Source organism: Manduca sexta, chromosome 26 (assembly GCF_014839805.1).
Source record: "Manduca sexta isolate Smith_Timp_Sample1 chromosome 26, JHU_Msex_v1.0, whole genome shotgun sequence".
In the NCBI taxonomy this organism is placed as follows: Eukaryota; Metazoa; Arthropoda; class Insecta; order Lepidoptera; family Sphingidae; genus Manduca; species Manduca sexta.
In genome coordinates this window covers 13,129,522-13,273,700 of record NC_051140.1, presented here as the reverse complement: position 1 = coordinate 13,273,700, position 144,179 = coordinate 13,129,522, and the positions used below count along the sequence as shown (strand labels likewise).

At 36.6% G+C, this 144,179-nt stretch overlaps 9 protein-coding genes across 34 annotated transcripts in view; 4 read left to right on the top strand and 5 right to left on the bottom strand.

Annotated features, from left to right (window-relative positions):
* The window catches only part of LOC115441113 (tissue inhibitor of metalloproteinase), a 44,623-nt gene extending 37,779 nt beyond the window's left edge, over positions 1-6,844 (bottom strand). Inside the window, exon 1 of the mRNA XM_037443010.1 lies at positions 6,595-6,844. The gene's annotated coding sequence lies outside the window, so the exon portion shown is untranslated. The remainder of the gene's footprint in view (positions 1-6,594) is intronic.
* Positions 1-16,683, top strand: part of LOC115441114 (synapsin) — a 61,614-nt gene extending 44,931 nt beyond the window's left edge. The window contains exons 8-14 of the mRNA XM_037443011.1: positions 11,576-11,668; positions 11,815-11,927; positions 12,098-12,194; positions 12,322-12,489; positions 12,794-13,040; positions 13,757-13,804; positions 13,849-16,683. Of these exons, the coding sequence (XP_037298908.1) occupies positions 11,576-11,668; positions 11,815-11,927; positions 12,098-12,194; positions 12,322-12,489; positions 12,794-13,040; positions 13,757-13,804; positions 13,849-14,000 (918 nt within the window). The 3' untranslated portion in view covers positions 14,001-16,683. The remainder of the gene's footprint in view (positions 1-11,575; positions 11,669-11,814; positions 11,928-12,097; positions 12,195-12,321; positions 12,490-12,793; positions 13,041-13,756; positions 13,805-13,848) is intronic.
* Positions 16,684-16,811: 128 nt separating this feature from the next.
* LOC115441106 (UPF0691 protein C9orf116) lies at positions 16,812-21,327 on the bottom strand. The gene is made up of 3 exons (XM_030165717.2): positions 21,030-21,327; positions 20,037-20,123; positions 16,812-17,056 (listed from the first exon to the last, which is right to left on the bottom strand). Exons 1-3 carry the CDS (start codon positions 21,199-21,201, stop codon positions 16,932-16,934), a joined length of 384 nt encoding a protein of 127 aa, XP_030021577.1. The 5' UTR covers positions 21,202-21,327; the 3' UTR covers positions 16,812-16,931.
* Positions 21,328-21,978: 651 nt separating this feature from the next.
* LOC115441105 (TBC1 domain family member 30) lies at positions 21,979-34,178 on the top strand. 4 transcript variants are annotated; one of them, XM_030165716.2, is made up of 15 exons: positions 21,979-22,555; positions 22,652-22,749; positions 22,841-22,929; positions 23,004-23,156; positions 27,029-27,171; positions 27,684-27,809; positions 28,241-28,332; positions 28,942-29,035; positions 29,105-29,261; positions 29,814-29,985; positions 30,379-30,595; positions 30,724-30,816; positions 30,916-31,063; positions 31,157-31,648; positions 33,230-34,178. In XM_030165716.2, exons 1-15 carry the CDS (start codon positions 22,364-22,366, stop codon positions 33,898-33,900), a joined length of 2,937 nt encoding a protein of 978 aa, XP_030021576.1. In that variant the 5' UTR covers positions 21,979-22,363; the 3' UTR covers positions 33,901-34,178. The 4 variants fall into 4 exon arrangements, with proteins under 4 accessions (XP_030021576.1, XP_030021573.1, XP_030021575.1 ...); XM_030165713.2 differs by having other exon boundaries at positions 31,157-34,178; XM_030165715.2 differs by having other exon boundaries at positions 21,980-22,555; positions 22,652-22,745; positions 31,157-34,178.
* Positions 34,179-34,804: 626 nt separating this feature from the next.
* LOC115441102 (glycine dehydrogenase (decarboxylating), mitochondrial) lies at positions 34,805-49,243 on the bottom strand. The gene is made up of 18 exons (XM_030165710.2): positions 48,957-49,243; positions 48,302-48,380; positions 47,471-47,606; positions 46,886-47,050; positions 46,518-46,746; positions 46,068-46,291; positions 45,514-45,689; positions 45,068-45,297; positions 44,719-44,895; positions 43,951-44,135; positions 43,498-43,699; positions 42,486-42,635; positions 36,876-36,988; positions 36,532-36,679; positions 36,017-36,224; positions 35,534-35,706; positions 35,168-35,248; positions 34,805-35,086 (listed from the first exon to the last, which is right to left on the bottom strand). Exons 1-18 carry the CDS (start codon positions 49,173-49,175, stop codon positions 34,976-34,978), a joined length of 3,006 nt encoding a protein of 1,001 aa, XP_030021570.1. The 5' UTR covers positions 49,176-49,243; the 3' UTR covers positions 34,805-34,975.
* A 9,695-nt stretch (positions 49,244-58,938) lies between these two features.
* LOC115441066 lies at positions 58,939-60,823 on the top strand. The gene is made up of 2 exons (XM_030165656.2): positions 58,939-59,537; positions 59,999-60,823. The coding sequence occupies exons 1-2, from the start codon at positions 59,225-59,227 to the stop codon at positions 60,349-60,351; spliced, it is 666 nt and encodes a 221-aa protein (XP_030021516.1). The 5' UTR covers positions 58,939-59,224; the 3' UTR covers positions 60,352-60,823.
* Positions 60,824-61,414: 591 nt separating this feature from the next.
* On the bottom strand, positions 61,415-74,205 carry LOC115441065 (phosphoribosylformylglycinamidine synthase). 3 transcript variants are annotated; one of them, XM_030165654.2, is made up of 25 exons: positions 73,986-74,173; positions 73,009-73,396; positions 72,233-72,513; positions 70,628-70,941; positions 70,412-70,548; positions 70,159-70,271; positions 69,780-70,033; positions 69,495-69,626; positions 69,053-69,181; positions 68,661-68,786; positions 68,373-68,447; positions 68,014-68,205; positions 67,305-67,478; positions 67,031-67,179; positions 66,473-66,676; positions 66,043-66,238; positions 65,395-65,524; positions 65,112-65,227; positions 64,670-64,938; positions 64,416-64,548; positions 64,181-64,282; positions 63,953-64,099; positions 63,479-63,695; positions 62,816-63,054; positions 61,415-62,494 (listed from the first exon to the last, which is right to left on the bottom strand). In XM_030165654.2, the coding sequence occupies exons 3-25, from the start codon at positions 72,508-72,510 to the stop codon at positions 62,280-62,282; spliced, it is 4,041 nt and encodes a 1,346-aa protein (XP_030021514.1). In that variant the 5' UTR covers positions 72,511-72,513; positions 73,009-73,396; positions 73,986-74,173; the 3' UTR covers positions 61,415-62,279. The 3 variants fall into 3 exon arrangements, with proteins under 3 accessions (XP_030021514.1, XP_030021513.1, XP_030021515.1); XM_030165653.2 differs by lacking the exon at positions 73,009-73,396 and having other exon boundaries at positions 73,986-74,205; XM_030165655.2 differs by lacking the exons at positions 73,009-73,396; positions 73,986-74,173 and adding an exon at positions 72,695-72,996.
* A 2,620-nt stretch (positions 74,206-76,825) lies between these two features.
* LOC115441073 (peptidyl-prolyl cis-trans isomerase G) lies at positions 76,826-84,430 on the top strand. Of its 2 annotated transcripts, XM_030165668.2 has the most exons (15): positions 76,841-77,132; positions 77,542-77,631; positions 78,505-78,627; positions 78,860-78,951; positions 79,673-79,843; positions 79,925-80,055; positions 80,176-80,282; positions 80,394-80,556; positions 80,733-80,821; positions 81,069-81,171; positions 81,257-81,388; positions 81,993-82,067; positions 82,393-82,521; positions 82,697-82,791; positions 82,872-84,430. In XM_030165668.2, exons 5-15 carry the CDS (start codon positions 79,691-79,693, stop codon positions 84,248-84,250), a joined length of 2,556 nt encoding a protein of 851 aa, XP_030021528.1. In that variant the 5' UTR covers positions 76,841-77,132; positions 77,542-77,631; positions 78,505-78,627; positions 78,860-78,951; positions 79,673-79,690; the 3' UTR covers positions 84,251-84,430. The 2 variants fall into 2 exon arrangements, with proteins under 2 accessions (XP_030021527.1, XP_030021528.1); XM_030165667.2 differs by lacking the exon at positions 78,860-78,951 and having other exon boundaries at positions 76,826-77,132.
* A 13,975-nt stretch (positions 84,431-98,405) lies between these two features.
* Positions 98,406-125,739, bottom strand: LOC115444677 (collagen alpha-1(III) chain). Of its 20 annotated transcripts, none has more exons than XM_037443280.1 (14): positions 125,524-125,739; positions 114,787-114,970; positions 114,130-114,346; positions 113,764-113,972; positions 113,378-113,614; positions 112,895-113,059; positions 112,115-112,225; positions 111,629-111,847; positions 111,292-111,402; positions 110,839-111,135; positions 110,353-110,427; positions 100,315-104,400; positions 99,946-100,071; positions 98,406-99,294 (listed from the first exon to the last, which is right to left on the bottom strand). In XM_037443280.1, exons 1-14 carry the CDS (start codon positions 125,551-125,553, stop codon positions 98,756-98,758), a joined length of 6,606 nt encoding a protein of 2,201 aa, XP_037299177.1. In that variant the 5' UTR covers positions 125,554-125,739; the 3' UTR covers positions 98,406-98,755. The 20 variants fall into 20 exon arrangements, with proteins under 20 accessions (XP_037299177.1, XP_037299175.1, XP_037299180.1 ...); XM_037443278.1 differs by having other exon boundaries at positions 99,946-100,242; positions 100,423-104,400; XM_037443283.1 differs by having other exon boundaries at positions 99,946-101,502; positions 101,800-104,400.
* Between the last annotated feature and the right edge of the window lie 18,440 nt (positions 125,740-144,179).

Sequence of the window (144,179 nt, the reverse complement as noted above, 5' to 3'; positions counted from 1 at the left end):
GAAATCCATTGATCAAACTGCAAAAAATAAATGTCATAAACCAATGTTCGTTACTAAGATACTTACCTAAAATGGTTTAGTATAAACTATACTAACATCCTACAAAATACATATTTATATATTAATAACGTATAACAGCTGTATTTACAGTTAAATACAATTTTTTCTGTAACCTTGGTCGAAATGAAAACAAATATTATGTTGAATTATTAGGTCACAATACAATGTAACCAATTGAACGATACGCTTTGCGCTCCGAACAGAGCTGGGCATTTTTACATTTGTACCCTGAGACATTCGATGTCAAGTCTCATAATGCCTTTAAACCTCAACATGCTTGACGGTAGGAATAGACATTGCGATGGTACCTACCCAGCTGGGCTCTCGCATACGAGAGACCTAGGTACCATCATTATCACTATTTAAGAACTGTTAGTTACCAAAGGAAAAAAATTGATTATTTAAAAATATATTTTTACCAATAGATCATCTTTCAATTACGGATAAAACTTACAACAAATATGTTAATAATGGTTTGCGAAGATCCTTATACTGGCGTCTAAAGCATTAACAGTAGATTCTTAATCTTCGTACGTTACATTAGACAATTTAAAATTATATTTTAATGATACAGCAAATGCCCTTATGAGTATAAATGTATGATATATCATTATATCTTACCTACTAACATTGTATACGTTTCTAAGCAGTAAACACAGGAAGGGCTAAACCAATTTGGATCAAATTTGCCACGCAGATAGACCATAATATAGAGTATCTTGCATTAAGGTTATTTTTATGACGGGAATTTACAAGATGCGATTTTTATTCCAGGCAAAGCTATCGCCCATGTAAAGCCGAGAGTAGTACCTAGTGTAGTAATAAATAAGAATAAGGACAAATTACAGGCGTTAAGGTATAGAAAAGTGTCAGCAGGCCGCGGGCGGCGCATGTGTAAGATTACATATAAATCGCCGACTTACGTAGGCGTCCACAATTGTTGGTTTCTAAAGATAAACGGTTTGACCCGGACCCTTAAGGGAGACGTTATCGTGAGAAAGTTGTAGCGTACAGTGCCTTATGACCCGCGGTTGGTAGTCGGTACTTACTTTTTAAACTGCGTCGACATTTTATTCGATATTAAACTCTATCATTTCCAATAATTATAATGCCTAACCATTGATTGGTACTAGTCATATATTTATGTATTTATACATTTAATAATGCTTGAATACATAATAAATAAATAATTTCATGAAGTTTATTGTAGTTTAAAACTAAAATTCTGAAGTTAGTTACATTTTAGAGACGCAAAACATTAGACAAAAAATTTAAATACGCGTAAATTGCAGGTTTGTAAATTATTGTGTCATTATTAAGGAATTCAATGCATTAGCAGCGATCATCGTGTGATACAAGTATATTCTAGTTCTTAGATTAATGATTAGAGGGCGGAGCAAAAGTTGTAAGTTGTTAGGGCCAGGGCTAGAAGGTTGTCGAGTGCCGTCCACGCACAGTAATACAACCTCCCACTAGATGGAAAGGTGCCCCAATTACAGTTAGAGAGCCCTATAGAGTGACGTTAGGGCATGACTCTTGAAAATCTTACTCACATACACACACTCGCCTTTTACCCCTGAAAAGGTAGGCACTAGGCAAAGGCACAACTAATGCACCCACTTTTTGCCATTATATTAGTATTCCGTCCCATGATGTCATAACCTATTGCTTTGTCGTGTACAAATTTTAAAGTCCGATCTGACACTATTATGAGCCCGAGAATTGACCACGGCAGTAAACACATTGTAACTAAATTATAAGTACGAGATAAAGATCAATGACGTAAGCCTTTTTTATTTATACACGAAGGTACAAGGTGAAATTACTTTCACCGTTTTATGACGCACCTTTGTCACACCAACCGGAATATTTTCTCAATATTGGGTAAAAAGAAAAGTCACTTGTTAGATTACTATTGAATAGCCCAATGTTGTGACTACGTTTCCGTTCGTAAAATCAAAACATTTATTTCTATATTATCTTTAGAGGTAGAAGCATATTATTTAGTTTAATCGTAGTTGAGCTTTCTATTTAGTTGTCTCATATAATAAATATACTTAATCATATATGAGTATGGCGCTATATAAATTGTTATTAGTTAAAAAAAAATATCTCTACGTGTTCTTTGGACTTTGACCATAATAAACAACAATTAATTGTTGTTCGTAAAAAATACTGTATTTTAAAAACCAAACGCTTACGTGTCGTGAAATAGGAACTATTGTGATCGCAATTATAACATGCTGAAACAGAGCGCGGTCAGTTCCATTACGTCTAAATTTTTTATCGCAGCAGTATTTTTAATATGATGGCAGTGGAACCATTGTAAAAGTGATGACAAATCAGATTGCTCAAACGCAGGAACTTCATAAATGGTTGTGGAATTTTCATAATTAAGATTAATTTCAGTGCTAAAATTACATGAAGTATTTTAGCTCTTTACATAATTCCCGGATTTATAACCTTATTACACTAAACACTCTCATATTCCCGATAAAGCAACGTTTTTTGATATACATTTACTTTCAAAACATCGCGCTATTGTTTGTGCGCCATTCGACCGAGAGACCGAGTTTGGTGTCGTTTGCAGTTCCGGACAACCGCGCGCCAGCACGCATCAAAGCGTGCACTGCATCAATTTGTAAATTATCTAAATTCCCTCTATATTAACTCGGTAATATTTATGTCTACACAAATATTCTTTTCAAATTCTTGCGGCTTAATTTATTTCAATTCTTCGTGTTACTTTATGTTCGTGAACTCAATCGATAAAGACCACGCTCGAGGTTTAAATTAAGATAACAGTTTTATTGGCTTCTAATTCAATTCGTTGAAAATATTTTCTTATCTTTTCCATTTAAAACTTTTCCTGTCCGAATGAGACTTTCTCGTTTGTTGCAACATGGCTCGTTGGGTTCGTATGGATGGTTTCTATCTCGAGAATCTGGTGAACTTGACTCGGGACTCGTGTGTGACACTGGGTCAACGAGATATAACCAAGATACACCGCCGTTCTCTACCTAGGCCGATCTTGGGACAAATCGTGTGCAATAACAAGTATCGTACTGCAAAGTACACGTCCATACATTAGGTTGTCTCTTCCGCTAAATCTGTCGACCGCCATCATTATGTTTCGCTGAATTAATATTTATGAGAGTGGTGGCCACATAAATAAAAATGTGACTGCATAAATATCGTAGTAATTTGTACAATGAAGCCAGTAGTATTTTGATGGCTGATTATTGCCTCACTACTGTTTAAATATGTAATTGATTACGTATGTTTAAAATGGTGGTACGGTCTCGTAATGTTATATTTATAAAATATTTCTAGTCCACTGTGACTTCCTTATTAATTTCTTCCGTGTGTAAGGTCAATGCACAGAGATTGACCTCAGTAGAAACTAGAATCTAGAAGCAATCTTCCAATATAAGTAGGTATCCTTACTTTGTTACATTGTCCGCCTGTTTTCAATGTAACTAAATGTGTGTATTAAAGATAATTATAAATACAGGCACATTCGTATGTAATAAAATTTAGCTGTAGTCTACATCGAAGAAAACCAATAAAATACATGTAAACATTTAAACGGACTCTGCAAATGCGTATATTATGCCGCCCCAGTAACAAGACATAAGTAATTCGCACTCAGCTGCAGGCTTTTTATAATGACAAAATATATTTTTCTAATCACTATTGATTTTTACAGTCTTTTACAACGAAGATTTAGATGTTACGCTGGAATATTATTAATATGGCAGTAATTAATTAAGTGTTTCGATGATCTCGGGGGTTTTATTATGAAAATATTGGTTTATCTATTCCATACCTGTCGCTATTTTGATCAAATGAATTATAGATAGAACGATACACGTATGTCTATTTGTATAATTTCATTGATCTCCACAGACTTATATACTTTGGCAAACTTAGGCCGGTTAATGCTTCAACAACAGACCCGCCAATAAAGCAAAGCGATGATCTATGTGCCTAGTGAGCCAATTCACACAAAGTGGCTATTATGCAATAAAGTCATTTGAATTAATCAATAGAGTGGGCCCTGTCACCACGCCGCTAACGACACATTTCCTCCTGTGACATAGCATCCTGGATTTTGCACCCCGACCGTTCTTATTGCGGCAATTGGAAGGATTGTGCTTCGGACTTCGGTTATTAATAGAATGGCGCCTAATTCACATGATTATTATAAAATCCCATAAATAGATCGCGTAGCTTTCGTTATGATAATTTTTATATTTCATTCTCGCAAGTAATTATGTATAATATGCAATATTTATTGGATTTCAATTTATAATCATGTGATATCAGTTGTGCTTATTTGGACCGTATAGGTTTGACTGACATATTTAAGATGTTTATCACGGCAAAATAGATTTTTAAAGAAATTATCTTAATGTTGCCCATTATTCGCGTGGCGTCAATGTATGGAATAAATTGCTCAAGGCCGTTTGCTTGGAGAGGGCCTTAACTGAAACTTGAGAAATCAGGAACATCACTCAAACTCACATTTAAGTGTCGTTGCATCGGTATTAAATGGATTCGAACAGTCGAGAAGATTCTATAAGAGAACACCGACGATGTTTACAAAATGTATCACGCCGGTTTGAACAAGCTGCGGAACAATATTCGAACAACTACGATAAATACATTCTAGGAAAAGTACTATTCCACGTAGACATAGATAACGAAACTCTCAATACTAAGTCATGGTTCGGTGCGTAATGTATATCTTTTTACATATGTATAATGTAACAGGTCGATGTCTGTACATTATGGATATTGTTAAATAAGGAATATGGGGGTCTTTATTAGAGCCATACACACCAAAACAATAGTTTTTTATATTTTTTGTCATTGTCTGTCTGTATATTTGTACACGCATCACGCAAAAACTCATGTAATTTAATTAAGTTTTTACCGATATATTTTCCTAGGGGTCTAAATTTAAACTTAGGCTCCATTTTATCCCGGAAAAAATAAAGGGGACTTTTATACCGGCAAATTTTACACGAGAGCGAAGCAGCAAAAATTTAGATATTATAATAATTGTAATTTGAAGAAATGTAATATTGCGTTACAATATTAATTATATTATATATTATGATTCATGTTACGCCTTAAATATTTTAGTATAATTAAACCGCATGCAGCCATGAAAAACTGACGACGTGCTGATCGCTGTGACGGCATTTTCATATTTACTTTATGATTTGGATGACCCAATTATTTGTAATACTTGTAGCATTACATGATGTATGACGATTTGCATGAGAAACGGTGCCAAACTGCTGTGTTTAATTGTGATTACGTAGAAACACTCGCTGCATAGGTATGACACGTGTTTCTAAAAGTCAATATTAACTCGTAATTGTGCAAGAGTTTTGGGTGAGGTCCCTATTTCTCCTACGATGTAAGTGAGCAATGAATGATGTAATGTGATTCAAAACAAAATTAATATTTTCGTGCAAAATGTTGATCATGTTGATTATTGTTCATAAATAAAACTATTACGCTATCTTTGAATATACCGAGATAGTGTGGCTATCTAGTTTTAATAATAGATTAAGTTGTGAAAACATGTTGTTCTCATACTTTGCTGCGATATTTTCTACTGTATATTTTTTTCTGATATATTACCTTTCTACCAGGAAATATATTTATTGAAAATTCTTTCCAATAACAGCTTTATCAACTAAATTATCAAATATTTAAGGTGAACAAATTCACTATATTTATCACAAAAAATGTAGTAGTAAAAAGTAAATATTTATGTGTCCAATTATTTAATTACCACTTTATTTTGGTAATGGGACAATAAAATCAACCAAGATCGAGTAGAGCTCGTGTCCTTAAAATATTCCGTATGAACACATTTTGTACTGCTTTGTTACCTCTACAATGTCTATTTATTTATTAAAAAAGTTTGTATTGACTATTGTCGTTACTGCGTTTGCTTAGTATATAAAAAGGTCATTCCTTAGGAGATTTCAGTCAAAAATAGTCGAATTTATTATCTCAGTCGTGTCGTAAGAATTGCCTAGGCAACGAATTGCTAGATTCTATGTTATTGGGAAGAATAGGATTTGATGATCAAATTCAATAATTATGCTCCAGCTTTTCTTAACTTGCACTCATTATCACGGTGGAAAAAAAAACATTTCAATTTAGTTATTTATAGGAAAAGAAGTTAAGAAATTTTCAGTCATTTAAATACAAAAAGAAATCCCATACTTGTCTCGTTAACCCTTTCAAATGCACAGAACCCTAAATATCGTGCATAAACAGAGATAATATATCGTGGTAAACAGATCTGCATTGCATCACCGTTACCTCAACAAATACACGTTTTGAACCTTGCATTGACATTGCACATTCACTGTCTAAAAATAATTTAGCTCCTTATCGAGCGCAATAAATATTTGATCTTTAAAATCCAACCGGTAACAAGTGGTCAAATAATAAACGCTATGAGTGCACGCACTTAATCTTATTCATAAATAAAATAATAATTGCACCTGCACTCGAAGACTTTTCAGCTTTTCAGGACAATTGATCCAATGTAGCACACACACTGTAGAGAAGCACTAGTCCCTTTCGAATAATTAATGTCAAAACAAGCGGGTGAAATGGAAAAGTGTTGTAAATATTTGTCGTATATGCTCTCGCGCAGCCGGCTCGGCGTTATCGGAGACACGCGCTCCCCGTAGCGGACAATCGGTAACTGAACGTGTGGTAGAGTCGGTGGAGTTATTATGCGCACTGCACTGATGCCTTCAATATCCACACAAGCACGTGGGCCAGTAAGTCCACAGTCCCGCCGCGCCGCCATATCACACATGCAGGATACCACGCTTATCGGTGCATCGTTTGTAAAAGCTCATGATTCATCAAAATTAGGTTTCGCTTATGACATCACCTAGGTATGCGGCCAATGTAAACATACACGACGTTTGCGAAGGCTGCATTCAGCGGTCTTGTATAACCGCACATACTTAAGCCCACAATGTGGACATAAGGTTTTCGCCATGCAAGGCGATAAACAATATAAATATTTGGCTTTATTAAGTGTTGTGTGAATATGATTAACTGCAAAACTAACAACTCATTTACATTTCAAGCGCAATATGAAAAACATTTACGCAATTTTTATTACTACGTAATTGATTTTAATTAATATTATATAAACATATATTTAATTACACTATAATAAAAATATTATTACATAAATGATTGGAAAGAAAGATTAGATATATAAAATAGAAAATACGATATGTGTATAAATTCTAAATAAAATTTTCAGCTATCAAATATGACGAATAATTTATTTATAACTGAAAATAAACCTTATATCCGCTTATTTTTGCCCAGTAGATAATAAGTAATTACAGTGGATATAAACTACATAGATTGTGAATTATAAATTTTATTCAAATACATCGAAATAGCTCGTATATTTAAATAATACTGAATATTTTATCAATCGTATTTATATTTTAACTGGACTTATTAATTGTAATTCATATTATACCTGGTTAATGACTTACATTCACTCTTGATAAAAAATAAATTGTACTTTGCACTGCCGCCGCTCGTGTTATTTTTTTTTATTTACTCGGAATAATGGTATTTACGTAAGTCCAAGAGGAATAAGTTGAATATCTCAATATATTTAGTGTTTTAGAGTTTCCTAAACTTTACACATCCGCTCGAAATAGAATAAGTATTGACGTATCGAGTTTATTGTGTGCACATAAAATTATTGTTCAGAAGTTAATATAGACTAGGATATAATTTTTATATACCAAGATAACAGATGTCTATAGGAGCGTATAACAAAGTTTTTAAATTAGCGAAGCAAATATGAAAACCATGTAAATGTTTAAAATTATGTAGAGCTATCTACCCTGTTTTGTGCGCAGCATTAGCATGCTCTCCATGAATATCAGCGGTGGTCCCATACGTTATTACTTATTTGCCACCTCTTTAATTAAACCATCTCTGTCTTAAAACATATTATAAAAATTTCGCGATCGGTGGCATTGATTAGTTATGAAGTTTCTGAGAAAAATCCAGACGGATAGCGATCGGCGAACTCTCGTTACAAAATAAATTTATACCTGTAAAGTAGATAAGTTTTAAGACCGAAAATAAGTGACAAAATTAAAATACAAGTGATTATTGTAAACATGCCAAATGCTCAATCTGTTAATGGAACTGTAAGTACGTTGAATGTTGATGCTACAATACTCTGGGCATATTTGAATGCGCTATTTATCAATTTTCTCAATGTTCGCAGTGTGTTTGTTTGTAGACGCGAGTACCCGTTATCAATGTGGGTCGAGACGAGTTGTTGCAATATTTCCTCCTGCGTGCGTGCCTTCCACAATCCTTAGCCCACTACTGATTTAGAGCACTGGCCTAATGCAAGGACCTATAGCTACGATCTATGTTATAATACTAAACACATTGTATAGCAAACGGAAATTTCCAAATCCATACTTTACTATGTAAAAATTTAACGAGATAATTAAAAGCAATGCATGGTCAACATTTAATCGAATATCAAGGTTTTTAATAACTTAAAACGTATAAGTTTAAAATGAATGGTGGACCTCGTCAATGCACTACTGTATAACATTTACAGCTGAATAAATTTGAAACTACACAGGTATATCATGTCTCTTGCCCTTTAATGCCAACACAATAACTTATTTGAACAAAACAAATCAGTATAGTCATAACACGAAACGCAAAACACGGAGTTGGTTCTTAAATATTTTTATACATTGTAAATAAATGATTGATTATTACCAGTTAGTATATCGACAGTCCGAAAACAATGGCCACTGTGGCGAACGCATTATAAATCATAAGTAATTTTAAAAACATTTAATCGACTTATCGAATCGTGATATAGCGGGTTGAATAATACCTCAATAAATTGCCACGTATCCGCCATATACAGATCCAATTAGAACGTTACATGCACAAAGTATAATTTAATTTAGTTCGCCGGTTAACTACACCTCGGAACCGGGACATTTGAAAACATGACCTCAGATCACGGATAAAAACAAGATAAGAGCAAAAAATACTAGAACTCAGACTGGCGCCAAATCAATATTTGTCTTATTAACATCTATTAAACGTGCCTATGTAGAATGTAAATGCATTGACGTGCTAATTGCCGCAGACGTAATCTCGTCGATGAATACATTTCTCACCTTGACTCCGGTCAATAACAACTGCAATTGGCGCCAAATCGTGTAACCATCGAGATTCGGCATGACATCCACATTTACTGTGAGTTTCCTCGACGTACCTGCTTGATCCATTTTGTTAATGTAGCAACCATCACTTAGCGTTGATTTATCTTCGCATTCATGTAACTATAGGCGGCAAGATAATATCAAACTTCAAAGGCGGCAATTACCGTGATAAATGACAATTGTCTTGTCCTTTGAGAACAATAAATACTCCATCGCGGACTGGCGCGATATTATTTTCCACTTGTTTATGATCATTAAGAAGTATTGTCAGCAACTACATACATAATAAAGTATATCTCTAGGTATTCCATGAAGAATATAAATTTATCGTACACTCCGATCCCTAGATAAACACTTGACATATTAATATGTGGAAGTGATGTGCGTTAATAGATTCATGGACATCTTACAGTATATATGTATGTACAATTTCAATGTCTTATAAAACAGAAAATTCTAGAACAAATATTTGTCATCGCTAGTATGAAGCTATTTGCTTTTCTCTATTTTTTATTTAACTTAACCGTATTAGGAGCTGTATTTGAATAGCAATAAATGAAGTAAAGCATGAACAATTTTAAATCCCTAATAAGTACGTCAAATGAGACACCCCTCCATAAATAGTAAGATCCACAGGAGAAGAACATTTATATTATAGTGGCGCAGGTATTATGCGTCATCGATACAGAGAAGGAAGTGTGGCTCATTGAAGCAAACAGTCAAACACTTGATGCCCAGCCGCTGGCAGCCGCCCACGGCGACGCCTCCGCTCCGGCCGGCGTCGTACCCAGCGCCGTGACGTCACTGTTGATTGACATCGCATTAATAATGATACGGCATCAGAAGTAGCCATTCATAAAAAACTATACAAAAGCACTCACTACCTCTCAGTGTCAGCAGACAGACATCATGTTAAAAGGCTGTTAAGATATACGCATCCATTTTATTCTGTTGCATAATCATATATGTAATTTAAAGTATGCAGTTAATGAAAATTAAAACCACATTTGACACTGCAGGAATAGTAAAGATCAAGTGATCGATACTGCAACTTATGACAATCATCAGGTTAGACAACTCCTTGTTGATCTCCCTTCTGTCATATATTTTGAAGGAATCAGTGCAAGTACCAGTTTCTTATGGAAATCTCTATCTCTACAACTTGATATTTAATCTAAATAACTTCATCAAGAAAGAAATTAGTACGATGTCAATGTACGCATAATGCATTCGATTATATTAACTAAGTAATGGTTAGACGGTAAGTTGTTGTCCTTTGTGTTCCGCAAGTTTCGCGTCATGTGAACCGGAATGTGCGTGTTTTTTCATTTGACTTATAATTTCGCGAAAAGAAAAGACAAAACATATTCTTGAAAATATAAATTTTAAAAGACATAAACAAATTGCAATACGCGCGTGGATGTGTTGTTAAGAAAATAATATAAAAAGTTCCTATTTATTGAATACGCGCCAATCTCAATATTGTAATAACTCTAACCTGTCATGGTTTAACAAATATTTATGCTTCAATTCATAAAATTGTTAAATAATGTTTTCATTGTTCAAAAACGTCGAGGTCGCTGGACTGCGAAAATACGTACATAAAAGTTATAGATATAAAATATAATGATTCTAGCAGTTGAAATATCTCAATATAAATATTTGGATGTAACTTTTCTTTGAAATATAGATTTCGTTAAATGTTTGGAGAAAACTACGTATATCATTTCACTTTAGTTAAAACGTTAAAGTTTGTTTATGCATTCCAATTTTTTTTTAAAATCTTTAACATTTCATTTCATACATCGATTATAATAAAATTTCTCCAGCATGCCGCGCCGGTATCGTGTTTTGGTGCCATAAAGATATAGATCATCGTCGTAAAATTAAATAAAGGGTACGAAAGGCTAACTCCACGTTTATTGCAAATTGTTTCCTAATATTAATATAAGGAACTTACACACAAGCCTTTCGATCGAACGTTACTTATGCTACGTTTTTTTTTTATATATGGCTAGAAGCACTGTGTTGCTGTGCTACGTCAATTATGCTATGTTTAACTTACAACTAATCTTGTTAATCCGTTATTCCTATCATTTACAACAGTTTTAAACGTAACAGGCCGGAGTTATCGGTATAAACACTTAATAGCGAAGCAAGGACCAAAAGAGTTATAATTTGTTTTCAAATCGATGACGAGCTACGATTAAAGGTTATTGTTACAGGTCACAGCGCCTAAGTTCCCCGTCGTGATCAAGATAGGGCACGCGCACAGCGGCGTGGCCAAGGTGAAAGTGGACTCTTTGGCCGATTTCCAGGTAACTACTTGTTTACCTTTCTAACGATTTATTAATGTCGTGGATTTGGTATCTTTCTTTATCATACATAAACGATAATCACAGATTACGGTAAATAAGCGTTCTTTTCCTCTGTTTGTGTATATGAATCTTTGTTTATTTTATAGGATATAGCTGGCGTGGTGGCGATGTTGGGAACGTACTGCACCGTGGAGCCGTACATCGACGCCAAATATGACATCCACATACAGAAAATCGGATCCAATTACAAAGCGTTTATGTAAGTAACATAACGTTTAACGAGCTATCGTCTGACGCCTATATTAAAGATCAAAGTAGTCTGCATATGTGATTGTACACAAACTGATGCAGGCGTTCCAGAAAAACGCAAACAAATAAATACCTCTAACTGTGAATAGGATTGTTAAAGATAAAATTTTATATTTCCAGGCGCAAATCTATTTCGGGCAACTGGAAAACGAATCAGGGATCCGCAATGCTTGAAGCAATTGGCATGAACGATAGATACAAAATGTGGATAGATGAGGTAGAGTACTCCATTATACTTTTATTTTGTTAGTACAGATTATGTGGTGTTCGGATCTTTTCAATCTGATAAATTAGTTATTTATTATATAGTTTGGTAAAATAATGTGTTTCAAAACGTTTTGAAGGTGAGCGAAATCTTCGGTGGTTTAGAAGTGTGCGCCCTGGAGCTTGTGGTCGGCAAGGACGGGCGGGAACATATCATCGAGCTGAATGACTCTGCCACCTCATTCATGGGCGACTCGCAGGAGGAAGACCGTCGCCATCTCTCCGAACTTGTGTTGCAGCGCATGCAGGTGTGCAAACACTAATGGTCTTGTTTTTTTAAATTAACATGGAAAATAAAGTATTTTATCATCAATAACTAGTATTATCATAAATTTGAGATATAATCACAATAAACGATGTCACTGCTAACTGACTTTTGAGAATCCCGGAGATAAAATATCTACAAAAACATAATAAGTTACAACTTATAGTGTAAAAACTAATCATAGTACTTATGAATAATAAGTGGACTTTACCGGGTAATCCCTGCACAAACAAGGCAGATAATTAAACAATAGGCACATATTCCAATGAATGATTGTGGTTTTCCAGGCTGTGTGTCGGCCCGGTATAACGAAGACCACGTCGCGGAGCTCCGTGTCGGGCAGCTCGGCGGCGGCGTCGCCGGAGGAGCGGCCCGGAGCGAGCATGGTGCCGGGCGGGGGGCCGCCGGGCCCGCCCAGCGTGCCGCCGCCCGCGCCGCTCGCCACCGGCGCCAGCATCGACCGGCCGCTGCCGCCCATCCCGGCCGAGCCCACGCAGCCGCCGCCGCCGCCGCTCACGCGCCGCGACTCTCAAGGTGGGGAGTCCCTACAATTCATTTCCATTATTATACTATTTGAGACTAGTTTTGTATGTGGCTTCATCCATGCAGAAGATTTCCCTTTTGAGTTCGTATCCACCACTGAGCGATTTCAACATAAACTCAGTAGTCAGTATTGCGATGATAAGTTCGATTATGTGCTTCGTAGTGTGTAAGGAACACCTATCGTTAGTTACAATTATCGTTGACAATACACTCAGTGTCGTGCTTCGCAAACGATTTTGAAGAGATTCCTGTTCGTATACAATAAATCGTAAATCGATTGGATGGTAATCGATATAATCGTTCTCCCAAATTAAACGAATCACCCGCAGGGTACGGTTTAGTTTGATTTGTGAGTCTGAATCGGGAAGTTGATTGATTGGATTATTATCCAAACCTTTTATAAAGAATTGTTTTGGAGAACAACATGCAGCCAAGAAAGAAACCAGCCGCTTGTGGTTTGAGGAGCTTCTATCAACGTACATTTTAAGCTTTAAGTCATTGTTAAAGACGTGCTTTTCAGATTAGAAAAAAAAAATACCCCTATACGCTACCCAACCCTCATTATGATAACTTTACTAATTGTTAACTTCAATTTATGATTTATTTAAGTCACCCGCAAAGTTGGTGTTTGATACATTCAACATAAACGGCTACATCTTTTTCCGACAAATGTTTTCTCTGTAGATATGTTACCTAATTGTTTGCAGCGTCGCAATCATCGACAGTATCGTCAGTGTCGGCGGCTCCGAGCAGCGCGAGCGGGTCGGGCGCGGGAGCGGGCGCGGGCGCGGCGCCGGGCGCGGGGCCGGGGGCGGGGCGGGCGCGGGGGCGCCGGGCGGGCGCGGGGGCTTCACGCGGCAGGGCTCCCTCAGCGCCACCCTCACCGAGGACGCTGAGGACACCATGAAGAACCTGCGCAAAACATTCGCCGGAATCTTTGGCGATATGTAAAACTACAACACAACTCGGGCAATAGACATGGTCGTATCATCGATTTCAATTAGTTCTTAACGTTGCTGGACGTTTTGTTATATGTTTAAATTATGCGTTCCAGAAAGTATGATGCTAATACACACATACTTGTGTGTTATATAAGTGTGTAGAAAGGACCGTGAATAATTTTAGAACATTTCTTGTGATCGCAGAACTCAAGCAACATCATAAAAAAACACACATGACGTAACGCATGACGTCTTCTCGTAGCCTTTGAATAATTCTGTGAAAGAATTGCGCTTTTTGGTGTGTGTCACTGGCCATAAAAGGCAGTAATATTTGATGATAAATGTTTGCCTATTGTCCGGGCCCACAGTTTACTTACGTCAGAAGAACGTGCAAATCGCAAATAGGCAAGACGCGTTGTGCATAAAATGACAGGATATTGAAAGATATTCCGAACAACCGAACCAGAATTCGTTTCTTACCCACACATAGCGCCTATCGACGAAAGTGCTGTCTTCCTCGCCTGCAAAGGGATCGTCTCTCCGATCAAGTGATTGTAGAGAGAGCAGAGTAAAATAGTATTAATGTAAATTAACTATAGATTTTCTACAATAAGTTAAATATAAATACGAATCAACTGAGCTACATTGTGATCGAACCCGTTTGTATGTGTTGCGGTGCGAGCGCGTGTGCGCGTGCTCGTGCGCGGGCTCGTGCGCGTGTTCGCGCGCGTGCTCGTGCGCGTGCTGGTGCGCGTGCGCGTGTACGGTGCTCGAGTCGCACGCTTTATTGGTTTCTTCTGTCTCAGTCATCTTCACTTGCTGCACTTTCGTGGAACATTAAACAATTGCTTCGATCTCAACATTTTGCTTTTAACGTATTGTACTGTCACATCACAAATTATAACTTTCTATTTAATCATCACTTCCTCGGTGATAATTAATGTATAGCAATATTTTTTTGATATTGTTTGTTTTTTGCTATTTTGCATATGAATAATTGCAATAATAATATTGAATGTTTACAATCAATATTATAATATTAATTTTATTTAAATTTTTACTAGATTTAAAATTATAAGACAATGGGATCTGAGCAATGCTATCGAGGACAATATTGTTAAAAGCAAAAATCCAGTTTTTATATTATACATCATTATACCTATTACTAGTTATATTTCATAGTTTAAGATAATCTTCTTGGTATAAAACGCAAATTACGTTCCTTCTTACGCTCTATTGTGCTTATATGTACACTACTTATGTCTTTAACAAAGTATCTATACATAACTATCTTCATTTGTATATTACTGTAAAAGCAACATTATTAACAACAAGAAAAACGGAAATTGTAGTTTCTAGCCATTTCTATATTCCTTTCGTATACTATCGAGTTAATGAATAGCCAATGTTTCTAGAAGAAGGGTAACACAATCATAAACAAGTGACAAAACAATAGATTTTATACAACAAAATAACTATATTCTATTGATAGACTTGTCAATTATCGGTTATTAATCAGCAGTACCCCGGCTGTTGCAGTAATAAAATTGTTTTTTTTTATATATGTTTCGACGTTTTAAACTTGAAACATTTTCCCAATGCATTGCGCTTTTAATATATCTAACTGTAGAAAATTAAAAAGTTAAAGGTTACTTAACTATCTACCTACTCTTCTGTAGCAATGACAATCATTAAGTAGATATTATATATGTAGTCAAATTTAATTTATTTATGCGATTTGTAGAAGTTATAGTACATGCATAAGTACATTTTAAACGTATTAATATTTAAATAATTATATTTATTCAAAACCCACTTGTTATTGTAGATTTTACAACGAAAATAGCTATAATACAGATGTAAGTTTCATACATAACAGAATTAAAGTTACCTCCGACGAGAGCAGAAGTTTAGTTTATAATAATGACTATGATATATGTTTGCTTCATGTAAGTTCATCGATGTTGGTTTTGGAGTAGTGTTTGTTACGCCGAGTCGTCGTGTACCTCGGCCGAGTACTAAGTACCTGTGGAATTAAACAAGTGTAAAAGCACCAGTAGAACATGTCCCACACCAAACCCATAGAGATAGTCACATAGCCGCCATGTTAGCGTTTACTACGTGTCTATGAAATGCGCAATTAGATAAATTATGTATACTATAGCTTGGAACATGTGTTACGTTCTACGTAATAGTAAGAATTAATTTGTTTAATGTTTAAAGAATTTTCAACGTTTGTTAATTGTTAGGATATAATATAAACACTCAAATTAATATAAACGCTGTTGTTGTTGTTGCTAACAAGTTATATAATATACCTATATACTCCTATAATGAAATGACGGATAATAATCTTTTTAAAGAATATGTCGCGGTAAAAGAGGCAACAGATCGCCAGTGAGCAATAAACGGTTGTTTCTGTTGGATTTTTACTGCGACATAATTGCTTTAGGTAACTTATGAGGCATGGTATGTCACATATAAAGTGGAACTACGGAACCTATTAACATAATGTTAAAATTCAATGAGCATAAAAAACCGATCGTATTTCCGCGTTCGATATCGGCGGAGTCCACAAAAAGACAAGAAATGTGACATCAATGCCCACGTTCCGATGGAATATGTTAATGGAATTTGAATGCATGTTAATCTATATAATAATAAATACCTCTTTTGGTAAGTCACTACCGAAATAACTGCATTTTTATTTGCTCCAAACTTATCAAGATCGCAAGCACTAAGCTTCGAAAGGTAATTAAAAATAATATTATCAAAAAGGTATATTTCGAAATCGAAGAGGGAAAAATAAAACGCTTAAAAGTATTGGAATTAAAATAATGTATTTACTTTATGCCGGGAATACATTTCAATATCAAATTACAACACTAATTACGAATCGAAAATTTAAATAATGATGGATCAGGCGACACCAGTGGAATATTCATGGGTATGACGCAGGATCCATGCCTGTGTTGAGACTGTAGTTTCTATACATGCCCGCCGCTGACAGCCGATTCGTGAACGTCTGACCAGCTGGGAAGAACACAGATGGTACAGAGTGTATACCTGAAACATCGAGAAAGTTCTTTATTTATTCGCAATACTATGTAAATATAAATTGAATCTGGACTCTGTGTTGCATTGTTTACATTGATCAATGACATAAGGATCATTTCGCCAGGATCCATGAGGATAAGAACATAAAAATTATATTATATCCTGAATTCCTAACCAGCGAGGACTAACATAGCTATTTTTCTTAGACAACTACACTTGCTCTGTTCAATCTGTTTATGTTTCTTAAGATATTTCAAAATCACGAACTAAGTACAAGTAAAGTTATATTGCACTGAACTATATGTCCTTTCATCAACGTTGTTCAAATAATGATATCATCCTTTTCGCTGTAATGTGGATATAGATTAAAGACAATGGTGTTCATCATTAATGACTTTACGGTTTTTCCCTCGCAAATACAACAGAGCCTGTGGCCCTGCAATGCAAATATTATTATCTAGAACACTTCCTAAAGGCACATTATTACTCTTTATGGCCGATCTGTAGTTAGTCATGAGCGGCGTGGCGGATTTACAGAGTCAAGGGTGAGAGCAGTCAGAATGTGAGAAGAACAATAAGGTAACTAACTTCAGGACACCTTGGTAATAGCTAGGTATGTAGCAATAATTATGTATATGTATTTTCACGATTCCATTGTATAAAACGTAATATGAGGTAAAATTTGAAAAATTATTCGACATTCTAATTTTATTTACTTATTCTTTTTATACTATTTCTTTATACCGATAACAAAAAAGATCGATGGCGTTAATAAGTGTCGGTAATTTTACTATGTTTATATACGAATTAGGCATCTAAATCCAGAAGTTCTACAACAAAAATTCTAGCAACGAGATAATTTCGATTTACAAGAAACGGGCATCCAAAATATCTATCACGTTTGGTTTTATTCACAATATTAGGAAACAAATATCCATTTAATATAAAGTCATCGTTCACACAATTTAATTTGTAAGTATTTAAATTACGTTTGTTTGTTCGGCTAAGTTTTGTTGCCAGTGCAAACCACAAAGTCCGAGCCAGAAGTTATACCTTTCAACGAATAACTTTCTCAACACAACAGCACCAAAGACAATTGTTTTATCTGCAAAAACTACAACTAATAACATATTATGCAGTCAGTTGTCTAATTTTACGCTAAAGGATGTTAAATAAACTTCCTCGTGGTACAAAGCAGAAGTTGTGACAATGCCACTTTAATAAAAGAAAACCTTACTAGAGTAGCTTAGTGCCTAAAAATTTAAACTTTTATTATTTAAATTAAATCGAATAGCAATGATTATTTAAAGAATTCCAGTAGATATAAAATTCTAATTTCTATAAATATCAATAAGTACACTGGTTGGAGTGAAATAGGATGTGTTTATTACCCAGTAAACGAGGCTTTATGTATCGCTTGTGCGGCGTGACGTTTGAAGTTAAACTTTGCCTATGAAAATAACTATCCTTTCGCTGTCACTCATCCACCCTTAAGAATGATGTAATCAATAATCATTGTGTAAATGTGTTAAGCTATTAGTAACATATTATGTTATGTCCGAATCTTCAGCCTTAGAAATTAGCCAGCTAATACTTAATACGTAATGTAACAAAGTCAAGGGTTTTTTAAGCATATTGTAATATTCATTATTTATTATTCACAAACACCTTATTAAATTATAGAAAATAATTTATTAGTTTTCCTGCTCCATTATACGCAAGCGGTAAAGAATTCAATGGATTCTGATAATTATACGATCTTTGCATTTTAATTTCAAAATTATAACTACACGAGGCCAATATGAGGTAAAATAAATTAGTCCGTAGCAATAACTTAAAGGTAGTGATGCAATTTTAAATTAACGCAGATAAAAAATAAGACAATATAACTTTAGAAAGAAAATCCTTTTATTTCCTTAGGCAAGAAATTTTAAACAACCCATTTGAAATTATAACTTAATAGCTACTTTATCAAAAATAATCGATACAACTTAAAGGGACATTAGACTTAACACAAAAAAAATAAACCAATATTCTCTTAATAATATTCACGCCTCAATTGTGAGATGGGCCAAGGGAAGTGTTCAAAGAATAATTTCGATACATCCCGGATTCTGCCAAATAGTTTGAGAACCGTTGACTCTTCGGGAAATACACAGTGGGAACTGAATGCCAACCTAAAATGAAAATTGAAATGTCGTGTGCAATTACTTAGCATTTATTAATAAATAAGCCACATAATATTATTAGAGTACCATTACAATTACCATTACCATTTAACAGATAATTTGATTTATCTGGCAGATACATCAACACCTACTATGTTTTTATCTCTGCACCACCTTAGGTTGACTGAGGAGAATGCCTGTGGCATTAAGTCCGTTTTTATATGATAATATGTATGAAGTGCAATAAAATAAAATAAAATAAGAAATACATCCATACTAATATTATTTAGGGGCTGTTTCACAACTTCTAAGTAAATGCTACTCGTCACATAAATGTATAAGCCGGCGTCAAAGTCACTCTTTAATCTATACTCCCAAATAAATGATAATAATGTGAGTACTACCTACATTAGCTGTTAAATACAGTAACTGTCAAATAAAATTTACTTAAAACTTGTGAAACAGGTCCTTATATATATATTCCTTCTTATATATACATTATAAATACGAATGTTTGGATGATTATTAGATATAAACACAAAAACGGTTGAACGAATTCGGATGAACTTTGGCTTTTAATAGCCCCTTTTTATCCTAGTAATTTATACTATTCCATAGGAAATAATGGGCTTTTAGTCTGATTTTAAATAGATAGATAGCGTTGGCATCGTAAAATTCAGCGACTAGCGGGAAAGATTTTTCACGCGGACGAAACCGTGAGCAACACCTAGTCTGATATAAATTTCTAAGTTGAATTATATTTTTAACTGGGCTGCAAAGTGTATTCTTAAATATAAATAAATATTTCATCATTTAAGTACCTGGCGCATACCATCCATAGTCGCTGGAAGATGTCCTGTAGAACGGATGCTGCTTGCTCACCTGGCATCCGTACCCGTTAAACCAATCTACAAAACAATACATCATGTAATCTTATGCAATATTATTAATGCGACGGTTGGTGAATATAATTAGAAGCCGGAACTAAACGCAGAAATCGTTAAACGTCAATACGTTTTTGGGATATAATTTGCCACATAGAAGGACCTGTTCTTGGATTTATTAACTTTTAATCCTGGAAAAGTACACTATGGTACTTTTGTTCCGGGACAAGTCCTTCAAGCAGACGAAGTCGTGAGCAACACCTAGTGCACAAAATATTGCAACATATGAATTTATTACAACAGATAGCTTTACAACAACGGGTGTTCTTATAACACTAAATTTGGGCATTTTATTGTTACTAATATAACCATTCAGGGACATATAAGCTAACAAAAAGTAACGCTTTATTAAATCCTGCTGTCAGTTAATAGGTTAGATAAAATTAAATCCGGTAAATCCGCGGATGAGCTATCAACTATATACGCGATAGTTAAATTGCGAGCATATTTTGATATCACCCAACGAAGTTAAAATCTATAAAAAGTATTAAATGCAATTGAATACATGGTGGCTGATAAAAAAGGAGCTGTTCTTACATTTCCTCACTACATTATTGATTTCACAAGAAGTGCCCGCATGAATTTTTATGACCAGGGAAGAGCAATGACACTGATTCTGTATGTAAACTGCTGTGCATGAATTTGGAAATCAAATAAAGTAGGGCCCTAACAGTTTTTTTTTTATTTATGTTTACTACAGGAGCATACCATATTGGAATTGCGGCCATTTTTGACAAAAATTGAACTCACTTCGCATAATTATAAATTTACTTATCTTAAATGTACTTAGTTGTGTAGTTTTGTGAAAAAATACAACGCCTTGGACAATTCGTACTAAACATTAGCGACAAAATATAAGCTTTAGCTTACGTGGATGTTCAAATCTCTTTGGCAGATTACAAGTTACAAATAAGTCGGAAGTCTTGAGTTCTGGTTGTTTTATCTCAGCTTGTAAACTAGCACGATCAACGCAAGTTGCCGAACAAAACCCTGGTTGTTGGTGTCCTAAACCTTGGCCAGGCGCCTCTTTGGTATCGTTCATTTTTAAAATAAATTAAATAGGAATAATACTTGCAAATACACAAAAAGCTAAAGATGCGTTCTCGAAAATACTGATTGTTGATCTAGAAATAATAACAAAGAGCGATCGCCTAGAAACGGAAATAACGAAAACGTTGCCTAGGTGATTTTCTTTTTATTTACCTTTGTTTGAGCTTTGAACGCAAAACTATCTTTTATAATCTTTATTTTTCAAATAGTTTGTTTTATTACAAACAGTTGCCACATTAATTAATATCGTATGTAAAATTTTTTATTATAATCACAAAATGTTTAACTTTATCTCAGAACCGTTCATATTAGATTCATTAAGAGAATTTCCGATATATAAAAAAAGTTAAGCGAATTTAACTTGTGATGTTTTTTTATTCTTCCTGCTTGGATAACATAATGTAAGGAACAGTTTTTTTTCATTAGGTTTCAATTTAATATAAATACTATTATATAAATCCAGTATCTTTATATAGTACATCTGTGTACAGAGCTAAAGCGATAGTATTAACTGATAATAATTTGTAACTATTCTTTCGTTTCCAAAACTCTTTTCATTAATACGAACTAAAGCTAATCTCTAATGAGGCCAAACACCTAATTTCCCTGTTTTAAATTCTAGCTGCTTAGGAAACAAGTCACTTGTATACCTAGTACTGATTCATAATCATGCAGAGACCTATCCATTTCTTCCTACAGTTAAAGATTAATACTGAGAACGAATGGAATATATTAAAAATATAATTACTTTTTCATAGTAATTTAACGCTTAATGAAGCAATTGGTGTATATTGACCCTAACCTCATTGGGCATGCATTCAAATGAATAAATTAAACGTTATCACCACTATCAGGACGCCAACCGACAGTGAACGAGTGGGTGACTATCGCCGCCTCCTGCCATCATTGAGTACGACGCACAGTTCACGGTATTCAGACACAGTATTCAGCGTATGTGTTAGTAGCTCAGTGTTGATAAATTTTTTTAAAACGATTAAGGCAGTGACAAACAAAAATAGAAAAATAAAAATCTTTTTGTGTGGTGTCAAAGTGATACGTGTCAACTAATCAGCCAACACGTTGTTTATAATTATTGCAACTAATTGCGATAACGTATAAACTAAATTATTTGAAATTATATCAAATCCATAATTATGGAGACAATAAGTGTAAAGAATCCTATAAATTTAAAAGTGGTAAAGTTTGAATTAGACTTTAGCACATTACTTGTTGATGATATATCAACAAAATCACATAAAAGGGCCAAGAAAACTTCAATGCCGGCAATAACAAGTAGAAAACCATCTATAGTACCACCACCGCCAACAATCAAGAAATGTGTCCAGGTAAAATATCATAATGAATTTAAAAGGATTATATTGGGACATGACATGAAAATAAATTTAATATTTTTATTTTTACTAAAACGCATTTATTTATAGAAACGAGATATACGAAGCTTAGTAGAGGATCTTCTGGATGAAATCTATGCGGACCGGCGAGACTGTCTAAATCAAAGCACTGTTAACTATAGCCGTGGGTATGACTGCATTCATCAAATTCTCAATAGAATTAACAAGTATTAAATCGTTTTGTTCGTCGGTAATTTACACTACAACATTTGATTTCAGATCTACATCGGCGGCATCTTTGACGTCATCACAATCAAATTATGTGGAACAGACAGAAGCTATTGAACGAAATTATTTGGAAGCATTAGGTACTTAAACAAATCGTTAAAAACTACTCAAAATATAATAAATTGCATATAACTGCGTGTATTATATTTCACAGATATACAAGAGCTAAGGAAACAAACAGAACAATGGGAGGAGAGGTTGCTGTATACGGGTGAACGGTTAGCTAAATTTGTGAAGCTCCGAGACCGACTGCGGCGACAACAGAAGCGGCTGTGCGCTGCGTTCACGGTCCTTCTTCGGCACATAAGTTAGTTTTTTTACTATAATGTACATTATAAAGTTATAAAATCTAATAATAATCTCATTGGTGCCCTACTGTAATTTAGAAACACAAACTATTAATGAATTGTACTATTCGTTATCTTGTTAAAACCCGAAAACGGCTGGACCGATTTGCATAATTTTTGTTTGGTTTTGTTCAGGTTAGTTATATAGTTCAGGGGTAGTTTTAAAAAAGAAACTACAAAAAATACAATAAATCAGAATGGGTAATTTTATATGGAAATCGCCATTAAGGAATAATTTTTAATGAACTTTCTTCGTCAGTTATGGACCGATTTTGACAAATCCTTTAGCGTTAGATTTCGTTTAGCTTCTAATTGGTACCAATTTTATTTCATTGGTACGAGACTTTAGAGTTCGAAGATGCAGAAGAGAATTCCTCAAAATCAAATACGACTTTCATGATTCTTTTTGTGTTAGGTTCAATATAATAACGTGCTACCATAACCATTTTTAAATATATTTTTGAAGTCGGTGCCGAATTCATGTGTGACTTAAAAACGAAATGGATTTAAAGACAAAAACACACACACACACACAAAACAGGCAGAAATGCTACCAGGCTACCCAATTTTAGCCTGACACTTGGCTAAAATATGTTCCAAGACGTGATAGGGATTCTATCGCCATATCGGACATAAATCACAGCTCTAGTGTGATACTAATCAAAAAACCCCTAATCCCTTTGTCCGACCCGAGATTCGAACCTGACACCTGAGAACGGTATCGTGTCGCGCATATAATTAAACTACGCCACCAGGGTAGTCAAAATTTAAGAATATACTTGGATAGAGTGAGTTTACTTAAACTTCAACGTACCTACACTCTGCGATTTTTAACAAGCAAGTACCGTTTAATAACCTAACGAAATTCAAATCATACACGATTCAGTCAGTACTATTGATATCAATAAATCAGTATTGATACGTTGATAAGGACTGATAACCGTGAATTAAAAGTGATAATCAAATTAATTGCAGGTGATACGAAGTTCACCGGGTCATCTAGATTATTGCAATTAAATTAAATTTTAGAATTATAAGTGATTACTTATATTCTGTTAGAACAGCTGATTATAAATGTAACTCCGTGCATAATATGATTCATATTATATACTTAAATAATAAAACATGTCAACTTTAATCGGGAAAATAATAATTAATATAAAACAAAACCTCCTAGTTTATAATTGTCGAGAAATAAAGACCCCCAATGATTTCATTTAAGTCTATATATATAAAAGAAAGTCGTGTTAGTTACACTATTTATAACTCAAGAACGGCTGAACCGATTTGGCTGAAAATTGGTGGGGAGGTAGCTTAGAACCAGGAGACGGACATAGGATACTTTTTACTATTACATAAAGTTGAAGAGTTTGTTTGTTTGAACGTGCTTATCTCAGGAACTACTGGTTCGAATTGAAAATTTCTTTATTGTAGGATAGCCCACTTATCCAGGAAGGCTACAGGGTATATGTCATCACGTTATGACCATAAGGGAGCGAAGCAGTAATGAAAAACTGTTGGAAGAACGGGCAAAATTTATTCATCTTGAGGGCTTCCGTTGCATGCGCTGAGTAAACGGTTAAATTTATGACATAAATATATATGTCGGAATTGTTCCTCTTAAAAAGTTATAAAAAATATTATTTATAAAACAAAGTCCCCCGCCGCATCTGTCTGCCTGTCTAAACGCGTAAAACACGAAAGCTAACCAACGGATGTAAATGAAATCTGGTATGGATATAGTTTGAGACCTTGGGAAGAACATAGGGTTCTTTCTGTTCCGGGAAAATATAAAGCGTGACTGTTATAACGGAAAACTTTATCCCGAAAAACTATTTTATGCGGGCGGAGCCGCGGGCAAAAGCTAGTGCCTAATAAATAAAATTAATTCTAGTGAAGATTGAAGTGAGATTTTTGTATACGGCTGTGTCTTTGTTATAAAGAAATATAATAATAATAGTACATCCTATAATATATCTAAAATATAGTACATACTGTCTATTATTTTAAATATATTATGATCAATAAGCTGGCAAACAGTCGAAGACATAAGCATTTTAAGCTTTTCATCATAAACATTCTGTTTTTTCATCATAAAACGGAGATTCGGCAAAGAGAGATAAAGCTTCAATAATGGGTCATTGCCTCTATATACCTAATATTAATAAATCTTTCCATTTAGTATAATATACATCTCATTTGTGAAGATATCCCGGACGTTATATCTATTCATAACATAATTGATGGTATTTAAATTATAAAAAAAATCATATCCCACTTATTTTACGCTGTTTAAAAATACTTTCTACGTCGTTTGTGGCCTTGTCTCATTGACTTGTTTGATAAGTCAACGCCCTGTCTTAAAAATATACCAGCATTCTATATAATGTTTAATGAAACTGTTACAATAAAAATTTTGATTATAAAAATATTATTTAAGGCTTCTAAAATTAACGAAAACTCTACTTTTAATAAAACTTACTACAATAAGTCGATTAACAAAACGCAAAGTTTGATTCATGCGTAATCAAAATAACTTACTACGTAACTGTCATCGAAGTCGTTAACTACAGTGTGCCTTTTCTGGTATATCTGTTACCGACACTGACGTACACAGCGCGGCGGCGCCAAATCGATACGCAACACACACAGCCATCTTGGCAGCGCGCTATGGCGCATGCTCGCAGACATTTACCATGAAGCTCCACCAACACGACTTGTCGATCTTTTATCCTCCCTACGCCTTTGTATTAGAGTAGACATAGTTGATGTGTAGTATAGTATAGAGTCGGAAGCCTCACCGCTTCGTTTCTCGACTCTCCCAATAAACATCGCATCAGCTGGTCGGCTACGTAGTCTCAAATACATTTGAGATATGGCACATTATTTTACATGTTCGCGGTATTATTCTGTTGACGTGTTTTGTCTATTTGATAAGGAAGGAATATTGTCGTAGAACGAGGATATCGTGTCCGCATACAGTCACAATGCATGTGATTTAGCGATAAGATCGTAAACTCAGTGTCCAGTGCAGTTGTAAAGATAATGCGTTTATTGTCCAATGCGTGCCCTTTGCAAGACAGATGAGTGCACTTCTAAACTCTCTCAGAAACCTAGCAGGTTCGGCGAGGGCCAGTGCGGGTATGATTTATATGTCACATTATTATCTTGTATAAACTTATGTTTGCAAGTCATTATATGGAAATTGTCTCATGTCATTCACTTGAACAAGATACGTACTTAACATGTTAATTACACTTTCTTATATAATTTGATAGAAGCCTTACCAATTACCATCAATGTGACAATTACCGCAGAAATGGTTGTAAAATACTTTGTCGTAATGTTATTAGTGACATAAAATAATCTAATCACAAATATTTTTGTACAAAAAACACATATTATGAAGACCATCTGCAATCTAAATATATCTCAATTCTAAATATATCGCTGTCATATAGCATGGGTAATTAAGGGTTTTTCCTTAGACTTATCTATAGAACGTCTTAGATTTCTAGTTAAATTTAACAGAGTGTGAAAGGTATCTAATTTAGTATTTGTTGTATGTTAAAAATGGTGCAAGATAAAGGAAGACAAGCCTTTTAATAATTTTGTATAACGTGCCAGAAACAGTAATGGCGGATGTTTATTATGATGTTATTTATTTGGTATATTTGTTGGTAGTTAAATATATTACGATTTTAATATTTGCACAAACACTGTAACCTTCAGCGCGGAAAAATGTAAATGTTTATTGTCCGTCAACAAACTGAATAATACTTTAAGCTTATGTATATTGTGCACGGCGAAAGTGAATTGGTGGTATGTGCAGCCGGCGAAAATGGCGCGCGTTTCGGTGTGACACCGGGCGGCGATGGCGAAGGCCCTGGCGAGGGCGGGTACGCGGAGTGGCTGCACGCGATGCGCCTCGTCGCGCGCCTGCCCGCCGGCGTGCCGCACCACTTCAGGAAAAAAGTTACTAACTTTTCAATACTTATTCAATAACAAATTGTAATGCAAGAATTAAATGCTCATAAACTATGAGTTAATTGCAAGATATAAGTAGTAATAGACATTTTTTAAACGGTAAAACTAAAAAATAAATAATAATAATGTAAACTGAATAAATTTCATTTCATTCAATTGAAATTTAAAGGATAGTAATCGATTTTATATTATGTAGATACTTAGATAAGCGGAATATTATGTTTTTATAAGAGCGCTTCGATATTCACCAAAATCCTAGGAAATGTCACGAATGGAATACAAATACCCATTATTCAGATTTGTTTGACGTATATCTCTTTGCGTAAAATGATTCTAATTTTAGCCCTATTGCGTACGACAAAACATATTTTGTAGAATCATCGTAAATATTCACTGTTATTTTGCGTAGAAGCTGTTTGCTATACATAGACTAAAAATAGAATTATCGACTTTAACAAGTTGTAAATTTGAAGTTAAATCAAAAAACTTTGTTTTGGCAGTTATGGTTGACATTGGCGGAGCGGCATCTGACGGCGAGAGCGATAGACTGGTCGACGGCGGAAGGCGCCTGCTTCCGTGGCACAGCTCAGCCTGATGACGCGGAGCTAGGGGCTCAGATTATAAAAGTGAATAATATATTCATTATCTTGAAATTTTAAAATAGTATTCGAGGTAAATCTATATTTATGCGAGTGAAATGCTCGAAAATTACGTTTATAGTAAAGTACACTGTACTTACTTAAATGCCAAACGGGACAAAAAAATGGTGTTATCGCAATGGCTTGGCATAGCCCATTTCCGTATGAGATATCGGTAACGAAGAACAGCGCATCCGAATCCATCTTATACTTAACGAGGTTTCAAGTGAATCGTCATTGAAACGATTTTATTCTATAAACCTAGCCAGGCTCGACCTAGATATTCTCTACATTTTTAGAATGTTCAACTATTGCTTACATTGCATTTTTTTAAATAAACTAAAATCGCATAATCCTGAATATATTGATTAGGGTAACAAGTAAATAAGCATGAATGGAACGTTAATGTTTTATTACAGGACCTGCACCGTACCGGTTGTTCTTTGTTTTGCGGTACTGAAGGTCGAGAAAATCAAGCCATGCTCCGCAGAGTTTTGTTGGCTTATGCAAGGTTTGTCTTTTATTATGCAAAACTTCATATTATTTGCAAAGTAAAACATGTCTCTTTATGTATATATATATAGATATGTTGACGGAAATAATTACACCATTTTTGTGTAGGTGTGATTATAAAGATACTATTTTCTTAAAACTCTAAATAATTATTACTATAACTAGTTATCAGTAACTGCTACTTAAGATGTTCTATCGTACAAGCTCTGCCTGCAATATGGTGCTTAAGTTCGGAAACCATAAAAGCTCCGCCTAATCCCCAGAATGTACATACAGCACAATAGATGTTACTTGTTTGTTGTTACTAAACAAATTTTCCGATGGAATTATGTGGTGTGCATGTTGTTTGTTATCGTAGTTAGATATCATTATAAACAAATTACTTATTAACTGTATCTTTTGTATTTTAGATTCATATCGTTGGTTTAGTCCTTTGTAATTTAAAAATTGCTAAGATAAATAATCCTTTCGAAAACAGTCTATAGTCAAAACATGAAATTTTTTTACAGGTCATTATCAATACCCACTCCACTATAAATTTATTTGATGAGTCTAATATTTTCATAACACTTGCTAGGTATTAAAGTTGAGCCATTCTATATTACAGATGGAATAAGGAAGTGGGTTATTGCCAAGGTTTCAATATGTTAGCAGCAATAATATTAGAAGTTATGGATAAATCCGAATCGGATTCATTAAAGGTGCGTCCAGTTTTATTATTTAATATCTGTAATTACAAGTAATACAGAATTTATTTACTTGCATTAAAGGTTATGATATACCTAGTCGAAGCGGTATTGCCTGAGGGCTACTTCGCCGACGATCTGCGAGGTTTGTCAGCTGATATGGCGGCGTTCAGAGACCTGCTAAGATTGCGATTGCCGCGATTAGCTCAACACATGGACTATCTGCAGAAAATATCTGACGGTACGATTTTGTCTATAAATAAATATCTATCACTTATATTAAATTCTTTATATATATTCAAGGTTTTCCCTATCGATTAACGTCAGACCGGCGATCACACGTAATAGTACATGAGCAAAAACATTATTGTTAGCTGGATTAAAATATATCCCGACAGGACGACGTAGTGAGTCGAACTTAGGGAATTTATTCGTCATGATTGACGTAAGACGAGGGCCGGTTGCAAAACCATATGCTAAACAAAGTAGGTAGATTCATCATATAATAAAAATGTATTACGTGGACTCGACGCTGAGACGCCAGAAAGTGATTATATTATTTACCATTTAAGTACATTTTTGTCTTATTAGGTGTTTCTATTCTTGTATTATACGCAGGGTTTTTGTATTATACGCAGTGCTCCTAAAGGAAGTTTTGAAAATATCGCAACATTTTCCATTAAAAAGTAGGTACAGCAGGGTACAAAAAATTATGGACTTACAACTTTCGAGAATTAGCGTGCCTCCCAAAAAGTGGCAAAAAGAAGCCTGATTATAAGTATTTCATTTTCAGGCGGTGGCGTAGAACCTCCATTACCAGACGTGTTCACAATGCAGTGGTTCCTCACATTATACGCGACGTGGTTACCACGTGAGTCTCTGCTCAGGATATGGGATCTGATACTGCTCGACGGCAATGAAATATTACTGCTGACGGCATTAGCTATTTGGGACATGCTGCAGGAGTGAGTAACATTTACCAAATAAAATCAACTCATCAAATTTATTTTTGAACGGTTTGTACGTGAATGCAGTAGTACCAATGGTAATACATCTACTGAAGCTGAATATCTAACGAAAACTTTAATATTGAACAATGCTAAAGTACTCCAGAGCAACGTTTTTTCTAAAAGTTAATTTTCAAAGAATTATACTAAAATTTAAATAACTTTTCAAATTTTTTTCACCTCGAGGATCTCGAAATTCTACTCGCGGAGGTTCCTTGATTGTAGCCACAGCCTATATAAACAGTCGCATATGTTTAGTAGAAGGATATGTTATTTTATCCTAAAATATTCTTGAAAATAGCATATATACAGGCCATATAAAATTTTATATGTTTGCAATCGAATTTGTAGTCGGATTCTGTCAGCTCGATCGGCGGATGAGTTTTATAGCTGCATGGGCGGCGGCGCCGGCGCAGTGTGGGAGGCTGGAGAAGCGTTGGTTGCGAGAGTTGTCGCATTTGGTTCAGCACCAGAACTACCGCGGCTGCGAAGTCTCCATCGGTATAGGGTGGTGCCCCCGGCGCCCCCGACCACCGCGCCGGTGTATCAACCTCCATTACATTCCGCGGTAGGCTTATACCACAATTTCTTTACTAAATCATTTTTGTATTGATCACTCAAGCGTGAAGAAAAAAATTTTATACATTCACCAAAACTGATTTTAGTATCTATATAATTTGTAATTTATATTTTCAGATGCAATCAATGACCAAAAGAGGTTTACGGTTATTTTATTCTGAAGACGAAGGAGATTCGAGTGACGACGGAAATAAAATGGCTTTAGCAACGGTATTTTCTTTTATACTAAACGGTATCCAACATATTGATACGCATGCATACTATCCAATAGTAAAAGTATTTTTTCTACTTTTTTTTATATTTGTGTAGGTGATACCTAGACGTGAAAGTCGTTTGGGAGCCGGCGACAGACTCTCTTTGGATATTGGTGCTCTCAAAAGGCAGTATGCACGACTCCGCGAGCGACAACGTCAGGCTCACGTAATTTTGGCAGCCGCTTGTGCCCGACACGCTGCAGGTACTTATTTCAATATTTTCAATTTTTTGTTGCGAAACTAAGGCATTAACTATGTCAATATTTTTTTTTAACTATTTCTCATTTAATTTTCAGTTGGTGTTCCCACGTCACCGACTTCTCTCACCGTTAATAATTTACTTTTGGGAAAAAGTGCGATCGTAAGTTCTCGTGGACGTCGACTTGGTCCTCCCCCTGGTGCAATCCCACCATCAAGAACTTCATCATCGCATGATAAAGTAGAACCCCGAGCACACGGTACTTCTCATGAAACTATTAGTTGGAAAGAAGAAAAACGACGCAAGTCATTAAGTAGACGAAACTCTGTTAAATGGAGAGACCTTAAAAAGGAAAAAGTTTTCGAAAAATGCAGAAAGGCGTCCATAGATTTAGAAGAATCAGGAGATGGTATTATAGTTTCTGAAATTGAAGCCAATGAGATGATAGCGTCGTTAAGATCACGAAGTTCGAGTGAAACCTCCACGTACTCCTCACGCAGTGCATCCAGTACTGACACAAGTCTCTGCGATGAGAATGCACGTGCTAGCGATTCAGAACAAGAACTATCTGATGATGAAAAGGATAAAGGTAATATTACTCTTAAAACTACAACAAGTGAATTTTTAACAGCACCTGTCTTACGAGATACAAAAATCTCATATTCTCCTACCTTAACGGAAACTACAGTTCCACAAAGTCCTGAAATTGAACGAGAAATACACAAGACATCCACCACAAATTCCATAAAGTCGATAAGCGATTATCTAGATTCCGCTGCTGGCGAACCTCTACGCACATATATTGATGGATTTGATACACAGTGGAAAAATAATTCGGCGCTAAAAACTGAAAATGATAAAAATAAATCAAATGCACAGGTGACCAATTCTCTGTGCTTAAGTCCTGATAAAGATAATATTCTACAATCGTTAAATAAGTCCAAATATGATGATAATTACAGCAGTACAGACCTAATACGACCAACCAATTTTCCAAAAATGACGAATAAATTTACAGATTTAAGTCCCATAGACTTATCTCCTTGTAATTACACCAAGTCGCCTTATGATTACGACTTTGTATCTAATATTAAACGATCATCAATTTTGGATATTACAACGGCCTCAAGACCGCCTGATATAATCGATAGCTTTACTATGTATCCGAATTTTGTACCCGATATAGATTTATCTGAAAAAAATATATCAGATGTTGAAAGTCCATTAAGAAGTCCTGGTGCTGAAAGTATAATCGTTAGTGAAGATGAGCCACCTATCCCATTAAAGATTGACAAATATTTCGAACATAGTCCTGAATTTTTTGGTGCGCGTGTCACCGACCCCAACAGTTCTGATATTCCTAATAGACGTTCTATGAAACGCCTTTCACGGCAACCTAAGAAACCAGACTCCCTTACATTGCATAGTAGTCAAAATGATAAGTTGTTGAAAGAAGAAGCAGAGAGAGCATCTTCACTGCCACAAAGCCATAGTTTTATGAAAAAAATCAACGATGACACAGAAATCTTACAAATTGTCAAAAAGGAAGCGTCAATTTCAATGTCAACTAAAGAGAGTGAACGTTGTGTATCCCCAAAAGAATATACTTTAAATACGGGACGTAAAAATAGTGAAAGAGCATTACAAATCATTCAAGAAAATTCAAAAATTTTAAGCAGAATACTGACTAAGCAAAGTGCATCTGATGCAAGTAAATATGAATCCAATAAAAGTATTGGAATTGTTCTAGACAAGCCAGTGACTGCTCTTCGTAGCCCTATTCCTGAAAAACCGATCGAAAACAAATTAATTGATTCTCCTTTACTTAAAGAATCAACTTCAGACTCTTTGATAGGCTATAGAAAAAGAAACCCTAAAAATAATAATACCGATAATAATGACTTTGTTAGAGTCAGGCCTATATCTATTGATGATCCATTTTCTTTGGAATCACGTAATTTAATATTAAGAAATAATGATTTTAAATCTTCCAAAACTCCAAGCAGTGAATGTATCGGTAACAAAACAGATTTATATGGATGGGAAAATAAAGGTTTTTTAGCAAACTGTGAAACTAAACGTTTGTCTGATAAACAAAGTCCAGAAAAGAGCTACGAATACGATTTCAATAGAAGGGACAGTAATTCATCCAAAAATTCTGATGTTACAGGTGACTTTAAAACGGTCAGTTCGGAATGGTCTCGAAGATCTTTTTCGGGTGATTCTAAAATATCGGTAACGTTGCCCTCTACAGAGGTTAAAGACACATCTACATACGAACGACGTTACACTTCTGAAGATTATAACTATCCATTTTCGACTAAGTACGATGATCTAGTTTCCTCCAAACCCAATAATTTATGCGGTAAGGTTATTGATCAGGAAACAAAAATATGTGAAAATTTATCTAAGACTGAAAACAGCCAAACTAGTGAGTTTGCTCATGTCACAACATCAATAAGCTATACATATGAACCCTCTGCGGAAGATGATTCTACGGGAGCAAAAAGTAATTCTAGTGATACATTATGTCAAATTACGTCATTAGATCAAGTATCTACACCAATTTCGCCTAAAGCGTTTCCAAGTAGAGATGCTTCCGTTATACCTAGAGATTACGTTGAAAAAAGTGATAAAACAAAAATAGACTCTGATGATACCTGTAGCGCTATTACTTCCTTATTAGAGACCGATACTTTATCTTCACTTTCATACCCCCGTAGCCCTTCTACAGGATCTTATCACCCATTTCCTACGCGCCCAAGTATGCGTATGCCCAAAGAAATAGGGGTAAAGTTGGGTATGTATCCCAAAGACGTACTAAGCTCTCCTCCAAAATAAATTAGCAATCATTCTTGCCATAATACACGCCCTCTTAAAAGCATATTTCTATTTAAAAGCTATGTTAGCTTTTAATGAAATATGCGAGTAAATCATTTTATTCACTACCCATTTGTATTATGTACCACTATTGTAAATCACGTAAATTGTTATTGTTATAAATCGTGATTGTTTGTTTAATCTGAACTTGGCAATAAAAATATTACTATATACTTACCCCCTTATTCATAAACGTTTTTTATCTAAGGTCGGAGTAAAGCTGTGATAACAAGCCTGTTTCTCAGTGCCCAACGGCACTGAGAAATAGACATAGGGCCGTTGTGATTGGTTATTATTGTTGTGTTCAATATTAGCCAATCACAACGGCCCTACGTCTACGCACTGTGAAGACTGCCATGCCGTCAGCACTGAGAAACAGACTTGTTATCACAGCCTTACTCGGTCGTTAGATAAAAAACTTCTATGAATAAGGGGGTTAATCTATATAAGATCGCCAGCTAATTTGCCTTCTGTTATTTTACACTTAACAATACTATACGGTTATTCAGCTTCCTAGCTAAATTAATAAATCGTTAGCTCTCGAAACTATATCCAATAATTATTATATCCTTGGAACCTGGAGTATTTCAATAAATACTTTACGTCTAGAGCAAAAATATTAGAAGTAAATGTTATGAAATATGAAGCCTTTCATATTCCAGACAGTAATTCGATCTAGAAACAAAACAAACACGTTGCCTTGAATCTAATTTAAATTTTATGCGTAATAATATTTCGCAATATGGAATATTTGTACAATAATGTAGATAGATTACTTTAAAGTCAATGTAATTTATAGCAATCATTGTTTATACCGCCATAGAATAAATTGCCTATAATAGGAAGATGAAATCATAAAAAATGGTTTTTATTTGTTAGAAAACAATATTTTATTCTGAAATATGTCAAAATACACACATAAAGCGATTCGTTTGTTTTATTTGAATTACGACGCGGGCCACCTCTGCAGCGTCGTAAATTATTTTGTTCCAAATCGGATAATTTTATGTTGCAACGTGTGACATGTGTTCAGCAGTTAGAAGTCGTCGATGACTGGAGGACAGGTACACACGAGGTGTTTGTCGCCATACATGTCGTCTATGCGGCCGACTGTCGGCCAGATTTTCGTCTCGCCTTTTACAAATGACTGTAAGAAAATACACGTCAATTGTATTAACACTAAAAATAAATATAAATAATATGGCATACTAATTAATAATAAACTCACGGCAGGGAAAGCTGCTTGTTCCCGACTGTAAGGGCGGTTCCAGTCTTCTGAAATCACTTCTTCTTGCGTGTGTGGTGCCATCTATAAAACATAAATAGTAGTAGTCATTTTTGCAAGTATTCGTTCAGTTATCAACGTAGCTGTAGGAAATGATATCACACTGTAATTTATTTATGAAAAATTAAATGTCTTTGTTCCTCATTTATCTACCATCGCGTACAATGAAACAATTATAATTAATGAAAATGACGCACACCGTGATCAATATGCAACATAACATTGAAGGATTATGAAGAGCGATGCTGACAATTATTAATAGTCACTAGGAATATTAATAGACGTTGATAACATAGCATATTATAGTACCTTTAATGGATTTAAGCGTTTATCAATCAGTCCATCCTCAATATCTTTTATTTCCTTGCGGATTGCTATGAGCGCGTCACAAAACCTGTCGAGTTCCTGGAGGTCCTCGGATTCTGTGGGTTCTATCATAAGGGTTCCTGCCACTGGCCATGACATTGTTGGCGCGTGGAAACCTGCAATTATCAATAGTGTGTAACCATAATTCTAGGAAATCGTACCAACAAGATATTACTTTCACACGTAGACACACCCACATCATCACACCTTTATCCACAGAATGGCAGCCAGAGGTGTGTTATACCCCTGTGTGTTCCGTCCCATGGTTGAGTTTCGCTCATATGCGAGTATTATAATGTTTTAAACTCTTCCTCAAAAATTTAGTCCCTTGATAGAGTCATATATTTTAATATTTTAAATTCTTCCTCAGAAAATAAGTCTCTTAATAGGCATTTATTTTTCATAAGTAGGTATCTAAATACTAACCGAAGTCCATAAGCCGTTTCGCAATATCTCCAGGTTCGATGTTAGCTGTTTTCTTGAGATCCCTTACGTCAATTATGAACTCGTGAGCTACTAAACCTCTTTCCCCCGTGTATAATGTTTTATAGTGGTCTTTTAACCTTCGAGACATGTAGTTTGCGTTAAGTATGGCCACTTGTGTTGCACGTTTCAATCCTTTTGGTCCCATCATCTGAAAATTTTACCAGTCAATAAAGTGCTAATAAGAAATGTTAGTGATTATCTACTAGGCTATGGGCGTGTTTAGATTTTGTTTCGATAAATAACCGTGTATTACGTTGATATATAATGAAATTAAATTAAATAATTTCATTGAACCTGTAAAATGTTATGTATTATTTAGATTCCGTCAATATAAAATCTACCACCAGTTCGGAAAGCAGTACTCACCAGACAAGAAACTCTTGTTTTGCTTTTTTCAAAATCAGTTTAAAGTATAAACTACAGTAGTGCATTCTTGAAATGTAATGGATACTTACTTTTATGTAAGCCCAAGAAATGGGCAGTATAGCTGAGGAGCCGAAAGGCGCTGCGCTGACTGATCCGAAGCTGTGCGCCGCGTCTCCTAGATCTGCGAGCGGGTCTATCACAGGATGCGAAGGTAGGAATGGTGCTAGGTGAGCTTTACTAAACAAACAATAATAAATAAATATACGATTTGGTAGAGTTTATAAACAGTTGTTTACTTTCAAAATGGCTTTTTAGACCTTAAATCAATCCTCGTAATTAATTATATAATAGAATCAAATACTCATAATAATCGATGATATTTTGTTATAGGTATATTTTTATTTAAATAAGGAATGTCAAATCGCAAACTTACACTCCAATAGGTCCCATACCGGGACCACCGCCTCCGTGAGGTATGCAGAAAGTTTTGTGAAGATTCAAATGGGATACATCGCTGCCATAGTCTCCAGGACGGCATAACCCTACCTTAAATATAAATAATGTATTACTAATTAACAAATCTGGCGATGATAAGTGTCTAATAAATTTAAAAAAATAAAGATATGTTGAATGGGTACATTTATATTTGTTTAGGGTAACATTTGTTAATATGTAATTTAATTTGTTTTTGTGGCAACACGCCTCCACTTCCTTCTTCCTGTCACGGGCTGCCGGCGAGCAGCCACAATAATGTAGTTCTTTAAGTTTATGTTTAAGATATCAAATTAAATAACAGTGATCCGTCATAGTGGTTTTATTAACATGGTAGCAGAGCGTGGTTGCCTGCAAATACAAAGAAGAAAAGAAGATATTTTCGCAAATAAAGTGGAAACGTGCTATATATGCAATAAGCAAAAATGGCGTTTACTAAATGCAATGACGCAGTTATTCCAATATTCGACGGATCGGATTATAGTAGCTGGAAAATACGTATACTTAAGTTTTTGGAATTTAAGAAATGTAAAGAAGCTGCCATACGAATCAAAAATGATTCGGATGATGTTGCAAAGTGGGAAGAGATGGATATCCAGGCAACGAACTACATTTATAGTGCAATAAGCAACAAGCAACTCGAATATATATGCGACTTAGATTCCGCATGCAAAATATTGGCAAAATTTGATGAAATGTACCTGCAGAAATCATCGGCACTACAGATTATATGTCGCAACAATGTAGAAGCAATAAAATTATCGAACTATTCGCAAGTAAGTGTATTTTTGACGACTTTGAGAAATCAATAAATCAGTTAAAAACAAGCCGGCGCGACGGTAAGTGAACAAGAAAAATTAAATTATATGTTAAAGGCCTTACCTCGTAATTACAGTCATATTGGAGATCTAATAGACGTTTTACCAGAAAAAGACAGAACTGTAGATTATTTGAAAAGTAAAATTATGTTAAAATCATTGGATAAAGAACCTGAAAAATGTAATGAACCATCACGCGACAACTCAAATGTTTTTAAAGCTCACACTAGTAGTTCTGCATCACCTAATAAAAACTTTAAATGTTTTACCTGTGGAAAACCTGGCCACATGCAAAGAGATTGTCGACACAGAAATGTTAACAGTGGTAGAGGAAATGGATTTATTAGATTTAATAATAATCGTGGACATCAACGTGGATCATATTATAATTCAAGAAATATTAGAGGAAGAACTTATAATAATAAATCCAGTAATGAGAGTGGTGGTAATAATTTCCTTGCAACTATTGAGAATAATAATGTTTCAACTTCAAGTAAAATATATAATATTGAGCAGTCTGGCCACTTAACTTGGTTATTAGATAGTGGTTGTACAGATCATATAATTAATACTGATGAGTACTATCATTCATGTGAAATATTACAACAACCTATTAAAGTAAAAGTTGGTGATGGAAGAATATTAGAAGCTACAAAGGTCGGAAAAATACAAACTTATTTTATGGTCTATGGAAAAAGTCTGAAGTTGTTTTGAACAATGTTTTCTATGTCAAAGAGATGAAAACAAATTTATTGAGCTATTCAAAGATTACAGACAATCATAAAATTGTTTCCAGGGGACGACAATCAAAAATATATAACGTCTATGGAACTATTATAGCTATAGCAGTGAAAGAAGATAGACTGTATAAATTAAAAGGTTATATAAATGCAAGTACATTACATGCTAATTTAGTGAAGAAATCAAGTATGACAGTGAAGGAGAAATTACATAGGATGCTTGGTCATATAAACTTTAACAATTTGAATACTATGTGTACAAGTGAATTATTGAAAGGATTACCAAAGGAGATTGAATGTAAGTACATGAAATGTGCTATATGTATTGAAAATAAAATGCATAACTTGCCATTTAAAAATAATAGAAAACGAGCACAGGATATATTAGAAATTGTACACACAGATTTAAATGGGCCACACAGAACTACAGGTTTTAATGGTGAAAAATATTTCTTAAGTTTTATAGATGACTATAGTAAGTTGGCAAAAGTTTATTGTATTCCGTCAAAAGATAAAGTATATAATTGTTTAATGCAGTATGTTAATGAGATACAAAATTTAACTGGGAAAAATATTAAAGAATTGAGATGTGATAATGGAAAGGAATACATTAATAAAAGAGTGTTTGACTTTGCAAGATCAAAGGGAATTATGATTAAATCTTGTCCGCCATATGTGCATGAATTAAATGGCACAGCAGAGAGGTTCAATAGATCAATAATGGATATGTCAAGATGTCTATTGGCAGAGGCAAAAGTGCATAAAAGATTTTGGCCTGAAGTGGTTATGGCCGCAGCTTATTTAAAGAATAGAACATTAACAAATGGCACTATAGAAAGGAAGACGCCTTATGAGATATTTTTCAAACAAAGGCCAAGCATTGAAAATTTAAGGATATATGGAAGTAAAGTATTTGTTAGAACACCAGAGGAAAAGAGAAAAATGTAAATGGGACAGGAAAGCCGAGCTTGGCATACTAATGGGCTATACAGATGTTGGATATAGAGTATTAATAAACAATAGAATAGTTGTAGCAAGACATTGTGATATAATTGAAGATGATGTAATGTGTATTGGTCTCCGATGATAATAGAGAAGAGAAAAATGATAAAAGTAATAGCCAGCCGAATAAATTGGAAGAGAAAAATTATAGAAGAGAAGAAAGAGACTAATGCAGAAGAAAATAATGAGAAAATTAATGAAGATTTGAATGCTGAAACAAATGAAAGTTATGATGATAATAAAGTAATTGAAACAAGAAATCGGCGTAAAATCAAGCCACCAACTCGGTTTGATGAAGAATTTGGTTATTATTGTATAACTGTTAACTATTGTGATGCTATGATTCCAGATAATTTTCAGGAGGCAATAACTAGCGATGAAGCAAAAGAATGGACTGAGGCTATGAATCGTGAGATGAACAGTTTGGCAAAAATGAGACCTGGAGACTTGTAAGTAAACCAGCAGACAAACAGCCTTTAGATGTGAAATGGATATACAGAAAGAAAGCCGAAAATAAATTTAAAGCTAGGTTAGTAGTAAGAGGTTTTCAACAAAAAGATTTTATTGATGATATATATTCACCCGTTGCTAAAATGCAAACTTTAAAATTGTTATTGTCTTATTGTTGTCAAAATAATCTTAATATACATCAGATGGATGTTGAAACTGCTTTTTTAAATGGTAAAATTTTATCTGAAGTTTATGTAAACCAGCCAATTGGTTATGATGATGGCACTGATAGAGTTTATAAATTAAATAAAACATTATATGGTTTAAAAGAAAGCCCTCGGGCTTGGTATGAATGTGTCAATAAGTTTTTAACTAGTCTTGGATTTCAGAGAAGTAAATATGACTTTTGTTTATATTTTAAATTGGATACTAATGTGAGTGTATACATTTTGTTATATGTTGATGATTTGTTAATATGTTGTAAAGATGAAAAGGTAATGAGTAATATTAAAAACAAACTGTTAAGTAAATTTACTATGAAGGATATGGGTAAAGTTAAAGAATACATTGGAATACATATTGATTATGATTATAAAAGAATAAGACCATGACACTGAGTCAGGAATCATATATAGAATCATTAGCTAAGCGTTATAATATAATAAATACAAAGTTATATACTACACCAATGGAAGTAAATCTTAAACTAGAAAACTGTAATATAAATGAGAATGTAAAATATAGAAATTTAATTGGAGCACTTTTATATATTAGTTCAGGTACAAGACCAGATATATCGTTCAGTGTTAATTATTTGAGTAGATTCCAAAATTGCTATAATGAGACACATTTTAAATATGCTTTGCGAGTACTTAAATATCTTTACTTAACAAAACATATAAAATTAATTTATAACATGAATATAAATTCTGATATGTTAGATTGTTATGTAGATGCAGATTTTGCAGGAGATATTGTCAGTAGGAAATCAACAACAGGATTTGTAATTAGACTGTTTGGGAATGCAATATTTTGGAAATCAAAGAAACAAAATTGTGTAACAAAGTCATCTACATTTGCTGAATACATTGCGCTGTCAGAAGCTGTTACTGAAATTAAATTTATAGTTTGTTTAATTAATGAGATTTGTCAGAAAGATTGTAAACCTGTAAAAATATATGAAGATAATATTGGAGCTCAAATTATTGCTAAATACGGAAATTTCACAAAAATTCAAAACATATTGAAGTTCATTATCATTTTGTTCATGAAAGTGTTAAAATTGGTTTAATTGATGTTATAAAAATTGCATCTGATCAAAATATAGCTGACATTTTAACAAAACCATTGGGAAGTAATAAATTTAATAAATTTAGAGATATGTTAAAGTTGTTGTAAAAGTAAATTATCTTTCAGATGGATATTATGTTGAGATAAATATTGGTTTAAGGTGGTAGCTCAAGGTCCATTTTCATACATTTTGTTTCGGCTTTAATCTGGGTAACTAAACAAGTATTGGCAAGTAAAGAATTTAAATTCACGTCTAGTTAGTGATTAGTTCTCGCAGTTGAAAGAAAAACGTTAAAATAATTAATAATCATGGATATTTCGGCCTTTAAAATTTAATATGACGAAATTTTAAAGGCAGAAATATCCATGATTATTTTTTTTCTTTCAACTGCAAATACAATAAATAATATGAAAGACAAAAAATTAATTAAATATGATAATTGTAATATAAAAAAAAAAAAAAAAAAGTTACAATTAATATGTTATACTGAAGGTAATGTTTATAGAGCTATTGTTTTAATTTAAAATACTTGATATGAGTAGTGTATGATATGATTTAGTTAAAATATAAATGTAAGGAGGCATGTTGAATGGGTACATTTATATTTGTTTAGGGTAACATTTGTTAATATGTAATTTAATTTGTTTTTGTGGCAACACGCCTCCACTTCCTTCTTCCTGTCACGGGCTGCCGGCGAGCAGCCACAATAATGTAGTTCTTTAAGTTTATGTTTAAGATATCAAATTAAATAACAGTGATCCGTCATAGTGGTTTTATTAACAAGATAATATGTACTTATTTAAATTTTATTCACGACGAAAAAAAAATTGCAATGTATATATTTTTAAATGATTATAATTAACTCTCTAAATGAGAAAAATATACGTATTAATTTTGAATTATCGTGAATCTTAAATATTATTGACCTCATTCCCTTTTGTATTCAAATTACTTCCTTTACATGTGGCGAAAGATTTTTTTTCTTGCCACATTTCATGATTCTAGGTCTATGGGAAGACACTATAGATTTTTATTCCCTTGTGAAATTTTCAACACAAACGTTCATATCTTTTGATCGCGATGACTTACTTATTCATAGCTAAAAGAGACCGTAGACCGAACTATTTGATATGAATTTCAATTTAATAACTTTACGCGTTCCTGAGAAATAGGGGCTTGATAGTCGGACAGAAAAGTTATACTACAAGGGTTATTTTTTGAGATATGGAAGCCTAACAAGTGATCGTAACCTGTGCATTCATGTTGGCGCCATCCAGATAGACTTGTCCGCCGTGCGCGTGCACGAGTGCGCACACGTCCGCGGCTCTCTCCTCGAACACGCCGAACGTACTCGGGTATGTCAACATCAAACACGACAACTTTTCACTGTGTTCTTCTACCTGAAATCATTACGAATTTTACTAAAAGGTACATTATTCTAAAAGGTACCTAGGTAGGTGGAAGGTAGCTATTGTATAAATATTTGCGTTATGGTTTACGTTTGATGTTCAAAACATAAAAAATATTTTTAATAAAACAGTAATGCAAAATGTTTGTGCTAGGTGTACATAGTCCGGTTCGGGTAATTCGATAAAGAGTAGTTAGTGCCTACTAACCTCTTAATCAAATGTATCCACTTTCGTTATTGAATTAAACGTGCGTAAGCAACAGCGTGTGAAAATAAAATAAGATTTCATTTAACTATTACATGTCTAGGTAGCACTGACAAAGACAAAATCCAGCAGTACGAATCGACTAGATGTCTGGAGGTCACTGTCAATATATATTGGATCAGAGCCAGGACTTCTATGAAATTTGATAGAGTGGGCATATATTTTTCTTGCTATGTCCAAGGATCGAGTAACGTACAAAGCTTTTTTCTTTACCAGCCTTCTTCCGGGGACGTCATGACGCCCCATGATAATAACACTATTTTAAATCGCTCGTTGAATTTCAAATCGCAAATTTGTTTGCCAAAATATATATATTTTTTGAGACGGCCTCTGAGCCTCTCTTAGGATCTCAAAAGTTGGCAAGCGAGGCAGAAATATTATCGTTCAAAGTCGTAGCTGTTGTAACTGTGATTACTTGCCAACAGGTAAACCATTTCTGAGTACTGCATTCATTAGCGCGGTAATTTGCCATTGTGAGTCGTTCGTTGGAATCCTTTAGCCCTGTATTATATAGTTAAAGGGAAATAGCGAGCTATTAAGTGAGCCGCTTGCTCGTGCGCTCTCATTAATTAAAAAAAAAAATTGTCACCATGTCTTTAAGATGTGCCATGTCTATGTCGCCGCCTGGTGTGACGCGTATTGCGCAGACGCGCATGCCGGCCATGTGCGCGGACGCGGGGTTGGTGCCGTGCGCGCTCACGGGGATGAGGCAGATGTTGCGGCGCGCGTCGCCGCGGAATTCATGGTATCGTTTGATTGTCCGCAAACCCGCGTACTCGCCTTGTGCACCGCTGTCAAATGTGCGGTATTTTCAATGGATAAATTTTCGCTAATTACTCAATAAATTCCACATTAATTTGCACCTAAATACTTTTTACGTCGATACTCGATATAGTTAGAAATTATTATGAACTTCGTCACTGTCGCCGTAATCATTTCTAATACTTTTCATGCAGGTGACGTTAGGTATAGCATGTGGAATAAAAATAGAAGTTTATTAAGACCAAATGAAAGGAGCGTTCTAAAATACTAAGAAACTAACCTGTTAGGTTGGAAGGAGACACGGTCGTATCCTGTGATAGCGCAGAGGTCTCTCGCCAACTCCTCGAACAGCGTGTGGTATCCTTGACATTGGTCGAGTGGCGCGAACGGATGGATGTCGGTGAAGTGCTTGAACGAACATGGCATCATCTCCGTCGTTGAGTTCAGTTTCATTGTACAAGAGCCCTGAATGGAAATGTCTACATCACAACTTACATCTAAATGTATCTAGCACCCTGCCGAGGTTTTCAATTCGTGTATTTGCATTTTTTTATGTATTTATGTTAGTCCTTTTTGAGATCGGGTCAGGGTTAGCAGAGAAGTTATCACACCAATAATGCCCAAGCTGTTATATCCCATGCTTTAGGGAATAAGCCTATTACCATTCATCGAGCACATTACCAAACTACGAACTGTTACTGAGCAGATATATAGCGATACAACAAAAACTACTTGAAAATTTTAAAATTGTTATTACCTACCCATAATAATACGTCAGTAACAATTTTAGGTATTTAAAAGAAGAATCATGCATACAGAATTTAGAAATATCAAATAGCAAGGACGCATTCCTCGTTGGACACTGACATTCAAATTGTATAGAAGCAAGGTGCGGCTAGGGTCTAAATTAAACATTGACTTTTATGCTATAATGACCGCTTTTATGGAGGCGCATAATATATTGGGCCTAACTATATAATTTCATTGTTATTTACTCAATACTAAATTCATTAATATTTAGGCTTACGTACAACAAGAACCTACTCACCAAAGGTATCATGGAATGTACAAGGGAGACATCTTTATTCTCAAGTCGTTTCATGTAGCGAACTATCCTCGTTTCAGAGTGATGCATGTTGAAAACTGGGTGGGTGAGGTAGGGAGACGTCCTTCTGAACGGACCTTTTAAAACGCTGCGGTTTAGCACATCGCTGTCCTTGGTGAGCTTAAAACACAATAATCAAACAATATACATACAGGTAACATGCGTAGAAATTCAAAATAATATTTTTTTATATTTTACATGGTTAAAAATTATCGCAAAACTCAATTACGATGATCTAAATAGTAACATTTGATAATAAAATAACTAATTACGTTTTTCAATGATCCAATACCTCGTTTACAGATTTACAGTCAAATATCCACAATAGGTCTTCGACGTCTTGCATTGTGGTGGTCTCATCCAACGCGACACCCACAGCTCCGTCGTCGAAATATCGCAGATTGATTTTCTTTTGTTGTGCACGAGATTTAATAGAGCCAGCGTCGTGTTCGGATAGAGGAACTATGTGAAGGGTATCGAAGTATACTTCGTTTGATTGTTTGTGACCACGTTGTCTGATTCCTGGAAAATGAATTTTTATAAAAAAAATATCTCATACTTCGCACATGGGCAAACCCTATAATAATAAGCGATTGCCATCGCCCATAAACGGCACCAGTGCCGTCTATTGATGTTCGAATGACGATAATAATGTAAACCGCTGCAATCTAGCCACTTATTAAAATAATATGTCTGCGTATACAATGACGCAACTATGTAGTAACTGAATATATGTACCGTGATCAAGCACGAGTGTAGCATTATGAACTCTGGTGGCGATGTCCCTGAGTCCTTGCGGGCCATGGTACACAGCGTACATGGCAGACATATTGGCCAGTAGCGCCTGTGCAGTACAAATGTTTGACGTCGCCTTATCGCGCCTTATGTGCTGCTCTCTGGTCTGGAGCGCTAACCTGAAGGATTATTTTTTTACTTTTTACCAATCTCGCTGTAGCGCGTGGCAAAATTATATGATCCCTTAATTTTAACAGAACCGATCTAATGGCCTTTACTGGAATAGTCATTAGTCATTTATTCTTAGGTCACGTGGATCTAAGAATGCCAACCAAATTCAAATATTATTTCTTACTTGTTTCGTAAATCAATTCCCGCTAAGTGAAAATCAAAAATCAGCGCAAAACAGAACGGATATAACTTCTGTTTAGTTTTGAATAAGTAAAGGTAGGAACGACTCTACGTTTACTTTTTCGAATGGCACAGTTGTAGATACGGATATCACACGGGTTGAACAATAAAAAAATTGATTCGTTCATTTATTTCACCAACGTCACCTGTAAGCATCTCGTCCCGTAGCATCTCTAGTGACGCCGACCATGCGGCCGGGCATGAGGCGCACGAGCGCGTGCTCAGCGGCGAAGAATCCGGCGTGCGGCCCGCCATAGCCAAGTGGTACTCCGAGCCGCTGAGAGGTACCAACAGCCAGCGCCGCACCACACTCCGCTGGAGGACGCAACAGTGCCATCGCCAGTAGGTCCGTCGCCACCACTACTAAGGTCTGATAATAGGCATCTATGTCAATCAATCTTTGTGAATAGCTATAATAACTTTATACACTTTAAATTAGAAAACAACATACATAACAAAAGCAAGGTTATGTATGTCGGTTTCGAGCTATAATATATTTTCTTCTTTTTGTTTATTGTTATCGTATTAGTTTTGAAACGGTACATCACACATAATAAGGCCAAAATAAACTTCATAGCAATTGATTTAGAACTCACTCCGTGCTCTTGTGCTGCGGCCGCTAATCCAGAGTAGTCGTATACCAAGCCCCTTGTGTCAGGGCACTGCAGTAGCACCGCCGAAATGTCTCTCTGCGCGAAGTCAGCTTGTCTGACATCAGGCACCACAATCACTTCCAAACCTAACGCATCTAGTCTAGTCTGTACAACTGCCAATGTCTGAGGATGCAGTCTTTCCGATACCACAAACTTTGTTCTTTTATTATGCCTGCAATAGAATTTGATAGTTATGTTAGTTCTACATAAAACTTAACGTCTAGTATGGTTTTAGTTTTGATTTTCTATTAAATTTAATATGGTTAATGAACTTACCATAACTCCAAAGCAGACCAAATTAAATTAAGTACCTGTGGCAAAGTGACAAGGCTTCGGCTGCAGCGGTACCTTCATCAAGCAAAGATGCGTTGGCAACATCTAATCCCGTTAAATCGCTAACCATTGTTTGATAGTTGAGAAGACTCTCCAATCGACCTTGTGCTACTTCGGGCTGATAAGGTGTGTACTGGGTCGTCCTATTAAAGGAATTATATTATTATTTAAATCAAATTCCATAACGTTGAGAAAATAATTACTGTAAAGGAACTAATTAACCATAGTTTCCTAACGTAAGTTTATTTACATGAGACACGTGCATCTTACTAGAAGTAACGAAAATTAGCACTATGCTCTATAGTTTCGATCAAAATTGTTTTCGCGAATAATACCTGCAAATATACCCACATAGTCCGCAATACTGAGTTAATGGACTTTAAAAATTTATGTAACTTTATTATTTATTTTGACATATATTATGTGCCTACTATCTAACGGATCCACACAATATTTTATAATGGGTAGTATTTTGTGTAAATATTATTAGCAATTCAAATATAAGATAAAATAATGGGATCAGGGAGTAAATATTGGAAATGAATTAATTAAAATTTATTTACCATCCCGGATTTTCGAACATATTCCTCATAATTGAATGTGGAACGCAGCAGTTGTGGTAACCCATACCAATGAATGACCGCCATATTTGATTTTTCTCTGATATTTTTCGTGCCCTTTCAATGAGATCATATTCACCTGGGAAACATTCAATGGCAAAATCTTAATTGACTAATATTTTTCAAAAATGTTTTGATGTTTGTCAAAACCAAACATACAAATAGCTGAACGGATTCGGATAAAATTACGCGGGTAGACCATGTCTTGGATTAACATAAAGGCTATTTTTGTCATTATAATTAGCTCTCGTGGGATATTTATGTTTTTAATCCCGATTTTTATATAGATAGCGCTGGCGTCGCACTAATAATGTTATAGATTACTTAGAGACTTATGTAGCGGAAAATCCTCTTCACGGAGTGAAGCTGCGAGCAACACCTATTAATTACTAAATTTCGTTCGTTTTTCGTTTCCTTATAATTTTAATGTTATTACTTATCATAAAGGTATGCATTTTTCGGATTCAGTCCTTAAAATATTTTTTTTAGATGTAAGTATTTAATAATATAGTTTGTGTGACGTGTGTTATTAACAAGAATGAATAGATAATTATAATAAACAACACCATAAATTACAAAATTCATGCCATGTACACTTTGTTAGATGGATAATATTATATTCTGCTAGGGTTAATAACATTACAGGCAAATTACAACATTATTATATCGAATCTACACCTAATACTGACCTACTTATTATAGAGAGACTTTGATTTTTATAATTAATAGTAAGTAATAGGTATAATGTAAACAATTCAATTGTTCTGTACTCACTCATAGGATCAGTGATGTCCATGAGGCCTTGGAATTGGATTTTACTTGGAACCGCATCGTTGGTCAGCTGATCTAAACTCTGAGAATATTTTGATTATATTATAACGCAATCTTAAAGTTGTCTACGTTTTGATATTACGAGATAACAATTATCATCATAATGTATAAAAATATATTACTGAATACTGTTGTCAGGTATAACTAAGTTGACGTCCATTTTTAATACATAATATGCCCATGGTTTAAAACACTAAACTGCATTAAACAAATAAAAATTAATTAATCCTTTTTAGCTGAATTTCGACCACGGCGACCAATCTTAACAGATCAGCCACGTACACAGGAGATGTTATAGCATATAGGTACGCAATACACAGGTGCACTCTCTGTTCCTTCACACTCATAGTCCAGTGAGATGGTTATCCGATATCACCGGCAACAGATCAGGTGCAGGACCAACGGCTTTGTGTGCTTTCTGAGACACGGGGATATTATAACACTAATCTGACTCCGAGCTGCGACTGAATAATTTTTAAGAAGGAAAAGTCCAGTTAAATCTGTCTTTGCTCGACCCGGGATTTAAAAATAAATAAAAAATGCAGTGATTAAACAAATTATAATCACAACACTTAATCAATAATCACCATATGTGTACCTTATAACCCAACAGATCCAGCATAGTCACTATATCGTGGTCTCGGGGTCCTATATGCCGGCTCGGAAAGTCCACTCTCCCCGGAAACAGAGTGTCCGAGTGCGAACTCTGAGTTGTCACATAACATAACTGAGTGCATGGCTCTGACCACTTATAACTGTTTCGTACGGAATGCAATCCTGTTTTAGAAAAGCGGCCAAATTTTAATAAGCTCAGCATTGTCGAGGTACAATATTTGTAGGAATACTGATCATTTCGTCTGGAGACTGACAACAGTCACGTTAATGTACTGATAATGGGGTCAAAGTGTTTTATTGCATGTACTCAAGATAAGTGAGCCAACAAATAATGATTACAAAATAATGATTGTTAAGTATGACCACTGGTGTGACGCTTAAGTGATTGGATGTGTTATTCACAATAAGTAAATGTTTTGTAAAATGTATGACTATAAATAATAAATACTTACACTATCGTCTAATAATAAATAATACATTAGCTACATGAATACTAAATCGTTTGGCTATCCTGGCTAAATGGTTGGGGGTTTTAACAGGCCTTAAATAAAAAATATTTTGTTTTTTTTTAATAAATAGGTTCTGGAGTCGTTTTGTAATTTGAATGTCTTATATGAGTAGATCATTTCATCCACGAAGACGCGCCCCGCCACTGTTTGTGCGGGGGTGTTGCGGGGTGTCGCAGGGTAATGGGACAAATCCAAAGCTCAGTAGCGAGCCCATAAAGTAACGTAATATACTACGTAACGCGAACCGTCAGCAGTGCGATGCACACAAGTTGTTGATGTTAGACAATAATTTGATTCGTCACGAATATCTATTTCAATTTTTAAGCGACTTCAAAAAAGGAAGAGTTTTATATGTTGAGCTATAGGTATATATTTTTTACCGATGATCATTATTATTTTTGTTGGGCCTGTTGGGTTTGTTTCTTAGTAACGAAAAAAGCAAAAAATAATACGTTTTAACAAAAATAAAACCGCTTATAAAGGCCGCCAATACCATGAGAATATTCAATATTACATACGGATTAAATTAGCTTTATTTGAATTAGGCATCGAATTTAAAATTATTGAATATGCATACATTAAGTAATTTTGAATTTTAGGCTCGCCTCATATCACATATATGGCGAAAAGTGGGTATCCTAGTTGAGCCTCTGCGTACCCCTTTGGAGAAAAATGCGTGATGTGTGTTTGTTTGTTTAATGTGCTTTTGAACGAGCATAATTACACGAGTAACAAAACAAATTACATTGATATTTTTTTTGTATAGTTTCTTAGTATCCCATACATTATAATGTTAAATGAATTTGGTTTTCAGTGTTTTTCAAGGTGGTTTCATGTTATTTTTAGTTTTACAATGTCTTAACTGTAAATATACCTTTTTTTTTTTTTTTTTTTTTTTGTTTTCGCGGAGAATGTCCCTTATTACTACCGTTCAGTCTTCGCGGGGGGTGACTGAGCGGTTATGTTGGGGTAACCGTTGCCTTACGACCCGACAATTGAAGCAGCCCGGGACCCTCGGGCGGCGGTCGGGCCGAGTCCCTAACCAATGAACCTAACCTAAGTCCCTACGCAACGGCCTACCATCTAAAACTCCGCGTTGACCCTCTTCGGCGCATAAGGGACGACTGCGGGCTTCCTCGAGACAGCAGGTCCGAGTCTTCGTCCGCGGCCGCCCCTGCGCGGTGCCGCCTTGCGGCCCGTCTCCTAAATGTGGGGGGGCGCCTAAGCCCCCTCGCACCGAAGGACGCTCTCAGCGTCAACGGCAGCATGGGGTCAACGCCACACTGCCGTCCATCCCGGGGGTCAACCGAGAAATGTGCAAGAAATGCACAAAAATGCACTAGGGCGGACAGCCCCCTGCTGCCCGCCGACGACCCCCTTCGTGGCCCCTATTAGTCGCCTCTTACGACAGGCAGGGGTTTACCGTGGTGGTATTCTCCAAACGCCCCCATTCCACAGGGCGGGAGACGCCGGTCAGTCGTCCACCCGGCGTCTCCTACGTCTCCTCTGACGGCGGGAGGGATCGGCCCTCTCACGATCCCTCTCGGCGCTCTCCTTTTGCGAGATGACCGCCTCGCAGAAGTGGGCCACCGCACGCCAGGCCTCCTGGCTGCCGACCATGGAAGCGACCACAGCCGGCAGCGAGAGATCTCCTCCGACGACTGACACGAGAGCGCTGCGCTCATCGTCCCAGGCTGGGCAAGACTCCAACGTATGTTGGGCCGTATCCCGCGGGCAGTTGTCACAATGGTGACACACGGCGCTAACCTCCGTCCCTGTTATCTGACACAGGTACTCACCGAAGCACCCATGCCCGGAGAGCACCTGTGTCAATCTAAATGTTGCCGCGCCGTGGCGCCTGTCCAGCCACTGTGCAAAGACAGGACACACTGCCGCGATGGCCCGAAGCCCCGCTGTCGGGGCCTCCAGCCTGAGACGCCACTCCTCTACGGCGGCTCGCCGTAAGGAGGCCCTCTTGGCCTCCACCTCCTTCAGGGTCGGACGCTGCCCGCTCCTAGACGCCTCCTCCCTCCAATGAAATGCATTGGAGAGAGCTTTGGCGTCCAGATCCCAGGGCAGGAATCCGGCCAAAAGACAAGCCGCCTCGTACGAGACCGTGCGGTACGCCCGTATGGCCCGCTGCGCTACGACCCGCTGCGGGCCCCGCAGGAGAGCGGCAGAACGCTTTCCCAGGGCGTCAGCCCAAACCGGGCTGCCGTACAACGCCATGGACCGCACGACCCCGTGGTACAATCTTCGACAGGGGATACCAGGACCTTCCAGGTTGGGCAGCAGGCTAGAAAGAGCGCCCGCCGCCCTGAACAACTTCGTCCTCAACTTTTCGAAATGGGCGCGGAAGTCCCCTCGGCTATCCAAAATTAAACCTAAATACTTCATCGTTTTGCCGATGGGAATCCGCACCCCCTCAACTACGATGTGGGCACCGGCCGGTGGCCCCCGCCGAGGCCCGTGGAAACAAATGGCCTCGGTCTTCTCGAGGGCCACCTTCAAACCTAAACGCCTGATTCGGCTCACTACGTGACCGGTGCCCACCGCCGCCAGGGTCGCGGCGTCCTGGAATGTCTTGGACGTGGCCGTGACCAGCGTGTAATCCGCATAGCACGTCACGCCGACGCCCCAGAGATGTGCACCACGGAGCACCCAGTCGTACCCGATGTTCCACAAGAGAGGGCCTAGAACCGACCCCTGCGGGACACCGCACGACATTGCTCTTCGGTGCCACCCGTCGGCGCCCGGGTACATCACGTACCTGTCAGAAAGGTACGCGTGCACCAGACGCCTGAGATAGGGCGGCACCATGTGGTACCGCAGTGCCTCGTTAATGCATGGCCAGGGGAGCGAATTGAACGCATTAGAGATGTCAAGGGAAACTGCAATAACTATTTTACCCCTGGCCACTGCTTCCTCCGCCTGCGACTTGACCCGCAGAATCGCGTGGACCCCGTAGAGCGTCCACCCCGAAAAACTGTAAATATCCCTACTATGTTATACCTAAAGGCCAGGTATGTAATAATATTATGTTGTTCAAATTGTTTATAAAGCGTATCAAAGCACATTGGCAGCTTTCATGTTAAAATTTATCATGTGACTAGGTTTTTTTTGGGAACTAGGAACCCACCATTTTCATGCCCTAGGGAGTTTCAGCATTGTTAGTGCCGAGTTCTGGGGCACAGTCCATAGGGGCCCTTGTACATTCCTCGTGTTCCCAATGGGAAGGGGGAGGAAAGTTAGAAGATGATAGTTGGGAAGGAAGCTCTGAGGAAGGAGAAGGGACCATCTTAAGAGAGGCGTAAGGGAAAGGGTCGGGGAACGTTCGCGAGCTCTTATAGGTCTTATTGTGAATTTGACCGACGCATTTCACTATGTGCTTAGGGCCGCGGCATAATGTACCCCCATGCATGTTCGTGCACTAGGTGTGGAGACCGAACGCACAAGAATTGCGTGACTATAAATTTATTACGGGTTTGGCGTTACGGGCTGTGGCTACACACACGCTTAAACTTATTATGTACCTACGCTCAATATATGAGATTAGGTTCTATAAGCTTTCTCATATTTTTATAGGCAATTACTTATTATTAGATTTTTTAACGATTTATTTCCGTTTATATTGTCTCTCTATTATCATAATATTTTTTTTGTTAAACATAGGTAAATACAGTTCTCAAATATGTTTCCGTAGTAGCGCGCTGTTTTACCACTGGGGCGGACCTTCCACTAACAATAAAATAAATATCGCATATTGAACAATTAAATGACATAACAAAATTGAAGTAGAGACTAAAGCATCTCCCTAACTATTTCGTCACGCTCTTCCGTGGTTTGCATATCATGGGCGATGGTGCAATGTCGCGTAAATGACAAAAACACCACATTTAAAATGATTATTTATTATGAAAAACTTATGATTGATAATCCTATACTTTTTTCTGTCTCTTAAGCGGTATTGCACTGTTCCTGACGATTTCCATCGTAGTGTGCGTGTGTTCTCACGTTTTTCACGTACACTTTTCAAATACTTATTAAAAGTAGTGGGGCGCGTCTTCATGGCTGAAACGATATATGATATAGTATTTGAAGAGTTCAAAGATGACAACGCCGTATCGCAAACTTAGTCAGGTGTTTACAAAGTTATATTTTTAAAATGTCTAAGATAATGAGCCCTTTCCTTTAGTTTGCCTTATGTTAAGTATTACTTTTCAGAATTTGATCCTTATTAGCGATACTCTCGAAGTGAATAATGATACTGTATGTTGTTTTTTTTTGTGAAGATCAAAGGGTTCGATTCCTGGGAATATCAGTTTTTTTAATTAATTGACTCAGTCAAAAAATATATTTCTAGCAAAGAATTGATCTCATTGATTTGACAAAACTAATACAACACCCATATATTTTTAGCTCAGTTTGAAGGTTTTTTAAAGCAGATATGTAACAACTCTGGTTGACGTACAAATCTCTCCCTCTAAATTTAAGGGCTTCATAGTTTTAGAAGAGTTTTGATATTCTATATATTAATTTTGTGCATTGAACTTTATTTGTTGACTTAGAGATTACATAATTTTAACATCTTATACAATGCCTCGTTATGAAGTATGAGGAGTATAAAAGTTAAAAATCATAAGTTATACTCTAAACTAAATATACAAAACAGCTTTAGGTGATTGTTTAATTTGCCTGTGCTAAAATTGCGGAAAATACGATGGTTCTTGTTATTATTTTTGAAATGATGGAACTTCCTTAAATTCAATCAATATACTGCAATTTTAAGTTTTTTTTCGATCCATATATATGTTTAAAACGCAACAAGAATATATTTTGTAGATTTCGAGGTTAATTTGGCTATTTTGGGGGTTTGTAACTTATCTTTAAGGATAAGTGTGTTTGGGTGTTGGCAACTCTTTTAACGTATACGCCAATGATAAAAGAAGTATAGAGGATGAGTGATATGGTCACGTGACATGCGGCACATTTAATGCATAAAATGGCGCCGACTCCGCCCCTTACAATAGTGATATGCTAGTACCGAAAACTTTGCATCGACATCGATGAATTAAAAGAGACAAACAAGCCCCAAAAAGATCAAATACGAAAGGGGTTAGGAACTACCATAATATAAATATAACAAACCATAATGTAAACAAACAAACTGAAACTGATTTATAAGTAACAATTGTTAAACAAAGCAGTACCTGTTGTGACAAACATCCAGTTGTGTTTGATCTATATTTGTATGTTGCACTATTCCTTGCTAAAAATTTAAGTTACAGATTAAGATATTTATTTAATACATGATAAATGGAATAAGATAGCGTAGCCAGCAATTATTTGGTTGGTTTTATTTTATTTTATTATTATGCTTTTGATCGAGAAACATAACTATGGTTCAGCAAACTAAAATCAATGACCGTAAAAATGGTGGTTAAGATAATCAATTATAATAATTATTTGCAATAACAACAATATGATTATGTATCTATTTCCGTGCATGCAAAGGTTGCTCGAAACATAAGACCGCCAATTGTAAAAATATATCTTACATTTCATCTTTATGTTGTTTCTTTTATGTTTATCTATTCTTTTATGTAACAATTCTAATTTTATTCATAGCAATATATTAAAGTAATATTACTATTAGGTGAAGTATAATAATCATTACTATTTTACTTATCGGGAATATTGTTGGAAAACAGTTATCTTTACTCGCGTTAATTAAACGTGTGGTTTATGCATATCTTCTCAAAATGTAAAGAAATATGTATTTGGTGTAGGATTCCAATCACGTCGCTCAATATTCTCAATTCATTTTGCCTTGGTTTTTAAATTTTTTGGTTATCTTAAAAATATATTCTAATTTCACTTAGTTTGTCGTTCTGAATAATACAATATTGATGTGTGCTCTAACATTCTTTCAAAGATAAAAACCGTAACTGATAAACGGGCGTCTGTTAAAATATCGATATCAATAATTTCTAAACAAATCCACCCACCCATACCTAAGCTCGTGTGTAAACAAACATAATGATTTTAATGTGTATAAATCACGCCTAAAAGGGTCCAAAGCTTAACAAACCAGATCCATATATCATTTTAATTGATAAAAACACATCCAAAAAGTAAATATACAAAGATATTTGCTAATTTTCGGTAAAAACAGTTACTAACCTATGAAAAGATATTTCGGGGTCTTTCTTGCGTGAATTCGATTTGCATCCTTTCACACAACACTGAGTCATTTTCGAAACTTAACAAATACACTAATAAACACACTGAACAATTGAGAATATGATTATATTACTTTAAATTCAATATTTATGAAGATTTGTTTACATCGTCTGACACTACATGTACTTGCTGACTGGCCCGCATAACATGGCGTTTCTGCCGCAAAGCGGTCCCAGTGTGTTGAAGTAAACGAAATAGTGCCATATGCGAAGAAAGCAATTATTTTTGTCTTTTTTTGTTGCGTTCCAAATAAGCTTTGAGTAAAAGAGATAGACATATATATTGTCAATTCTGCGTCGATTTCCCTAACATAAATATAACTTATTCATATAGCTAACTTTTGAGGCCTGTCCTCTTTATATTTAGTCATTGGTATACGCTCAGAACAATGACAAGCATAGAAGTAACACTATGACATTTGAGTGTACTCTGTCTTAGACAGCAAGAAATTTTATTGTGTTGCGATCCTTCTGACATCTTATCGATATCGATAGATGTTTTGTCTATCGGCTATGGTAAATTCACATACCTGCGAAAATAAACTCTTTTCAGTCAGTTAACTACAAACCGTTGCAAATTGCTATTTTAGATAAAGGTTAAAAAAAAGATATCAAAACCCTAATTCGAGTACCAAATGAGGTCTGGATATATAAAAGAACTTGTTAAGTAGCTGTTAAATTACAGTAAACTACAGAACTACTGGCTTTCTTCGAACTAATTATTGTCCAATTTTCATTTGCTATTTACAGCAGTTTCCATGCCTTCCAAAACGTCATTCACACAAAAATGGTTTAGCATATAGATTATTGAATTAAGAAAATGTTAGAAATTTCGGAAGGAATGAAAACTGCTATAAGTAGCAAACAAATATCGGCCGAAATTTCGTCTAGGAGAAAGCTAATACGCCTTCTGTTCTTTTCTGACTTTCTTAGGGATTAAAAGATACCCAAGAGGTGTGGTTTGACAGAAGCTACTAAAAAGGGAGAGTCAAATTTAAACAGAGCGGTATTATTCATGTCATATATGTTTGATAAGTTATTTCAATGTTAATAAAATAGACTTCGTCGAAATGCTTAGAGCAAACACGGTGCTGTTTTTTCCAATACCAATTGGGACGTGTTATGGCACCGATCCATTTTTGCCCCATAGCACCATCTGTGGGGAATCTGCAATGAAAGACATTGTATGAAACATACTATGAAAATCAGGCAGTTTCCTCGACACCAGCCTTTGCGCACGGTTTCCAAGTGGCTTTTACCACTACACCACCGTATATTGAAAGTAAAAGGCAATTTATGCAACATAGTAAACTACAAATTACTAACATCTATGTTATCGATGGAATATGCATCACAACACTATTGAACACGACTACGTAAATTGGTAAAAACGAAAAATACTTAATAATGACTGTATCGAATGGCCAACAGCAGATTATAATATGACTACAGCATAATAAAGTATAATCAATAACACTTTTTGCACTTATGTACAGGGTTTAAAGCAAATATGTTAGGTTTTTTGTTTACTCACCGATGGAAGCTGATGATTTCTGTTTCATTTTCTTTACGAGAAGAATGAGATTTACACCCCACAACAATGCAGGCCATTGCTTGTTCGTAGGGCTATATTTTACGTAAACAGCACAATATATTTATTAAATTAACAACAAAAATATTACAAAACATGTAGACAATTTTCAAAAGCACGCGCTGAAGTATAACGTAACTAAATTGTGTGGGCGCGTTTGTGACATTGTTTTGAGATTGGCAAGTTGGAACATTTGACATTTTATTTGCTTTTTAATTCGGCATCATAAAGATGACCAAAGGTAACCATTTAATTATTTTAAAGTGTACGCAAGCCGACCTTAGCAACATAATATTTGTCTCGTTCTTTTCAACGGTTTTGACCTATTAGAAAAAATAGGATAAGTATATGAAGGTAATTTAGATTCCTTCTATGCTTGTTCTTGTTCTGAGCGAATACGACCTTGCTCTTAGAGCGCTATAATACCTAGAAACATTTTTTTTTGTTTTGAGTTACTCCTTAAGGAGAAGGCAAAGGCTCTGAGCCATAATACCTAGAAACATTACCACTGTATCACATAGAGTAAGTAATATACTACGTAAGAAGAGATGGCATTTAGTAGATTGATTTTGTGCATACGCACATATATATGAACTCAGTTTAGGTAAGATTTTATACCAACGTTACGCATAAATATATAAAACGTCCAGTTTTAAATAATTCACTTTACTTACTTAAATGACATATTATTATTACAAAAAAAGTGCGCAATAGTGTTACGCGCATTTATTATATTTAAGTATATAAAATATATATGTTTAGGTCTGTTGAAATTAAACTCATTTTCGGATTCTATCGCGGTGCTAGTATTTTATTTTTCCCGACGTTTCGAAGACTTTGCAGCCTTCATGGTCACGGGGACTGAGGTGTTGTTCATCCGTAAAGTCAAAGTTACAATATCTACCTACATTTTACAATTATACAACTTTTTTTAATTTTAATTTAGGTCTGTTACTGAAAAATCATTACAGTCCAATTTTTCGTTATTTATTTCCAATATTATTCAAAAAATTGATCAGTATGATATGATTTTTTTCCATCCAAACTATAATTATTATGATTATAATCATTTCAAAGGCAAATTCATAGATTTCATAAGGGCTTTTTTAGATTAGTTCTTTTCTTTATTGTAGCACACAAAATAAACAAAATACACAAATGTAAACACATTAATTGAAGTCAATATTAAAAAAAATATCACTATTTCGTTATCACACACGCCACAAATTCCTTAAAGAAAAATATAAACGAAATTGAGGAGCAGGCTGACCTCAACATAATATTTGGCAGAAAACGTAAGTTATTATTGAACAAAATCGATTATTATATAGAATTAGCAAATAAAATCTAACAATAACAGCAATAACGGCGGCCAACTGTCAGTTATTATAGTAGCTAACATATTTTCAACATGTTTAGGTCTATTATATTGGTACTAGATGTAACCAAAACTTTTGTTAACCAAAACTAAACTCTATGACACAGAAATCAGATGTCAAAATCATTCTTAGAAAACCCTGAAGTTAACATCATTACACAAAATGTTCCAAGTAGTTTACTGCTCTCTGGTTCCAAGTGTCCACTGACGTAAGACTTTATCAGTCTGACAATTGACATTCCCTACGTAAAGCCCCTGAAATAAACAAGTATGTTTTCCAGGGATAAAACAATTATATTTTAAGCATTAACCAAACTTCATCCTTGTTTATAATACGTACACAATCAGTATGTTGAGCACAACAGAAAGCGTTTCATGTGAAATAGTTCGCACTGATGTTCAAACTAACCAAAAAAGTCATCAAAATAGTTTTATGAATATTTTGTATTAGTGCAAATTGCAGAATTAACTGAAACGCTATAACAAAAGGGATACAAACTATATAAAACGTGCATAAACGTAAATTCCAAAATGACTCTATCGGAATCAAAATTTAAACAATTAAAAGAACAAATTATTTTACATGCAAGTGCAACTGAAAGACATGCTCAAATTTTGAACTCATTAAAGGATTTGTTTAAAGAAGATATTAATTCTGTTCGAAGATTTGAACAAATCAGCAATATAGCACAATTATTAAAAGTTTTAGAAATAAGAGATGTGTTGTCAGAGGATGATGTTGCTCCTTTGAAAGATGTGGCACGCCAACTACCAAATAGCTCAGAAATGCTGCGGAAAATTGCTGAATATGAAGAAAATCACAAGTGTGGAGAGTTTATTTCTGGTAAGTACATCTTCAGGACCTTATAACATCCATTGTACTTTTAGAATTTAAAAACCGCTCACTCTGTTTTGTGTAACAACATACCTATTGTTATTAGTTTCCACAATGATTCAGTATGTTCAAGCTCAGTTTTAAATAAACCACAACCGAATAAGTAAATATGAACAGTATAGATTCACTAAATATAACAGTCTTATTTGAACATACTGTGATATTATCCCCATGAGCATATACAGCTTGCAATTAATTTCAAATTTTAATTTAGGGAGATTCAGATTCAGGGAGATGTTAATGCTTTCACTTGAAGATAGCTAGCTTTGTAAATCGCTACTATGAAAATATGCATACCAACCCTATTCAAACTTTATGAAAAGTTTGTAGTTACCCACATTTTACAGTTAAATAAAATACTTTATTGACACAACTTTTTGAATTACCTTTACATATTTTATTTATTACAGTTCCTAAGTCACCTCCAAAACAAAAAGAACATAGTCATTCTGGATGGGATATTAACAGCATACAGAATTCTGAATATTCTGTAAAAAAGGAAAGGATATTTGAAGTTATTTCTGAAGAAATTGGCACCCATTGGAGAAATCTAGCGAGATATTTGAAAACAAGGGAATGTACAATAATTGAAATTGACAGTAAAAACATACCACTTTCAAGTAAAGCTATGGAGATTTTGAAATTGCATTGTAAAAAAGCAAATCCACAAAAGTGGTTTTTTGACTTGTGTAATGCATTGGACAAAGTGCATAGGACTGACATAGTGTTATCACTGCAAGAAATTATGTCTATGAATATTTAGACACCAACTTCAGCGACAGTAATGTATTCATTTTGTGTTTAGGCTTTTGAAGAAATTTAGGACCTGCTTGTATATGAGAATAAATTTGTAATATGGAGTAAAAATGAAAAATTAAGAAAGAGGAATAAGAAATTAAATTTCATGATTAATTATAATTTTAAAATATAATTGTGTTAAAATATGGATACCTGATATATAAGATATTTTTACTTTCATGACATCTTAGCCATAATACTTCACTATTCAAAAATAATATATATTGCCAATATATGAATACTATCATCTATTTTATTGTTAATGTAACTATAATGTGTCTTATTGAAACAAAACTACTCTGGATTTCATTGTGATAAATTTGTTTATTTTTAGACACTTTGTTTTGAAGCCTTCATGGTCACAGAATGCCTGAGAGGTTTGAATGTCTGAAATTTTAATTATCAAGAATAAAAACTGTAAAATGGTTTTATTTCAATATCAGACATTCATGTAACCATAAGAATTCATGATATGTCTCATTCTCTGTCCCACAACTGCAACATATTAACTAATAAACCCTATATAGTTTATTTTATAATTTTAGTATTAGGGCATAAGTGCCCTTTATAAATTTTGTGTTAAATATATAGATAGTATCAATTTACTTGCATAAACTTGTTATTTTAAATTCATTGTTAATTAATCAAACAATTAAAATATAATATATTCATTTATTTAATATCATTTACTTATATTTAGAAATCCTATTTGAGGCTGCAATGGTTCAATCATTGACAATGAACTTGGCAAAAATGTACAAAATTGAACATTGTAGAAAAATGCAAAGAGATAGTGCAATCAAACCCAATCTAAAGGTCTGTAAAAGATGGATGATCAGTACTTTGTGCAACATCAATTAATCAGAATTCTAGAATACAATTGACTGTACAATCGGTCATACTTTTCTGTAAATATTCACTCATCAGCTGTATAGGAACTGGTTAAACTTTTTTCTATATCTATTGGCTATGTTTTCAAATATTTAACACAAAATAGACTTATAAAACAGGAATAATAAAAAATACAATACATTAATAATAATATAATTGTAGATGTTTTGTAAATGTTGGTCTGTCTACACACTAATTTAGAATATTGGAAGACATTATTTTTATTTTCTTAAATAAAAATGGAATGAAAAGTTATTACTAGAAAATAATGTAATTCGTTCATTAGGGTATTTTTTTAAAATTTATAAACAAATTATATTATATTATATTACACATAAAATCTTGTACTTAATTTTGTTAGCAACTGTATAATAGGTTTATATTTCAGATTTATTGTGTAACGCATGAACTCATGAATCAGATCAAAAAATATTTACTAATAATTGCTCACAGATCTGCCTTATGATGTGTACATTTCTAGGAGAAGTACCAGTTAATTATTCTCCAAAATAAGATCAGATTGATACTACTCAGTTAAAACTACTTAATAAAGAGTCCATATAACTTTATTATAAGCACATACTTATAAAATTGATGTTCACATTATCCTGAATATGTTCATATCAAAATTAGTTTGTAGTAATATGATTATTTAGCTTAATTTATGCTTATCTCATTACTAAGGCACAAATACATGGAATCATATGAGTCTTATTTCATAAAAACAATTACTTTAATATTCGAAAGCTGTCAATAAACAGCTGTGGGATATAATAATGATTTAAATTGCTATAAATATGCCAACAAAAGTCTCAGCACTTGGCAGATTCAACTTTAATAGCCCAAGATTCAAGCCAAATACCGATTTATATAAAAGTTTCATATAAACTAAATAATTAATACAGCAATTACTATTATATTAGACAAAAAGTACACAGAAAAATGTGCTTTTTCGTATTAGAATTATTAGAAAATAGACAGTATAAATTATCAGAAAAATGTTTATTGTTTGGTGGCCCAAACATAGGCATTCTGGAATAATCTCAGCCAGGGGGAGGCCATGTTGGCTATGTCGTCGGCGTCGGCTGGCGGCGCGGGGGTGACGGAGGCGGGGCTCGCGGGGGGCGCGGCGCACTGCCACCGCAGCACGCAGCGCTCGGGGTGCGGCATCATGGCCACGTGCCGCCCGTCCGCGGACACCACGCCCGCCACGCCCTCTGCAACGCACATTGTTAAGCTAGGCTTCAAACTGACTCTACCAGCCACCAGACTGTTGACTGATGTCAAATGACTTATGACCATGACCACCGAATATGCCAAAAATAAAAGGTCGATCCTCAAAGAAAGATATTGAAAGTATAGTCGAGGAATAATTATTTTTGGCTGGCTACACAAAACTCAACAGCTAAATAGTTGTTTTGTTTGATACAAATCGTGACTAAAAATACACTTATATATTAGATTGTTAGTACCATAAATTACTGTGACATACTAAAATAAAACTGCACTGTAACAAGGTAAACTGAGAAAAACCTTACCTGGACTGCCATTGGGGTTCATAGGATACACTTCAGTTGGGTTGCCATCATCATCTACATACTGCATTGCGATCTGTCCATTCTTTTGCAACTTTTCAAAGATCTGAGGCTCGGCGACAGTGAACCTTCCCTCTCCATGGGCGACCCACACACCCAACACGCTGCCTCCCATACCGCGGAACCATACGTTATTGTTTTTGTTTTCACTTATTTTCACCGCGCTCCAACGACATTCAAATCTGTTAGAAATTATTTTTATAGGTAATTTAATGAAATAGATCTCGTGCAATTATCATCTTTCTAATAATATAAATATGAAAGTTTGTGAAAATCTTTATTAGAAATAAACGCAGAAACAGTTTAACAGATTTAGACGAAATTTTGGCACATTAGTGGAGAATTTCCTAGACTTACACATAGACTACTTTTTATCCCGGTAATTTACCACATGAGAAATAATTATGTTTTTTATTTATATATACTTTTAACAGATGGTGCAAACGACGTAGTATTTTACGGAATTGTAGCAAGAAAGACTTTGCCCGCAGACGAAGCCGCGAGGAACACAAAGTAATTTCGTAAATTTTTCATGGCCAAATTACAATAAAATCATCAACAATAATCATTCCATTAAAATATATACTGCAACTACATTAAACACACCTTTCCGAATTGTTATGGTCGAGGAATATTTGCGCCTTGTTGGCCCGTTTGGTGTTAGTATCTGGGTCAATCCAGCCGAGCAGCGCCATTAATTGACAACCGTTACACACGCCCAACGAGAAACTGTCCTTACGCTCCTTGAAGTGAGCGAATTGTGAACTGAGCGATTCCGAGAACATTATACCTGCAGCCCAGCCCTTGGCCGATCCCAACGTATCTGTAAAAAAAAATATGGTGAGATTTTCGTATCTGCAAGATGATTGTTTTTACTGCCTGATGCCGATTTCTAATGCATTGGCTATAATCCCTCTTTCTTCCTTTCGCCCACTATTACCAAGTCTATGGCATATTCCACTAACATTATCATTCAGTCATAAGCCAGAATCTAGTCTCAATAAGTAGTATGTTCGGGTACAAAAGTTACTGTAATTTTTTTTTTTCTCTAATCTAAAGATCGCAAATGTATCAAAGTACCTGCATAACTGAAACCACCAGGGAACACGAGCCCTTGGAAAGCGTCCAATGTAATTTTCTTCGTCTGCAAATCGCTCATTGTGACATCGAACACGTCAAAGTTGGCCATCATGAGAGACGCTATCATTTCCCTGTCGCCATTTGTGCCTGGTGCAAATAGATTGTAAAATTATAAGTCCTGTTCATAAATTTGTTCGTGTATTTTACAATGTTAAAGCTATAATTTACCTTCCTCTCGAAGTACAGCGACCCTAACAGGTTTCGTTTTCACAATAGCTTCTGAGGGGCTGAATGTGACGCGGTATGTTACACCCTTACGTTTTGAAAGACCTGTAGATAGTAAATATTCTATAAACAGTTGAATTTAGAAAATATTATTTTAGAATCTAATGACGTATTTATTATTATCACACATCTAGATCTAATATAACAAGAAAATGTATTGTATTATATAAAAACAAACCTTTCCATTCCTGCTGAATACAATCAGAATTAGCCTGCAAACATTCCAAGCGATAGCTTGTCTCCTCCCACATTCTAAATACGTTTATCAGGACTGTGTCTAAAACTTTTTCTCCATTAACGTTAATAATAACCTAAAATGAAAATAAAAAAATAAAATTAAGTCTACTGTAATGTATAGGAAAAAATATGTGTTATCTACATGACCCAAAATACATGTATTTTAGTTTAGTTCCATATGTTGAATTTATTTACCTGTGCATCCATGCCATATTTCCCTGAATGACCTATGTGCGAGGCATTCACACCTTTATTCTTATATTCAGAAAGCACATACGCTAAATTACTTGGCGACACTTCAAGTACAATTCCGAGTTCTTCATTGAACAACGCTTCTATAGCCGAAACGTTATTGTCCACCTTCATATCGAGTGTCAGACCTCGGAGACCGCCGATGCCCATTTCTAGGACAGTCGTCACAAAGCCTCCTTCACTAATGTCGTGGCCGGATAGTAATTTCTTTTCTATATTCAACAGAAATAAAAATAATTATGTACTATTATTACTGTAGTAGCAAATAATTTGTTCATATATATACTGGGCTGCACGGATTTCGATGCCCGTTTCATTTATATTTAAAGCAAACTTGTTTTAATGATAACCATATCATCAAATGATAACATAAGTTATTTTTTACCTTTTAATAACTTTTGCGTCACTTTAAATAGTGATTTAAGAATAGCAGGGTCATCAAGATCTGGTGGGGTGTCGCCAAGTTGCTTGTAACATTGCGCCAACGCAGAACCACCGAGCCTGAAATATTTCAAACAAACTTACAGAAAAATGACTCTTTTAATTATATAGAATTAATTCCTATATAGGCACGAAAAAAAGCATGAAATTTCTATCAAGTTGCTATGAATGTTTAAAATTCAAAAGTATTTATAAATGGTTTTTACTTTTAGTTATTGAAACTTTACCTGTACTTTCCTGAAGAAACCGGCACGTACACAAGGGCTGAACCTTCCTCTAGTAAGGCAGGTTCAATCTTTACAGTTATATCAGGACACGGTGCGTAGGCGGACACCACCAATGTTCCGGGTGACTTCACTGTAATGGTAAAAAAATAGATACTACTGTGCAGGAAATTTACCATAGTTTACTATTATAGTTAATATGTATCTAATATGAAATTATAAATTATTACGTTTTGAAATTTGTTGGTCGACTTAAATCGATGAGTAGTTTACCGATATTGGATGTTGATATCGATATAAATTTAAATTCAAGATAAAAAAAATTATATTAGGGTCGATTATGATTTCATATATGTCGGAGATTAAGCTTATTATTGCCTTCATAATGTGTGATTTAGGGGCCGTTTATTACGTAACGCAATTTGGGGGGAGGAGGGATCTTAGTGGTTTTCAAAAAGCTTCAAAAATTGCGTTACGAAATACTTGAACGGCCCCTTAAGTATTGATATTTAGTGCAAATTTTATTAATTTAAAGGGAAGTTTGCGTATGACAATATTGCTTAAACAAAAAAAAAATATTTTAGACTATGCAATAGTTTAATACGACCAAAGCAAAATGATCAAATTACTCAAAAATATTTGCTACGGTACCGGGTCCGCTGGGCAGGTGCGCGCACATGGACAGCGAGTCCTTGCCGCCGTCCACCGCCACGCCGAGGCGCCGCATGGCCGCGCACAGCGCGCCGCACGCCGCCACCAGCGCGCCGCCCGCGCCGCCCGTCTTGCCCGACCACATCCAGTTGCCCGAACACTTCGCGTCCTCCAGCTCAGATATGCCCACGAACACCTGGTAGTATCATGCTGTCGTCAGTTATGCGTTCGTGTTTAGAAGAATGTTCATAACTAATCGAGGCAAAAAATGCTATCAGTATTTATGTAATTGATAGGAAAAAATAGTATCGATTAATAAATATTCAACTTCGCCCTCGTCGAGTTATTTAAAATCGATAATTAAATATTTCGATGAAAATACAGTAATATGCATTAGAATATGAGTACTCGCAACCACGACCCCACTTACCAGATTAGTAAAGGCCTCCCCGAGCGAGAGCCTCGCGCCGGCGGCGGGGTCGAGCAGCCCCTTGATGTTCTGCGAGCCGAGCGAGGTGGCGGCGCCGGCGCGGCCGCGGTGCGCGAGCGCGATGACGGCGCAGTCGGCCAGCGGCGAGTGCAGCGGCCCCACGCACTGCTGCTGCGCCACCAGCCCGGACACGCAGCGGTCCACCTCAACAACGACAAATAAACTTTACTAAATGACCATGAACAATCGCTCCACAGTTAGTATAAGTTAAACTTTATAAGAATAGAAAGAATATCTACAAAATATGATTTTTAAATTGTTATAACCCAGATAGAATAAAGTGGCGCAATTACATTGTTGAAGTTTTATGGTTGACTCATTCATTTGTTGCTATGATATTAACTCAGGCTAAACAGCAAGGTAATAGTGATTAATTTAAAATCGTTTATGTATGTAAAATATTTTATGTATTGATTCGATTAGGTAACAAATTGCCTGTATGAAAACATTAGAGAGCTTATAAAACAAAGGCCTATGCAACGCTATAAATGAATTTACCTTGTTCGTAAGATATCTCTTGCTTGCTACGTTGACAAGCCTTAGTACTCTGTTTAGAGCACTTTCAACTGTGATGTCTTTTGGCAAGGATAAAGGCAATTTCGTCTTCTTTTCCAGATGTAAGTCAAACGTTTTTCGCGGCATGTTACCTGAGAAAAAACACAATGATGAAACAATTAATATTCTCAAAGTTGTTGCTTATATATAAAAATAACGAACGAAAACTTATCAACAGACTGCAATCTTAAAATATTTTTAAAAATATTTAACTTACCTAAAACGGCTTCCAAATGCAAATCATAAGGCAATTTAGACTTATTCTCAGCGCTAAGTCTTTCAGACCTGTTCAGATACTTGTCTTTGTACGAATCTTCTACGAGACTGACATAACCGTCGCCTGTCACTTCGCCCACGAACGATACTGGACAGCGCTCACGACGGCATATATCTAGAAAACGTAACGTAAATTAACAATCGTTAAGCAGTAATGAAATAATTCAACTGCTATTTTATTATGCCACGTATCCCCAGCACGAGAGCGTGTCTTCGTTGTCAAAAGCGTTTCCCGTACACCCTGTGTAGGGCTAAATTGACGTCATTAACCGCCATTTTTAATAAACGCAATCCCAATCGCTTTTTTTGATCTATTTCAAAAATGGACCAATCAGTAGAAAGTTTTTTTTGACTTACTCACAAATGAGGTTATGTTTGATTGGTTCATTCTCGGAATCGGATTAGAAATTGAGATTGGGTTTGTTAAATCGGGTGTAAAACTATTTTTTTACTGCTTTTTTTTATATTCAGGAATGGTATAGTGACCCCACCGCAAAAGATAGTACAATTACTATTGCACTATCTTAATCTTCTGTACTATCTGGACGCTACTCCAATGAGTAGCGTCCCGATAGTACAGAAGAAAGATAACTTCGCTCGCCAATCGTCGCAATTATGTTGATCATTCATAGAAATTAATTAGCAATAACCTTCAAGAATCTGCCTGTTTTCCTTGCTGCAAAGTAACGCGTCATTCTCTTGATACTCTGCGCCCCACAGTTCAAGCGTGGTGATGGTGGGGTCCCCGAGCTGGAACTCCTTGGTGAACACTACAGCGCCCTCTGGCTCCACAAGTTCTTTTAACACGTTACCGTTGCCACCCGCGCCCTGGTCGTGTATTGCTACGAATGATATAATGATTGTCTATTATGGTTAGTTGAGACGTATGCCTGCTGTGAACCATGCATATCGCAATGTTTACCCATAATGTGTATGGCATGACAATATATCAGGTCACAGATATTTTCAAATAACATAAATTACTGATAAAATATAAGTAATAACTTACATTCAATTGGGTTCACATCCGATTCCAAGCATCCTCGTACAACTCGGTTAAGGCGATTGCCCATTTCTGCATCTCCTGTCATGCAAAAAATATTTAATGATAATTAAAAAATTTAATTCAACCAAAAGAGAAATGCACTTTGCTGATTTCTTAAGGAAAAAACATTCTTATTAATTGTTTTGAATATTTCTTTTTCGATTACGTTATTAAAAAAATGCATCATGTTTCTATTCTACAACCAAACATTAAGGTCACTACTATGATCGAATAATTTATAAATGGAGTGACCTCTCTGTACGGCTCCGAAGTCGAGTGCATCCCTGGAGTCGCCGCCCTGCACCGCCACCGAGGACGCGGCGCCGCCCCCCACGCCGATGCGGTACACCGGACCGCCCACTTTCACTAACAACATGCCTGCAAAAAACATATAAGTAAGCTAGTAGTGTTGCATCTAAACTATGTTGCGTGTCTTTTCACTATTAGACAAAAAACATTTTTAACTTCGTATATGAGAAACTAATAGTATTTATTATTAAGATGGGTTAATCGTTAACCTATTACGAAATCTCAGAAACTATCCTTCATACAGGCTTAAATCATCTAATGAGGATGGATTTTATAAAAATCAACCTTCGGCTTCAGGAGAACAAAGTAAATTTTTGCAGCATTCGGGCGCATACCTTTATCCGGTTTATTCTTTTTGATCATTGAATGTGGCATATAACCAATGCCTCCACTGAACATGATTGGTTTCACAAATTCGTCGCGTTCGTTATCCGGATTTTTTAAACCATATGATTGCACGAAACCTGAAACATAAATTAAACATTTCACTTTGATCTTTTAGGCGGTATATCTTGAATCCTTCAATATCAGTCACCTAAAAGATCAAAGTCAAAGGAGAGTAATTCAACTCATACCCTATAATATAATGAATATTCCTATGTATTCTATGTATTTGTGTATTATCAGTGTGTGGGATTCTATTACCCTTGGGTTCCCACTAGTAATTATAAAAAATAATTAGAAGAAAAATATTATTTCCTTTGAGACCCATAATGAATTATATTTAAAAATAAAATTGTATTCAATATTTTACAAATAAGTTAGTATATTTTGTACCTGTTACAACTGGTTCGCCGAATTTATTTCCGTAGTCAGAAGCCCCATTACTAGCTTCGATAATAATTTGTAACGGTGAGGCGAAGTTGTGTGGATAGTCCCAACCTTTCTCTTCCCAGGGTAAATCATAACCTGCAATAATGATTATTTATTTAAAAATAAAGCCACTTTATATTGAGATACTTGTTTATGTGTAGGATAGATAATAAATATAACAAACTATTAAATAACTATTACAAACTTCTACCACGATTATAGTAAGGCAATTAGTTTATTCAATCATACCTGGTATGTGCAAATTGCCGACGCTGTATCCAGCAGTACCAGCGACAGTATGACCGCCTCTGCCCACACCTTGCACGTCCCTTATACGCCCACCAGTGCCAGTAGTAGCACCACTAAACGGTGCCACAGCTGTCGGCATGTTGTGTGTCTCCGCAGTGAATATAATATCAGACTCAGTCTCCTCCAATATCATTTGAGAAGGAACTCCGACATTACTCGGTCTCAGTTTAGTATGCTTAAACCCTTTAATTGCACTGAAACAAAACAATAATGAAATTAAGTAAAACACCTGTAAGCGCGAACAGCTTATTTAAAATTATAAAAATTTTTTGGTTTTAAATTTTACATTTTAATTTTCATACAGAAAAATATAACATACCTGCTGTTATCACCAAACTTTATGACATTATTGTTATTTGATGTTTCTTGTGTGGAGGCAACCATATCTATAAGTGACTGATTGATTTCTTTGCCATCTAAAATTATCTTCCCCTGTTACAAGAAAAAAAATATTTATAGGTTTGTTGCTGTAATAGTTTACGTTTCGTTACGGTATTTCATATGCGTCAATTTCAATTGTTTTGGTGGTTTGAGAATAGAGCAATTGCAAAAATATGAATAGTATTTAGTACCTTGAAAAACCAATGCCGCGAATGTTCACTGTTACTTTGAGCAAGATCAAACAACTCAACACTTGTTGGATCTCTCTTCAACTTGTTAACAAACAAATCCATGTAAAAATCCATGTCCCAAGAATCAAACGCCAACCCTGTATAAAATAAGCCATATTATTATAACATATGATAAATAAATAATATTACTAAGCTGTACAATCCAAGTTTTATTACCTAATTTTTTATTTACTTTTTCCATGGCCATTCTACCCTCTTTGAGTAAAGGTACCACATACCATGATTCCAAATTTTTAGGCAACCCTTCATTGAAAGAGTTTCGTGGCAAATTGTCCTTTGTGTATATGCATTGTGTCATCCTGTCATGTAGTGGTGCAGCCAAGTCTTCATACATTTTTGCAGACACGTTTTTAGCATTTTGAAATGTGATAAGATACCTGATGGACACCTCAAGACGCACAATGTCATTGAGGCCTACACTCTCACAAATCTGTACAGAGTTACTTGAATCCGCTGTTGAAAAGTTGAATCTGAAAATATATTATTTTTTAATTTACAACAACTTTGCTTTTTTACTTTGCAACTAAATGCTTCAGGCATTAAATCTACTTTTATACACATATATGTACAGACATATATCAGAACATCAAATATTATGTGTAATATTGTTTCAGTCATTGTTATTTCAACTAATTGTAGTTGATGTGTGAAGGTCGAATTGTAATCTTATTTGTTCTGCAATGATGTAACATTAATTATTTGCTATATTGAACAAAATATTTGTGATGACAAACATTTATCAGGAAAAATAAGTTCATAATATAAAAAGATGATACTATAAAATTACAAGCTTTTGCTGGCGGCTTCCTCAGCATGATAAGAGATTTCGAAGATAAAAGTCCCGGAATAGAATACTTTCTATTAATGCTTATGTCGTTCTCAGGATCGCAAACTATCTCCATACCGAATTTCATATAAATTTCGTTGGGTAGTTTTTGAGTTTATCGCATTCAGACAGGCAGACACATGTGGCAGGAGACTTTGATATAATTAATTTTTTATTTTTTTATATATTTTTAAACAATTATCTCATACATAGCTATTTGCGTAACTTTATTTGTATACGTCGTGCACGCAAAGAAACCTCTCAAAAGGAATAAAATTTCCCTGTTTTTGATACATTATTTGTTGTTGCTTCGCTACTATTGGCCATAGCATGATGTTATATAGCCTATAGCTTTCCTCGATAAATGGGACATTAGACACTAAAATAATTTTCCTATTCAAACCAGTAATTCCTGAGATTAGCATGATCAAATAAACAAATCCTCTAGCTTTATATAATGGCATAGGTAAATATTACTAATTTTGTAGTATGGCTCAGTAGCCATACTACAAAAGGCCTAGCCTACACTAGGCCAGTGCCTAACTAAATGCCTTAAAAAGCAAATATAAATACTTTTTTAAATGAGGAAATTAAAATCTTATAAGTGACTCTTTATTTATTTTAGTATTGCCGCCAAATGGTTGGTCTAATGCAGAAGTTCCCAAACTTTTTGTATGTACTATCCACCATCTATGTATCAATTAACTGTTTTGCTCTGGGATTTTGCAGTATATCAAGAAGCCTTATAAATTTCTTCCCTGTTCCTGATCCTACTTATTTCAACTCAACTCATCTGCTTGTTTACTTATACATATAATCCCTTTCAAAAGAAATCTGGATGTTGTGCCCACTAATAATACTGAGTTACAGATATTCCCTAAGCATCAGGCTAACAACCCAATTGTCTCGTCAATTAGTTATATTAAAAAAAATACCTTGGTCCAATTTCAATCACAATCTGATTGTCTTCCACATTTTTGAATTGCGTATTATTTCTCAAAGCTTGTGGTTGAAGTGGTGAACTTAAAAGCCATTTCAAGACTTTGATTTGTTCAATATTCAGATAGTCACAGCCTTCATTCAGCTCCACGTGGTAGCACAGTTCCGTAGTTAAATCAATCACATCATTATCAACAGATATCAACTTCTGTACTATTTCTTTGGTTTTATGAGCACTAAATGCCTCAGAGGCGAAAAATCTTATAATACACATATTCTGAAATTAATAATCAAGTTCAGTGTCTCAACAAAGACTGAAGATTACGACAAAGAGCACACAATTTACGGGTTACATCAATGTCAAAGTTCATCTCCAGCTACAAGATACAGACAAACAAGTTGGCTTATGCAATGTCAACAACATAAAATATTGAGAACAATCTAATCTATTATTGTACCTTGGTGCGATCAACACTAGTTCATGAGGTTATCAGACATCTGAAGGATTTTTTTGTATCATTTAAGACCACTATGTAAGTTTATGATATCATTATCATATTGTTTTACATTCATATTAATTGTTGCAGTTAGACCGAGTTTCTTTTATTCCAAAGTTGAAAATATTGATGTTGGAAAACATCGGATTTCTTGTAATTGGGTCATATATATTATAATGTTTTCTAATAGAACAAAAAACTTTTGTACAATTCTCGAAACAATTTTGTTGGATAGAATGGTATGCGAATAATACATTTATGTTTTTTTTTATTACTTTTCATGCGATCAGTCCTTTTGACTATGAGCAGATGAGATGTTAGAGTCGGAGGAATATAGGGCGCTACCCCCAGTGGAGTATGCGCTTTCTTGGGGAAGTTTAAGTTTTACTGGTTATCCTTATCAAAGATGTCACATTGCTTTTTTAGCCAATGTATGCTTTCGGATATGGTGATTTGACCCGCGAGTTGGTTGGGGTGCTTTTGTAGTTGTACTTTGTATTTAGCATTGCATAACATTATTTCTTTTTTCATAAATGGTATGTTGAGAATTTCATGGACTTAATTTGTTGTAATAAACCATGGTGCATTTGAGATTTGCTTCAGGATAAAGTTTTCCACCCTTTGCATTGTCATCATATTGGAATTGCTAGCACAACCCCAGAGCTGTAAGTCGAAATGGGCTTTAAGATTTTGATGAATACATTTATGATAAAAAAAAAATTTTTGTTATAAGAGTTCTTTATAAATCTATATGTTAGTTACAAGTGATGAAATCCACAATGATAAGATTTTAGAGTAAATCGAAATCAATGATCACTAAATTCAAACAGGTTCCAAATGTGGTCATGGAATGAGACATTCTTTAAATTATCCATTCTCCCTCATCTTGCTTCAATGAGAGGTTGACAATACACTTTTCTCTCATATTACAGTAATGATTCGGTGACAATTGTCTACATTGGACACCTGCTCATTATTTTTTTTTCTAAATGAAATTTAAGCAAATTCGTACCTAAACTTTTTCATTAGTACTTTTTATAAATATTTTGTTATAGAATATATGGGTAAGTAAATCTATAAGACTATAGGTTATAACCAGTCAGGCACTTATTTCAATCATGGTCAACTCACGTGTTTTCTAATCAAAAAGCTTATATTTTTAACGCTCTACCTGCGTATTATACAAATGTAATAAAGCTTCCGAATTTAGTAATCGTAAATTGAATGTAGATTGAAAAAATCTTTAACTTACAAGGTAAATAAATTCTTATTGGCTTCATAAATAAATTTCTTACTCGTCCTAACTTAAGGACTTTGATACTAATTCAAAACTTCGCTTTCGAACGACTCTTTTTTCTTTTGCTCCGCGCCGTCTACAATCTGTCTGCAATACTGTTGCTGTCTACCAGAGACCAATAAACTGTCTACGTCAAACTCAACTGTCAATCAGACAATAGTGAAATCCACAGGTCTCAGAACAAGAACAAGCATAGAAGGAATCTAAATTACCCTCATATACTTATCCTTTTTTTTCAAATAGGCCAAAACCGTTGAAAAGAACGAGACAAATATTATGTTCAGTGTTGCCAGGGCCCTTGAGTCGTAAGTTACGTTTCGTTTCCTGAAATGTTACATTTTTGCTGCAAAAGTTACATTTTTTTTTTTTATTTACGCCTTTTTGGGCAACCATTTCTGTAGCTACGAAACCGCGAAGACTCATGAAGTAGGAAATGTGCGCGCGCACACTCAAGCAAAATCAAGTTTTAATATATGCAAGATACGTTTCATTTTGTCATAGCGAGCCATCTCTAAGTGTAATATGGAGTGGAATACTTTTTAGACCCGCCAGTTTTAGGTGCGTTTAATTTGGATGCGTTGAATAGAAATGCGTTCGTAAACTGTTTACAATAAAAAAATTGTAGTACAAATATCGTTGTTCTCAAAAGTTACGAAAATTGCCTTAAATATAAAAATTACTTACATATTACGCGAGGGGGTCAAAAGTAACGAAAAATGTAAGGAATGTAACCTTCTGGCAACACTGATTATGTTGCTAAGGTCGGCTTGCGTACACTTTAAAATTATCAAATGGTTACTTTTGGTCATCTTTACGATGCCGAATTAAAAAGCAAATAAAATGTCAAATGTTCCAACTTGCCAACCTCAAAACAATGTCACAAACGCGCCCACACAATTTAGTTACGTTATACTTCAGCGCGTGCTTTTCAAAAGTGGCTACATGTTTTGTAATATTTTTGTTGTTAAATTTGAATAAATACACAGTGCTGTTTAAGTAATATATAGCCCTACGAAAAAGCAATGGCTTGTGTTATTGTGAGGTGTAATTCTCATTTTTCTCGTAAAGAAAATGAAACTGAAATCATCAGCTTCCATCGGTGAGTAAATAAAAACCCTAATATATTTGCTTAAGCCCTGTACATAAGTGCAAAAAGTATTATTAATTAATCTTTATTATGCTGTAGTCATATTATAATCTGCTGTTGGCCATTCGATACAGTAATTATTAAGTATTTTTCATTTTTCCCATTTTACGTAGTCGTGTTCAATAGTGTTGTGCTGCATATTCTGTCGATAACATATTGTAGTTTACTATTTTGCATAAATTGCCTTTTACTTTCAACAATACGGTGGTGTAGTGGTAAAAGCCACTTGGAAACCGTGCGCGAAGGCTGGGGGTTGAGGAAACTATCTGATTTTCATAGTGTGTCTCATACAATGTGTTTCATTGCAGATTCCCCACAGATGATGCTATGAGGCAAAAATGGATCGTTGCCATAGCTCGTCCCAATTGGCATTGGAAAAAACAGCATCGTGTTTGCTCTAAGCATTTCGACAAAGTTTTATTAACATTGAAATAAGTTATCAGACATATGTGACATGAATGATACCGCTGTGTTTTATTTTACTGTCCCATTTTAGTAGCTTCTGTCAAATCCCACCTCTTGGGTATCTTTTAATCCCTAAGAAAGTCAGAAAAGAACAGAAGGTGTACTGGCTTCCTCCTAAACGAAATTCCGGCCGATTTTTTGTTTGTTACTAACAGCGGTTTCCATTCCTTCCGAAATTTCTAACATTTTCTTAATTTAATAATCTAAATGCTTGACCATTTTTGTTTGAATGACGTTTCGGAAGGCATGGAAACTGCTGTAAATAGCAAATGAAAATTGAACAAACTTTAGCTCGAAGAAAGCCGGTAGTTCTATAGTTTATTGTAATTTAACAGCTTCATAACGAGTGCTTTTATATACCCAGACTTCTTTTGGTACTTGAATACCAAATCAGGATTTTGATATCTTTTTTTAGCCTTTATCTAAAACAGCAATTTGCAACGGTTTGTAGTTGACTGACTGAAAAGTGTTTATTTTCGCAGGTGTGTGAATTTACCATAGCCGATAGACAAAGCATCTATCGATATCGATAAGATATCAGAAGGCATCGCAACACAATTAAATTTCTTGCTGTCTAAGACAGAGTACACTCAAATGTCATAGTGTCTTTTATGCTTGTTCTTGTTCTGAGGTTCTGAGAGTGAAATCGACTGTTAGGTAAATACTTCAATGTTCAGGTTCTAGCTTCCAGTCTTAATTTTCAGATATTTTAATTATAAAAAAACTTATATAAAATAGCAATAACAAATTATACATATGTAATGGATAATTTTATTTATTTTATCTATAGTTCTAAGCCTCAGATTGATTTTTTCAAAAGGAACAAATTTAGGGCTTCACGGATTTTTTGAGTATATCTGTGATATGTAATGTTTTTAGCAAGTAAAAGATTTTAAGTACATATGTCATATTGGTAAATTGAAGGGATAGCAACAGTGACGACTTAATAAATTTTTCCCAAAAAATTTTTAGAACGACTATACGTAACGTTTACGTATGTAGGTACTAAGTTTTCAATGGCGATTAAAATAATTCTAACGCGTATGTAGCGATAGAACGATATTTTATTGACACTGCAATATGGTTTGTGTAATAATTAGTTTTATAATTTAATTTTTATATTTTTTCTGATCTCATAGGCGGATTTGACGATACTCTATGACAAAAAGGTTCCGCCATTTTAGTCAATATAAATTTGAACGTATAATTATTGTCTCTGAATTGAACTTCCAATATGGCGGTAGATCACATTTTATTTCTAACCATTTAATTGTGAATTGCGAATATGGGGCAGCAATAAAGATGGTACTTTATTGTTTTCAAAGAGAGTAGGATTATTGTTTTAAAAAAAGTGATATAAGTTGAAGTCATAGAACCGTTTGTAAAGTTTAAGCATTGGCGTCCTAACGCATGCAAGCCTGGGATTTGTCCCTAGCTTTGCCATTGTGAAGTATTGATTATTCTTCAAAACCAAGATGATGATGTACACGGTAAGATTAGTTTTATTGCTGACTTTAATTTTATATCGTGTTAATAATTAAGCATGCGTGTACAACTTTAACATTTATGGGTGAAGTCCAGTTATATACTTTGATAATTACCTACTAACAATACAAGCCGGCATAGACTGGATTAATCCAATGGAGAGGAATAATAATAATTTTAATAGTGTAGTAAAAGTCTTTTCGTGAATGAATCCTCCGATCTAGGAGTTTTGCATTAGGTTCATATGATTATGTTGAGCGAAAATGATGTGACAACCGACTACTAACCTCGTTAGACCACTTCTGAAATAACAATGTGATCGAGATGATAACTCTGTTTAGTACGATGTGGACTTATAATCAATTAATGAAAACATGAAATTTGATGAACCCAAAGTATCATAACATGTTGTAGGGGACCAGTACCGAGCAAGATACCCGCTTCAGCGACAAGGAGAAGAAGCTCATGAAGCAAATGAAGTTTGGAGATTGTTTAACACAACAGGTAAGATAAATATTTATTTTGCTTGTCAATATACAAATCAATACAGAATATATCGACAATGCATCCTAAATCTAAGTTTTACTCAATATTTCACAAACTGTATTAAAGAAATTTTAAATAACATACCTATTTAGAAATAAATAAATTAATGTAGAAATTTGAAAAAGGTTTTATGTATGTGCTTATATAAGCAGCTTGTCAACCCTTAATAAACCTTACCATGCATAATAAAATATGAAGAAGTTGATATATTTTTGTGGTACATCCTATTATTTAATTCTTGTGCGCCCAGTTATTTTTTCCCAGAAATATTTAACAAACCAATGGAGATGGAAGTCCAAAATTTTAGTATACTATAATGTGTACATAGATAAGTAGACATGTCTTATTAGCAAACAGTATAACAAAGACTTAAAATCATTGAGTTCTATGTGAATGGACATGTAGGCAGGTCTATACTTTACCTTACTTTTCCTTTTTTTTTCTTTCAATGAATTTAATAAAATCGATGTCATGTTCTGCACGAAGTAATATAACAAAACATATAGTACTATTTAGTGAGTTGAACCTGTGATTTTGTTGGATTATCCCTCCATTCCATACATACAGATCTACTGAAATTATTATTCAGTATAAAGGAACATTTTTCAATAATAAGATTTTGAAACCAAAAGGTGGCTTTGATGTAATATCCCAATTAACTTTTAAAATCTTATATGTAATTTAAAATATTATATGCAAGAATATAAATATAAATCTTATATTTTTTGGTATGCTTTTTTAGGTAGTAAATAAATCAAATAGGTACTATAAAATAATTGATCTTAATATCAATTAATATTATTAATAATTTGGATAAATTATTTTGCATAGGTGGATATGTCCAAGGTAAAGCTGGATGTACTGAAGCCATGGATCACTCAGAAAATTACAGAAATCCTCAAGATGGAAGACGATGTTGTCATTGAATATGTCACCAACCAACTTGAGGAGAAGGTGACTTAAAAAATTTATTCATAGTCTGTGTATTATTTATAATGCCAAAATGTAATCATTGCAGTTTCTTTAGTCAGTCAGTTGTCAAATTTTATTTTTGAAGCATATTTTTTATTGTTTATTCAGTAGTTAGGTAACAACTGAAATCATTGAGCACAAGAAACTGCAATTGAAGTATGATGTTATATGTAATTGATTGCGTATGGATATTTTTATGGTCCCCACCGGTTAGCGCGCCGTCGAAGCCGCCTCAGCCCGCCGCCGCCCGCGTCCCGCCGCCGCCTGCTGGCTTCGCTCTTTTGGAGGCTCTTAGCATATCAATCGGTATTTACGGGGAAAATTAAATAATTAACATGCTAACTCAATATTAAAATGAGGAGCGCCTTCCTATATGCTATACACGATGGAAATCAATTCACTAGTTGATATTTATTGAAGAATTTACTAGTCGTATTGATATTTATTGAAGTCGTTAAGAGATTGATCTGACTCAGGGTAAGGAAGTTGTTTCGTTAGGCCTTGGGTTCAGCATAATGTGGATGTGTTCACAAAACCCTTACAGATGCAAGTGATAGAAGAAAGAAGAAAGAAATGGTTGGTTGCGCGTTCTACCGCCGCTGCAGTGTAAGCTGAGCTTCGTTGCAGCCGTCGTGCGGCGCGGAGTCGTCTCGCGGCTCTGCGGGCCTTCGCGCGGACCTCCCGACTGCACCATGAAAACTAATGATCACTGCCATCAATGTAGTTGTCGCTTCCTTATCTGAGTCATTTCTGAACCACTTTTGTGAAAAATTATGTAATTTGTATAATGGTGCTCTTAACGGCTTTTAATTTGGTATCTTTTTTTTCTCAGAATATTGAATTTGTAATGGAGCAATAAAAACATTTTCTAATAATGTTTGACCATAATATTATGTCAAGGACAACAAATTAAATATTTACCCAAGAGCTTGGATATAACATTTGGGTAGGATATATTATGATTGAACTAAAGCAGATTTGTAATATTGAGTTTTTTCTTTCCCGATCCCGTTTACTCGGCTCCTAGTTCCCTTGTCCAAAGAAAATGCAGATCAACCTTACTGGGTTCCTGAACGGGAAGAACGCGCGGCTCTTCATGGGCGAGCTGTGGGAACTGCTGCTGAGCGCGCAGGCAAGCGAGACAGGCATACCCGAGTCATTCACCCAGCAAAAGAAAGAAGAAATTAAAAAGAGAATGGTTTGTTTTTAATATATCTTTTCTCTTATTAAAACTTCTTGGCAATCAGAGTACGTGTAATCGCAAAACTTTTTTACGTAGGAAGAGCAGCAGAAGGATAAAGACAAAGATAAAGATCGTCGAAGATCCCGGACGCGGTCACGGTCTCGTCGTAGATCGCGAGAGCGGCGTCGGACGCGGTCTCGTTCACGCGACCGTTCGGGCGACAGGAAGTAAGTTTACGAGTAATGGGTCTATTTGGTATTGACTATTATACTGTTGGACTCGATTTGATTAGGTTTTGATTGTATTTCGTATTTTTGTATAAACGGTATAATGAATCTTTTCACCAGACATCGCAACGGAGGCAGTCCACGGCGGTCGAGGAGGCGCAGCAGGGATAAGAGCAGCCCGCCGAAAACTTCACAAGTAGACGAGGTCAAGGCATCAGAGCCGAAAGGTAAACATAGTAGGCAAATTATACTTCATCCATATTAAGTTTTATGTCGTTAAAAAGCAATATAAATCAAATGAATATCTCTATTTACAACTTATATCTCTTATATTTCAGAGAATGGAAAATCTCCGGAGAAGAAAGAAGAACCTGAAGTAAAGGTTGTTAATGTCAGTAATATTGATGATGACGTCAAAGAAGAAGTAAAGGAGACTTCTATGAAGGAGGATAAACCTGATGGAGGCGAAGGTCGTAAGTCCAGATCAGCATCGCCGGTTAAGTGAGTAATATAATGGTTTTGTAATTATTGATAGTAGTTATAAAAATAATGCATTTATTTTTTATTTAGAATATTGCACTCATGAGAATGTAATTTTTTAAATTAATATCTTATTCACTTTTTTATACTCCAGATTCTGCTATTTTATTTTATTATAAATATAGATGTTTTTTTAGACCGACAGGTGAAAAAGCTGCTGAAGAAAAAGAAATCGACAAACCACGTCGTTCCTCAAGTGACAGGCGCTCGACATCGGTGTCTTCAAGTATACTACCAATAGTTTTTTTTATTAGTTTTAAGCATATTAGTAAATAGAATAAAAAATAATCCAGTGCGACTATGCACTGATATAGGAAGTTTTGAGTTTTTCAACATTAAACTGTTTGGTTTGATTGACAGTTCATTTATAAATAAGATTTTGTTCTATCCAGTATAATTATGTGGTTTGATTATGATGATCTTATATTGGAATTTTGTCATTACTTACATAATAAACCCATAAATAATTATAGGGGGAAGTATCAAGAAGAGATCTTCTCATAAGAAACGTCAATACCGTTCCAATCGGGACTCGTCTACTAGCGTGAGCCCGAGGCGCAGTTCTCGCCGGGAGAGGTAAGATTAACAAAAGTGATCCAGCAATACACTTATTTGGTTATCAAAACGTGGTAAATCAATGTAATTTTTGTTTTTATAACAGGAGCAAGTCTCGTCGCCGTAGCAGTCGCAGGAGGTCGCTGGATCGTCGCGAGAGAGAAAGGGAACGTGAAAGGGAGAGGGAGAGGGAACGCGAAAGAGAACGACGACGGCGTGAAAGGGAAAGGAGGGAGAGGTATAAACATAAAATATGGGATAAATTTCTTGTAACTAGACATTAACTTTAAAACAAAAAAGTTAATTGGTGTCCCCAAAGAATATATTTTATTTTATTGGGCAAGCATTAAATAGAAAGTATTAGTAGTTTACCACAATATCTGTTAGCTTGCCACACAAATGTGCAACAGTAAAACAGTAAAGAACTAACCACATTATGCATGTTTTCTACTGTTCGTTTGTTACTGCGGTGCCCCCTGATTGAGCGAAACCATTCATATGGATGAATTCCGACAGAATCTAAATAATTTTACATTTTATGCATTCTAATAAATCATTAGATGTCATGCTACAGAAAATTTTTTCACATCCGATATCTAACCTGTATTCTTCAATGTAGATAGTAGGCTTTTTAGCCTAAATCTTCCTTATTGAAGATTATTATTATGTATTTCGACATTGTTAATTATATATTGTCAGAATGTAAAAAAAATATATGTTTTAACATATTGTAGTTGCTACTCAAATCTTTTTATTTTTGAATATGTTTCTTTATTTTAATTTAAACCGGAGGTTAGAATGTTAATTATTAAGCAAAATTTATTTGTAATTTTCAACTAAAGGTCACGTGAACGTCGGCGATCACTTGAAAGACGTCGAAGATCGCGATCTCGTTCGCGCAGGCGCACTAGAGACAGGTAAAGTTATTTGTTTGCTTTTTATTCATATATTTTTTAATATACAAATACTACGTTTTGCTTTGAGTGTTGCCGTGCTAATAAGGGTTGCGTATACAGAAAAAGACTTCGCTAGAGTATTGCGGGACATATTTTAAAAAGTTCAAACTAGTGCTTACCCTTGTAATTTTATAATGCCAGCAGATGTGGGTTCTTAGGAAAGCTATAAACAACAAAATTACGTAAATATCTAATTGTATATGTACTTGAGAAATCTTATTTGCAAAAAAAATATATATTATTTCTGATATGAATTAACGACTAAAACATCTTTTTATGTTTGTAGATCCCGCGATCGTCGCCGTTCGCGCTCGCGCAAGCGTTCGCGTTCTCGACGTCGTTCGGACCGACGTTCCCGCGACCGTCGCTCCCGTGAACGGCGCTCTAGGGACCGTCGTTCCAGAGAAAGGTCTAGGTAACTATTCCATGATATATTTGAACACCATAAAATATATTCCCAGTTCCGTATATAAAATATTAGTCACAAAGTATTATAGACTATATTGTGAAAATATATGTTACTGCAATTTTTTTCTGTCCGTCCTTAATTACTTGTTACTAATTGTATATATTATAACACATTTTTGCAGAGAAAGAAGATCTCGTGACAGAAAATCTCGCGACAGAAGATCGACCGAACTCATTAAGGAGCGATTAGAGAAGTCTGTCTCTATTCCTCGAAAAGGTAGGGTTAAATCAATAAACCAACAAAACATACTTCAAGGTTGTTATTGTGTGATTAAATAGGTTTTATTGTTTCTCCAGAAAACATAGAAAAGATCCGGAAGAAGTCCTCCGAACGTGTATCATCTGTTCCTCGAGAACAGTCGAAAGAACGTGTCATATCTAGTTCCAGCAGAGAATCTTCAGTGGCGAATAATAAACCAGTGGCTCAAACTGAAAACCAAGCTAAACAAAATCAATTATCAGACCAAGAAGATAAAGAAGATATTATACCTATACCTACTTTGCGCGAATATTCTAAGAGTTTATCTCGCACCCCATCTCCATTCTTAAGAAAACATGAGATGGAGAGTAATAAAAAATCTGATAGATCTGGTGATGATATATCAGAAAAAGAGCAGAATGATGAAGAAGCAAAAACAAAAGATAGTAAAAAGGGCAAACGTAAAGCTCACCAATCGGAATCTGATAGTGAAAGCAGTGAAGAGGTCTCTAAATCTAAGAGTAAAGCAAAGTTAAAACGTAAAGAGAAGACAACATCAAAAAGAGGAAAGAAACCAAAAAAAGAGAGTTCATCAAGTGAAAGTGATTCAGATGATTCATCATCAAGTGACTCAGAGGAAGACAGAAAAAAGAAGAATAAAAAGAATGCCAAAAAGAAGCTGGCCAAGAAGTCTAAAAAGAAAAGGACACGTTCATCGAGTTCAGACTCTAGTTCGGAAGAAGAAGTTAAACATAAAAGTTCAAAGTCAAAACAAAAGAGCATTCCAGAAGAGTCTGATTCTGAAAAAAGATCTAAAAAGCGTGTTAAAGATGTTAGTACCGAACGCATTAAGTCGGATAAACCTGATATTAAAGGAACCAAATTGAAAAAAGTAGACAATTCTGAAGAATCACACGGCGAAAGTTCTGATACTGACGAAAAATCTGCTAAAAAGAAGTCCATAAAACGTGATTCGTCTAGTTCCGAAAAAGAAGTTAGACGTGGAAAAAAACTTGAGGGATCTAAAGACAAACCGTTGTCGCCGGATTTAGGTAAATCAAGAAAAGTGGAAGAAAAAGTCTCTAAAACAAAGCCTATTGAAGAACTAAAAGTCAAATCCCGGGACGATAGTGACAAGAAAGCTAAGAAGCGAGAAAAGGAAGAATCTTCTTCAGATAGTGACCAAGTGTCTAAAAAGAAAGCAAGGAAGAAAGTCACCGATTCCGAGTCTGATTCTGACAGTGATGAACCTAAAAAGTCGAAGAAAGCTAAGAAGCATAAGAAACATTCTAAGAAACATAAAAAACACAAGAAACATAAGAAGTCATCTAAAAAAAAGGATGATTCTTCCGAAAGCGAGGAAGTCGAGGAAGAGGACGAGGAAGGAAAGGTGAACAATGAAGACTTGGAAAAAAAATTACGTGAAAGAGCGTTGAAGTCTATGAAAAAACAGACAAGTGTTTCAGGGTCGGATTAGTATGCTATTAACACGTCCACCGCACTTTGATGATTTTAATACCTACTTTGAATGACCCAATATTTTAAACTTATTTGTTCTATGTTAGGATACTAAAACGATTTTGAATATGAATAGCATGAACGATTTTAAGATAACATGTATGTAATGTTGTTAGTAATAAACTATTAAAACAACTATCATCGTTTCTACTTTTATTATTTTTGCCCATCTATGGTATTAAATGGTCAAGTAAATTAATAACTTTGGATGTACTTTGGTTACACGTGCAAAATACATACTATAATATACAACACTTAAAATGAAAACATTATTTTCTGCTATAGCCTCTGTAGCCCGTAACTAAACTAGGAGTGATTCCATTGGTATAGATGCCTCCATGAACGGGTTTTTTATAATACCCATAGCCTAAGTGGTTGGCACCGTGGTAATATGGATTATTATAACCCAAGTAAGATCTTAGTCCTCCATTACCACCAAATCCGCCATAGCCACCATTCCCACGATACGCTGAATGGGCGATGTTCCCGATTGTATTATATTCCAAATCATTTTTGTAACCTGAATAATCGACGTTTGGTGATTTTCCTTCATATTCATTATAACTGCCTATGTATTCTTGGCCGGAAATTGGCACTTGATTATACCGTTTATTATATCTATGGTAGTTATTGTAAGCATCGTAGGCGTTGTAATTGTCCAGGCTGCCATGCCCTGTAACTCCGTATCCGCTATTCGCATAGGGATCAGTCCAACCGGAATCTGAAACAATAATATATTATACCAATCATGCGAGAAGGCACTGGGCAACATCAATGATTAGTCCCTCGACATTCAGTTCTCAATTTCTACTGTAACTTACAGTACGTGCTTGCAGCAGAGTTTAGGTCCTTTAGATTATAAGTGCCTTGATTCGAAATATTTAGATCTGAATTAGTTGATTTATGTGCAGTAACGGTACAAACATATCCTGTTAAGAATAAAATCCAACGGTATGTCGCCATCTGAAAGAAAATTATTTTAGGAATGAGACAGATATACTTAAACAGTTTCATGTTACAGTTTTGAGTAACAGACAATATTAGGCTTTACTTAAGTTTAAAGTTATATCTAAACGACTAGATTTTGTTGTGGCTTTGTCCGCGTGATAGGCTTTTCCTGGATGAAATTTCCGCTATAATGTAATATTTTTTCCGGAATAGAAAGTAGCTCATATCTTTCCCAGGCTCTCTAACTATATCCATATCAAATTTCATCGAAATCCGTTGGATAATTTTTGAGTTTATGGCACTCAAACTGGCATACACATGCGGCCGCGGACTTTGTTTTTGTAATCTATACTATTATATAAAGCTGAAGAGTTTGTTTGTTTGTTTGTTTGAACGCGCTAATCTCAGGAACTACCAGTCCAAACTGAAAAATTCTTTTTGCGTTGGATAGCCCTTTGTCCGTGGAGTGCTATAGGCTATATATCATCACGCTATACCCAATAGGAGCGGAGCAGTAATGGCTAATCTCAGGAACTACCGGTCCAAACTGAAAAATTCTTTTGCGTTGGATAGCCCTTTGTTCGTGAATTGCTATGGGCTATATATCATCACGCTATACCCAATAGGAGCGGAGCAGTAATGGCTAATCTCAGGAACTACCGGTCCAAACTGAAAAATTCTTTTTGCGTTGGATAGCCCTTTGTTCGTGAATTGCTATGGGCTATATATCATCACGCTATACCCAATAGGAGCGGAGCAGTAATGGCTAATCTCAGGAACTACCGGTCCAAACTGAAAAATTCTTTTTGCGTTGGATAGCCCTTTGTTCGTGAATTGCTATGGGCTATATATCATCACGCTATACCCAAAAGGAGCGGAGCAGTAATGGCTAATCTCAGGAACTACCGGTCCAAACTGAAAAAATCTTTTTGCGTTGGATAGCCCTTTGTTCGTGAAGTGCTATAGGCTATATATCATCACGCTATACCCAATAGGAGCGGAGCAGTAATGGCTAATCTCAGAAACTACCGATTCGAACTGAAAAAATATTTTTGTGTTGAATAGCTCTTTGTTTGTGGAGTGCTCTAAGTTATATATCATCACGCTATGACCAATAGGAGCGGAGCAGTAATGGCTAATCTCAGGAATTACCAGTTTGAACTAAAAAAATCGTTTTGTGTTGGATAGCCCTTTATTTGTGGGGTGCTATAGGCTGTATATAATCACGCTATATACCAATAGGAGCGGAGCAGTAATGAAACATGTTGCAAATACGGGGACAATTTATTAGTTTTGAGAGCTTCCGTTGCGTGCGCTGCGTAAACGGTTAAAGTTATGCAACAATGATGTATGACGGGATTGTTCCTCTTAAAAAGTTCTAAAAAAATATATTATAAAACAAAGTCCCCCGCTGCATCCGTCTGCCTAAACGTCTTAAACTCAAAAACTACCCAACGTATTAAGATGAACTTTGGTATGGAGACAGTTTGAAACCCTGGGAAGAACATAGGCTCCCGAGAAACTACTACTTTAATAATGGAAAACTTTAGCCTGTAAAACTTTATAACGCGGGTGGAGCCGCGAGCAAAAGCTAGTACTTATATATTTTAAAACTTTTTAGACGAGCAATCCGTCATACACATGTATGCCTTAACTTTAACTATTTACCCAGCGAACGCAAAGGAACCTCCCAAAAAGATTACTTAATTTTTTCCCGTTTTTGCAACATTTTTCGTTGATGCTCCGCTACTATTAGTCATATTATCGTGATGTTATATGCCTACCTCGATAAATGGGCTATCCAACATTAAAACAATTTTTCAATACGTACCACTAGCTCCTAAGATTTGCTCGTTCAAATAAACAACTCTGCCAAATAATGATTAGTAAGTACCTACTGCTTATCTATTAACTTACGTTCTACATTTAACGAATGGCTATTTAGAACTTATAAACATGCAATTACAATTTTTATTTCCTATGACCCTCAACGAAGGATGTTTAGTACGTGACCTTAAAAGAATAAGTACTTAGTTTTTCTCACGGTAACATACGTTCTTTGATTTGCATTCAAGTAGCGGTGCATCAAATATTCATTATCATAGTTCAAGAACACGTTATTTTGTTTTTAATAACAATTTTTACATTACAGATTGACGGAAATTGTTAATCCCAACTTTAAGATGTTTAGAGATCGTATCTCTTAAATGCGTTATACGCAGGTACATACAATATAGTTATGATGTGTCTGCGGCAAAATTAAAATATAATAATATCTATAATTATAAATAATACTTAGCTATACTTAGTCTGGCCATAAATACTGTTACACTTAATTATAAAAAAATATTACATTTGAATTTCGAATCTGTCATTTTTATACGATTGTTCATTGTGTTTTCTCATTTTGGCGCCAATACATTGTAAAATATTTTGCGATATTAAAATGGTGTGGGGTGATAAAGAGAACCGAATCGCTGTGATAGCATTACACAAAGTAGGTATGGAGCCAAATGCAATTTTTAAAACTCTCCATACACTTGGTATTAGTAAAATGTTTGTGTACCGGGCTATTAATAGGTACAATGAGACCTCCTCTGTTTGTGACAGAAAAAGATCTGGCCGTCCACGTAGTGTTCGTACGAAAAAGGTGGTCAAAGCAGTAAGGGAAAGAATTCGAAGAAATCCTGTCCGAAAGCAAAAGATTTTATCTCGGGAAATGAAGATAGCACCTAGAACCATGTCGCGTATTTTAAAAGATGACTTAGGACTTGCAGCCTATAAGAGACGCACTGGCCATTTCTTAACTGATAATTTAAAGAAGAATAGGGTGGTAAAATCGAAACAACTACTGAAGCGGTACGCAAAGGGAGGTCACAGAAAAATTTTGTTTACGGATGAGAAAATTTTTACAATTGAGCAACATTTTAACAAACAAAATGACCGTATTTATGCTCAAAGCTCTAAGGAAGCTTCCCAATTAGTCGACAGAGTGCAACGTGGACATTATCCGACTTCAGTGATGGTTTGGTGGGGTGTTAGCTATGAAGGAGTGACTGAGCCATATTTTTGTGAAAAAGGTATCAAAACATCGGCACAAGTGTATCAAGATACCATTCTTGAGAAGGTAGTTAAGCCCCTTAACATCACCATGTTCAATAACCAAGTATGGTCCTTCCAGCAAGACTCGGCGCCGGGTCATAAAGCTCGGTCCACGCAGTCTTGGTTGGAATCGAACGTTTCGGACTTCATCAGAGCTGAAGACTGGCCGTCGTCTAGTCCCGATCTTAATCCGCTGGATTATGATTTGTGGTCAGTTTTAGAGAGTACAGCTTGCTCTAAACGCCATGATAATTTGGAGTCCCTAAAACAATCTATACGATTGGCAGTGAAGAATTTTCCCATGGAAAGAGTGCGTGCTTCTATTGATAACTGGCCTCATCGTTTAAAGGACTGTATTGCAGCCAATGGAGACCACTTCGAATAAGCTTTTTATATTTTTAATTGTTTTATATTTATGTATTAAACTGACACACTGTAAAAGTAATAAATGTTATTTGCAGTTAACAATTTTCTTTTTTCTTTATTACAATATTTATGGCAAGACTAGGTATAAGTAAAAATTAATACATGCAAACAAGTTATAGCTAGGTACATATATCAAGAAAATATTAAAGAAGCTATAACGTATCATATCTGATAATATAAAATGTAAAAAAATATTTATCCATATTTTTAATCAAGTAAGTAAGTATCTCTTATTCGGTGAAATGGTAGGATCTGATAGATCTGAACCAGACATTTTTTGAAAACAAAGTAGGTTTCTAATTATAAAAAAATAAAATAATAAGTAGTTAAGTATATATTAACATTACATAATATTATGTAATTTAAAACACAACAATTAATATGATTAAATATTCCTTCGGCCAATTATTTAATAGGTACGTAGTACAAACGTACATCTGAAACTAAGAACAGAGCATTTCATAGCATTATTAAACACACAATACGATGTCAGCCATATAAAATAAAATGTCCTACTCGCTAACTAGTTGTTGCACATAGGATGCTTTCTGTTAATTAGCGCACGTTAAAATAATAAGCCTGTAAGACAATTTACCTTTATCATATCATATGTACGTGCAATAAGATTAATCCTTATAGGTGATATTTTGTTTTTAAATTATTTTACTAGACATAAAAATGATGTGTTCAGCGTTTGAGTTACCTACTATAATATTAATAAGTAATTTTAATATTTGTATTGATAACAATAAGAGCAATAATATGTTTTTTTTAATGTAATAATATATAAGTAAGTACTTTAAAGGGGAAGGACTGGAAAATAGGATCAGGTAAGAATTTTTCATAATATACATAGGGATGTAAAAGTTTTTTTATAAGGAAAATGTTAATCATTAGCCAGGGATCGTTATGGGTAGATGTAAATGGTAAATTGGTGGAGGGTTCAACTTTTAAGTATAAATCTGCAATACAATTTAAATTAATACTGATTTTACACATTAAAAACGTTACATTCCTTTGATAAACTTGAAAGTAGATATTTGCTTACCTTAAACCGTCGTAGGGAAATTTGTGTCAGCCCTTTGTACCTTTAAGCAGTACCTTTTTAACGAATTTATTCAACTTGTAATTTATAATAATTAAAGTTAAGTGCAATAAAGCTAGAGCAAATTCTTAGTCACAAACGCAGGCTACATGTCCTGAGCTAAGATGCGTTCTGAGTTCGTGTGTGTGCCTTCAGACCTTTATAAACCGTGGGAGTTTTTGTGTCATAATTGACAATGGTCACTGGGGAGGTAATAAGTCCGTTTAGACTCAGTTCGTCCTTCTACCAAAACATTATGACGCATAAACTTGTACCTGTTCAAGAATTTTCACACAAAGTTTTTGTTGCATTTTTCCTACGATTTAATGTTATACGGACGTGGAAGTATTTACTTATGTCGTTTAGGAAACGATTTTGTTATCGATATAGTAATAAGTTTGTTGTTTTTATTGCTAAGGTCTCGCGCGATTCGGTCCGCGTCGATGATGCATTGATGTCTGCATTCTGCACCTTTAGGTATAATAATTACATACTATAGCTACAAAAATATCTTAAATCAGTTCTCCACTGCGAGTGATGAGGGACAAGTTCAACGTGAGTATTTTTGTCTTAACCTAGCGGCACAAGTTTAAGAAAGCAAAGTCTATGTATATATTTTTAACGGTTTATTGTGACTGCTCTTAAAAACAATCTCAAATAATGTCTTATGTCATTGTGTTTTAACGTCCTAGCAGGTGGATTAATTTTGATGATAATTTTCGTTATTAAACTACGAAAAAATCGGAGGATAACCAAAAGTTAAGTATACACAAGAGATGGGCTACATCAATGACGTTTTACAAATAGACGCGTCATACACTAACAAAATGGCACATAAAAACGGCGCACTATTTGCTATACTCACGTACCTGTACATATAATTACAAATTGGCTCGAAGAAGGAATAAAAAGATGCAGCATACATTCGTTAGAAAAGGATATATATACATCGACAGTTACGTAATAACGTTAGTGCCACGCGCTCATTGGCCGTCAAGTCGGGCAATTACCTTACTTTTGGTTATGTAGCGCTCGATATAAAAAAAATAAAGTTTAACCCAATTGTATTCAGCGTATAATATCAGCCCTGTATTATACTTATATACTGTCCCACTGTTGGGCACCGGCCTCCTCTACTACTGAGAGGGATTAAGCTTTAGTCCACCACGCTGGCCTAGTGCGGATTGGTAACTTCACACACCCTCGAAATTCCTATAGAGAACTTCTCAGGTGTGCAGGTTTTATCACGTTGTTTTCCTTCACCATTAAAGCAAGCGATAATTCACAAAGAATACACACCTATTTTTTTTACGAAAAATCAGAGGTGTGTGCCCTTGGGATTTGAATTTGAAATTTGGGCGGACATTCGTCTCGGCAGTCTGTTCTACAACTAAGTAAGGTCAGGTGGGGCAAGTGCGCCGACGGGGTAAGTGCACCTGCCCTAAAAAAATCGAAAACTAGTGATGTTATACAATTATCGCAATCTTATATCTATGCTTCTAACTGAAATGGAGTTCCACTAAAAAACACAAATGGCTCTGTTCATTTTAATACGATTTATTCGCCATTTTATTTTAAGTGTCATTTAGACCTGTAAACAGAGATGACCCCGTGAAAGATAAAATCAAATATTTCAAGATATTTAACATATTTCTGTAAACCAGTAAGGTGAGTACATAGTTTAAACCTTTTATTTTAACTTCCTGTCCGAATTTTATCTATATATACTAAAATAAAGGTTTTTTTAGCAATGCGAAAATATGCACTTCAAAATTGTCGAGTTGGGCAAGTGCGCCACAGTTAATAGTCGTATGGCGCACTTACCCCTAAACCATATATTACCAACCTTTTTGAGAATAAGTTTTACTAATATGACTTATTATTATTAAAATGTAACAGCATCATTTTTGTACTCAAGGTATTTTGTTTTGAACCGACTTAAATAAAAAGCTGTATTAGTTAATTCGTCGGATATTTGTTTGTTTTAAATGGTTCGTTTTTACAAAAGAAGAAATGAAAAATGTTATAAGGCCAAATTCTAAGTTTTTGAGTTATAACGCATTCAAAAATGTTAATTCCTACATAATTGTATGTTTTTTTTTAGTTTTTAGAAATAAAATGGATTTCGTATTAAAGCTACCATTTCTTTATAACAACATATCCGTACATAAAACTCGAATATTAATACCTACATATAGCAAAAAAAAATGGGTAAAATGTTTTGAAGCCCTGATTTACAAATATATGGCGCACTTGCCCCGAATTTGATTTGACAGCCATAGTTTGTTATAATATTGAGTTATAAAAAATTATCCAAGAGCAATGCGGGTAAAAATTATTTTTCTATGGACTAAAATGAGTGTTTTCTTTATAATGTCTGTTATTGACGTTTTTTTTTACACAGGCGCACTTACCCCATTTCCGGAGGCAAGTTCGCCTACTACCATCTTTTTTTACTTTGAGCAAAATATTATTAAATTATTGTCTGATTTCCTTGAATGGCTATAGGTCGTTATCACAAAATACCAAATATTCTTAAATTAATAAAATTACATTCTTAAGTCAGCACGAAAAGAAATTATTTTGCATTGAATCCAGCTATGATAATTTTATGGCGCACTTACCCCGACTGACCTTACGCTATCGCCGCTTCAGCGTGCTTTGGAAAATTTATAATAAAAAAAAATGCTTTATTCATCACATCGGCGAATATAGTTGCGCTTATGATAAGTGAGACATGAGAATATTTAATTATATAAATAAAGTCGCTTATATCACTAAAGACATTTTACATTGGACTTAAAATAAACGAAATACTATACCTACAGTAAACAAAGAAGCCAGCTCGGGCTGGCAGGAAAGATGAAATGAAAATGAAATAGGTATATAATCTTATTAAAAGTAAAGGGAGGAACGCGTCATGGTGCTCTCTGGTGAGGACGAAATAGGCCCTAAACCAGCTCACCTACCAGCTTTTCACTAGCTGTCTAAGCGAAGCTAATAAAGAATTACTATGTAGGTATTTCATAGTAAAGTACGACTAGGAACAACTTTCATTCCTTATACTTGATCTTATAATGTTTACTTTATAAATGTATAAATATTTCGCATGACTACAATTGCAAGTGCTTTGCAGAGGCTCGCAGTGACCCGTAACAATACTTTGGAGTCATGGTTACATGGCTACACAGCACCCATCGGCCGTGGCGTGTGTGAAGGTACACGTCTCATGGTATCTTACTCATTACCTATCTATTTATATAAAGTCACGCTTATATCCTCAGAGTCAGAGAAGTGTAGGTAGCTTTTATCTATGCATCGAGATTAAGAACTCGTAACCTATATTATCTCGTTATCTAATCAGTTGAGTCCTGTGTCCTGACTACTGTGATATTTTGGTGGTAGATAAGTTAAATATATTGTGTCCTTTATATTTATATCATACGGCTGACTGTGTCTGCCCCGGTGGTGTAGTTTTATTATGGTAGGTCGTACCTGCAGTGATGAGGTTTTGGGTTTGATAATCGGGTCGAGCAAAGTAATATTTGTTTTTTCTACTAAGGATTAGCTCGAGTTAGGAATTTGTGCCTGATATGGCGATACGTTCACCCCCTATCACATCATGGGACGGAAGACTCGAGAGGGAAAGTCATTGCGCCGTTTGCTCTTAGGCGTACCTCTTCAAAGATCAAAGGCGTGAGTGTGTGTATGCGTATTTTTATATAATAATATTATGTATGTAAGTGGGTACTGATCGTTTGGTCAGATTTGGAAGTAGAAATAGATTCAGAAATAAGCGTTAGTAACATATTATGTGTCATTTTAGCAAATAAGGCAACCATAAGTAAGTTTATTCAGTATTGTAGGGACATATTAAGAAATGGAAATAAGTCAAAATAGTTAAAGTAAACCGCGTAATCTAACCCCCTCATTCATAAACGTTATTTATCTAAGGACGGATTATTGCTGTGATAAGTATGGTTCTCAGTACTCACAGCATGGCATGCCTCTAAGTGCGATAGGGCCGTTGTGATTGGCTAAAATTGAGACACAACTTGAATCTAGCTGACTGTCAGATAAACGAAGCTGAACAAGCAGCAAGCTGTTAAGCTTGCTGTTTGTTGTTGGATTCAAGTTGTAAGATAAACAAAGATGAGAAACAGACTTCTATTCACAGCAATGCTTCGTCCTTAGATAAATAACGTCTATGAATATGGGGGTAAGATTACACGTTTTATTTAGTAACATATTAATAATAGTAATAAAGATAAGAACAAACATAGAATCATAATATGTATTAGGTATCTAAAATAAGCAAGAAAACTTAAAAATTAAACCGCCTTCTAAAACCACTACAAACCAAAAAATAAATTAACATTACCTAAGTATATACTGGTTACCAATTTTGGAGTCGGTGCCTAATAAAAATTAAACATTAGACATTTAAATTGTTAGTTAAGCCAGATAAATACATGAAAAACTATGTGTGAGCCTATAAAATTTAAGGGTTGCCCTCGATTACTCCAGGGTCCAATTATCAGATCCTGACTTGGAGCTTATGGAACCACTTCAGAAGTACCCGTATTCGAACAAAAAAAGAATATTGAAAATCGATCTACATAGGCCGAGTAATCACGTAACGAAAACACATACAGTCGAATTGATAATCTTTTCCTTTTTTTGAAATCGGTTAAAAATCTAGACAAATGTAAGATAGACGAATAAGATAAAATTGTATATAAATAAGTAGAAATGTAAGAAAAAAGTAATAGAAAGAAAAATAATTTTGTAAGTAGAAAATCTATACTATTATATAAAGCTGAAGAGTTTGTTTGTTTGTTTGTTTGAACGCGCTAATCTCAGGAACTACCAGTCCAAACTGAATTTTTTTTTGCGTTGGATAGCCCTTTATACGTGGAGTGCTATAGGCAATATATCATCACGCTATATTCAATAGGAGCGGAGCAGTAATGGCTAATCTCAGGAACTACCGATTCGAACTGTAAAATTCTTTTTGTGTTGAATAGTCCTTTGTTTGTGGAGTTTTCAAAGTTATATATCAACACGCTATGACCAATAGGAGCGCAGCAGTAATGGCTAATCCCAGGAACTACCGGTTTAAACTGAAAAATTCGTTTTGTGTTGGGTAGCCCTTTATTTGTGGACCGCTATAAGTTATATATCATCACGTTATATTCAATAGGAGCGGAGCAGTAATGGCTAATCTCAGGAACTACCGATTCGAACTGAAAAATTCTTTTTGTGTTGAATAGTCCTTTGTTTGTGGAGTTTTCAAAGTTATATATCAACACGCTATGACCAATAGGAGCGGAGCAGTAATGGCTAATCGCAGGAACTACCGGTTTCAACTGAAAAATTCGTTTTGTGTTGGGTAGTCCTTTATTTGTGGACTGCTATAAGTTATATATCATCACGCTATGACCAATAGGAGCGGAGCAGTAATGGCTAATCTCAGGAACTACCGGTTTGAACTGAAAAAATCTTTTTGTGTTGGATAGCCCTTTGTTCCTGGAGTGCTATAGGCTATATATCATCACGCTATGACCAATAGGAGCGGAGCAGTAATGAAACATGTTGCATAAACGGGGTAAATTATTAGTTTTGAAAGCTTCCGTTGCCTGCGCTGCGTAAACGGTTAAAGTTATGCAACAATGATGTATGACGGGATTGTTTCACTTAAAAAGTTCTAAAAAATATATTATAAAATAAAGTCCCCCGCTGCATCTGTCTGTCTGAACGTGTTAAACTCAAAAATTACCCAACGTATTAAGATGAAATTTGGTATGGAGACAGCTTGAGACCCTGAGAAGAACATAGGCTCCCGGGAAACTACTACTTTTATAACGGGAAACTTTAGCCTGAAAAACTTTATAACGCGGGCGGAGCCGCGGGCAAAAGCTATTAATAAATAAAAGGGACTAGAGAGTAGGGAATGAAAATAAAGAAAGAATTTGGGCACAAAATGGAAAAGGATAAAAGTGAAAGAGGACAGAATGCAAGTAACTCAGATAATAAATAAGTATGTTAAAGAATGTTTACGATGAAGCTATGGATACAGATAACCAGTAGCCATCCTTAGTGTATTTTGAAGATCTCTTGTTGCTATGGTGCAGTTACGTAAATCACAGTTGATGATATAGCGATCTTTTTGTTTAAGCAGGAAAATCGAGGATCTACGGCCTTGAGTGTATAAAAAACAAATTAATAAAAATATAATGGAGCGGCAGTTCAGGAATATGACAAATTTTGATGTGGCTCTGTGATGATTTGGAGCGGAGTTGGTTGGGACGACCACACAAATCTCGTTGTTGTTCCCGGCGGTTGTATGCTGAAGATTATGTAAAAAATGTGCTCAAAGATTAAGTTTTGCCTGCAGCATATGGTATTAGTGCAATCTTATTTGACAGTCGCATCTGTAAGTGTCCTATTACACCTAAAACCCTGCAGCAGCTCTCTGGAACGTTGATTGAAGAAAGGGAGCTAATTTCTGGAAAACATATTTTGAGGATCTTAAAAGTATGCCGTGTCGTTGTCAAGCTGTAATTACACATAGTTACAATTTTAATAAAAAAAATAATCATAATTGAGTTGTTTTTTTTACCATTATTGAAGTAGTATTTTTTTTTCATAAAATTAAGTTTAAACCTGCTGATAATGTCTTCCTAGCCGAATTCAGTCACGTGGACTATAGAAACTGGACAGTCATATTTACGTCTAAGACTGGGTACCCAAGAGTCGTGTTTCTGGTCTTTGATGCGCTCTTACATGACTTAAAACCTAATTGTAGTTTAAGCAATAGAAAGGACCACTACCTTTAATTGTTTTGAGCAGTATAATTTGTATTTTGTTTTTATTGATTTGAATGACGAGACGTGCTTGATGTTAAGCAATACAACCGTCCATACACAGTAGAAACACCTTAAATTACTAAGTTTTGTTTGGTATTCCACTGCGCATGCCATCCTGAGACGTGAGATGTTATGTCCAGTAGTTACACTGGCTACAATGTCCTTCGAACCGAAACACAATAATGGCTGCACACTGTTGCTTGGCGGCAGATGTTGACATTGCGGTGGTACTTATCCAAGCGGACTCTCACATATGAGAGATCTACCACCAGTATTGTCTTATGTATCTGTATTGTATATTATATCGTGTTATATTATATACTAGTATGTATTTGAACTATGTGTTTTTCCAAATTTGAGGCTTCATCATAATACTTTATTAGCACATTCCACACAATAACTTAATAACACAATCCGTTTTGGAACAAAATAATTAAAGATTGTATTATAGCTTACACTTTATTGTTAATTGCTTAATAATGTAATGCCTAGTTTCGGCGGAATAAAATAGTTTTAAATTAATACAAAAAAAAAAACTTGTTTGATTTGAAGCCAAATAAAGGCATAATGTAATGCAACTCGGTAGAATGAATCCTCCTAGCCAAATTTTCGGCCACGGCGGCCAATATCAACAGAGATCAGCCAGGTACGCAGGAGATAATATCGTGCACAAATGTGTGCGCAATACACAGGTGCACTCTCATAATTCGGTGAGACGGCAATCCGACATGAGCGGATAGGGATCAGGGGCAAGACCAACGGCTTTACGTGCTTTCCGAGGCACGGTAGGTATCACACCGCCTGTTTCTGACTCCGAGCTGTGACTGAGTAATGTTTAAAATAGAATTATTTTGGCCCGACCCGGGATTCGAACCCAGGACCTCAGCGCAGTAATCGTCCTCGTACCGTGTACAATTACAACTACGGCACCGAGGCAGTCAAATACGCAACTCGGTTATTCTATTAAGATTATGAAGTTGATACAATGACGATTTTTTTATATGAATTTCGACAGAACAAAGCCGTCGTACGCTACAGATTTTTTGATATAGCATAAAATTTTGGAAAAACTCAGCTGGTGTATCCAGGTATCCAGATACGAATTAAGTTTTTGTTCTATGTTATTTGAGAATCTCACTTTATTCGATTAGTGTGACGAATTATGTTCATTCAGTTAAAAGGTACATACTGTTTTTAGTTTGTCAATAAGTTTGTTCATTACGAGTTTGTAAGCTATAGAGCGAGAAACTTCATTATATAAGAAGTATACTCTTCGTTCCTGCGCCAAATATTTTCACCAGTTCCTTTATTTAGAGGAGGTGGTTAAGGAACAATGGTGAAGGGTTTATATAACCCGATTCCTGCCGGCTTCCCTTTCGTAATTCATGTGAAATCTAATTATAATGAGAACGATTTGCAGGAGGCATTAATGCATATTAGAACCGAAGTATCTGCTGTGTCGGGTTCCCTTTTGTAAAATTTCACCCTTCGCCACTGTTAAGGAAACATACCTAACAGTCATTTAAACATTTAAAAGTATTCGATGTTTTTGTGTTGCACGAATAAGTTGGTATATAACCCTGCAAACCGCCATTGCTTTTCTGTATGTTTGTATTCTTGCGGATACAGATGTTAAACAATGTTTTTATAGGATCTAGAAATTTGAGGAACAATGAAATGTCATGTTTATTAATTTAATAAAACATTTATTTTCCATAATTTGCTAAAAAGTACGAATGAAATCGTCGGTACGTTAACATTTTTTTCAACTTTTATACATGGAACCGAATTCGAATCGCAAATTATAAAATACATAATTTAATTTTATGCTATATAAAATTAATTAATAATATTAAAAGTATGTAGATACTTTCTTCGCTCATAAATTTTGAGATCGTCCAAGAAAATTTATCAGACAGTCTCAAAATTATTGCCGATTTATGATGATACGAATATTATATATAACATCGGAGCAAGTTATCGGCCTTAACATCGCAGTCGTTTTTCGACTACCGCCCTAAATTTGATATTAATTTTAACTCTTTCCTTCTAAAACTCTGGGTTGAGCTGCTAACTGACGTACTGCCTTCTTAGATGGTTTTATAATATTTCTAATGAGGTCATTTAGTTCATCCAAAGACTTTATCTCCTTCATTTCTTTAGCAGAGCGCGCCCCATTAAACCGGCCCAGATACCGGTATATCTCTCTGCTCGCTTGACATTGAGCGCAGTTATATTGTACTGGTACTGCGTTGGGGAAGTTTTGTTGCGCAGTATTCATACTACCGTCATGTCCCGGACAATATGGCACAAATACCACGGGCACATATCCTATGATACCGTACGGCGCGTATGATTGACTTCCTTGATTCTGACCGTTTGGCGGTGGTTGAGATCCTTGCACTTGTGTTGATGTGTTGTTGCCTGGGTTTACTAAGTAGCATGGACACGATCCAGGACTAGGGACGATTGGCAGTGGGTACGGTATAACGTAGATAGGGAACTGGGGCATTTGATTCGATGGAACATAAGCAGGTGGCTGCACCCCAGTTCCGGATGGCACTGAATCACCGCCTGTAACAATATTTCAACTTTGAATTGTACATAAACATAATAATAATACAATATGTAACTTAATTTTTTTGGATTAACTATTCCCAGTATGTAGTCCCGGTATCAGATTACGAAAAGTTACATAACATAGATAAAAAGTTAATACTATTTAAAGATTGTTTTGAGCCAATCAAGGAACAGAAATCATTTACCTAATATATTTTGTTATAATCAGAGCCTGTTTCACAAGTTTCAAGTTAATTTTATTTGTCAGTTATGGTATTAAACAACTATTGTAAGTCGTATTTTTTCATTATCGAATAGAATATTTCTGTTTTGGTCGGCTTGTAATTTATGTGACAAGTAGCATTATTCAGAAGTTGTGTATGGAACAGGCCCTGAGTATGAAATTTCTTTTATAATGTAGGCAACATATTAGGAAAATATAAAAATAGCCCCAAGTAAATTAATACTTATGGGGATTTTTGGAATAAAGCCCGAAGTCTGGAATTTGTGTTCGTTATAATGGAAATAGCTATATCGTCTGTCACATTAAGTATTCTGTATACATGGCGAAAAGTGAATACATCGGTTTGTACCTTGTTGTAATCGGTTGTATGGCTACCCTTTGATAAAAGGCGTACATTTTTATATAAAAATGTCGATGATTACCTGGTTGTCCGGGGCCGCCTGGTTGACCGGGTTGTCCCGGTTGTCCGGGGCCTCCAGGCTGGCCAGGCTGTCCTGGGTATCCTGGCTGTCCTGGTTGTCCAGGCTGACCTGGGTATCCTGGTTGGCCTGGCTGGCCGGGTTGTCCTGGGCCTCCTGGCTGTCCTGGCTGGCCGGGTTGTCCTGGCTGTCCTGGGTATCCTGGTTGGCCGGGCTGACCTGGGTATCCTGGTTGTCCAGGCTGTCCTGGGTATCCCGGTTGACCGGGCTGGCCGGGTTGTCCTGGGCCTCCTGGTTGACCTTGCTGTCCTGGGTGTCCTGGTTGACCAGGTTGGCCGGGTTGTCCTGGGCCTCCTGGTTGACCGGGTTGGCCGGGCTGTCCTGGGTATCCCGGTTGACCGGGCTGGCCGGGTTGTCCTGGGCCTCCTGGTTGACCAGGCTGCCCTGGGTATCCTGGTTGGCCAGGTTGTCCTGGTTGACCTTGCTGTCCTGGGTGTCCTGGTTGACCGGGATGGCCGGGCTGTCCTGGGCCTCCTGGCTGTCCTGGTTGTCCTGGCTGTCCTGGGTATCCTGGTTGATCGGGTTGGCCGGCTTGTCCTGGGCCTCCTGGTTGACCGGGTTGGCCGGGCTGTCCTGGGTATCCCGGTTGACCGGGCTGGCCGGGTTGTCCTGGGCCTCCTGGTTGAACTTGCTGTCCTGGGTGTCCTGGTTGACCGGGATGGCCGGGCTGTCCTGGGCCTCCTGGCTGTCCTGGTTGTCCTGGCTGTCCTGGGTATCCTGGTTGATCGGGTTGGCCGGCTTGTCCTGGGCCTCCTGGCTGTCCTGGTTGTCCAGGCTGCCCTGGGTATCCTGGTTGGCCGGGCTGGCCTGGTTTACCTGGCTCTCCTGGGTATCCTGGTTGGCCGGGCTGTCCTGGGTATCCCGGTTGACCGGGCTGGCCGGGTTGTCCTGGGCCTCCTGATTGACCAGGCTGCCCTGGGTATCCTGGTTGACCAGGTTGTCCTGGTTTTCCTGGCTGTCCTGGTTGTCCAGGCTGCCCTGGGTATCCTGGTTGGCCGGGCTGGCCTGGTTTACCTGGCTCTCCTGGGTATCCTGGTTGGCCGGGCTGTCCTGGGTATCCCGGTTGACCGGGCTGGCCGGGTTGTCCTGGGCCTCCTGGTTGACCAGGCTGCCCTGGGTATCCTGGTTGACCAGGTTGTCCTGGTTTTCCAGGCTGACCTGGGCCTCCTGGCTGTCCTGGTTGTCCAGGCTGCCCTGGGTATCCTGGTTGGCCGGGCTGGCCTGGTTTATCTGGCTCTCCTGGGTATCCTGGTTGGCCGGGCTGTCCTGGGTATCCCGGTTGACCGGGCTGGCCGGGTTGTCCTGGGCCTCCTGGTTGACCAGGCTGCCCTGGGTATCCTGGTTGACCAGGTTGTCCTGGTTTTCCTGGCTGTCCTGGTTGTCCTGGCTGTCCTGGGTATCCTGGTTGATCGGGTTGGCCGGCTTGTCCTGGGCCTCCTGGCTGTCCTGGTTGTCCAGGCTGCCCTGGGTATCCAGGTTGGCCGGGCTGGCCTGGTTTACCTGGTTGGCCGGGCTGGCCTGGTTTATCTGGCTCTCCTGGGTATCCTGGTTGGCCGGGCTGTCCTGGGTATCCCGGTTGACCGGGCTGGCCGGGTTGTCCTGGGCCTCCTGGTTGACCAGGCTGCCCTGGGTATCCTGGTTGACCAGGTTGTCCTGGTTTTCCTGGCTGTCCTGGTTGTCCTGGCTGTCCTGGGTATCCTGGTTGATCGGGTTGGCCGGCTTGTCCTGGGCCTCCTGGCTGTCCTGGTTGTCCAGGCTGCCCTGGGTATCCAGGTTGGCCGGGCTGGCCTGGTTTACCTGGCTCTCCTGGGTATCCTGGTTGGCCGGGCTGTCCTGGATATCCTGGTTGACCGGGCTGGCCGGGTTGTCCTGGGCCTCCTGGTTGACCAGGCTGCCCTGGGTATCCTGGTTGACCAGGTTGTCCTGGTTTTCCAGGCTGACCTGGGCCTCCTGGCTGTCCTGGTTGTCCAGGCTGCCCTGGGTATCCTGGTTGGCCGGGCTGGCCTGGTTTACCTGGCTCTCCTGGGTATCCTGGTTGGCCGGGCTGTCCTGGGTATCCCGGTTGACCGGGCTGGCCGGGTTGTCCAGGGCCTCCTGGTTGACCAGGCTGCCCTGGGTATCCTGGTTGGCCAGGTTGTCCTGGTTTTCCAGGCTGACCTGGGCCTCCTGGCTGCCCTGGTTTTCCTGGCTGTCCTGGGTATCCTGGTTGGCCTGGCTGGCCGGGTTGTCCCGGGCCTCCTGGCTGTCCTGGTTGTCCTGGGTATCCTGGTTGGCTGGGCTGTCCTGGTTTTCCAGGCTGATTTGGCTGTCCTGGGTTTCCTGGATGTCCTGGCTGTCCTGGGTAGCCTGGTTGGCCGGGCTGGCCTGGTTTACCTGGCTGTCCTGGATAGCCCGGTTGACCAGGCTGGCCAGGTTGTCCTGGTTGACCTTGTTGTCCCGGGCCTCCTGGCTGTCCTGGTTGTCCTGGGTATCCTGGCTGGCCGGGTTGTCCTGGGCTTCCTGGTTGTCCAGGCTGTCCTGGGTAGCCTGGTTGGCCGGGCTGGCCAGGTTGTCCTGGTTGACCTTGTTGTCCCGGGCTTCCTGGCTGTCCTGGTTGTCCTGGGTATCCTGGCTGGCCGGGTTGTCCTGGGCTTCCTGGTTGTCCAGGCTGTCCTGGGTAGCCTGGTTGGCCCGGTTGTCCTGGTTGACCTTGTTGTCCCGGGCCTCCTGGCTGTCCTGGTTGTCCTGGGTATCCTGGCTGGCCGGGTTGTCCTGGGCTTCCTGGTTGTCCAGGCTGTCCTGGGTAGCCTGGTTGGCCGGGCTGGCCAGGTTGTCCTGGTTGACCTTGTTGTCCTGGGCCTCCTGGCTGTCCTGGCTGTCCTGGCTGTCCTGGTTGTCCTGGATATCCTGGCTGGCCGGGTTGTCCTGGGCCTCCTGGTTGTCCAGGCTGTCCTGGGTATCCTGGTTGGCCGGGGTGGCCTGGTTTACCTGGCTGTCCTGGATAGCCCGGTTGACCAGGCTGGCCAGGTTGTCCTGGTTGACCTTGTTGTCCTGGGCCTCCTGGCTGTCCTGGTTGTCCTGGCTGTCCTGGGTATCCTGGCTGGCCGGGTTGTCCTGGGCCTCCTGGTTGTCCAGGCTGGCCTGGGTATCCTGGTTGGCCGGGGTGGCCTGGTTTACCTGGCTGTCCTGGATAGCCCGGTTGACCAGGCTGGCCAGGTTGTCCTGGTTGACCTTGTTGTCCCGGGCCTCCTGGCTGTCCTGGTTGTCCTGGCTGTCCTGGGTATCCAGGTTGGCCGGGCTGTCCTGGTTTACCTGGCTGTCCTGGATAGCCCGGTTGACCAGGCTGGCCAGGTTGACCTGGTTGACCTTGTTGTCCTGGGCCTCCTGGCTGTCCTGGTTGTCCGGGTTGTCCTGGGTATCCTGGCTGGCCAGGTTGTCCTGGGCCTCCTGGTTGTCCAGGTTGTCCTGGGTATCCTGGTTGGCTGGGCTGGCCTGGTTTACCTGGCTGTCCTGGATAGCCCGGTTGACCAGGCTGGCCAGGTTGTCCTGGTTGACCTTGTTGTCCCGGGCCTCCTGGCTGTCCGGGCTGGCCTGGGTATCCACCTTGTCCTGGCTGCCCTGGTTGGCCAGGCTTACCTGGTTGACCGGGCTGGCCAGGTTGTCCTGGCTGTCCTGGTTCTCCAGGGTATCCACCTTGTCCTGGGCCTCCTGGTTGTCCTGGATATCCACCTTGTCCTGGCTGTCCTGGTTTACCGGGCTGTCCAGGTTGCCCTGGGCCTCCTGGATAACCACCTTGCCCTGGTTGGCCAGGTTGTCCTGGGTAACCACCTTGCCCTGGTTGGCCGGGTTGACCGGGTTGTCCTGGGTATCCACCTTGTCCTGGTTGTCCTGGGTATCCGCCTTGTCCTGGCTGGCCAGGCTTGCCTGGCTGTCCTGGTTGTCCGGGCTGGCCCGGGTATCCACCTTGTCCTTGCTGTCCGGGTTGTCCTGGATATCCACCTTGTCCTGGCTGTCCTGGTTTACCGGGCTGTCCAGGATGCCCTGGGCCTCCTGATTGTCCAGGTTGACCTGGGTAACCACCTTGCCCTGGTTGGCCGGGTTGACCGGGTTGTCCTGGATAACCACCTTGCCCTGGTTGGCCGGGTTGTCCTGGGTAACCACCTTGCCCTGGTTGGCCGGGTTGACCGGGTTGTCCTGGGTATCCGCCTTGTCCTGGTTGTCCTGGGTATCCGCCTTGTCCTGGCTGGCCAGGCTTGCCTGGCTGTCCTGGTTGTCCGGGCTGGCCCGGGTATCCACCTTGTCCTTGCTGTCCGGGTTGTCCTGGGTATCCACCTTGTCCTGGCTGCCCTGGTTGGCCAGGCTTACCTGGTTGACCGGGTTGTCCTGGGTATCCGCCTTGTCCTGGCTGGCCGGGCTTGCCTGTGTACCAAAATATTATTTTTTAAATTATCAACATTTATTTTAAACTGTACTTATTGGTAAAAAAATATAAAATAAATTTATTAAGTATTCTCATGTATTAGTTATCTTAAAAATCCGTCAAGTGCGTATCGCATTACGCACAGTGTAGGGTAGTGTAGTTGTTTATTATAATTTAGATATGATTTACTTAAACATAAAATGCTAATTGTCGCTTGGAAGCCCCACACTATAAACTTTCCGCATAACATCCTAGGAAGTTAAGAGAGGTTGAAAACCAGCGCTGGGGTGCTAGGTCAGGAAACCTCCTCGTGGTGCACCCTGGGCAACGGCGCGTCGATCGAGCTGGTTGGCGCGACGGCCAATATCCTGACAATGGAGTTGGATGGCGGTCGTCGCCCCTTGCGGCGGCCGTCGTCCGATTCGGACGCGGAGGGCCCATCTCGGGCGGCTCCCGGTTCTGTCCGGGGTGTCGACGGGCTCGGTGTGCGCTCATCCCGCCCCGAGCAGGCAGTGGGGGGACTCCCTCCCCATTGTCGCCGTCGCAGATCGTAATCTGGTGTGGAGGTCTGTGGATATGTCTCGCGCTCCCACTGGACCGAGGGTCTTGGCTTAACCGCCCGGACCGCGAGGAAGAAAACCTCTATAAAAATCACCCCGAATCCCAAGCGGCGGCGCACCGCGAGGGATGCATGGCCGATGGGTAGTTCGGTCCCGAGTGCGACCCCCGCCAGAGTACCGGCCGACACTCTGCGCGGGTTACGCTAGGCTTACCCAGGTACAGGGGGCACTGCCTGGGCGGACCGTTATTTCCCCCATACTCGTGGGAATTAGATGGAAACCCAAAAAAAAAATAATAAAAAAAAAAAGAGTGCACTGTCGAGGTAGAATTGCTCTCCGACCGCGACATCACGTTGGCGACTGGGCGTAACACTGCCTCCACCTCGACTGCCGAGATACGCGGTGGTAGTGGCTCTAAGCCAAAGAAGGCGGTGGCCGCTAGGAGGCGCGCGCCGGCCCGGATCCTGAGCGAGTCCGAGCCGAGCAGTGACTCTTCGCGGCTACCTAGGCGAATAACGCGGCAACCCCGTAAGCCGGCCTCAAAAAGGCCGCGGGGAGTCCGCACGAGTGGCAGTGGCAGCGCAACGGACCCAGTATTGCGCGCCGCTGCCAAAAAATTGTGTGGGGCCTCAGCCTCGGATACGGAGGAGGATGACTCCGTGGCCGGGATTAAAGAGGCTTACCAGTCGGCCCTGAGGGAGGAACGTGTGGCCGAAGCCGCCCGCGCAGTGGAGGAGGAGGCAGCGCTCCAGGAAGTGGGGATCGTGGCGCCCTGCCCGAAAATTGCGGCGCCAAAGTCGGCAAAGGTTCCCACAAAGAACCTCCTCCTTGAGGTGGCGGAGAACATCCGTCACGTCTCACAAGCGTCCCGGAACCTCAAAGGGACGTTTGTGAAGGCTCTCAGGGAGGATGCCGCCAAGCTGCAGGAGCGCGCGGAAGAGCCCTCCTCCGCGGAAACCGCGAGACTGGAGGCCATAATAGCCTCCCTCGAGCGGAAGGTGACGGCACTGGAGGCTGCCTTGGCCACCCAGAACAAAATCCTCGAGGATTTTGTGGCCGGCGACCGCTCCAGGGAGCCGAAGGCGGCCTCTAAGAAAAGGAGGAGGATCGCCTCGAGCGGCATGAGAGACGGATGGAAGCTCTCATGGAGAAAACGCTCGAGGCGATCTCGGCCAAACTCGCCCCAGCGCCCTTCCCACGCTCGTCAGTGGCGTCGGTGGTGTCTGGCCCGTCCTGGCCAGCCGTCGGGGAGAGGAGGAGTCGGGCAGCAGCAACACTCGCGGCTCCGCCCAGATCTGCTGACGTTCCAGCTCCCGCTCGGCCCCCGCTCCTGCAGCCACACCTGTGGCCGAGGAGCCTGCCCAACGCCCGCCGCGTCGGCGTATGCGGGGGTCCAGGAGGAGAGCGGCGACGCCTCTGCCTCAATCCGCTCCGGCCCCCACAACAGTGGAAGAAGGGTGGACAGTGGTGGGTAACCGGGGCGGCAGGGGAAGAGGAACAAGAGGAGGACCGGGCCGAAGCCGAACGCCCCAAATGCCGGCCAGAGGCAGAAGGTGGTGCGCAAGGTTGTGCCCCAGCTTCGTCTTCCGAAGAAGGCTGCCGTCACCCTGACGGTAGCACCGGAGGCGGTAGAACGGGGCACGACCTACGCCCAGGCCCTGCAGGCGGTCAGGGGCAAAGTCGACCTGGCCAGCCTTGGCATCGGGGTCGGCATGAAGGCGCGACGGGTGGCCACCGGTGCCTACCTTTTCGAGGTGCCCGGACCTGAGTCCGAGGCGAAAGCCGACTCCCTCGTCATCAAAATGAGGGAGGCGCTCTGTGGGTCGGAAGGCGTTCGCGTCTCCCGGCCCGTCATGACGGCAGAGCTGCGCATCTCAGGGCTTGACGAGTCCGTCACCCCTGACGATGTCGCAACGGCTATCGCCAAAATCGGAGAGTGTTCGATCGAGGACCTGAAGGTGGGCCAGGTCAAGATCGAGCACTCGGGTCTGGGCGCCGCGTGGGCCCAGTGCCCGGCAAAGGTGGCGGATAAGGTCGCCAGGGCAGGACGCGTCCTGGTGGCCAGGACCTTTCAGAGGGCGTCCCTGCTCGCCTCATTCGGTACCGAATTGGTGGTGCGCAGGATTCGGCGACTGGGTCTCGCGGTGGCTCTCCACAAGACCGAGGCCCTTGCCTTCCATGGGCCTCGGAGTAGGCCGCCCATCGAGGCCTACATCTCTGTGGAGGGCGTGCGGATACCCGTCGGCTCAAAGATGAAGTATCTCGGTCTTCATCTGGACAGCCGATGGGACTTCCGCGCGCACTTTGAGGTTTCTCTCGCCGAAGTTGGTACGGACGGCCGGTGCTCTCGGCCGTCTGCTACCAAACGTCGAAGGTCCTGGCAATCCCTGCCGGAATCTGTACGCTGGAGTCGTGCGGTCTATGGCCCTATACGGTTCTCCCGTATGGGCCAATTCCCTGAACGACCGCTGCGTCAGGCTGCTGCGAAGACCGCAGCGCATGGTGGCGCAGCGTATCGTCAGGGGCTACCGCACGATCTCACACGAAGCGGCTTGCGTATTGGCGGGCACTCTGCCCTGGGATCTCGACGCGCGGGCTCTCTCTTCTGTCTTCTGGTGGCGGGAAGAGAGCTTGCGCCGAGGACAGAGGCTAGCCCCCCAAGAGGTCGAGACCACTCTGGTCTCCCTCCGCAACGCCGCTGTGGAGGAATGGCAGCTCAGGCTGGAGAGCCCGAGTGCGGGCTTGAGGACCGTCGCGGCAGTGCGACCTGTCCTTCGTCAGTGGTTGGACAGGCGCCACGGTGCGCCGACATTCCGGCTGACGCAGGTGCTCACCGGGCACGGGTGCTTCGGTGCATACCTGTGTCGCATAGCCGGGAAGGAGGAGTCCGCCGTGTGCCACCACTGTGGCAACTGCCGCGAGGACACGGCCCAACACACTCTCGAGGAGTGCCCAGCCTGGACGGAAGAGCGCAGCGCTCTCTTGGCCGTCATCGGAAGCGACCTCTCGTTGCCGACCGTGGTCGCCGCCATGGTCCGCAGCCGGAGGTCGTGGCGAGCTATGGCCTCCTTCTGCGAGCGTGCCATGTCGCAGAAGGAGGCCGCGGAGCGGGATAGGGAGCAGACCGATCCCGCCCGCCGCCGCCAGAGGAGGAGAAGGAGGCGTCGGGGCGACGGTGTCTAACCCGTCGCCCTGCGCCTCGTGGGCAACCGGGGCCGCCGCTCCTACCATCCATTAAGGCGGCCCACGGGGTGGGCGACAGCGTGAAGGGCTAGGCCTCACGTTGTCGCCGTCGCCACAGCGACGCTCGGCGTGCGGGGAACGGACCTTTCCCCGCCGAGTCGGGCCGCGAAAGCGGCACTGCGCAGGGGCGGTTCCGGCGCAATCCATGCGTTCTGCTCAGGTTTTCCGGAGCCGTCCCTAATGCGCCGATGATGGCCCACGCGGGGTTTTTAGTCGGTATTCCGGTGCGCTAAGTCTGGTAGGGACCCACCCAGCGATCGCCCATCACATCTCGGGCGACTCCTAGCATCGCTGGGTGGAAGGCGCTGGTGAGCCGACACTCCCCGCCTCTTCGGAGGTGGGGGTCCGTAAATGGATTTTCCCCGCGACACAAGAAAAAAAAAAAAAAAAAGGTTGAAAACCAGCGCTGCTCAGAACTACTGTGTCGGTCAGCACAGGCTGAGCCGCTTCCTTTTGTCTTTATTATAGTATAAGTATAAGAATATGTATGATATCATTTGTGTAATAAGATAATAAACTGATTTATTATTATTATTATGGTCAATTCTCTTTATTTTAAAGTTTTATTATTATTATGCGGGAAATCACGCGTAAAGGCCGGTCCTTTTAGAAGGCTTGCGTGGGGACATGGATCCAACACGTAGAGGCCCCTTTAAGATAAATTACTTTAGTTGGGGGTTGTACACCTTGTAAGTACTTATGGAGGAAATACAGCCAAAGACAGCGCTTGGAACGTGCAGGAACTATTGGAGAAAAGATGGGAATTATACTGGGTGTATGGATGGGATCTAGCTGGACTGGTTGCTGGGTTATTGATTGAGACAACGGGATTATCTCATTACTCGTTTTCGTTGACTTGTCTCGTCAATAATATTATAATGTAAGAGACGAATTACAACATTCTAGGAAGTAGTAAAGATCTCTGAGCTACCATGGCGAAACTGCAAGAGTTCTTTATTGACTACGGAATCCTAAAATCATCCCTCCTAGTACGAACAATAAAGAATTACGCTAAGTACCTATTCATATCAAGCAAGTTATATGAATAGGTATAATTATTTGTCTATAGTCGTTATATGATAGATTATCTATACCTCAAAAAAGAATGTCGCTGATTCCCATAATATATTTTGGTACGCATTGTTCTATGGCTATTTATTATTCGAATAGTACACGTGCGCAATGTTTTTGTTGCTGTATTTCAAATATACTCACAAAGGAAATATTTGTGCTAGGGGTACAGTACATACCGTATTTTAGTGAAATTAAGTAATGTTTACTAATTGACCTCAAAAATAGAGGATGTTAATAGATTCGACGTAATTTTATGTTTATAGCGTCTGATTTAAGGAGTTTCCGTTTTGTGATTGTCTAAATTGGGTTCAGTCCAGTAAGTCCTTCTCCTAATCTAGATTTTAAATATTTATATATAAAACGACCTCCCTGAGCAGTCCTTTAGGTGGCGGACGGGTGGCCTGATATTGAGTAAATGATGCACAAAGGACTGGTGTGCTGTATTAGATGCACGCCTATCATTTTACCAAGGTCTCATTCCTTGGGTGGTGAGAGTCCCTGGCCAAAAGCCGACTCTTACGAGGATAGCTGTTGCATGAACTTGCGCACCCCGCGAACTTTTATATTAGGGAGAAAGAAAAAGTACTAATCTAGATCTAGGATTATCATCGTCGCAAGTGGGTATCTCAATTACTATTCATTTTATGCATTATTTTATCATTTAAAGATAAACGGTTCAATGCAGATTAGAAGCGCAACGGGTGACGAGCCAGCTGTGAAGCGTGAAGTCGGGAGTTCGATTTTCACAACAAGACATTGAATGTAAGTGAGCGAAATATTTTATACGTATCTAGATATCTTTTTCAGTCGCATAATTATATTATGCGACTGAAAAACGCTGGTAGCGCTTCATATGAACAAGAAATTAATATTGATATTAACAAAAAATAATACGACTCCAAAGCAACAAATATTTTTTTACCTTTTTGTTTAGTGATTCGTCAGAAATTAATATTTTTTTTGAGTAGAGGGGAACTTTAATCTGAGACAACCTCGAGTTGCCTAACTCTCAATACGGGTCGAATTTTCTATGCATTTTCCGTTTACGAAATAATTTCAATGGGGTTATATTACCTGATGATCCTGGGCCAGTTCCGCCAGGTTGGCTTGGATAATATCCTCCACCGCCAGATGGACCCCCGGGACCTCCTGAAATAAAAGATTCATTTACTTAGGATGTTTGATGTGATTGATTTTTTAATAACACAGTAGTAAATATAATTGAGTTCTTAAATGTATTCACAACGAAGGTACGTCAGCTAGACCGTAGTGGTACTTCGGTCTTATGGACAAACTCAAACTGATGCCTTATCTGTTCATGTTGTCAGTGTCTTTGTTGTATAAATTTTACTGTCAGAACACAGATTTTATTTACTTTTATATTATTTTATAGAAGTACACAGTATACATTCTGCTAACCCTACAATTGACGTAAACAACGTATTGTCGTGACGTACATTGAAATTATATTTATTGTGAAATCTGCTTCTTCATTTCTCTATTATTCTTTGTACGTAAGATTGTGAAAAACTGTGAATGTAATGATTGAATATCCTTTACCTGGACCCCCAGGACCGCCTGGACCTCCTGGACCTCCCGGACCTCCAGGTGAGCCTGGACTGCCGGGAGAGCCGGGGCTACCGGGATAGCCAGGGTAATAGCCGCCGCTCGGACCACCTGGGCCGCTTGGGCCACTTGGGCCACCAGGTCCGCTTGGGCCACCGGGGCCGCTAGGACCACCGGGACCACTTGGGCCACCAGGGCCGCTAGGACCACCGGGACCACTTGGGCCACCAGGGCTGCTCGGACCACCTGGGCCGCTAGGGCTACCTGGGCCTCCAGGACCGCCAGGTCCACCTATAATAGTAAGGTAATATAAATTTGATAGGAAATAAATAGTATTAAATAATTAAGCGTGTATTGCATATATGTAATTTATTTGATAGTAAATATTCCTCTTATTTACAGCGTAAAAACAAGTGTTATAAGATTAGTAAAACATTTTATAATTACCTGGTCCCCCTGGAGAACCAGGGGATCCTGGTGATCCTGGTCTTCCTGGCTGACCGGGATAATAACCGCCTGATCCAGAACCTGCTCCACCTGTAGGTCCACTAGGTCCTCCTAAATATTATTGATAGTTAATATTAACCATAATTTGAGACCTTATGAAATAAGCTCAAAAACTAAACCGCTTAGCACAACAATGCTTCGTTCTTAGATAAATAACGTCTATGAATAAGGGGATAAGACGTCAAACGTATTAACAAAACTTATGATCTTATACAAAACTTTATCAATAAAATGTATTCTTAATGGTAATCTCAAGGAAAATGTTATGTTTAATTACCTGGTCCTCCGGGACCGCCGGGACCTCCTGGCCCACCAGGTCCTCCTGGACCACCTGGTGAGCCTGGGGAGCCAGGACTGCCAGGTTTACCGGGTTGGCCTGGGTAGTAGCCGGGTGACGACGGACCATTAGGGCCAGTAGGTCCGCTTGCTCCACCGGGCCCGCTTGGTCCTCCTGGACCACCGGGGCCTCCAGGGCCTCCTGGACCACCAGGACCGCCTGTGGAAATTGTTAAGTTTATTGATCCAAATAATACGCATATATTAATCTAAGTGAATTGCGGCTATGGCGCCCAATCGTAACAGAGATGATCCAAATAGGCAGTCGATAGTATTATAATAGTTAAAAAGTGTTCGTAATTCAAAGATCACTTTCCTTATGACCAATATTGAAAATGAGTAATTTAAATCAACATCAACTTAATTCTTATACGACGAATTATTCTTAAAGAGCTTATTAGATTTTTATGTACGTCAGGGAAAATACCTGGTGTTCCTGGAGATCCGGGCGAGCCAGGGCTACCAGGAGAACCTGGACTGCCGGGGTAGTAACCGCCGCCGCCGCCGCCTGAGGGTCCGCTTGGTCCACTAGGTCCACCTGAAAATATATTATGTATTTAGCGGACTTTTTTTTATTTAATATTACAAATCCTTACGTTTGTGAAAATGTTTGGATATTTGGAAGAAGTAAACGTAGGATCAGTTGAATGGATTAGGATGAAATTTAACACACGGGTAGACGATATCTTAGCTTAGCACATAGGTTATTTTTATTTTGGTATTTGGCTCCCATAGCTGTTTTTTATAGCATTCTGGTATCGCACATAATTGGCACTATGAATTGTTGCAGTGTTTTAGGGGCTTAGGTAGGGGAAAAGGCGATTCAGGACGGCGAAGCCGCAAGCAACACGTTATGAAATAAAAAAATAAGTAAATTACATCAAAAAATCACACATATAATCAATCCTCTTTATTTTGATTACAGTGTTACAAAAAAAATCCTGTTACTATTGTAAACCTAGACGCGATATAATTGATTCTCGTTTTTACCTACATTTGTCTCGATGCGAGGCATAGATCTGACCCAATGTTTTAAATCTAACTTAGCAACTTCCAAGTTGGCATTTTAGTGTCCTCTTACCCATATTAAGACTTAAAGTAACGATGCAAATATCTGATATTCTCATCAACTAACTTTCAAAAACCATTCTGATATTAATTTTGGTATACACCATACAGGAATATTTTAGCAATAAGAGTAGATTACCTTGACCACCTGGGTAGTAACCACCGCCGGAGCCGGGATAAGCTGGAGAGCCAGGGCCTCCAGGACCGCCAGGGCCACCTGGTGTTCCAGGTGATCCAGGACTACCTGGTGTTCCAGGTGAACCAGGGCTGCCAGGCGTTCCAGGTGTACCCGGGTAATATGCACCTGTATATATAAATATTTTTAAATACGAGTCCCATAATCCATTAACAATTTTATATATTATTGTTTACACGGATATGAAACGGACATGAATAAGTGTAGACTAGTGAATATTATAATATTGAAATAAATCAATTTTTCGGAAATTATCGTAATTTTTACATTGTGATTTTCTCCCGACATTTCGAAGACTTTGCTGCCTTCATGGTCATGGGTCAATAGTTTTATTTCAATGTTTAAGACTTGGGCAAACATAACAAATCATTAATTATTTAAACAATATTGATAAGGAAGTAGTTTTATCACGAATTCATCACTTACCAGAGCCGTCGGGTTGGTATGATCCATCAGGGCCGTAAGATCCATCGGGACGGTACGATCCGTCATTTCCTGGACCGCCGGGGCCTCCTGGTCCATAAGGTCCGTTGGGGCCACTAGGGCCACCTGGTCCGTATGGTCCATTGGGGCCACTAGGACCGCCTGGTCCGTATGGTCCGTTAGGACCACCAGGACCACCTGGCCCACTCGGACCGCCTGGCCCATAAGGTCCATTAGGTCCTAAAAGTAATAATATATGTATTATTGATGCTAAAATAAAAGACTTGAAACGTAATAACATAATATTAAGAAAAATGGCGTAAAAAAAATAAAAAATGTGTTACGCAATATTAAACAAAAGAATGTATAGTTATTGAACTAATATTTACCTTGGCCAGGGTAAGACACGCCGGGGCTTGGGTTGCTTGTTTGTCCAGTGCTATCTATTGGCTTTGCAGGCTTTGGCGGTCTTGGCGGTGGCTTTGGCAGAGGTTTCGGTGGCACTCCACCCGGAGTACGGCCGCATCCTTTCGGGAAGAAGAGTTTGCTCCACGGGATGATTTGACCGGGCACTGGTTCAGTTGGCTGATTATCGGAACTGGAAATAAGTTTCGCGATTAAAGCATCAAAAGTTCAATTTTGTTTGCATAAGATTATTGGTTCTTTATTGTTTTTGCTATTTTAAATTAAACAGGCGCTATGTGTCCAAGTAAAAATAAGCAGTGAATTAAAAGAAATTAATTTTAAAAACTTACTTTTCATCGTATTCGTATTTCTCATCGGGGTATACTTCGACGGGTTTTTCGGGCTCGACTACTCTATAACCGTGGCTGTCGGCGACGTAGTGGGTGGCACGAAGGTAACCGTCCGCATCGACGTAACCATAGCAACCGTATGTTACTCCGTCAGGACCACGATTCTCATGATGAAACTGGCCGTTAGGTCCAACATCGTAACCGAAACCATACGCACCTGAAAATGAAAGTAATACCATCTATATAATATGTGTATATTTTATTTAACTATTAACGGTAGATAATGTCTAAAAAGAACGAGTGTTTTTAACTGTTATTTATTTATTGTAAGTTCGATAAAACTTGCTGTTTTCTATGTATCTTACACTTTCAAATAGAACAATAAGTAACTCGGATAGAGCCGTGAGCAAAATGTTTTTCAGAAATCAAAAAGTACTTATCGACTTAGAAGTTTTAAGACACAAACGTTCAAGATTAGGCGAACTAGTTTAGGAATATACTGGGAACTCTAGAAAGACGTAAGCTGGCTCTAAACCAGATTAACGAATGTCGTCAAGCAGCAAGAGGGAAGTATATTTGTTGGAAAGGTGAAGTAACAGACTTCTGTTGATGCTATGTAGAGTATTTTTATAAGCGTTATAAAGGGTAGTTACTAACTTGTATCATAGTTGGTTTCATAGTACTGTTTCTTTTCATCGTCTTCAATGTCCACCACTACTTCATTATTATTCTGGCCTTCATAAGGACTGAGTTGACGCCCTTGACGGACGTCGACACTTTTTACTTCTTTTGTCTTGTTTTTTGGCTCTTCAGCGCTAGCCTGTGTTAACACTAGCACGGCCTGTAACAATGATATAGATTTTGTTAGTATGGTTATATAATATTTACCCGTTTTATAAATAATTCCTTTAAGATCATAGTTTTGCTAGAAAATATAAGTCGTTTACGCATATTAATTTTGCGTAAGTGTATAATATACGTAAACAAAGTTTACTATACTAGTGAAACAAGAAATATTCTAAGTCACGCATGTTATGAAGGAATCATGAATTGCCCAATTATAATTATGTTCTCGTGAATAACCTGTGACATCATCAATTCTAGTTTTCTGTTCGTTACTGATTTTCTCTTTTATAACTAATGTAGCAATTTTACTAATTTATATTTCGCCAGAATATTACTCAAAACTGTTAGGTAAGTCATTAGCGGAGGAACTCAAGAAAACATATATATTCTCTTTATTTTCGTAAAATTATGCAGATGGAATACATAAGCATACGAACATGGTGACTTATGTTACTCAGGAGTGCTAATATTATTTCACAACCGCATCAGGTCAACTGATGTTTTACACAATATCTCTCAAAATTCCAAATACTTTGCAACTGCTTTGGACACGCGTGTTCTGTCACGGAAATATCCAAGTTGAATTAAATTTATTTGAGTATATCGAAGTGAGAATAAAAACCAATGCTTAGAAGGGAATTTATTTCAATAATTTAATATCAAACGATTGCTTTGATGAAATGTTTGTTTTAGTAATATTTTTAATAACGCCGGTTTATGTTTATAACTTAGAATCTTCAAAACAATGTCACAAATATATTTAAAGTAATGCGTAAATGGAAATCGAGTCGTTAATTAATCATGTTAAATGTTTAATTTGTTAAGAACTAAAATTAATTTGGCGTTTATGTGTAGCATTTAAAAATATTTAACGATTATTTTATGGAAATCAGGCGACGAGCTTTAAATAACTATATTTATATCTTATGTATACCGCTTCATCAGTCAAAACTCTAGTGACATATATAAACGTACCTAGTGGCTGTAATTCCGGTATGGTACTGACTACTGGGATTGATTCTTTTTTCTGATCGGGCCTATGGAATATATTTTTTTTTCATTTCAATATATTTTAAGTTAATAATCATGGGTTGTTCTAAATGCTCATAGGTAATATTAGTTTCTAAAGAATTAAAATAACGGTATTAATTAATAATACTAGTAGTTATCCAGTGGCCGAAATTCGACCGACGAATTGAATATATTTGTAATACATAAATAATAATAAAATAAAATACTTAGATAATAATAATATCTTCTCAGTTTACATATTATTTAAAAATATTAGTTTGTACTCTGCGCTCCTTTTTAATGATATCATTTTTAACTATGTTAAATTTCTTACCTTACTCTACCTTTGTATAATTTTTGTGCAAAAGGGTTCCAAAGTTTCGCTACGTTATAATACAAATTATGTACGTACTCAGAGGATTACAATTGAAATCGGCTTTCATAATTTAATAATGTAACAATAATTGATAATTGATTGTATATTAGAATCGCATTGACTATATAATATAATATATTATGGAAATAGGTACAATTTAAAAAATTGATAAGTTTGAAATGCATGTAAATTATTTTTGTTTTTCTTGTAAATTTAATCCTAAAACCGTCAATGCTGGCATAAAACTCAGGAGAGTCGGCCATGCTTATCACAGCGACGGATAGCGATCTAAGTTGGCCGAATAATGTATTCACTAACCACTGTTCAAATTCGCACTGAATTATAATGTAGTGCACGTCCAGACAAACTTCAGCGGGGTCCGACGTCCGTGACCGTAACCTCATGTTTCAATCTCACGTACAGAGACAAACATCAGAAGTAAATTGTTTTTTGATCTGGGCCATAAACGTGTAAGCATTTGGACTCATGGCGAATTTTTTTTGTGACAAGATTTGCGAAACAATGGCGGTGGCATAGAAACCTCCAGTTATATTTGTTGAAAGCTAAACATGACGTCAAATAAAATAAATTTAGAAATGAGGCTATGGTTTGAATTGGTAAGGTGTTAGCAATTTACTCGCATGAACATTGAACTCGTATGTCAATTGTCAAGCAAGTCACAAATAAAAATTCGGTCGAGTGTGAATGGTCCTCGTATTCTGACGGTTCCGTCCCGTAATATTTTCCTAACGATAAGTAATTAGGTTTACAGAGGTTTGTTTATATTCGCGAATATCTGAATAACATTAATGACTGATCCAAAAACAATAACATTCTCCAAAAGCAGTGATGTTTCCATTACGAATAGTTAAAACAAATTACTTCATTATTATTGTATCGATAATTATGACTCACTTACACAAAGTTGAGGCTATGTATCTAGGTAAAATATTATGTTCGTAATATAAGTAGTAGGTCATGATTATACAAAATTGTATGTAAGTAGTTGTATGTCAAAATATTGGAATTACATTGTACTATGTTTTAAATGCTAGTTTTGTATAATAAATACATTCATAAGACATTTGTCGTACAGCGAACATAGTATGTCTTTATATTCATTTTATTACCTGCTTGTTCATACCGCGTATATTTCTATGCGGATCTTGTACAATCCGCCCTTGCGTATTCTCATTTACTATCTATTTAATTGCAACCAGAAGTGATTCATAAATATCTTTGAACGTTGATGTCACAGATTACATTAACGCTGAGGTCACTGTATTTAAAGTGTTTTTTTTTAAATCATAGGTAGATACTGTTTTACAACTGATAAAGCTTACATCTTGATTTTAATGAACGCAAGATATTATGCATTTTTTGCGAAGATTTATTGGTATGATTTGCGCACGATTTCTCAATGCCTACAGTGTTAACAATCGTAAGAAACTTCGATTTAAATCAATCAGGTTCGATACTTTACGTAATAAAATTTATTGTTGTTCATTCCGAATAGTGTTACGTGTTGTTACCCTAAAAGGGTCCAGCATATTTTATTGCGTAAGATAAGGGTATGGTGTCCCAAATGTTCGAGCGCGGAGTTAAATACTGGGCGTGTCACGTGATGTATAATTTGAAAATAACGATTCATTTACAGTTTACATTCTTGTAATGTGACCTCGGTATCCGTATTTACACTGTACAACATGTTTTATCTTCCACCGCATGAATTGTAAAGATCATAGTTAAGTGAATGGCTGTTTATCAATATGCAAAGTGTGCGCTTCGCACATAGAACCTTTATAAAAATCCATTTGATGCTGGCTCACTTTGACAGCTTAATTCTTAATGTTATTTTAAGTACATATTTCGTGAATATTTTACGGTAATTTTATTATGTACATTAAAAACGACAACAAAAAATAAACGTAGTCTGCAGACTTCGCGCTGATAAAATATAATAATGGCTTATTATAACAAATAAGTTTTTTAAAAATCGATTATATGTTTGTCTAATTTTAATCGTATGCAGTGATTTTATATATATTATGTCAAGGTGCGATTGTATGACGCCAGCAGGTTATGTCACGCTCTCTTCTATGCTCGTTCACTAATCTAGGCGCTAAGTAGCTTCGCAAACCGGCGAAGGTCGATTGCATCCGGCACCCTACCACACTGGCACCGTGTTTACGCGGGCCAATTTTTTTTTATCAATCCCTAAGCATGACGTTCAACTGCAGTGTTAATACAAGGACTTACAAAAGAAAGATTGCGTTCAATTCTGACACAACCTGTCACCTCTGTTTGCGTCATAGGTCAAATATTTTAACATTTATCATTGATCGTCAATGCGTCGATGTTAGCAAAACCTTTTTTTTTATTTTGTAAGGTCGAGATCGTGTACATTACCTAGTTTAACGACATTTAACTTTGGCATCATCAATTAATGTAAGCATGTGTAATCGTCCATTAAAATAAATTTAAATATGACTTCATGTCTAAGATATGTTTTGTATTGGTGTATTGATTTTCCCAATAGTTTTGTCGTAAGGTTTCGAGCCTTTACATTATTCGCGCACATAAACTACATCGTAAATACTCATTCATAGTGATGTTTATTTCTTGACGTGTTTCGAAACCTATCGCCGTAACAATCAGAAAATACGTAAAATATTGAAATCATCGGAAAACCCGGGTTGTTTTCACTATTCAACAGGTAAACAATGTGTTACCTACATAGATGCTTAAATGCCGATAATGGACGTCGATTAAGTTTATATCCTTCGCAATAGTCATGAGTGAAACCACATAAGTGCATTAACCTGATTAAGAAATGACCAACGAGTAAATATCTATTTATAATCGTCCTTCCAAAGATATTAATATCAATAGGATCCGAAAAACAATTTGAATTTCATAATGCATAGTGGCCGGCAAGCGGTCGTGAGAAATGGGCCCGATTACTTAATCTATCAGATGACCGTACACAAAGTACGGTTATTTAACATAGGGTTGTTACTCATATGATGTATCTACAATACATTTTTGATGTATTAAATAAGTAACCATTAATCATTGAAGATATGAACAGGCTTGTAATGCTTAGGAAAAGGTTAATAGTTGGATGATGTAAACTTTTAAACACTCGTTTAATCCTGTCTGTTAATAATAGAATGGCAAACGGATTCACCTTTTAAAATGACAACATAATATACGTAGTGTTTTAAAAGCACTATTAGCCAGCCCTAATGCAAATCTTTTGCAACGATTGGACCTCATGCCAGACTTGAGTAAAAGAAAATGAAAACGAAGTGGCGTCGCGTGAGAACAAGAACCAAAGCTTATTGCGTTCAACTAAATGTTTCTTAATATAACCAAAACTTTTTGTTCATGCATTATATGCACATCTATCCGAGTAATAAAGCGGAGATAATTTTCTATTAGCTATTTCCTATAATTTGCTTCCTTGTCATGAGTCACAAGATTTATTTTAACTTTTGATAATCTTATACCATTTATAAAAAAAAAACATATCTGCTACGGTCAGTGTGGGTAGTATCGGCTGTATAACAAGAAATATTCGTTATTAGAGCAAACTTTTGTGCCCACGTTTATTAGTACGTAAATCAATTTGTTGAGTCTATTTAATTTAATCACCGCAAAGTGAGTCAGACTCTCGAACATCACCTATTTGTGAGTATTAACATCTTTAGATTTTATTTATTTATTATACACAGGAACATCAACAGTTTACACATACAATTAATATTGGTTCAGTTTTCTTAGTATAGTATTGTTCTTATGTGCTTACCAAATAAAGATGTACCAACATTCGCAAATACATTTATTACGAACAGACTGTTACGAATAGTATGACACTGAGAAAATTAATTTTATAAAATTCTTATCACTGGTTGATGGCGCACAACTTAAATTTACAGTTTGGCAGTCTAAAAATTTGTCTCCAAGTTTCGTATGAATGTAACTTAAAAAAATATTTTTGAATTTATTGTCATTAGAAAAATGTATGTATACGTACGCATTTAGTGAAACAATGGTGTCCATCGTCTTTTTTATCTTTATTTGATTGAGTAATGAAGCTCAGATATGAGTATAAATAATTTATGATTTAAGAGTTCAATGTCGACCATATTAAATTTTAATAACATGTTCCTTGGAGGTAAATCCCAGCGGCGAAATCAATAGGTATCGCATGAATCTGAAAGTGTCTTAAACAACTTGATTGAAAGTGACACATTGAGTTACATATAGGAGTGGCGGTCATCACGATGAGACAGTAAAAACGTGACCAGCCTGGTACTTCGAGTGTTCATTAAGTGAAGGTACATGAACTTTGATTTCAGAAAATGCAATTAAGGTTCGTTGGTTGTCTTTGTTTTTACTGTTCATTCATCGGAATTTACTTTGGAGTGCCATCAAAATTACTTAATTCATTCGAGATGTTGTTTTTGTCTGTAATGTAATGACAGTTCGATATTCTTTTTTTAATATGAACCTTTGATATTTTTATAAATGTCCAATTAAAATTAATGTACGTTACTGATGTTTGTAAGTTGTGATTATGTTATGAATTTCCTATCCTTCAATGCAACAGTATATTCGAAAGGCCGGTGTCGTCTCATCTGCCGCAGCGAAGATAATTACGTCACCGCATGACCCACCAGGCTTGAGGTGAACTAGCATCCTCAACCTTTAAACTATTCAAACTTCTAAGACGACATTTCCCAATGCGCACTAGTCTCTTCTCGAGTTTCGGCAACCGGTATCGAGTGTTTAAAACAGGAGATGACTCACATTATATTTTTAAAAAGGCAATTTAATTATATCTTGTTTATTAGGGTTCCCTAATCCGTGTAAACTTCCCAAAGGGTCGTAGAAAAATTATTTAGCACAAGATTATTTATCTCTAGTGGATGTAGACTGAGTTTAATACTGAACTTTTTTAATTAGACTGTGTAAAGTTTGTACAGGATAAAGCGTTAATACGATTAACTGTTGATCTTGTTAATATGATTATTAACACGAAAATGCCATGTCAAGTTGATGTTTCAATGATTGCTAGTCTCAAAAAAAATCTATTTAGAACAGGGACAATGATTGACATAACAATGCGCAAAACATTATTCTAATCGGTTGTTTGTCGCACCCCTGTAATGTTGTTGGTTTTTCTGCGATGTCAATGTCCTTTAGCAATTTGATTTTGTGTGACTAACCTGTTTTATAGTCTTTTTAAATCGGAAACTAATTAACATGTTTATTGTACCTAATTAAATTGATTATAGTTATACTGCAGGCGATCGACACTAGAGCATATAATGGAGTGTTGTTAAAATGTTATATTATAATATTATTATTTCTTCAATCACTGTAATAAGGTTAGCAAAAATTGTTAACAAATAAGTATTTCATGTCTTTCACGTAATTAATTATAACTTGACAATAATGCATGTTTTACTTTACATAGTTCTTTTGTTTAGATATTTTTAATCACGACTTGTTATTTAATTTATGTACAAAAGTAATAAAAACTTCCTATATTTTCTGTAAAAGGTTTGAACCCGAGGGTTATGGTGAGTGGTGGTGCTACCTAGACCTTCAGACCTTACCATCTGGAGTAAGGTCAGTTCATTCGTACACAAGTCATGTTGTAAACAAAGCCTTTATGTGATGCGGTATTATGACATATAATAAAATTTAATCTCCAGTCTTTAAGCGAGTAAGCGTGAGTCGCGTTACCCATTGATCTTAACAGAATTCGTTTATTAAATTTCCTCCGGTACTCTACCATTTAATTTTTCGTTACGTAAACCCAACAAAACACCGCAATGACCTCTTCTGCGTATAAATTAAACGGGTTACAATTCTATATCTTGTTTTAGTAACAGGCGCGTGCAAATTAACTTTTATATAGTCTCAAAAACTTAATCACAATTCACAGCAATAGTTTTCGGGTATAAGCGGTCTTGTCAGTGTTGAAAAGGGTTAGGTTCTGGGAAATGCTCAGCCGGCAAATTGGATAATAACAACTTTGAATATTAATGAATGTAGAGAGCAAGTGAAGAGCAGACCAAAGAGTATTCTGAAAGAGTTCTGAGTACTTTTAATAGAATTCTAAATAAATTTATTACGAGAGTGGAAAAAATATTTTTTTGATACCAAAAAGGTTAGTGCTCGGATCATTCGCGTGGGCAGAAACAACCCCGTATTTTGCATTACGTCATTCTACAAAAGATCTAGAGCGGAGTGCGTTCAACTTTATATTTTATTAATATAATCCGTTGTCTAATGTCACCGTGATTGATGATTTTTCAATTCTTCTATACCGTTGGCAAAAAACTCGACATTAATCTAGATACAATTGAATTAGCCGTAACAATTGGTCGTCTTATCATAGTATCGCCTTCGCTTTATAGCCAGGCATCATTTAAAATAATATATATTTATAGAATAAATAACGAGATAAGTATATCATGAGTTAAACCGCAATTTCTTATATTAAAAGAAGAAGAAACTTGCGTTTTAGACGAATAATAAATATTTTCTTTGTATAGAACAAAAGTAATTAACAAAGAGATTGGTACATTTTTAAATGTTTCTTCTGAGAACTTAATGGGTAGGTAACTTAAGTTGGTAAACTTAAATCGGTTCTGTTGCAAAGTTAAGTTTAGCATACTAACAAGTTTCTAAGATACTGTCGAAAATTGATATACTGATAGAAAGTACTAATTTGTCAAGTTCGAAATACCTTGTTCACATAGTGGTCGTTTTTGGAAAAGACAATATATTAAATTTAAGGAAACAGTATGAAAGAAATAGAAAATGCCAGGTCATTTTTACTAAAATTATTTTATTGTACCGACGTCTTACAGGATAATATTAAATTGCTTTTACTTAGTCTTAATTAACTTGAAATATTAAGTGAGGTTAAAGAAGGTAAAACGGGTCAAACATATTAGAAATAGTAGTCAAACAAACAGCATCTTGCTTCGGAATGCACTTCTTATTGCTATTCTTTATCGTCATACATAAATGCATAAAAATAACAAACATCGAATTTATTATGTTCGAATCTTATTTGAACGCAATTTATTTAATTTGATTGTGAAGATTTTTTCTAATTCGAAACATTCCTACACATACGTATACTTTGTTTATTTTTCCTATGACTGACGTAATTGTCTATTTATGTCAACTTCACGAGTAGTATCGAATATGCTTAATTCGTGATACAAAAGATATTGGCATATCCAAATGATGATGTACATTCGTTTTAACTTTGACCTTTAACATACTCTTGGTACAACATATTACTCTTCAGTTTTAATGAATTTAAAAACAAAATTTATGTCGGTAGTAATTTAATTATGTATATTCAAGCGATTATACGTTTTGTGTGCATAAACCTTGATTTATGGGTCATAAATGTCCTGTATATTTGATTTTATAGATAAAAGTTCATAGTTCACTAGACTAGTGTTCATAGTAATGTGACATATTTCGACTGCAATGTGACTCTCAACGTTATTCTAGGAGTGTTAAGTATTCGACACCACTTTGCGTTTACCTTGATTACATACTTATAGTGTTAATATAACAAAGTGGTTATGAAATATTCGAGTAATTCAAGGATTTAAAATAAACATTTTTTTTGTTATGCGGAATATGTATGAGTTTTAAAATTCCGAAGGTGTCATTTACTTACATTGGGTTACTTGGTCAATGCGCTGTGAGTAATAATGATTAGGTTTTTTTAGGAGACATCTTACTTATGTGGCCTTGAAATTGAGTTTATGTTTTTTATATTTAAAAAAAATTGTCTTTGTCAGGCATTTGGTTCTAAAGTTTAAGCAAAGGCAATAGGTGAACAGCCACATATGACATGTTATTAATAATATGATATATTATAAATAACATTATATAAATTAATAGGTATCATCATAAGGCATAGAGTTTAATAAGCTTGCTTTCGACCCATAATGCTGTAGAGGTTTAATCTATCGTCATTTCGGGCACAATTTCTAATTATGGGCAACGTATGTGTACTTTTTTAACCGAAAACTAGCCCGATTATTTTCCCTTCAACACGGAACCTTAGTCTTTTCACTACCTTTATTGCGTTTTTAATCGTACTAATACGCATAATAAACGGTAGCCAGTATGCATTTGAAATTCCGCAATTTGCAATAAAATGTTTTAACATAATATTGTGTAATTATACGTTTGCTAAATATTAAATTGAATAAATTAAAAGATGTCCGCATCTTTACATTTTAAATTTTTATAGTTAATTCAATATATACATAACATCACGCATTTATCCCCGAAGGGGTATGCAGAGGCTCAACTAGGGCACCCACTTTTCGCCAAGCATGTTCCGTCCCATGATGTGATAGGGGGCGAGCCTATCGCCATATCGGGCACAAATTCCAGACTCCGAGCTGATACTGAGCAGAAAAAACCCAAATATCATTTTGCCCGACCCGGGATTCGAACCCAGGACCTCAGAGCGCTATTGTACCGGACATGCAATACAACTACGCCATCGAGGCAGTAATTCAATATATATTTTCGAAAAGTTAGGAACTTAGCCACTTCGGGTGTGGAGTAACTACTTATATTCCGATTTAGTTAGCTGGAATACCCTAATGTCAAAAGTGTTTAAAATTAGTTTTACATAAAATAGAACTTTATTATTGCTAATACTTAAAATCTTGTGGAATAATATTGATATGGAATATATATGAATATTATTCCACAAGATTTTAAGTATTAGATACCTATAAAATATAATATAATATATTGATTTTCTGATGTAGTAATATCAAATTATAAAGATTAACTACGAAATTATAACAAAACTATTAAAAGTCCATTAAAGTAAAACCTCTAATAATTTTATTTACTACTTTATAAAAAAATCGAGCTTTGAATGTACGCGAATTTATCCAAGTTTGAAATAAAAATATTTAAGCGCATTTTTACGAAACATTAATTAAATTCTGTTCAGAGAACAAAACTAATAGCGGTTTGATATTTATTTTATAGTCTTTACATGAAAAATATTAAGTAAACCAGCTATTAAACCTAATCAAACTAAATAAAATTATAATTGTGTAATACGGCATAAAAATAAAACTCACCAAAAAATAAAAGACTGTTCCCGGCCCCATGGCCAGGGAGGCGGCCGTTCAGGCCTCTGTTCTGGTAAGCAGGCTGTCCAAAGACAACTTCAGTCCTGGCCACACAAAGTAAAGCCTATACGACGCCGTCTAAGCACAAGATGTGCTAAAATTCGCTAACATGACCCGTACACCGACGACCGGCTTTTAAAACTGAAATGTGCAAAGTCGAAGATGCGCCTCTTATATTATCTCTTACGTTAACGTCGGATACCGCAACGTATTTGCCATATAGGTGTACTTATATGTGTGCGTATTTTCGGCGGTCGGACCTCCGTGCGTGTGTGGGGTTCACCGCACGAGATAACTCGTTTCCATGTGTGCTCCGTAATATTATATCCTTTTACCATATTTTTACTGGAGACACATAAATCTCTTATCATCTTAATTAATTTTTGGCCAGTCTTTCTTTAGTTAGTGTCGAGAGGTTCGTATTTATGATGCAGATTAAATAATCTACCAATATTTTTTATGATATGCATACTTCCGTTGCGTTGGAATCTTAGTTCCAGTAATTCAATTGTTTCGCGGTGTCGGAGGTTTATTAAAAATAACTTACGACTGTTTTACATTCAGCACGCGTAACTACCTATCATGTGCGACATCTATATATAAATAAGGAATTTAAATATTTGTACTCGTGTTACGGCATAGAAACAATTTGATTAAATTTCCCCACTACGAATTCCTAAGGTGTAATTCACTAATGACGAATATAACGAATAAGATAAACACAAAATCGTTAAACTAGATTGATTTAAATATGACATAGTGTAAGCATTTCAGAAGCTTTTTTAAAGCTTTATAGCAGCACCGGTTTCTTTCTATTTTTTAAACTATTTAATTATATCAGAGGGCTTCTGATAATAATCAAATCTATATTCATCGCTCACTTATACTCTAATTTATCAACTAGTAGAATAATTCCTTTAACACGTTTTTACTCGCGTGTCTACTGTTGGATCTATAGTATAGTTTATCTGAAACGAAATTTGTATGTAAGTACTGATAATACAAGTAGGTAGTCGGAAATACCCACAAAAGCTCACGCAGCACCCACCCAATCACGTGCTGACCCCAAATTGTGTTTCCGTGAATATTTTTTTTTGCCAAAATACGTAGAAAGTGGTCCTAAATGCGATAAAGACGTGATATTTTTTTGTTATTTATATTTTTCATGCAATAGGAAATCTTTCGTCTTTTGTTTTATCTGCTACCAACATGTCACGAAGTTCGAGATTTGCCGAGCAATTTCCATGTATTTCTTTCCTTAGTTCCTTGTGACATATTTCTAGTCTATTGAAATGTTACATTTTTTAGGCCTTACCTTGCGTTTTTTAGAGGACGCAATTTTATTTTTTTGATGTGTAGGGGGGGTCAGTGTAAAGCTAAAACCAAGTTTGTTTTAGCTTTACACTGACCCCCCCTACACTTCAAAAAAATAAAATTGCGTCCTCTAAAAAACGCAACCCCAAATGTAACTTTTCAATGGACTATTTACCGATTCAAATAAATGACCTTTGTTGTAATATCGCAGTAAAGGCAATACAGTGACAGTAAAGGCAGGATTTTTCCTTCTTTTTTATAGGCACCTATAAATTCCTTGTGGAGTCTATTTTGAATTCTAACAAATAACGTGTCATGATTCTTCGTAACATAACTCAGAGAAGTGACTGCATTATTAGGTTGTCTTCTGTTTTTTATGCCGGTTACTGCTCGGAATATGACCTTGTTTAGTCTATTTCAACGATAAAAGATGTGGATCCTCTGGGCCTAGTATTGAGACGCACTGGAAACATTCCAGGCAACACTTTGTCTGGGTTTTCTCTGAATCCAAAAACTCACGTAATTTAATTTATTATCGATTACAGGATCGGATCGGCAAGAAGGGTTGACGTTGCTATAAACTAAGTTAAATCATTACTGAAAAATACGTGTAAAACTGCATTGCTGATCTCAACTTTGAATCAAATTGAGGCATGAGGAAGGCTTCAATTCGCAAATCATAACACTTGAAATTATGACTGTTGTTCCCTTTGTTGTTCGCAATACAAAGTTTTTAGAAATCCAGATCTGTTAGTGCCACTTAAAACGAGACATGTAAAAGGAGGACTTTAAATGTCGTCACTGTAGGTACATTCTAGGGTTCAAAATGTAATTGACACTTCACGAACATTGTAACTTGCATGCCGCATTACAACAGATTTTTGTATGCATAATTGCACATCTTGCATTACTCCATATGTACTTTACTTATCTATATAGTTTATTAGAGGAAGGTCACATAATTCGAAAGATCGTTTACAGCTAAGCATTAGAGTATAAGTATTGCTATGTTTCGATTAAAAGGATACTGTTGCAAATGTAATTGCTGGGCTTTATAAGAAAGAACGTCTAATGTCTCAGGATGTCAATGCAAGGAAATTTCCTTTATAAAAATTGGACCATTACGAAGCTTTACGAATTCCAACGGATAAAAAATATTTTTTATCGGATCATGGGGTAAAAAATTATAGATGAAAAAAAAATTACGACGAATAGATTATGCCTTCCTTTTGGAGTCGGTTAAAATGAGAGCTCTTGGACTTTTGTTGGTGTTTTATGGCCCTTTCAAGGGCCTAACTTATTTTCTGATTCCATAGTGGAAATAAGAACATATTATTTAATTTAATTTTTATTTTTATTTTAAATGGTGTGTGCATTTAATAACTAATATATTTATTCTATAATTATTTCGTAAATTATAATCTATCGTTATATAGCTTCCCTAAGAAATAAATTCGCGAAACGTAATATATACTAATGGGATGTCATGTAAATAATCACTTACGGAAATGTCATATGTGAATGGTAATAATAAGAAATAGGACTATTGAACTTAATGGGTTTAAATTGAGAAGTTGGGGCGACGACACGGATGTATAAGTTTAATTTAATGTATATTCGATATAACGGTTGTTATGATAGCTTTTTCGGACAAACATGTCGTAAATAATACGAACAATATACATATAGCAAATTTATGCATAATTGTAAGCATTTTATGTTAATTCTAAGTTTCTAATCTATAATATCTAACTCAATTATTTATTTAACGGCTCATTCAATTAACCAATAAAGACAAACACTGAACTTAAAAATATAAGAAGATATTGGTTTGTATTTAAGGGAATTTTAAGAAATGATTTCTTAAAATTAAAACCCTACGGAAAAAACTAAAAAGACACGTTTTTGATGATTTTTATATTTCGGCACTACGATCTTGTATCTTAACATTAATATGTTTTTTGTGGTTAAATAAATACGAAATATATATTTATTCTTCAAACTCTAACGGACAGGATTCACAACAAATTTTGTAGTGTAATAAGTTCTTAAAAGCATTAAAATCACAATAACATAAAAGTTTTCTGTAAATACATGTCGTGTTGGGGTAAATAGCACGATCAAAACCCAGTAAAAATATTTCTGTTGTTATTTGGCTTTGGGTCTAAATATTCATATATCAATGTGCCACAACCGCAAATTGAACGGATTGTATAAGCGACAATATTGTCACAGTCTGTTTTTCTTCTTCTATTTCGCATCATTTCTTAGTGAGCCTGGACTACGCAATTTGTTTATGTAGTAAAGCTTAAGCAATACTTAATAAGTTAAAGTAATAATTCAGGGACATGGTTCATAACTGCATCTAAGAGATCGTACGACTGCAGGGATAAAACTTGCGTAAGGGAGGTCCTTTAGAGTTTGCAACGGGCTCCAAGGCGCACATGATTCACTTATGAACTTGGAAACAGTAAATTGAAATGTAAATATTTTTTATTCTGGAACAGAATCAAACAAAAGTAGCTGTTTTATATTTCAGCCATTGAAAACCTGTATGAGAAATTATATTTTCATAAAAGTTAAGCACAATATTTGACAATCGCGGCACCATCTTCACTTGTTGTTTTGTAGCGTATCTTACTTTTTGTAAAAATAGTGTGCGTGACTTTACTATTGAAAAAACCTGCAGTCGCTTCGCCATGTGGCTTACAAATTACTGACCAAAAAATTCTTAGGACTTTTGGATTTACATATACCTACTATTTCTCTTAAAGTTAATATAGGTGGTATTGAATTACGTATTAAAAATGCTGTATTCATTATTTGTTGTTTATCGTTTTAAATAACGAAAAATGTGACTTAAATAGATACCATAAACAAAAATAAAATAGTGTAATAAGGCCAGCACGCGGTCTGTTGTACAAATAGACGCAAATTCCTTTCTTCGATATGGTTCAAAAATTTTATTGCACGGATAAGTGCAAAGTAGTATCATGGCAGGTGGCAAGTAAAAGATCTAATAACAACTTTAGGATAACATGAAATTCTATTGTAAAAATATAATCGTGCGTTGAATATTATATAGCAATTGACATTTTTATCTAATAATTGTTACTTACAGCTCGGGAAACTTTTCTATAGTTATCTTGCAGAATAAAATTCCCACGGTACAAGTTTTCGAAATACCTAGAAAAGTGTGTATAGTATACGTTCATCTAGAAATTGACGTTTCTGTGTGCTAAACTAAGATTTTCCTGTACAGTCAGCAACAAAATTAGCTGAAAAGTTTAAAAACAAATCGCCCATACATACACGTTATGTTTGATTGAAACATTTTGTTTTTATGTTAGAATACAAATTAATGCTTAAACATTTGATTTCAAGTTCTAAAATAGTGAAGTAAATCGCCGAATGGATTTTAATGAAACGTAGTACATGAATCGACCATCTCCTGGATTTATAAGTATTAGGTACTTTTTAACTCAGAAAGTGCACAGTGGATAGCCACTATACTGGCCTCATAATGAGAATATATGTATTTAATAATTGTGTTTCTCCCATTTAAATTTTATGTAGATAGGTGCTTATTCCTTATGACCGCAGTATTTAACCCCGAAAAGTACCTACATTTACGTAACGTGGCCGCATTAAAGTCTGCAACGCATTAATACTGTTGTTCTTTTTTTAATAATTATTTTTTAATAAGCATATCTGTACGGTATGTGTTATTAAAAACAACTTTCAACCAATTTGATAAATTCAACGACCACGCATATTGCTATTGCAAGATTGTTTACAAGTAGTAACTTATATTATTAACGTGTAACAAAAGCTATGCAGGGAATTCATCAATGTATTAAAAGCACAGTATTGTTTCAAAGGTTATAAACGTATAAGGTTTGAAACTGACATCAAGCCTGTGACTAATTGAATCAAATGACAAACAACTCAAATAAAATCATCAGACCATATCAAACAGTGGACCGGATGTAAATTGTTATAAGCTCAGCGCAGCGAAGTTGCGTCACTGTTTGACTTTTCAGGGATTAAGCGTAATTATAAATATAATTACATACATACACTCTCATACCATTTATTCGAATGTTTATTCGTGCATTTCCTTAGCTTTGCTAGAAATTTCAATTAGGCACCAACTCCAAAAATATATCTTGTGTGCATATAAACAAAGACTTGAATTAGAAAGAAGATTACATTGCATCTTTTTTTTATTAACCCGTCTATACTTAATGTTCAATATTTTTATGGATTGTAGTAGTTTGTGTGTAGTCGGTTTCATTTTTGTTTGAACTTTTTATTTTCTTGTTTTTCTTTAGTGGCAAAATACATCTAATTGAACTTTATATAAAGAGAATCATCAAGATCCTATTTGATTTTGAGGAATTCCCAGCTGCATCTTCCATTTGCAAGGTCATATTACAATATTTGTGATATGGTAGTATGTTCAAGTTATACTGAAGCCTTCACAAAAATAATCTTTAAAATCCTATTTGTTTTTAAGGAATTATCTTCTGCATCTTTGAAGTTTAAAAAACAAAAACGGTGTTTTTGATATGATAGTATTTTAATATTAATCTCCACAAAAAAAGGATAATCAAAATCCTATTTGATATTGAAGACTATCCCTACATCTTCGAAGTTACAAGTTTTATACCAAGCAATTAAAATCAGACCTGGGATCAAACGAAAAAAAAAATCTTAAGCAAATTTTTTAAGTAATTTTTTTTTTTTAAATTTCTTAACCAATTTTTTTTTACGGTGAATTGATAGATAAGTTAAATCTTATCTTATTATGAATAAGTGATACTAAAGCAACTTAAAAGCAAAATTTAATATTTTAGTAACATAAAGAATTACATAAAAATGAAATGTGACGCTCCTGGAGTAACAAAGAGTGTTGCACAGCGTACATGGATCTTTAATTATCACATCACGTTTACGTGTCTTGGAAAGTTCTCGTAATGAGATGACAACGTGTGATATTTAACCTTTAACATGCAAAAAATATATATAACTTTCAGGATTTCTTCGTAAATAGCATTATACTTTATTGTAGCGCTTAAAATGCAGTTTGATGCATTTAATATTTGGAATCAATTTTCTTTGCAAAAATAGCGTCTAATAAACGTAGAGGTCGTTTATAGTAAATGCGTAGTCGCTTGTCGTTGCGAGCATATCGAAATGAGTTTCTGTGAAATATTTCCACATTTACATGGCACTTTACGTAAAGCTGAAAAACTAAGGCAAGTGTATACTATATGTAATTTACCCAGCTATGTGAACTAAGCTAAACTGATTTAGTTTTTGGTCTGCAACCGGCGTTTAGTTTTGTAGAGTTTTTCGCAGAATTAATTGGTCGCAGCTAACCCTTAACTGCTTCAAGTCTATAACATAAATTCAATATAGGGACTAACGATTTTACGTATCGGAAAACAAAATCGGAGTTCATTTGCATAAATAAAGTTGGCGTACATTAAAACTCCAAAAAAGCATGTCTTAGGAAAGTATAAACGTGAATCACATGTAAAATCTTTTCCATAAATTGGGGAGATAAAATGTTAAAACAATGTTTAAACAGTTTAACTTTATTTTAACGTTAAAAAGCTGAACGAAATCACTTGTTTGTAAGAATCACATAATAATACATCACTGTCCGCGATAATATTATTGACTCATAAGGCGTTGCACAGATTTGTTTATTTGTTGCCGATATACACTGCACTATTACAGAACTACCAGATGCTGAAGTTGTAGTTTATACAACGTTTAATTCGATCAGTATTTTCACAAGAAATATGACTTTTGATTTCCATTCTTATTCAGAGTAGACATCAGATACAGAGATTTATTCTGTTTAGATTAAATACAGAAAGGTCCAGGACCTTCCATACCTCTATAAAACAATCTAAGTTACCCTAAAGGTCAGTGCCCCGTCACACTTCCCCATTTCTGAAAAAAATATTAAGGCTACGACCTTTTCCTCCTTTCGTTTATTGTACGGTATTTCAAAGTTATGACCATTTTTTTATTCGACTTTAAATGGACATTTTCGGTTAGGTTGGGTCAGCCAAGATGACATTCTGAATTATAACGGAATTATTTTTAAAAATAATGAGGCATGAAACAAAAACTGTCCACAATATTTCAGCTTTTGATATTACATTTTCGTAATAACATCAATTTTAAATTGGTGATGGTGAAATGCTTTGAGCAGTTTTTATACTTTTTAGGAACTCGAAATGAGAAAATCAAAATTGAAGTAATATTCATGGGAGAAAAACTTTCAAACGTTTTTGCCATCAAGGCGATATTACAGTCTTTCATTTAACGATCAACTCTACTTACGCAAAGAAAGTTTACTGCCGCGGGAGAAAATTTACCTACTGTTTTAATTTTGTTTGAGTAGAGTATAGCAAATATTTGGCCTTTACGCGTATTAGCGCTGAATGTTTTAATATAGACAATGAAATTTCGGTCATGTCAGCACAAAAATCCTGTAATAAGTACAAAGCGCGACGGCAAACACGTTTGAAGTGTTAAACAGATCGTGCAGGTAATTTGATTTGTTTATTTGATGTCATTAATAAAGGATGGATTCAGAAGGACTGCGAAGCGTTTCGGCAACTTTTATTATAAAAATATTGGTATTCTCTCCAAGTTTCGCCTTCTAAATAATAAGAACCTTAAATGGAAGTGTATGTAATGTAGCGTAACATTTATTTTGGGAGCGCGCGATCGCCGTAGCGGTATATTTGAGAAAACACGTCGCAAAATTTGGGCCCGCCTTCATTCTTCGCAGGCAGACAAGAATTGTGAGATTTCAATAAAAGGAATATTTTTTCCTCTTGACCATGGAGTTCGTTGACCCTTTGCTCATCCGGGCTCTTTACCCCAAGACCTCAAATTAAGGCGGACGTGTGTCGGGACTGAACCTTCGCTAAAACAAGAAAAAGCCACTTAACTTACCCAGTCATACGTTGAATTCCTGTTGCGCTTAAATAACTTGCTATTCGCTGGAATTACAATATCTTAATTTATTTTATTAAATGTCACAATATAAATGTAAACATCAAACGTAAATTAGTTTCAGTACTTTGTGATTTAAATAAAATTGCAATATTAAATAATAATAAGTAATAACAACGAAAATTACTGAGTAGACCGTTCCGAACTTTAAAGGAAATTATTTTGGAACACAAAAGCAAATTATTATTTCAAAATACTTCGGATGGCTTTATTAATTAACACTTAATTGGGTATACAATGTAATAAGTATCATATTTCGGACAATTTATACTAATCACGTAAATATAGGTATATAAGGAAAACACCTTATTCCAGTCTGCTCTGGATTCAAGGGCCGGGAGTATCTCAGATCGGCTTGAATTTGAAACCTTGTAATGTTTATTACTTTTAATATGACATTTGGGTGTCTATCACTAATGTATTGGAAAGTTTATTCTGACTTACGTTCTTATTGTCGGAGGTAAACATCGTCCGTATAAAACCATTCTGGAAAAACATGCAGCCAAAGTTCGGTTTTGGTGATAAATTCGTATCTTGATGGTAATGTATTATTGTATAAATATCGTAAATAATACAATATCTACTGGGTAAGATTTCTAAATTTCGAAGTAGGGCAAAGCGGCAGCTTTTAGTTTTTGCTGCCTACAATATATCTTAATAGAGCCACATTCGCGACATGACCATATCCAATAACAGTGTTTCTTTAAAACACATTAACAACTAACTCTCGACCACAGTTCCTTTCGAGTCAAAGTCCTCAATCGGAATAAAAATCACAGTGCATTATTTCGGAAATATTAGCCCAATATGTTGATCCAGGATCTACCTTTTCTTATTAATGACCATTCATCGGTGTATGCTATGTTTACATCTAATAAAAATGCAAAAATCTTCTCAATTTTTCACATTTATATAAGTGAGATGTAGGATTATATTCTGTACAGGTTTTCGTTCACAATCTCTGTTGACGGATTCTAAAACTCCGTGGGTCATCGTTTATTGGGTTCAACTTTTATTACACTCTGTTTGTTTAAGAATATCTATACTCATTTGCTATAAATTGAAATTATAATATATTCTTAGAATAATATATAAGCCTGACATTTAATATAATCTATGTACATGTATTATTATAACACGTAAAAGTAAGTTGTAATTCTTCAAAATATATAGAATATATCTAGTTTATTTGGAATTTTACTTTACACGTCTTGATTGTATCGAATTGATCAAATCGAAAGTAAGAAACGTCGCACTATTGTTAAACGCTTTTCGGAACATTTAAAAACAAACAACGTTTTAAGGCCAACGGTTCAGCCAAAAAGTAGGCAGAAACAAGTAGGTAGTGTTAAAGGATATAAACGTTATAATATCGCGATATGTATGGAGAAGAAAGGAGAATGCTAAAATACCGTTAATGCCGCACTGATTGCTGTTTACAAATATAAAACCTGTCGTATTTTGTTTTCTACCCCATTTAACAAGGATTTTTATGAATGCGAGTATGTTTCTGATCAATTATTTTTAAATTTAAATTAATAACAACACACATTATTGAGGGGTAGGTAATCACGTGACTAATGCACCTACTTTAGGAAATTAATTTAATGAGTCTCATTTACAATAGGAGGCAAGCCTAATGCTATACCATGTTCAAGTTTTAAGCGTGAGCAAACACGGTATATTTTTTCGAATTTCTTACGAACAGCTACCAGCCCTACTTGGGCTATACTTTGATTAAATTTATAAACTACTAATAATACTTATTTATAATCAATTTATTTTATTCATAGAATCTGCTGTTGTTTCCGCTCACCTGGAAGGCTAATAACACGGCAAGTTTCAGATTTTTTTAGAAATAGTCACAACATTACCACACTCAAACAGCATTTTAAATTTATGTGAAACTTAGCAGAGCTATCAAATTAAATCCATATAAACCATGAAAGTCGCGACACTTTCACTAATTTCGTATTATGTTTTAGTTTTTTATTTAGAGCTATAGCTATACTATGTATAGTAAGTTTTCTTAAGAACTTGATTAAAATTACTTAGTTTATCATTTGCCTTAGCTCATTTCCCCCACGTGTTCGCTATTCCTTGGAACAAAAGACTTTCTTTTTATGTAGGACTTACGGCCTGTCTCACAACGACTGAGTATTTACTCATCATATAAATCTATAAGCCCACTAAATACAAAAGTCGCATACTAATCGATGCTCCCAAATAAATGGCAATAAAATTAGTACTTAGTATCTACATTAACTGTTAATACCATTTAAGTCAAATAAAATGTACTTGAAACTTGTGTAACAGGCCATTACTCTATTTGGGTGTCAAATTTTATCCAATACTTTTTATTAATTTGTACGTTTATCACTAATCATACCTTTTTTACAAGGTTTCACATTTATTATAATAAGGATATAATTTTTCAAATATTATAACACCAGAAAAGATTTTGGTCATTGAATTATAGGCTCTTTCGTCAATACCGTGTAGTTAAATTAGCGCATTTTCACAATCGTTGCTTAAACGTATCGCATACTAATCATATTTGCATAGCTTGAAATACTTAATTATAATAAAGTTGCACAAAAAACGCGTCTTCTTGACTAAATAATTTTTTTATATTCGTAAATAAAAAAAGGAATAAAACCTATTACAAATGATATTGTATTTCCATAGAAATGTTCCTCTCACCGTCTACATGTAAACTTCTTTGTTATTAACACAATCGTGGTTACTTAGCAGTTTTTAGCGTGCAGGGCTAGACGGTACGTGCAACGACAGTAATATTCATATTATTTTTTCAAGATTTCACCACGAATTTGCAGTTAAGACATCACATGTTTGTGACACGATGTTGTCTACAACGATATCTATTACAGCAATATAATGTCAGAAGAAAATTATTATTAAGATTTCATTGTTAGAGAAAAAACTATTGTATGTTTTACCGTAGCTTTATGCCAACTAAAATTATTAAATTTTAATGCAGGCTAGGATAATATCATTATAAAAGAAATCAATGTGTACATTCACAATACGCTATGTAGTGTGCTTATTGATTTAAGTTTTGGATTTTTTTTTATGGTTAAAGGGCACCGACGTTTATTATTAAGAAGGTATTAAGAATACATATCTGTTATTCGAATAGCTACTGCTATTGTATTTTAATATGATATAGTATAAAATTAGTAAGTATTATATTTATACCTATGTACTTACAAGGCAGAAACCATACTCTACATATATGTATCGAGTTTACAATTCCATTCAAAGAATGATATCAATGAGGCTAAAAGTAAAAGCTTAGGCACACAAAAGCGTCGGACAATTAACATAATTTTATTAGAAACTATGTTAATTTATACGTTTTTGCCAAAACAAGCTACAATGCACCTTAAAAGAATTTAGAGGTTTGACTAACCTCAATCGCAGGAATACATACCATACAAACAAATATTGACATGTTCCCCGTCTCTGAGAATTTGGGAGGTGCATTCAATACTTGATTCTCCTTCATAATTTTAGTTGACAAAAAATAAAAGTCTGCATATGGAATAAATATTTTATTATTATTAATTTTAATCACACTTACATTTTTTCTATTGTATGGGATTCAATTTCACGAATGTGTGCAGTTTAATTTTACTTTGCATCGAATGTATTTACTTCAACGATGTTCGTAAATTTAGTTCAATAATAAATATTTTTGTTGCCTGCGATGGTGTAATATTTGTCTCTCCCTTTAAAGTAAAATTCTATTACATGTTTTACAAATGACAAAGCTTTTTAAAGTAAATAAATTTCACTTTTTAAAAATAAATATTTGTAATTTCTCAATCCCGCATGGATTTATTTCAAGGTCACTTGTCCTAAAGTATTATAAATCAGCTAAAATTGGTACTGACCGCCTGGAATGCTACCTGAGTCCCTGCAAAAACCACAATAATAAATCACGATAAGCCATGCTTATAATTAATTAGTGATTACCTGCATTAAGTGTAGACCAGAATAAATGAAACGGTATAAATATTTACATTAAGCCGTTAATGTAATCATTTGAAAATTAATGCAGAAAACGTGACAAATGTGAGAAGAAATAAAAATCAAAGCGGCGCGGCGGTCCGGTATGATGTCATAAGACGAAGAAGGCGTAAGTCCGAATTTTGTCCACCACGATACATTATGCACCTGATTCATTTTTTCTTGTTTTTTCAAAGAGATAACATACACGTCATCTAAGCAACCGGCCCCTTGCAAACGAAATTTAAGCGCACATTTGCATTTCAATACTTGTTCTGATCTTTTTATGTTCCATTTATGAATCATGTTCTACTGTATACAGATTGAACATTCTGTGTAATGCATACATTCATTGAATTCAAATAACTTACAGTAGTCAGTATGTAGAATGGAGCTTCTAAATGTTTTACATAATTTCTCTCGGGTAATTTATTACTTTATGACTCTTGTTTATTTAGGACGAGCGATGCTAGCGACTGGCAAAACAATAGATATTATATACATTATACAACCACTAGGAACGCAAAAAAAATGGCGATTTTCTAGTTGGGTGTGGAACGGACTGCCGAGGCAAATGTCCGCAGGTTCAAATCCCAAGGGCGCACACCTCTGAGTTTTCTAAAATGATGTATGAATTCTTTGTGAATTATCGCTTGCTTTAACGGTGAAGGAAAACATCGTGAGGAAGCCTGCATACCTTCTTGATAAGTTCTCTACATGAATTTTGAGGGGGTGTGAAGTTTACCAATCCACACTAGGCCAGGGTGGTGGACTAACGCCTAAATCCTCTTAGTAGTAGACGAGGCCCTTGCCCAGCAGTGGGACAGTATATAATACAGGGTTGATATATTATATTACTAGGAACACTAATCACTTTCTGTGATAAATTTGACTGTACACTTACACGTAGATATGCTAAAAAAATATCAAATTAGTCGATAAAAGTCGTAGCAAAACAGCAATCAAAATATGAATCATGGCATTATCAGCAGTTGCAATCCATTGTGTAATTTGTCAGCATCATTAGCGAATTTAATTGAATCGTTAAAATGATTTTTGATCAGAGCCGAAACCCTAAACGATTTGCTCTGTAAACTCAGCATGATAGGTTTAACGTCAACGTATCGTTTAATGTCACGAAAGATGAGAAGGGTCCGAAGTTAATGCACTTATTGTATTCAATAAAAGTATCAGAATTGACACTTCACTCTTTACTTAGCTCTATTGTCAAAATACCACACATTGTGCATGATTATGTTAAAGGTTGATGAATGTGGGAAAAAAATAATATTACTTCCCATTAAATGCACTTCAGATTTATGAGAGGTATTAAGACAACGAATTCTTTTATAATGTTTCATTCACACTACGAAAACATGTTCCAATAAATTTGAAGGTGCCCGAAGGTACATTTTGGAAAAGAACGAATGCTACATTATTTTAGCAATATTATGAACTTTTCTTTTTTGCAATCGATGTAGAGTAAACCTGCCATATATGGACTAGACTTTAAAAATAAGCCATCGGCATTTTTAAATAATGTTTTTTGTATCGGATTTATAACAAGCGGATACGCGTATGCCTCACCCTTCCCTTAGCTCATCAAACACTTGACATACAGCAACCCTTATGCATATATTCTTATGGACCATTTTCATTCAGTTGCGATGTAATATACTCGTATTAGCAAGCTGTGTAAGCTCATCACTTCATCAAATATTACTCGAGATTAAAATTCGGTTAAGATAGAAAAGATGTGATATTACAATTGATTGATTAAATTTTACACAACTTTTTAAATTTTCTTCGATACAATTCATCATAATACTTCTTTGAAACTATGAGGTACATAATGTGTTTAGTTTTTGAAAGTTCTTCAAAACGACATGTTTAAAAAAATATGTAATATTTTTAAGGTAGCAATTATCTATCTATACTATTATATAAAGCTGAAGAGTTTGTTTGTTTGTTTGAACGCGCTAATCTCCGGAACTGCCGGTCCAAACTGAAAAATTCTTTTTGCGTTGGATAGCCCTTTGTTCGTGGAGTGCTATAGGCTATATATCATCACGCTATACCCAATAGGAGCGGAGCAGTAATGGCCAATCTCAGGAAATACCGATCCAAACTGAAAAATTATTTTTGCATTGGATAGCCCTTTGTTCGTGGAGTGCTATAGGCTATATATCATCACGCTATACCCAATAGGAGCGGAGCAGTAATGGCCAATCTCAGGAAATACCGATCCAAACTGAAAAATTCTTTTTGCGTTGGATAGCCCTTTGTTCGTGGAGTGCTATAGGCTATATATCATCACGCTATACCCAATAGGAGCGGAGCAGTAATGGCCAATCTCAGGAAATACCGATCCAAACTAAAAAAATCTTTTTGCGTTGGATAGCCCTTTGTTCGTGGAGTGCTATAGGCTATATATCATCACGCTATACCGAATAGGAGCGGAACAGTAATGGCTAATCTCAGGAAATACCGGTCCAAACTGAAATTTTTTTTTTGCGTTGGATAGCCCTTTGTTCGTGGAGTGCTATAGGCTATATATCATCACGCTATACCGAATAGGAGCGGAGCAGTAATGGCTAATCTCAGGAAATACCGGTCCAAACTGAAAAATTCTTTTTGCGTTGGATAGCCCTTTGTTCGTGGAGTGCTATAGGCTATATATATATCATCACGCTATACCCATTAGGAGCGGAGCAGTAATGGCTAATCTCAGGAACTACCGGCCCAAACTGAAAAAAATCTTTTTGCGTTGGATAGCCCTTTGTTCGTGGAGCGCTATAGGCTATATATCATCACGCTATACCCAATAGGAGCGGAGCAGTAAAAGCTAATCTCAGGAACTACCGGTCCAAATTGAAAAAATATTTTTGCGTTGGATAGCCCTTTGTTCGTGGAGCGCTATAGGCTATATATCATCACGCTATACCCAATAGGAGCGGAGCAGTAAAAGCTAATCTCAGGAACTACCGGTCCAAATTGAAAAAATATTTTTGCGTTGGATAGCCCTTTGTTCGTGGAGTGCTATAGGGTATATATCATCACGCTATATCCAATAGGAGCGGAGCAGTAATGGCTAATCTCAGAAACTACCGATTCGAACGGAAAAATTATTTTTGTGTTGAATAGTCCTTTGTTTGTGGAGTGCTCAAAGTTATATATCATCACGCTATGACCAATAGGAGCGGAGCAGTAATGGCTAATCTCAGGAACTACCGGTTTCAACTGAAAAATTCGTTTTGTGTTGGATAGCCCTTTATTTGTGGAGCGCTATAGGCTATATATCATCACGCTATGACCAATAGGAGCGGAGCAGTAATGGCTAATCTCAGGAACTACCGGATGGAACTGAAAAATCTTTTTGTGTTGGATAGCCCTTTGTTCCTGGAGTGCTATAGGCTATATATCATCACGCTATAACCAATAGGAGCGGAGCAGTAATGAAAGATGTTGCAAAAACGGGGAAAATTATTAGTTTTGAGAGCTTCCGTTGCCTGCGCTGCGTAAACGGTTAAAGTTATGCAAAAATGATGTATGACGGGATTGTTCCACTTAAAAAGTTCTAAAAAATATATTATAAAACAAAGTCCCCCGTTGCATCTGTCTGCCTGAACGTGTTAAACTCTAAAACTACCCAACGTATTAAGATGAAATTTGGTATGGAGACAGTTTGAGACCCTGGGAAGAACATAGACTCCCGGGAAACTACTACTTTTATAACGGAAAACTTTATAACGCGGGCGGAGCCGCGGGCAAAAGCTATATTAAATAATCTTACTAATATTGTTTGATGTCAAGTCAGTTTTAAAATCAGTTATATTAAAAAAGTCATTAATTAAAGTTTTTAATTCCGAGTTTTATTTGAGAAAATCCTTTTAGTGGTCCATATATGGTGCACTTACTCTAAATGTCAAAGTCATGTCTTTTTCATAAATATATTTTGTTCAACGCAGTCGTATATATGACTACAATATCTTTTATGACTAGATGACTTAGTAGTAGATTCCGGTAGGGTAAACGTTACGGCTAGAGGCGGAAGTTGCTTGCCTTCAACTTATATTCATTATAATTTAAGAATATTGTAATTTGTATTGCCTTTTTTTATAAGAGCACATCAAAATTAACCCTCTGCACTGACTAAGTACTGTGTAAGTGAATTGGGCGCCGGTAGAATGTCGACTGACGAGAGATGATTATCCTCGGCAGTCGACACAATTATGCCGGCTAATTGGAGCCGAATATATACAGGCTGATCCCAGAACGCGACACACTTACGTGGGCTATTATAGCGGGTTTAATTAATTTGGTGTAATCCCGTAATATGTTGTGTAATTAAACGGTGTAATTGCGTGAGAACTGAAACTATGTATTGTATAGTGTTCGACATATATTGTATTTAGAACACTAAGTACGAGGATAGATTTAACAGATACTAAAAATATTTTTTCATAAATTGATAGATATGTTTTTTACATTTCTGGTACAATGATGGCAATATACCTTAAGTACAAGCTAAGTTTATGAAATAGGTTGAAGGTAAAATGTAGAGGTATGAGTAATGCGTTTCATTTAAGATTTATTAATACCGACGAGGACCGCAGCTACATTTCGCACAAAATCTACACGATGTCGGGGTTAAAAAACTTTAAACGCCGTCTTATTTTGCGGTAACACAAAGCGGAGGAAAAAAAGTGACAAAATGGTTGTGAATTTCTATTGCACATTTTAACCAAACTAGAATGTAATAATGTTCCTATAGACGTATTTTGAGATAGAAGAATGCACTTGTAGTTAAATTTAATGACGATGTTTCCATTATAATATATATGTTTTATCTTATCGAACTATTATATAAGTTTAGAATAATTAATAATGGATTCTTTTTTATTACTTTGAATTACGAGACGAGCTTGCTGTTCGCCTAATGGTAAGCGAGCCGACCGTAGCATAAACAGCAGAAACACATCCAACACTTTGAATTACAAAGTATAGTTTGGTATTCCAAGTCTTATTATGTTCAGTAGTTCTGGCTACAATGTCATTCAAACCGGAACACAATAGTGACTAAAAACTGTTGCTTGGCGGCAGAAACAGACATTGCGGTGGTAATTATTCAGGCGGACTTTCGATAGATTTCAATACATTTTCAAATGTGAAGGAAGTCTTATTCTGTGCATATACCGTATTGTTATTTTATTATAGCGTTGCACACTATACAAGAAGTACGCAAAAATATGCAAAAATCTTTAGAGGACAAAGTTGCCACTCCTACGCTAAGAAACGTTTAAAATGGTAAACATCCGTATGACGCTAAACCCGCTAAAACCTTTAAAAGAACTTGGTTTTTATAACGTTTACGCTAATATTATGCTCGTGGGCGCCCCTAAGACTTAAGTTTCTGTTCAAAAATAACATATTTTTGTTGTGTCATGGCTCGTTTATAAGATTTGTCTTAATTATAATTTATATGCATTTAGTAAAATCATGCATTTTATTATAAGTCGTTGTCACAGTAGCTGGGAAGTCATCAAACTGTATAACGTCAAGCATGTTTTTTATTGCTGAAATTAAATATTTATTGTGGTCCTAATTTTATCTCAATGCTCATAAAATTTCCGTTAGAATTTTTAAATATAAGGTTTAGTTTGTCACTTTATTTTTGCACGAAATTTCCTACCACTTGTCTTTTTTGATTTATATGTACAAGTGATTAAGATTGTTAACAGCATTGCTAATGTCCCATTATTTGTGATAGATGACAGGCCAAGGTGTAAAGGCACGTTCACAATTACACTTTCTTGAAAGTTTACAAACTTTGTATTGTAGTGAATAGTCATCTAGTATGCTTATTTTTTTGTTGTTGGGGATACAAAAAAGCGATGAACAATAATTGAATTAAATTAAAGTGTTTGTAAATTTCATAAAAAGTGAATAATTGATTAGGCATGTTTAATATTTCCTTGAGTGTAATTAAAAATCCGACACAAGCAATATAATTTAAAATTAAATGGAACCTTTGCAAGCAACATTTAAGTTAAAAGCGTGAACTCATACTTAAGACATAATGTTATGTTTATTTGAAATAAAGATTTAGAATGGTTTCTTTTATTTGTTTCTTACACGAATGTTAGACATTGAAATAAAACTATTTATCTATCCGAAAAATATAGATTTATATTCGTAAGATTAAACATTGTAAA

Excerpts from the sequence above, each read along its gene's own strand:
- LOC115441102 (XM_030165710.2), bottom strand. The coding sequence starts at position 49,175 with ATGCTGAGCTTATTAAAATTTGGCCGCTTTTCTAAAACAGGATTGCAT. Across the intron at positions 36,680-36,875 it reads GGTATGGGACCTATTGGAGT|TAAAGCTCACCTAGCACCAT; the intron begins GTAAGTTTGCGA and ends TTGTTTGTTTAG. Across the intron at positions 35,707-36,016 it reads GAAACGGCTTATGGACTTCG|GTTTCCACGCGCCAACAATG; the intron begins GTTAGTATTTAG and ends TGATAATTGCAG.
- LOC115441065 (XM_030165653.2), bottom strand. The coding sequence starts at position 72,510 with ATGTGTATTATAAGATTTTTCGCCTCTGAGGCATTTAGTGCTCATAAA. Across the intron at positions 70,272-70,411 it reads CGCGGCATTGGTTTTTCAAG|GGGAAGATAATTTTAGATGG; the intron begins GTACTAAATACT and ends TTCTTGTAACAG. Across the intron at positions 68,787-69,052 it reads AAAGAATAAACCGGATAAAG|GCATGTTGTTAGTGAAAGTG; the intron begins GTATGCGCCCGA and ends TGTTTTTTGCAG.
- LOC115441105 (XM_030165713.2), top strand. The coding sequence starts at position 22,364 with ATGGAGACAATAAGTGTAAAGAATCCTATAAATTTAAAAGTGGTAAAG. Across the intron at positions 22,930-23,003 it reads AAATTATTTGGAAGCATTAG|ATATACAAGAGCTAAGGAAA; the intron begins GTACTTAAACAA and ends TATATTTCACAG. Across the intron at positions 31,064-31,156 it reads TTGTGCCCGACACGCTGCAG|TTGGTGTTCCCACGTCACCG; the intron begins GTACTTATTTCA and ends TTTAATTTTCAG.
- LOC115441073 (XM_030165667.2), top strand. Across the intron at positions 80,056-80,175 it reads GACCGTTCGGGCGACAGGAA|ACATCGCAACGGAGGCAGTC; the intron begins GTAAGTTTACGA and ends TCTTTTCACCAG. Across the intron at positions 82,792-82,871 it reads TGTCTCTATTCCTCGAAAAG|AAAACATAGAAAAGATCCGG; the intron begins GTAGGGTTAAAT and ends TTGTTTCTCCAG.
- LOC115441066 (XM_030165656.2), top strand. The coding sequence starts at position 59,225 with ATGACTCTATCGGAATCAAAATTTAAACAATTAAAAGAACAAATTATT. Across the intron at positions 59,538-59,998 it reads GTGTGGAGAGTTTATTTCTG|TTCCTAAGTCACCTCCAAAA; the intron begins GTAAGTACATCT and ends TATTTATTACAG.
- LOC115441106 (XM_030165717.2), bottom strand. The coding sequence starts at position 21,201 with ATGAACGATACCAAAGAGGCGCCTGGCCAAGGTTTAGGACACCAACAA. Across the intron at positions 20,124-21,029 it reads AAAGAGATTTGAACATCCAC|ATTGGTTTAACGGGTACGGA; the intron begins GTAAGCTAAAGC and ends ATTGTTTTGTAG. Across the intron at positions 17,057-20,036 it reads CTATGGATGGTATGCGCCAG|GTATACACTCTGTACCATCT; the intron begins GTACTTAAATGA and ends TCGATGTTTCAG.
- LOC115444677 (XM_037443277.1), bottom strand. The coding sequence starts at position 125,553 with ATGGGGCCGGGAACAGTCTTTTATTTTTTG. Across the intron at positions 113,973-114,129 it reads AAATACGAATACGATGAAAA|TTCCGATAATCAGCCAACTG; the intron begins GTAAGTTTTTAA and ends ACTTATTTCCAG. Across the intron at positions 112,226-112,894 it reads TTACTACCCAGGTGGTCAAG|GTGGACCTAGTGGACCAAGC; the intron begins GTAATCTACTCT and ends ATATATTTTCAG.